The sequence below is a fragment of the Mobula hypostoma genome, chromosome 6, assembly GCF_963921235.1.
Source record: "Mobula hypostoma chromosome 6, sMobHyp1.1, whole genome shotgun sequence".
NCBI classification, from domain to species: Eukaryota; Metazoa; Chordata; class Chondrichthyes; order Myliobatiformes; family Myliobatidae; genus Mobula; species Mobula hypostoma.
Window position 1 is genome coordinate 24,123,896 of NC_086102.1, and position 144,179 is coordinate 24,268,074.

The following is a 144,179-nucleotide window of genomic DNA, read 5'->3' on the forward strand; positions in this document are numbered from 1 at the left end:
CTCGATGGGCCGAATGGCTGACTTCTGCTCCTTTGTCTTATGGAAAAAGATAAAATGCTGGAGAAGGGGGAAATCAGAGAGAACAGAAGACCATGGAAGTAAGGGAAGGGGAAGAACATTGATGATGGAAGAAGGAAGAGGAGATATCAGTATCTCAGCTGTTCCGGAATGAAAAGCCTCATCCTGAGAGCAGATGCGGTGGAGTTGGAGGAACTGAGAGAAGGGGATGGCATTTTTACGAGTGACAAGGTGGGAAGAGGTATAGTCCAGACAGCTGTGAGAGTCAGTGGGTTTATATACAGTATTAAAAGATAGACTGTCTACAGAGATGGAGACAGAAAGATGGAGATGGGGATGGAGGGGTTGCAAATAGACCAATAAAATTCGAGGCTATACCAAGCTGTGTTAGTTAATACAGTATGATTGGGTTTTAGTGATTCAGGTCTGGAATTATTGGTAAACGAGGACTTTTGGAAGTAAAAACATGAGGAAAAGAGCTAATGCAAAACTATGGGTTCAACTTAATAATAGAAACCTTGTGGCAAGAGAACAATCAGGTAACAATGGTGATTTGATTGACTAAAACAAGACTTGCCCTGTCCAATAGTCCATCCCAATCAACCAGAATAACAAATAAATTAAATACATCAAGTAATCTCTCACACTTCAGTAGCAGGAGCCTGAAGAACCTAGGAAAGTTATTCAAAAAGTGGGTCAGACAGCATTTGTTTTTTTTTTGGTGGGGGGAAGATGCAGTCAATGTTTGGAGTTGACACTTCATCTGGGCTGAAAGATAAGGGGGATATACCCAGTTTAAAAAGATGGAGGGAGGGCGTGGAGAATGAGCCGTCAGGGCATAGGTGAGCCAGGTGAGGGGAGGTTCAAAGTTCAAATGGCATTTATTATCAAAGTAGGTGTACACTATGCAACCCTGAGACTTGTCTTCTTCGCAGAACAGCACAGAACAAAGAAACGCCATAGAATCCAGTTTACAGAAAAAACCCGCACAAGCCCATCAGACGTGCTAAAAAATAAATCACGCTAAAAGCAAACAAATAGCACACAACAAATTGAATATCAAATCGTGTAGAGTCTCCAGAAGTGAGTCCAGAACACCAGCCGCCGAGACGAGTAATGCCAGTCAGCTCGGGCACAGCCACCAAGTCAGTCAGTCAGTCAGTCAGTCAGTCAGGTCAGTGCAGTGTCGATTGCTGTGCGTCTCAAATCGCGCTGAGGACGTTAAACCTCAAACCTCGGCCATGGGCCATGAGCCGATCGAACCTTCTAGCGAGGGACCCGGGACTCCAGCACCTTCCGGCGGCAGCAGCGAGAGGGAGACCGCTCAAACGCAAGCAGCCGGCACTTTTGGTTTTCCGCTCTCGGTGCTTTAATCGGCATGGAACCGAGCACAGGTTCGTATTCCGCCTTAACGAAACGACGCAGCGTACATCCCCCGCGACGGTCATGGCTGCTCGCCACGCCGAATCCCCTTGGGAATGGCTCAAGCGCCAGGTCATTCAGTCAGCCCAAAAATACATTCAGAAATCGCAAGTTTTCAGGCTGCAATTCATCTCAGTTCTGAAGAAGAATCTGTAAGATGCCCATGTTTGGTCATTGGCGCCTCTTGCCAGTGATAAACAGATGAGATTCTATTGTATTTGTTATACGTACTGTGAATACCCACAGTAAAAAGCCTCTCAGGGTAGTGGTAGTAAATGGTGACATACAGTATATGTACTTTGATAATAAATTTACTTTGAAATCTGAACTTTGGGAGTAACTTCAGAAGCTAGGAGATGAGAGGTCGAAGTGACAAATAAAACTGAGACTGATGTCATCTGACATGAGTGCAGGGAAGGGAAGTGGAGAGGGGTTAGGAGAATGGTCGGGGGCTGTGAATCCAGTGGGGCCAATGAGTAGAGGATGGAGGAGGATGAAACTTGTTGATGAGGGCCAGGTAGATCAAGAGGAGAAACAAAAGAGAAGAGGTGCAGAGGGGAGCAGTGCTGAATTCAATATCCATGCTGCCATGTTCTCAGCTAACCAGGCAGACTATAATATGCTGTCCCTTTAGACCAGCCATTCTCAACGGGGGCCCTGGCACATTTGAAGGAGGCCACCAACTGAAAACTGTGAGAAGGGGAGCCCCAAGGGTTTATGGGGGCCCTGGTAACTGAACCAATGAAATACCCAAGCAGCAACCTTCATTGGAGTCAATAGTTTCCCTTCTATTTATAATATCTTTCCAACACACCATTTGAATTCTGTCTGTCTCTCTGTGTCTTGTTTTACAGCAGTTGGCACCCAGCTTAATGGTGCATTACTGCCACCTTCTGCTCCGGAGTGTGCCATAGACATACATTCTAAATCCCTTCACCCAATCTCTCTCTCTCTCTCTCACACACACACACACACACACACACACACACACACACACATATACCCTAACCTATACTTTATCCTCCCATCTTTGGCCATCCTAGTACCCTATTCCTGTTTATCCGTCATATCCTATAAAAAACCCCTGTACCCCTTAAGAAATCTAAAAATACCCTAACCTGTGCTCTCTCACCCATGCCCAGCAACCCTTTTAATGTGAATTCCTGCACCCCCAATTCCCTTAGTTTAATTCTCATCATCTCTCTCTGTACCCCATACTTGCTGCAACTCACCGTTTGAATTCGGCACACCTGGTAAATTCATCGCTTAAGCTCCTCCCACACAGCCTCACTTCAGAGTCAGTCGCGAATCAGACTGCACCATGTCAACGTATTCAATCAAGGGTTCTTGCATCCATTATCACCATACTTAATTCTCCGAAGATCAGCGTGTCTTGCTAGGCCCTTTTTAGCCTAGTAACTTTAAAGTATATGTGTTTGGATATATTATATCTTAAGGTAGGTTGTGAAAAGTGTTTATTACTGCATATGAAGTCACGGAAAAAAAAATCCCTGGCTCTGGGTGACAGCATTTTTTGTCAGCAATGTATCTGTATTTCGCGTGCCAGAAGAATCGATGAGATGGCATGGGACATTGAAGAGGGATTGGTCAGTTCATTACAATCCAAGAAATTCTCTTAACAATTAGAAGCAAAGAGTGGGAATAAATGGGATCTTTTCAGAATGGCAGGCAGTGACTAGTGGGGTACCACAAGGCTCAGTGCTGGGACCCCAGTTGTTTACAATATATATTAATGACTTAGACAAGGGAATTAAATGCAGCATCTCCAAGTTTGCAGAAGACACGAAGCTGGGTGGCAGTGTTAGCTGTGAGGAGGATGCGAAGAGGATGCAGGGTGACTTGGATAGGTTAGGTGAGTGGGCAAATTCATGGCAGATGCAATTTAATGTGGATAAATGTGAGGTTATCCACTTCGGTGGCAAGAACAGGAAAACATTATTATCTGAATGGTGGCCGATTAGGAAAAGGGGAGGTACAATGAGACCTGGGTGTCATTGTACACCAGTCATTGAAAGTGGGCATGCAGGTACAGCAGGCGGTGAAAATGGCAAATGGTATGCTGGCATTCATAGCAAGAGGATTTGAGTACAGGAGCAGGGAGGTACTACTGCAGTTGTACAAGGCCTTGGTGAGACCACACTTGGAGTATTGTGTGCAGTTTTGGTCCCCTAATCTGAGGAAAGACATTCTTGCCATAGAGGGTGTACAAAGAAGGTTCACCAGATTGATTCCTGGGATGGCAGGACTTTCATATGATGAAAGACTGGATCGACTAGGCTTATACTCTCTGGAATTTAGAAGATTGAGGGGGGATCTTATTGAAACGTATAAAATTCTAAAGGGATTGGACAGGCTAGATGCAGGAAGATTGTTCCTGATGTTGGGGAAGTCCAGAACGAGGGGTCACAGGTTAAGGATAAAGGAGAAGCCTTTTAGGACCAAGATGAGGAAAAACTTCTTCACACAGAGAGTGGTGAATCTGTGGAATTCTCTGCCACAGGAAACAATTGAGGCCAGTTCATTGGCTATATTTAAGAGGGAGTTAGATATGGCCCTTGTGGCTAAAGGGATCAGGGGGTATGGAGACAAGGCAGGTACAGGGTTCTGGTTGGATGATCAGCCATCATCATACTGAATGGCGGTGCAGGCTCGAAGGGCCGAATGGCCTACTCCTGCACCTATTTTCTATGTTTCTATGTTTCTAGACAAAACTACTTTATAAGATAATGACGCTCTTCTCATGGCTTCTGTGAGATTCTGGAATGGAAATGAACTGATGGAAAAGATGTTGTTTGCCAGGAGGATTAAAATGGATACTAAGGGACTGTCTATTTTTGAAGAAGTCAAAAGTTACTTAAGCAAGAACAATATTCCAATGGAGAGTATAATTGCTTGTGCAACTAATGGTGCCGCTTCTATGGTTGGTCGATACAGAGCATTCATCGCCCATCTAAAAAGAGTTATACCTTCTGTCTTTACTATTCATTGCGTCATTCACAGGGAGCACCGAGTAGCTAAAAACTTAGGAGGACGTCTCAGTCTTTCGTCTTTAATTGCCATAAAGGCTGTAAACTTCATCAAATCCCATGCCCTTCAGGATCATCCTTTCCGGCAGCTGTGTGAAGAAAATGATGAAGACTTCCGGACACTGCTGCTGCATACTGAGGTGAGGTGGCGTTCCAAGGGAAACTGTCTTCAATGTTTCTTTACACTCTGGGACACCACAGTTTCCTTCATTTCTGATAAAGAGCATGGAGAAAGACTCGTTGATGCTAAGGCAGACATATTTTATCTGGCAGATAACTTTCAGAAACTTAATTTGTTAAACAAGACTTTACAGGGCAAAAACAGTAACCTCGTAGATTGTAAGGAAGCCATTGTTTCTTAAGAAACTCGAAGTCTATTGCCACAATATGGAACGTTGGGAATTTTTACAATTTCCAAACCTGAAGACGATCGCAGAGGCACTGAAAGACGATGACCGTACCGTTTATGTGAAACATCTCAAGCAGATGCACAAGGATATGCAAGAAAGATTTAATGACCTATTAAACCTTGGTATCCCGGATTGGATTTTGAATCCATTTGAAGTACAACTCACCCAAGTTGAGGCAGAAACTCAAGAGAGTTTGATTGATCTTCAGAGTGATATAACTGCACGTCATCAGTTCAGTCAGATTCAAAAAGGTTTTTGGATCAAGAGTGATCTGCGGAATAAATTTACAACACTGTGGGAAAAAGCCCAAAGATTTTTTTATTGCCTTTCCCTCAACATATTTGGTTGAGAGCCCATTCTGCAAGGTAGCTTCCTTGACAAAATCCAGGAACAGAATTGATATCGCAACAAGAAGTGACCTCCGACTGTCATTGTCTAATTTGAAGCCCGATATCACGAAACTTGCAGAGAAGCACCAAGCTCAAGGATCGCATTAGGCCTGATAGATGCTTAATTTCATACAGTCTTTTTTAAAATTTTGTCCGGTATGTTGGAATGTTCAAGTTTTCTTTGTATTCAATAATAGATGATTTTCTGTCTATCCGTTTGTGTTGTATCCCTGTTTGAAAGGGGGGCCCTGGAACCTGAGAAGAGTTCCTAAGGGGACCGTGGCCAAAAAAACGGTTGAAAATCACTGCCTTAGGCCATAAAACATAGGAGCAGAATTAGGCTTTTGACCTATTGAGTCTGCTTCGCCATTTCATCATGGCTGATTTATTATTACTCTCAACCCCATTCTCCTACCTTTTCCCCATAACTTTTGACGCCCATGCGCAACCTTTGACGCCCTTTAGCCTTCATTTAGCCTCAGCTGTCATCAGAAAAGGCAAAGGACAAACACATCAGTGTGGGAATGGGAAAGAGAACGAAAATGCCTGAAAACCTGGAGATCCAGGCAGCCACGGAGACGTCATCCAGTCTGCATCTGAATAGAACTCAACGGGAGCACCGGATGCAAAAAACAAGCCTGGTGAAAGACATGTGAAAGACATCCTCACCCAGAAGTGCTGTTTAGGGTCTGGAATGCAGTGAGAGAGAAGCTGTAGGGGCAACTCGTGGTTATGGAGGGGTGGGTGTGGGGTTTGGAGGCAGGGTGGTATAGGTTAAATGCAGAAGTTCAGTCATTAGAGGAAATAATAAGTGTGGGAAATAGAGGAGATGCAGGTTAGGGCTTCCTCATGAACAGTGGAGTAATGGTGAATCCATGTTTTAGACCACAAGACAAAATGATAAAGGAGCAGAATTAGGCTATCTGGCCCATCAAATCTGGTCCGCCATTTCATCATGGCTTATCTAATTTTCATTCTCTTGCCTTCTCCCCGTATTCCTTTATGCCCTAACCCAGGAGTCCCCAACCTTTTTTGCGCTGCGGACCGGTTTAATATTGACAATATTCTTGCGGACCAGCCAACCCAGGGGGAGGGTAGTGTTCCCAACGGACAAGAGTAGCAGGCAAAAAGACTACAATGACCATGAAGCCTTGCGCGGGCACCAGTGCGCATGCGTGTGCCTGCCGATATTCTCTGCAAAGTGTTTTTGGCGATTCTGTTCGGGGGCGGGGGTATTCATCACGACTGGAATATTGATAATAAGGGGCTAATACACTCAATTTTGTTTCTAAAAGGGATTATCTAACGAATTTAATATTAAACACACAGCGCATATTTTCCTCGCATGAATATAGTGATTAAGTCAATCATCAGGGGAGGACGGGGAGCTTGAAGTAAGTGTTGAACAAACTTCCAGTAGAAGTGGTAGAGGCAGATTCGATATTATTTAAAGAAAAATTGGATAGGTATATGGACAAGAAAGGAATGGAGGGGTATGGGCTGAGTGCAGGTCGGTGGGACAAGGTGAGAGTAGCGTTCGGCACGGACTAGAAGGGCCGAGATCGCCTGTTTCCGTGCTGTAATTGTTATTTAGTTATATAAGTCACTTATCAGTCAATGGCATCATAACATTTTAAGTAACCTTTGGATATTAAACACACAGCACATATTTTCCCCGTATAAACATATAAAATCATTGCAACACACCAGTATCGCTGAATCAGTGGGAGCCCTGGGCTTGTTTCCCTGCAATAAGATGATCCCATCGATGGGTGATGGGAGACAGCGATACTCGAAGGGGGTTCCTTCTGTCCAGTCTATTCTGCAATTTAGTTTTCGTTGCATTCGTTGCAGAGATATGTTGGAAATGGAAACAACGTTTTCAGTTCTTTCGTGGCTATCTCAGGATATTTAGCCTTGACTTTGATCCGGAATGCCGGCAGAGATGTTATGTCAAACATACTTTTCAGCCCGCCGTCATTTGCAAGCTCGAGCAGTTGATCTCCTTCCCGCGCTGACATGGATGACGCGCGGGTAATGACCTCGTGTGCGTAATGGCTCAACAGCGCATGACAGGGAATGAGGAAAGGTGCAGCTGACTCATATCGCCAAATCATATCGTTTCCTCGCGGCCTGGTAACAAATGCTTTGCGGCCTGGTACTGGTCCGCGGCCCGCTGCTCTACGACTCATGTTCTCAGTATTATTTACTTAATTATTGTTTTTCTTTTGTATTTGTACAGACTGTCTTTTATTGTACATTGGCTGTTCGCCCATCTTTCTTTGTGTGATTCTGTTGTAATTCTTTGTATTACTGAGAACACCTGCAGGAGGGGATTACTTCACTCGCCCCATCACTGAATTGTTCAGACACTTTCAAGGACTCTTCATCTCATTATTATTATTATTGTTTATAAAAACAGGTATTTTTCTCAGCTCTATCAAGCTGCTAAAACCTGAGGTGTGGGCATAGCTAAGCATGCTCATTTTTTAATTGCTAGGAACTTTAGGACTATTCCAGTGGTGTTTAGTATGGTGGCTTTCTGAAGATTTACATAGATATTACTGTGTATCCTTAATTGTTTAATGCTATTGTGTAGTGCCTTTGGTTTGATACCAGTGGTAGATATTTCTATCGGAACAATGTATACTCTGTCCAAAGCCCTTCCATTTACTCTTTTAGTTCAGCATATTTCTGGTGCTTTTCCACTTATTGATTTCTGTAAGTTCTCTGTGTTTGGAATGACTATTAATTAAGTTGTTCTTGCTTGTTTATCCTGTATTAATATATCCGGAGAGTTATTATGAATTGCCCTATCTGTAATAATGGATTGGCTATAATATAACTTGTGGTATTTGGACTCTAAAACTGGATCAGGCTTGTATTTATAGTAAGATATGATTTCTTTTATGAGTTTGTATTTTAAAGCAAGATTTTGGTGAATGATGTTTGCCACTTGATTGAGCCCGTGTAAGTAATCAGATTGGGTTAAACTGAGACAGGATCCTGTAATGTGGTGGATTGTTTCTGGTTTTCCTTGGCTTTATTGTTATTATTATTTACTTTTTTTCTTTCATTTGGTATTTGCACAATTCGTTGTCTTTTGCACACTGATTGTCTGCCCTGTTGGTGCAGCCGTTCACTGATTCTATTATAATTATTTGATTTATTGAGTATGCCCACAAGGAAATGAATCTCAGGGTGACATATATGTACTTTAATAATAAATTTACTTCAAACTTATAACTTTATCGGATGAAGGGTCTTGGCCCGAAATGTAGACTGTTCGTTCTTCTCCATAGATGCTACCTGACCTGCTAAGTTCCTCCAGCATTTTGTGATTGTTGCTCTGGATTTCCAGCAACTGCAGAATCTTTTGTGTTTATCATATGAGATCCAAGAGGTGTAAATGGTGCCTACAATTTGTCACCCTAAACCTGAAAGCTACCTAAATCCTCTAGTAGGGTGAAAGTGTCTGCTTTGTGATCAGCTGAATTATAAATGCATAAGGAAATCTTTGCATTGACAGGGGCGCCATGCTAGCGTAGGGAGTTAGCACAATACTGTTATAGCTCAGGGCATCGGAGTTTGGAGTTTAATCCTGGCGTCCTCCCCATGGATTGTGTGGGTTTCCTCCAGGTGCTCCAGTTTCTTCCTACAGTCCAAGGACTTACAGTACTGGTTAGATTGTTAATTGGTCATTGTAAATTGTCCTGTGATTAGGCTAGGGTTATTTCAGGGTTTCTGGTGGCACAGCGTGAAATAAATATATAAATTTCAAGTGTTTGTATAGGAAGAAGGGCTACTAATGAAATAGACAAAAATTACTTTGTCAAGGGAAGTTCACATACGAACTTTGGGATTGACATTCTAGAATTGTGAAGACATCACAGGCAAATTGTTGTGTTAGGTTCCTCTCTAGCCACTGCATTTTCTTCCCCAGTGACTGGATTATTCTGCATAAACCTCCTGAAACCTATCATTTGAAACATAATTCAATGGCCAAGATCTGGTATCTTTTACTCCTTATGTCATCTTTCCACAGTCCACAAATTAATGTCGAGTATTTTTTGCAACACTTCCACTCACTCACTTCAAAATTTCAAAGTAAATTTATTAACACAATACATATATGTCACAATATACTTCCCTGAGATCCATTTTGTCGCAGATACACACAGTGAATACAAAGAAACACAATAGATTCAAACTGCACACAATAAAGACAGACAAACAAACAATCTGCAAAAGACAAATTATGCAAATTAAAAAGAGAGAAAAAAAAACAATAAATAAATAATATCGAGAACATGAGTTGCAGACTCTTTGAAAGTGAGACCATAGTGTGTGGAATCAGTTAAGTAACATACAAACATAGAAAACCTACAACACAATACAGGCCCTTTGGCCCACAAAGTTGTGCCGAACATTTTCCTACCTTAGAGATTACTAGGCTTACCCATGTACTGATCCAAAAGTCTCCTAAAAGACCCTATCGTATCCGCCTCCACCACCGTTGCCGGCAGCCCATTCCACGCACTCATCACTCTCTGCGTAAAAAACTTACCCCTGACATCTCCTCTGTACCTACTCCCCAGTACCTTAAACCTGTGTCCTCTAGTGGCAACCATTTCAGCCCTGGAAAAAAGCCTCTGACTATCCACATGATCAATGCCTCTCATCATCTTATACACCTCTATCAGGTCACCTCTCATCCTCCGTCGCTCCAAGGAGAAAAGGCCAAGTTCACCCAACCTGTTTTTATAAGGCATGCTCCCCAATCCAGGCAACATCCTTGTAAATCTCCTCTGCACCCTTTCTATGGCTTCCACATCCCTCCTGTAGTGAGGCGACCAGAACTGAGCACAGTACTCCAAGTGTCGTCTGACCAGGGTCCTATATAGCTGCAACATTACCTCTTGGCTCCTAAATTCAATTCGACGATTAATGAAGGCCAATACACCGTAAGCCTTCTTAACCACAGAGTCAACCTGTGAGCTGCTTTGAGTGTCCTATGGACTCGGACCCTAAGATCCCTCTGATCCTCCACACTGCCAAGAGCTTACCATTAAAACTATATTCTGCTATCATATTTGACCTACCAAAATGAACCACATCACACTTACCTGGGTTGAACTCCATCTGCCAATTCTCAGCCCAGTTTTGCATCCTATCATTGTCCCGCTGTAGCCTCTGACAGCCCTTCACACTACCCACAACACCTCCAATCTTTCTGTCATCAGCATATTTACTAACCCATCCCTCCACTCCTCATCCAGGTCATTTATAAAAATCACGAACAGTAAGGGTCCCAGAACAGATCGCTGAGGCACACCACTGGTCACCGACCTTCATGCAGAATATGACCCGTTTATAACCACTCTTTGCCTTCTGTGGGCAAGCCAGTTCTGGATCCACAAAGCAAAGTCCCCTTGGATCCCATGCCTCCTTACTTTCTCAATAAGCCTTGCATGGGATACCTTATCAAATGCCTTGCTGAAATCCATATACACTATATCTACTGCTCTTCCTTCATCAATGTGCTTAGTCACATCCTCAAAAAATTCAATCAGGCTCATAAGGCATGACCTGCCCTTGACAAAGCCATGCTGACTATTCCTAATCGTATTATACCTCTCCAAACGTTCATAAATCCTGCCTCTCAGGATCTTCTCCTTCAACTTACCAACCACTGAAGTAAGACTCAATGGTCTATAATTTCCTGGGCTATCTCTACTCCCTTTCTTGAATAAAGGAACAACATCCGCAACCCTCCAATCCTCCAGAACCTCTCCCGTCTCCATTGATTTAAAGATCATCGACAGAGGCTCAGCAATCTCCTCCTTCGCCTCCCACAGTAGCCTGGGGTACATCTCATCCGGTCCCGGCAACTTATCCAACTTGATGCTTTCCAAAAGTTCCAGCACATCCTCCTTCTTATTATCTACATGCTCAAGCTTTTCAGTCCGCTGCAAGTCATCACTACAATCACCAAGATCCTTTTCCATAGTGAATACTGAAGTAAAGTATTCATTAAGTACCTCTGCTATTTCCTTCGGTTCCATACACACTTTCCCACTGTCACACCTAATAGGTCCTATTCTTTCACGTCTTGTCCTCTTGCTCTTCACGTACTTGTAGAATGCCTTGGAGTTTTCCTTAATCCTGTCCGTCAAGGCTTTCTCATGGCCCCTTCTGGCTCTCCGAATTTCCTTTTTAATCTCCTTCCTGTTAGCCTTATAATTTTCTAGATCTTTAACATTGCCTAGCTCTCTGAACCTTTCGTAAGCTTTTCTTTTCTTCTTGACTAGATTTATTACAGCCTTTGTACACCACGGTTCCTGTATCCTTTCATAACTTCCCTGTCTCATTGGAACGTACCTATGCAGAAGTCCACACAAATATCCCCTGAACATTTGCCACATTTCTTCCGTACTTTTCACTGAGAACATCTGTTTCCAATTTAAGCTTCCAATTTCCTGCCTGATAGCCTCATAATTCCCCTAACTCCAATTAAACACTTTTCTAACTTGTCTGTTCCTATCTCTCTCCACTGCTATTGTAAAGGAGATAGAATTATGATTACTAACTTCAAAATGCTCTCCCGCTGAGAGATCTGACATCTGACCAGGTTCATTTCCCAATACCAAATCAGGTACAGTCTCTCCTCTTGTCGGCTTATCTACATACTGTGTCAAGAAACCTTCCTGAACACACCTAACAAACTCCACCCTATCTAAACCCTTTAGGGAGATGCCAGTCGATATTTGGGAAATTAAAATCTCCCATCACGACAACTCTGTTATTATTTAACACCTTTCCTGGATCAGTTTCCCTAACTGCTCCTCGATATCCCCGTTACTATTGGGCGGCCTACAAAAAACACCCAGTAAAGTTATTGACTCCTTCCTGTTCCTAACCTCCACCCACAGAGACTCTGTAGACAATCCCTCCATGGCGTCCACCTTTTCTGCAGCAGTGACAGTATCTCTGATCAGTGCCACGCCCCCACCTCTTTTGCCTCCCTCTCTGTTCTTTCTGAAACGTCTAAAGCCCGGCACTTGAAGTAACCATTCCTGTCCCTGAGCCATCCATTTCTCTGTAATGGCCACCACATCATAGCTCCAAGTACTGATCCATGCTGTAAGCTCATCCACTTTGTTCACAATACTGTTTGCATTAAAATAGACACATCTCAAACCGTCCATCTGAGCACGTCCCTTCTCTATCACCGCCTATCCTCCCTCACACACTGTCTCCAAGCTTTCTCTATTTGTGAACCAACCACCTCTTCCCTGGTCTCTTCAGTTCGGTTCCCACCCCCCCAACAATTCTAGTTTAAACTCTCCCCAGTAGCCTTAGCAAACCTCCCCGCCAGGATATTGGTACCCCTGGGATTCAAGTGCAACCCATCCTTTTTGTACAGGTCACACCTGCCCCAAAAGAGGTCCCAATGATCCAGAAATCGGAATCCCTGACCCCTGCTCCAATCCCTCAGCCACGCATTTATCCTCCAACTCATTCTATTCCTATACTCACCGTCGTGTGGCACAGACAGTAATCCTGAGATTACTACCTTTGTGGTCCTGCTTCTCAACTTCCTTCCTAACTCCCCGTCATCTTTTTTCAGGACCTCATCCCTTTTCCTACCCATGTCATTGTAACCAATATGTACCACGACCTCTGGCTGTTCTCCCTTCCACTGCAGGATATCTTGGACGTGATCTGAAACATCCCGGACCCTGGCACCTGGGAGGCAAACTACCATCCGAGTTTCTTTCCTGCATCCACAGAATCACCTGTCTGATCCCCTAACTATAGAGTCCCCTTATCACTACTGCCTTCCTCTTCCTTTCCCTACCCTTCTGAGCCACAGGGCTGGACTCTGTGCCAGAGGCACGGCCACTGTTGCTTCCCACAGGTAGGCCGTCCCCCCAACAGTACTCAAACAGGAGTACTTATTGTCAAGGGGTACAGCCACAGGGGTGCTCTCCAGTACCTGACTCTTCCCCTTCCCTCTCCTGACTGTTACCCACTTGTCTGTCTCCTGTGGCCCTGGTGTGACCTTGATGCAAGTGTTGGGATACGTGAAGTTATTCACTCTGGTTCAGGAGCCTGATAGTTGAGGGGTAACCTGACGGTGTGGGACTTGAGACTCCTATACCTCCTTCCTGGTGGCAGAGGTGAGAAGATGGCCTTGATGATGGATGCTACTTTCCTGCGATGTTGTTCCTTGTAGATGTGCTCAAAGCTGGAGGGGTTTATTCCTTATCAGACTATGAGACAGAGAACAGGCTCTGCTCTGACATTTGATCATGATTGATTTATTTCCCCTCTCAACCCCATTCTGCTGCCTGCTATCCATAATCTTTGATGTCCTTCATAATCAAGAACCTATAAACCTCTGCTTTAAATACACCCAATGATTTGGCCTCCACGGCCACCTGTGGCAATGAATTCCACAGATTCGTCAACCTCCGGCTAAGGAAATTCTTCTTCATCTGTTTCCCAAAGAGGTATCCTTATATCTTGAGTCAGTGCCCTCTTATCCAAGTCTCTCCCACTACTGTATACATTATCTCCACTTCCACTCAATCTAGGCCTTTCAATATTCAGTAGATTTCAATGAGATTCCTCCCTCAATCTTCTTAGCTCAGTGAGTACAGGCCCAGAGCCATCAAATGCTCCTCGTACATTAACGCTTCAATGCCCAGGATCATTCTCGTGAACCTCCTCTCGACCCTCTCCAATGCTAGCACTGCAGATAAGTGGCCCAAATACCATTGCATTTGACATTTTCTAAGGCTGGACCCTCAGTTCCAAACTTACAGCTGGTTTGTTTCCAGGAAGCAGAAGTACGCTCAGATGCAGCAGCCTCCCTGGGTCCAACCAACTGTGTGATTGTTGTTCCAAGACATTGCTTGTTATCGTGGACATCAGAAACTGCAGGTCTACCCCACTAGTGAGTTGTTGAATAGCTATGGAGCTGGGGATCCCCTATCTCCCTGTTCCTGACCTCTCCAGCACAAGGAACTGGAAGCAAGCCGGAGATAACCACCCTGGAGGTCCTGCTTTTCAGCCTTCTTCTGAGTTCTCTGAAGTCAGGTTGCAGAATTTCTTTCCTCATCCTCCCAACGTCATTTGTGCCAACATGCACCACCACTTCCAGCTGTTAACCTTCACCCTTGAGGATGCCCTGCAATCGGTCTATGATGTCCTGGATCCTGGCACCAGGGAGGCAACACACAATCCTTAAATCCTGCCTTTTGCCGCAGAAACCCCTTTCTGTACCTCTCACTATGGAGTTCCCCTACTACCACGGCTCTGCCTGACTTCTGTCTCCTCGGCTGTGTTTCAGCACCAATTTTTGACTTGCAGACCTGTCCGCCTCTCAGACTGGCAATGTCTTCTGTCCCGACAGCTTCCAACCTGTTATCTAGAGGTACATCCCCCAGGGTCTCCTGTATTCTAAGTATCCATCCCTTCCTCATCGTCTCGTCCCTTCTCTCTTCTGGTATCTTTGGTGTAATGATGTTGCTGTTGGTCCTGTCCAGAAAATTCTCAGTTTCCGGGGTAAACCTGAGGTCATCCAGTTGCTTCTCCAGTGCCTCAACAAGGTCCTTCAGGAGCTGAACCTGGACACACTTTCCACATTTGTAGCAGCCAGAGGCACCGTCAACGTCCCTGACCTCCCACATCATGCAAGCAGCACACTGAATCAGTTGACCTGTCATTTTTTCACCGCTTCTCACCCCCTCCAACCAGGGCGTAGTCTCCTCTCTCAGCCTCCTCGCCGAAGACTCTCGAGACAAAGACTCGCACTTTTCTCACAAGGCACTTCCCTCGACAAGGCTGCAGCCTAACAGGCCACTCCCCAAGAGCAAACCTTGATTATGTTGGCTGATATTTTGACTAATTCGTTTCACTTGTCACACCTTGTCCGATTTATGGTAAAGAATTTATTTGCAAGAATAAAGGCTCCTATATCCAGTGACTGTAGTGTCTCTCTGGTGACTTTGTTCACATCACAGCAGTCCCACCTTAGTCACTTACAGTGTGCTCCAAGTAATAAAGTCCCAGCCTGCCCAAACTCTCCTTATAATGTAGATCCTCCAGTCTTGGCAGTAGTCTGGTAAATCTTCTTTGTGCTTATTCCAGTTTAATGACGTCTTTCAACAGTGTAATTAAAACTGTACACAATACTCCAGGTGTAGTCTCACCAATGTTATGGTACATCTACTACATAATGTCACATAACCTATATTCGGCATCATGACTGATTGAACAGGTGTGTTGTCTGACCATTAAATTCTTCTGGCATTCTGATCCTTGTTCCATTCCCCACCATCTGCAGTCCCTTTTGTTTGTTTTGAACCCAGAACTTAGCGTTTCAGAGGGTGATTAGTTAAATGCTGAGAATTATGGGTTGAATCGGTGATAAGGAAGGCAAATGCAATGTTAGCATTCATTTCAAGAGCGCAAGAATATAAAAGCAGGATGTAATGTTGAAACTTTATAAGGCACTGATGAGGCTTCACTTGGAGTATTGTGAGCAGTTTTGCTCCTTATCTAAGAATGGATGTGCTGACACTGGAGAGGTACAAACGAGATTCACTAAAATGATTCCCGGATTGAACGGCTTGTCATATGAAGAGCGTTGAATGGCTCTGGGCCTGTATTCACTGGAATTCAGAAGAATGAGGGGTGACCTAGCTGAAACCTATCAAAAGTTGAAAGGCCTCCATAGAGTGGATGTGGAGAGGATGTTTCCTATGGTAGGAGAGTCTAAGACCAGAGGACACAGCCTCAGAATAGAGAGGGGGTCCTTTTTAGAACAGAGGTGAGGAGGAATTTCTTTAGCCAAAGTGTGGTGAATCTGTGGAGTTTGTTGCCACAGGCTGTGGAGGTCAAATCGTTGTGTATATTTAAGGCAGGGGTTGATAGATTCTTGATTAGTCAGGGTATGAAGGATATGGTGAGAAGGCAGGAGATTGGGACTGAGAGGGATAATAGATCAGCCATGATAAAATGGCAGAGCAGAAAGGCCTAATTCTGCTCCTATATCTTATGGTCTTATGAACTAATAAAGAATTGTCAGTTTTCAGGTGCAATACTATTTGGCCAATCCAATAAAATTATGGACTAAAGCAAAGAAATGGGGTGACTCGGTGGCGTAACAGTTAGTGTAATCATTTTACAGCACCAGCAATCACCAATTGGGGTCTGATTCCCGTTGCTGCATGTAAAGAGTTTGTACATTCTTCCTATAACTTCAAGGGTTTCCTCCGGGTGATGCGGTTTCTTTAGGGTTAGTAAATAATGGACATACTACGTTAATACCATAAACATGGCGACATATGTAGGCTGCCCAGCAGAATCCTGACTGATCTGATTTGATGCAAACAGCCCATTTCACTGTATGTTTTGATGTACATGTGACAACTAAAGCTAATCTTTCAATCTTTAGATATAAACATCTTCTGTTGTCTCTAGCCCAGGATGCACTTACTGGAAACAGAAGTATTAGCTCGGAACTCATCAGTGTTGAAGTTGAATCACCCAACGCTCCTGACCTGACATTGACTGTCTTGCCCGGAATTGTAAGAGTTGCAGTTGGAAAACAACCCCAGAACTTTGGAAAAAAGGTAAATCAAATTTGCTGTTAATGAAAATAAGAGCTGAATATTTTTATAGTGACTATTTCCCAGGACAAGGGCATGACTAATAAGGGCTAGCACTTAACGGTTATCCAGTTTGGTCTAAAGTCAAACTAAAACTGAAGGTTATTGTCATATGCAAAAATAATTTTGTGCACAGGTACAATAAAAATTACTTACAGCAGCATCACATACACATAGGCACACTATTCACAGGAAAATTCATGGATCACAAAAAATTATATTTGAGATGTCAAAGTGTGATGGACAGCAGTATTTGATGGAATCTAGATCATGGTCTCTTCGGGGTCTTGCTATTACTTCCATGGTAGGCAGTGAGGCGGGGGCAGCTGCTTTTGCTGGAACAAGTGAGATGAAGAGTGGGAGGGTCGATGCTTTTGCTGCTGCTTGTGCATGGGGGGGCGGGCTTTGGAGTTCTATCACTTTTCTGCAATTTATTATTTGGGGTTTTTTTCTCTCTGTTTTGTGGATGTCTGTGAAGAGTAAGAATTTCAGGTTGTATACTCTATACATTCTCTGATAGTAAATTGAACCATTGAATGAACACAATTGGAATAAAAGCTGGTCTTAGACTTCCCTGATCAAAGGAAACATCCTCTTCACATCCACTCTATCGAGGCCTTTCAACATTCAATAGGTTTCAATGAGATCCTCCCTCATTCTCCTAAATTCCAGCGAGTACATACCCAGAGCTTTCAATCGCCGTTCAGATGATAACCCTTCATTCCTGGAAGCATTCTCGTGAACCTCCTCTGTACCCTTTCCAATATCAGCACATATTTTCTTAAATAAGGGCCCAAAACTGCTCATAATACTCAAATGAGGCCTCACCAGTGCCTTATACAGCCTCAGCATTACATCCTTGCTTTTATCTTCCAGTTCTCTTGAAATGAATGCTAACATTGTATTCACCTTTTTCACTAGCGATTCAATCCAAGATTAATCATCAGGGAATCCTGCACAAGGACTCCCAAAGCTGTTTGCACTTAAGACTTTTACCATTTCTCCCGGTTTAGAAAATAGTCTATATCTTTATTCCTTATACCCGAATGCATGACCATATATTTCCCAACACTGTATTCCATCTTCCACCTCTTTGCCCATTCTCCTAATTTGTTGAAGTCCTTCTCCAGCCCCTCCGCTTACTTAACACTACTTGCCCTTCTACCTACCTACGTATCGACCGCAAAAACCTGGCCACAAAGCCATCAAATTCATCATCCAAATCTTTGACATATAATATAAAAAGAAGTGGTCCCAACACAGATCCCAGAGGAATGCTACTAGTCACTGGCAGCCAACCAGAAAAGGCTCCCTTTATTCATACTCTCTGCCTCCTGCCAATCAGCCAATGCTGTATCCATTCTAGTATCTTTCCTATAATACCCTGGGCCCTTATCTTGATTAGCAGCCTTCTGTGCAGCGCCTTGTCAAAGGCCTTATGAAAATCCAAGTAGAAAACATCCATTGATTCTCCTTTGTCAATCCCGGCTGTTATTTCCTCAAAGAATCCCAACAGGTTTGTCAGGAAAGATTTTCCCTGAAGGAAAGCATGCTCACTTTGGTCTATTTTGTCATGTTGCTCCAAGTACCAAAACCACATCCTTAACAATTGACTCGAACATTTTCCCAAGCACTGAGGTCAGTCTAACTAGCCTATAATTTCCTTTCTTCTGCCTCCCTCCCATTTTGAAGAAAGGAGTGATATTTGCAGTTTTCCAGTCCTCCATCAGCAGTACAATACAATACATAAAATTACTACAGTAATATGCAAAAGTCTTAGGCACATATACATAGATAACTAAGGTTTGCCTAAGACTTTTCCACAGTGTGAGTGATGATAAACCTGATTCCTGGGTGCCTATTATAGACTGAGAGTAGGGAGAGGGGACGAAGCAGGAATCACTAGAGAGACATTCTGTAAGGACCAATAAACCAATTGGTTGGAATCACAGGACCTTGCCTGGTGTCTCAGGGCTGGTTGTGTCTGCACCCGTATCTCCCCCGCCATTGGCACTCCTTCTCTGCCAGCTGTCCCTCCCCGGTACTCCACCCTAGTCATTCCCAACATCCTTTGCTCTGGCCAGGTTTACAAACTTGATTTCCACTCCACGTTGACAAATACAATACTGTGCAAGAGTCTTAGGCATCCTAGCTGTATATACATAGGTGCCTAAGACTTTTGTGCTTTGATAAGCTGGCAGTTGGGGGGAGGGAGTCCTGCATTAACTTACAGTGATTGGTTTTCAAGGACACTGGATCTTTTGCACAGTATGTATAAACAGGTCAGAGTTTGCACACTACTTCCTAAATTGTAGAGTAAGCAACAGCTCTATGTGTTTAATCAATGACAACTCAAGTTTCATTTCGAGTGAAATGTTGAACCAGAACAGAAACAGAGATGACTCGAGTTCCACACCACATTCTTTGATTACAGTGGCTGTATCGACTGCTGGAAATGAAACCGAAACAACTGGCTTTGCTTTCATTTCTGAACCCTGTGAATAAAGTAAATGAACCATTTTACACACTGAGCCTTTGCAAATGGACGGAGTAAAGCTATGTCTCAGCTGTCATCTAATTACATACATGACAAGCTTGAAGAGTCTCCTCTGATTTATATTTCCTTCCTGTTGAGGAGGCCTGTTTGTGCTACATGTACTCGGATTGGAGAGGTTCCAGAGGAGGTTCAATGGCTCTGGGCAACGATGGGGAGGAATTTCTTTAGCTGGACACCAGTGGAGGCCAAGTCATTGAGTATATTTAAAGTGGAAGTTAATAGGTTCTTAATTAGTAAGGGTTACGGGAGAAGGCAGGAGAATGGGGTTGAGAGGGATAATAAATCAGCTATGTTGAAATGTTTAGCAGAGTAGATGGGCCTAATCGCTTAATTCTGCTCATATGTCTTATGCTCTTGTGGTTAGTTTTAAATACTCAAGTAATTTGATGGCTTACGAACTCATTAATATAAATATAAAAGATTGAAGATTCGGAATTGTTTGTCACTCTTCAGTACACAAATCACCATTATTACATTATTAGTAGTAACAGTTATCACTGTGAACTCAATTCCACTGAAAACAGGTAAATGATTTGAGTGAAACGTAAACACAAGAGATTCTACAGATGCTGGAAATCCAGAGTGACACATATAAAATGCTGGAGGAACTCAGCAGGTCAGGCAGCATTAATAGCAGCTTTGAGCTGAGACTCTTCATCAGGACTGGAATGGAAGGGGGAAGAAGGTGGGGGGAGGTGAAACCAGGTGGGTGGGGGAGGGAGGGGGGATGAAGTGAGAAGCTAGTTGAGAGGTGGAAAAGGTAAATGACTGAAGAAAAATCAGTCTGATAGGAGAGAAAAGTGGACCATGGGAGAAAAGGAAGAAGGAGAGGTACCAGAAGGAGGTGATAGGCAGGTGAAGAGAAGAGGAAAGAGGAGAGCAGGAGTGGAGAATAGAAGAATAGGGAAGGGGGAGAGTAAAGAATTACCAGAAGTTAGAGAAATCCATGTTAAGTGTAACATTATATTTAAATCTAAGTGGACCATGTTTCCTATTGATAAAGATGTGGCAGCAGCATGCCTCCTTGGAGAGAGCATTCAACTCCCTGTAGAAGAGTTACTTATTAGATTGTTCAGGCTAGGCAACATAACTGTGTTTGTGACTGATAATGTAAAACTAGTATAAAGGCAGAACTATACTGTAGCATTTACCAGACATGAATCTGGTGTTGCCACTGGGCAAATGCTGGGCCAAGTGATTTCACCCATTGTTGTGGTTTAGCTACTTGACCTGATGAGTCCAGGCTATTTTGTTTAGAGTCACAGAACTGCACAGCACAAAAAAAAACAGGCTATTTGGCCTAAATCATCCATGCTGACCATCTGTGTGAAAATGTAACACACACTAAATGCTGGAGGAACTCAGCAGGTCAGGCAGCATCTATGGAGACGATTTGATCTGATGTATTTCACTATATGTTTCAATGTACGTGTGACAAAATAAAGCTAACCTTTCTCTCTTTTTCTTAAGATAAGAGAGAAAGATTAGCTTTATTTTGTCACATGTACATTGAAACATATAGTGAAATACATCAGATCGAATCAGTGAGGATTGTACTGGCCAGTCTGCAAGTGTCACCACATTTCTGTCAGCGACGCAGCATGCCCCCAGCTTACTAGCCCTAATCTTAGTTCTTTACTTTGCGGAAGGAAACCAGAGCAGCCAGAGAAATCAACATGGTCACAGGGAGAACATACAAACTCCTTACAGGCAGCGGAAGGAGACGAACCCTGATGGGTGATTTACAGCACATGTGAAACAATTGTGCTAACCGCTACACTACCCTGCCACACTGCCTGAATGAAAAGCAATGCCCTAACTACTACACTACTGTGCATACGTCAGTATGCAAAATAATCCTCCCAAAAAGCCAGTGAATAATATTTATATTCTAGATCAAGAAATTCATCAGAAGCTACGTTGAAAAGAAGGAAACTATCATTCTGGCTGTCATCCCATGCACCGTGGATATTGCAACCACTGAGGCACTTAAGCTGGTGAAAGAGGTTGACCCTGATGGACAAAGAACCCTGGATAAATTATTAATATTGGTGCAGTATTCAATGTGTTAGACATTTTTTTCAGCATAATAACAATAATAAAGATTAAGAATGAGGAACATCTTGGGGGACCTCATTGAAACCAATTGAATATTGAAAGGCCCAGACAGAGTGGGTGGGCACGTGGCCAAGTGGTTAAGGCATTTGACTAGCAATCTGCAGGTCATGAGTTCGAACCCCAGGCGAGGCAACGTGTTGTGTCTTTGAGCAAGACACTTAATCACACGGTGCTCTGCGATGACTCCGGTGCCAAGCTGTATGGGTCCTAATACCCTTCCCTTGGACAACATTAGTGTCGTGGAGAGGGGAGACTTGCAGCATGGGCAACTGCCTGTCTTCCATACAACCTTGCCCAGGCCTGCGCCCTGGAGTGTGAAGACTTTCCAGGCGCAGATCCATGGTCTTGCAAGACTAACGGATGCCTTTATTTATTTAGACAGAGTGGACTTGGAGAGGATGCTTTCTATAGTGGGGGAGTCTAGGACTGGAGGGCACAGCCTCAGAATACAAGGATGTCCCTTTAGAACAGAGATGAAGAGTAGTTTATTTAGCCAGATGGTGATGAATCTATGGAATTCATTGTCACAGACAGCTGTGGAAGCCAAGTCATTGGGTAAATTTAAAGTGGAAATTGAAGAACATCAAAGGTTATGTGGAGAAAGCAGGAAAATGGAGTTGGGAGGGATAATCAATCATGGAGCACATTCAATGGGCCAAATGGCTTAATTCTTCTCCAATGTTGTATGGTCAATGGAAATTGGTCATTATGCATGTTAAGTTTGTTCCCTGACCTAGCCCAGCATTTAATTGTTTCTTTGAACTTCCCCCATAGTATCATCTTACGATGAAAACAAGTTAGTTAATTAATCTTGTGTGGGTTCCTTAATACCTTAATAATTAATAATGGTGCTGTGTACGGCAGCCGTATTGCGAGCTCCATACCAACTTTACAGTGTACTACTAATTTCTGTAATTTTCTTCACATTTCTTGTTCAAGAAGCTGATAGTCACATCAGATATGATCGACTGACTCTTCTGAACATCGGGAAGATGACATTTACCCACAAAGTCTCCCCTTTTCTACCCTGGGAACTCCTGCTTATGCGATCCATTTATTATTCCGCTGCTACTCGGAACAACGCCAGAGGTGAGAGAGTAGGGCCAGCATCCTGGTGAGGTTGAGATGGCGTGCTAATCGGTCGCTGCTCCTTAGCATACTCCTGGCTAACGTTCAATCCCTGGACAACAAGCTGTGCAAACTGAGAGCCAGAACCTCCTACCAGCAGGAAACAAAGGAATGTAATGTTTTGTGCTTTGGAGAGACCTGGTTGACGGAAAAGATGCTGGATCACACCATTCAGCCCTCTGGGTTCTCCCTGTTCTGGGCGGACAGATCTAAAAACCTCTCTGGGTAGTGTAAAGGAGCTGAGCTATGCTTCCTGGTCAATAATGCTTGTTGCAACACCCAAAATGAGCAGGCCCTCAAATCCTTTTGTTCTCCGGATCTGGAGTATCTTGTGCTGCTGTGTAGACCTTTCCGGCTGCCCAAGGAGTTCACAGCTGTTATTATCACAGCTGTGTATATTCCGCCGCAGGCTGATATTGACCTGGCTCTCAAAGAAATGTACGAGACCATCAGCATTCTGAAGACTGTACACCCGGAGGCTACTTTGATTGTCGCTGGAGACTTTAATTGAGTGTCGCTGACTAAAATCTCTCTAAAGTTTTGTTAACACATCCAAGTGAGCACATGGGGAGATAGCATACTCGACCACTGTTACTCTTCCCTCTGCAATGCTTACAAAACGCTCTTCAGCCCACCACCTGGGAAGTCCGACCACTCCTGCATCCTGCTTCTGCCCGTGCACAGGCAGAAGCTGAAACAAGAGATGGCCATAGTTAAAACCGTTCACTGTTGGTCCGACCAATCAGTCTCTATGCTACAGAACTGCTTTCATGACATCAACTGGAATGTCTCTGAGTTCACGGAAGGGGTCACGAATTAATCCAGAAGAGCTTCAAGGATGTTGTCCCCCAAAAATCGGTCAGGGTCTATCCAAACAAGAAACCCCAGATCAACAATTCTGTGCACACTGCACTTACCACGCGAGACAAAGCTTTTGCCACCGGTAACCACCAGGAACTCAAGAAATGCAGCTACAATCTATGAAAAGTCATCAAGGAAGCAAAACAACTATCCAGGGACAAGATTCCGACACAACTCTCCACCAACAACCCACTCAGCTTATGGCACACCATCGCAGACTTCAAAGCTAAACACTGTGGTGCTGCCACCATTGCTGCCTCTCTCCCAGATGAGCTAAATCTTTTGTACACTCAATCCGATGTCGCCAACACTGAGCCCCCGAGGAGAGCCGCTGATGCAGCCTGCACCTTGGCCATCTCTGAGACTGAAGTACACAGGTGTTTCCAATGAGTGAACAGCCTCAAGGCTGTGGGACCGGATGAGTGTGTTTGCAGACATTTTTAATCTCTCTCCCTCCCAGTGTACAGTGCCTTCCTGCTTCAAAACATCCACCATTGTCCCTGTACCTAAAAAGATCAAGGTAACATAACTGAATGACTGGCGTCCTGTCGCACTCTCCTCAATAATAGGCAAATGCTTTGAGAGGCTGGTCAAGGATTACACCTGCAGCTTGCCACCACCCACCCTGGACCCCCTACAATTCACTTACCAACACAACCGATCAACAGATGACACAGTTGCCACTGACCTACACACTTGGAGAGGAGGGATGCTTATGTGAGAATGCTGTTCTTGGCCTACAGTTCAGCATTCAACACCATAATTCCCTCCAGGCTTGACAAGAAGCTCAGAGACGTCGGCCTTCACTCTGTCTTGTGCAGCTGAATCCTGGACTTCCTGTCAGATTGACGGTAGGTGGTATGAGTGGGCTCCCTCACCTCTGCCCCTCTGACCTTCAATATAGGAGCCCCACAGGGCTGTGTCCTAAGCCCCCTCCTTTCCTCTTTACGCCGATGATTCTGTCATCACCCACAATTCCAATCTGCTAATTAAATTTACAGATGATGCAGATTGATCGGCCTAATCTCAAATAATAACGAGGCAGCCTACGTATAAAACATCATCACCCTGACACAGTGGTGTCAAGAAAATAACCCCTCCCTCAATGTCACAAAAACAAAGGAGCTGGTTGTGTACTACAGGAGGAATGGAGACAGGCTCAGCCCTATTGACATCAATGGGTCCAGGGTTGAGAGGGTGAACAGCTTCAAGTTCCTTGGTATACACATCACCAAGGATCTCACGTGGTCTGTACCTACCGGGTGTGTGGAGAAAAAAGCACAACAGTGCCTCTTTCACCTCAGACAGTTGAAGAAGTTTGACATGAGCCCCCAAATCCTAAGGACTTCCTACAGAGGCACAATCGAGAGCATCCTGACTGGCTGTATCTCTGCCTGCTATGGGAACTGTACTTCCCTCAATTGCAGGACACTGCAGCGAGCAGTGCAGACAGCCCAGCACATCTGTGGATGTGAACTTCCCACTATTCAAGACATTTACAGTGACAGGTGCATAAAAAGGGCCCAAAGGATCACTGGGGACCCGAGTCACACCAATCACAAACTGTTCCAGCTGCTACCATCTGGGAAACTGCACCACATCATTAAAACCAGGACCAATAGGCTCCGGAACAGCTTCTTCCACCAGGCCATTAGACTGATTAATTCACGCTGACGCAATTGTATTTCTAAGCTATATTGACTGTTCTGTTGTATGTTTTACTGTACATACTATTTATTACAAATTACTATAATTTGCACATTGCACATGCAGACGGAGATGTAACATAAAGATTTTTACTTCTCACGTATGTGAAGGATGTAAGAAATAAAGTGAATTCTAATTCTAATTCTAATGTGGTCCATTCAGTCCATGCAGTCTACTCCACCATAGTCTGATTTATTATCCCTCTCAATGCTATTCTCCTGCCTTGTGCCTATAACCTTTCACACCCTTACTAATCAAGAACCTATCAACCTCTACTTTAAATATACCAATATTTTCAATATTCACAAGGTTTCAATGAGATCTCCCCTCATTCTTCTAAACTCTAGTGAGTTCAGTGCTGAAGCCATCAAATGCTCCTCGCACATTAAACCTCTCATTTTCAGGATCATTCTTGTGAACTTCCTCTGGACACTAAAGGGAAAATGCAAGCAGGCTTTTAGGGTGAGACTAGATTAAGAAGTCATGGGTGAAGGGTGAAATGTTTAAGGGAAACATGAGAGGGCACTTCTTCACTCAGAGGACGCTGAGAATTTGGAATGAACCGCCAGATCAAGTGTTGGATGTAGGTTCAATTGCAATATTTAAGGGTATTTTGATTAGCTACATGGATGGGAGGGGTAAGGAAGGCTGTGATCCAGCTGCAGGTTGATGGAACTAGATCGAATAATGGTTTGCAATTGGCTATGTGGGCCAAGGAGCCTGTTTCTGTCCTGTAGTGTACTATGACTATGACTCTATAACTTTATGGACAACAAATTGAGGATTTGTGGTGGATGATCCTACTTACAACATTGTCCTTAGTACACAATGCCCAGTTGACGAAGCAAAGACTCTTGCCAATCTAGTCTCCAGGACATCAGCCTTTCAAGTTGTCACTGCTTCTTAATTAAAACCAAAGTTCCAATGTTACAGAAAGGTGTAGCATCATTTGAGCATCTGTCAAATAAACTCAACACTGAACTTGTCAAACGGATCAAGGTTAGTCAAAACATTTACTCTGCATTGACCAAAACATTAATTTAGATCTAATTTTTATTGGTTAAAATATTACAGGGGGAAAAATGGTTGGAGTGCTGAGGGGGAGGGATCAAATAATGACCATGTGATCCACTACATACTAGAATGTTTCCTATGGTAGGGGAGTCTAAGACCATAGGACACAGCCTTAGAATAGAGGGACATCCAGTTAGAATGGAGATGAGGAGGAATTTCTTTAGCCAGAGAGTAGTGAATCTGTGGAATTTATTGCTATAGGCAGCTGTGGAGGCCAAGTTATTGGGTGTATTTACAGCAGAGGTTGATCGATTCTTGATTAGTCAGGACATAAAGGGATATGGAGAGAAGGCAGGAGATTGGGGCTGAGAGGGAAATGGATCATCCATAATGAAATGGTGGGCAGACTTAATGGGGCAAATGAACTAATTCTGCTCCTATGTCTTATGTACTTAGAGGTATGTAGAATCATGAGAGGCACAGATAGGGTTGATAGTCTTTATCCCAATTTGGGGAGTTAAAACTAGATGGAATAGAAGGTGGGATGAGAAAGGTTTAAGAGGGAACTCTGGGGCAATTTTTCCCACACAAAGGGAGCTGATAGATGGAATGAGCTGCCAGAAGTGGTAGAGGTGGGTGTAATGTTTCAAAGACATTGGGATATGTACCTGGATATAAAAGGTCCAGAGAGAAAGGTAGGCCAAACAAACATAAAGAAAAAAGAAAGGCTTAGATAGACATCTTGAAAAGCATAAGCCTGTTTTCATGACTGTATGACTCAATGAGACCAATTTTCCTCCACTTCACAATGTCCCTGCATATTTTGCCGTCAGATAAGTGCTGCAAGCTGTATTGATGTTCACTCAATGGCCACTTTATTTGGTACCTCGTGTACCTTATAAAGTGGCCACTGAGTGTATGTGCGTGATCTTCTGCTGGTGTAGTGCTTCCACTTCAAGGTTCGACGTGATGTACATTCAGAGGTGCTCTTCTGCACACCACTATTGTAATCAAAGTTAAAAGTTCAAAGCACATTTATTATCAAAGTATGTATACATTACACAAACCTTGAGATTCATCTTCTTGCAGGCAGCTACAACACAAGAAACCCAGAAGAACCCATTAAAAAAAAGACCAACAAACACCCAATGCATAGAAAGAGAGAAAAGAACGCAAATCGTGCAAACAATAAAAGCAAGCAACAGCATTCAGGATGAAAGTGAGTCCATAGGTATGAATCCTGGAGCAGCCAGAGCAAGCTCACAGTCTCAGCCTCAGTTCTTCACATTGCAGAACAAAACGTTGCACAGCAATGCACGGTTAATTTAGTTACTGTTTCCTTCCTGCCAACTTGAACCAGTCTGACTCTTCTCCTCTGACCTCTCTTATTAACAAGACATTTTCACCCACAGAACTGCCATTCACTAGATGTTTTTTTGTTTTTGCATTCTATAAACCATAGAGATCGTTGCGCATGAAAATCCCAGATCAGCAGTCTCTGAGATACACAAACAACAAGAATCATTCCACAGCCAAAGTCACGTAGATCACATTTCTTCCCCATTCTGGCGTTTGGTCTGAACAACATCTGAACCTCTTGACCATGTCTGCCTGCTTTTATGAATTGAGTTGCTGCCACTTGATTGGCTCAGGATTGTTTAATGTCATTTACAGTAGACAGGTATAAGGGAGAATGAAATAATTGTTACACCAGATCTGATACAACACTAAAAAGACACATTTTGTTAAAGAAAAATGTAATAATAAAAAAACACAATAAATATAAATACTTAAGATAGCTTATAAACATAGATTAATTGTATATCCATAAAATGATGGGCATGGGTCTGTACATAAGGTGACTGATGGGAAATAATAAAGCACTGATGGTTGAGGGAGTGGAACGGTAGATTAGTGGGTGGAGGTGTTGACCAACCTTTCTACTTGGGAAAGTAACTGTTTTTGAGTGGTGGTCCTGGCATGGATGTAATGTAGCCTCTTCTATGATGGGAATGGGACAAACAGTCCTTAAGCAGAGTGAGTGGGATTTTTCACGATGTTACTGGCCCTTTTTCAATATCTTTCTGTATATACGTCCTCCATGACTGGTGCTGATGATGTGCTGAGCAGTTTTGACTACTTGTTATAGAGCCTTCCTGACCACCACAGCGCAGTTTCCATACCATGAGGTGATGCAGCTGATTAGGATGCTCTCATGAACATATAGATGTGCATAGTCCCCTCTCTTCAGCCTCCTTAGAAAGTGAGGTGATGAAGTGTGCAATAGTTTCTGGGGCTATGAGACTTTGTTCAAGTTTGTCACTCCTAGGAGTTTGAAACTGCTCACAGATTCCACTGTTGTGCCACCAATGTAGAGGGGTTTGAGTGGTACGAGTTCTCTGGATTAGATATATGCATTAACAAGCAGGTGTAGCTAATACAGTGGCCACTGAGTTATATATGTACCATGGAAAACAGGACAACTAATTTATACATAGCAAGCTTGAACAAAAACACACTGTGATGACGGGCTGATTGCCTGCCATAGTACCTTTATCAAAGGATAAGTATTGGACCAGCATAACAGCTCTTATTCCAAGCTTTCTTTTGCACCAGCCTGGATGAGTAAAACAGATCATTGGTCATACAAACAGGAACAGAAAAAACTCAGCAGATAACGGTAAGACCATAAGCATTAGGAACAGAATTATGCCATTCAGCCTATCGCATCTGCTCCACCATTCCATCATGGTTAATTTATTTTCCCGTTCAGGCCCCGTCTCCTGCCTTGTCCCTATAACAGTTGACACCCTGACTAATCATCGATCGATCAACATCTGCTTTAAATATACTCAGTGACTTGGTCTGTATGGCTGGATATGACAATGAATTCCATAGATTCACCAACCTCAGTCTAAAGAAATTGCTTCTCATCTCTTGTCTAAATGGACGCCGTTGCATTCTGAGGCTGTGCCCTCTGGTCCTAGACACCCCCACTATGAAGAACATTCTGTCCATGCCCACTCCATCTAAACCATTCAATGTTTGATAGGTTTCAGTGGGATCCCTCCTCATTCTGATCTCCAGTGACTACAAGCCTTGGGTGATAAAATGCTCCTCATACATTAACTCATTCATTCCCTGGATCATTCTCATGAACTTCCTCTGGACTTTCTCCAATGCCAGCACATAAGGGGCCCAAAACTGCTCACAATTTTCCAAGTGTGTCTGACTAATGCCTTATAAAGTATCAGCTTTACATCCTAGTAATGCCACATCTATGGGAAGGAAAACAGATCTAATGTTTCAGAAAGAATAAGGACTTTTGGGCACACAGGACAACAAGAAATGTATTCAGCTTTGAGCTTCTTGATGGATTATTGTGAATCTGTTGATTTATTGTTTCTAAAATGCTTTTGTTTTCTGAAGACACAGCTCCCAATCATTGAGAATGTAATCACTTTGAACATTGCAGAAGTCACACTTAAAATGGAGAAAATGGGTTGCAATATTCCAGAAGATGATCAAGCCAAGTCGATAGTCCTGCACAAGGTAAGTTGAGGCAAACAAGCTTCAAATGTTCCCTTTAAGCAGAGGGCCCAATTTTAAATGATTAGTAGAAAGTGGCCAAGGTTTGCAGGGCAAGGGGGTGAGTGAACGATGAAATTGAGGACTCCACCATCAATATATTGTCCTCCACCATCAATATATTGTCCTCTAATGGCCTGATATCAACTTTCTCCAGTGAGCAAACATGTTAGATGGCTACAACCACACCTATTGGGCCTTGTAAAATGTAGCTCAATGCCAAGTAACTTCACAAATTTCACAACTTTCACAATACAGCAATAACTATAATAGAATCAATGAAAGACTGCACCAACTAGGCCAGTATGAAAAAGACAACAAACTGTGTAAATACAAAACGAATGAAACCATATTAATAAATAAGTAAACAATAAATATTGAGAACATGAGAGGAAGTGCCCTGAAAGTGAATCCATAGGCTGTGGGAACCTTTCAATGATGGGTCAAATGAAGTCGTGAAGTTATCCCCTTTGGTTCAAGAGTCTGATGGCTAAAGGGTAATAACTGTTCCTGCCTTTGTCACCACTATATCTACCTGTGACACCACGTTCAATGAACTATGCATTTGTACCCTTACATCTCTGTTCCATTACACTCCTTTGTGCCATTCATTATACACGTCCAGTTCTAGTTGCCAAAATGCATCAGCTCACACCTAACTGGATTAATCACTTCTTGGCCCACTTCCCTTTCAAAAAAAGGACACCCTGTAATCTACGATAAGCTTCACCGTCAAAAACACCTTCTAATTTAGTAAAGTCTTCAGTCTTACTAATCAAGCCTTGAGCATTTGAGTTTGGTCTGGGCCCCCAAATCCTAAGAACTTTGTACAGGGGCGCAATTGAGAGCATCCTGACTGGCTGCATCACTGCTTGGTATGGGAACTTTACCTTCTTTAATCACAGGACTCTGCAGAGTGTGTTGTGGACAGCCCAGCATCTGTAGTTGTGAACTTCCCATGATTCAGGACATTTACAAGGACAGGTGTGTATAAAGGGCCTGTAGGCTCATTGGGGATCCAAGCCATCCTAACCACAATCTATTCCAGCTGCTACCATCCAGGAAGCGGTACCACAGGACCATCAGGCTCTGAGACAGCTTTTTCCACCAGGCCACCAGACTGATGAACTCACGCTAATCTGAGTGTACTCTATATTACATTGACTGTTCTATTTATTATAAATTACTATGATTGCACATTGCACATTTAGATAGAGATGTAACATAAAGATTTTATACTCCTCATGTATGTGAAGGATGTAAGAAATAAAGTCAATTCAATTCAATTCTATAAATAACAAATGACAGGGGTCCCTACACCAACCCATGCAGCACACCACTAGTCACCAGCCTGCTGAGAGTATGTCGTTTATTCAGCTGAAAGAGGACAAGGTGCAGGCAGAAACAATTACAGCATTTAAAAGGCATTTGGGCAGTTAATTGGATAGGAGATATTGAGGGATATGGGCCTAACACAGGCAAATGGGACTGGTATTGATATGCATCATGGTTGACATGCACAAGCTGGGAGCAGAAGGTCATTTATTGGGCTGTTTGATTCCTTGGAGCTCCCTCTGCCTCAGATTTCCTATAACCATCCTCAACACTTACACATCTCATGCGTTGCCAGCTTCATCCTCATCCTCCTGAATTTTCAATGAAGTCATCAGATACAGGGACATATGTAGCTTTAAGGATTAATTAGCACATTATATTATACACTCAATGGCCCATGTTATTAGATGCAGGAATGAAACCCAGTGTGGTCTTCTGAGTTACTGTCGCCTTTCTGTTAGCTTGAACTCTGTGTGAAGAAGCCCCCCCCCCCCATGTTCCCTTTAAGCTTTTCCCCCTTCACCCGTAACCCATGTCCTCTGCTTTTTTTCTCCCCTTGCCTCAGTGGAAAAAGCCTGCTTGCATTCACTCTATCTATACCCATCATAATTTTATATACGTCTATCAAATCTCCCCTCATTCTTTTACGCTCCAGGGAATAAAGTCCTAACCTATTCAACCTTTCTTTGTAACTGAGTTTCTCAAGTCCCGGCAATATCCTTGTAAATCTTCTCTGCACTCTTTCAACCTTATTTATATCCTTCCTGTAATTTGGTGACCAAAACTGAACACAATACTCTAGATTTGGCCTCACCAATGCCTTATACAACCTCATCATAACATTCCAGCTCTTATACTCAATACTTTGATTAATAAAGGCCAATGTACCAAAAGCTCTCTTTACAACCCTATCTACCTGAGATGCCACTTTTAGGGAATTTTGTATCTGTATTCCCAGATCCTGTCATAAGGTGGTGGGTAGGAACGGACCGAAGTGCAAGACACAGACACTGAAGTGCTAGGGACAGGACTAGGATACAGGCTGAGGGCAAGGACATGGACACGAAAACCAGGAACCTGGAACAGGACTGGACAAGAGAACTAGGAGCCCAGGCTTGGACTCCAAGCCAGAGACTGGACAAGGACCCAGTACCTGGGTCTTGCCTCTGGCTCGGACCCCAGAACTAGGCAAGGACGAGGCTTGGAAGGCAGGCAGGACGAGGCTGGAGTCTTCAGGCTTGAGGCTAGAGACGAGGCTTGGCAGGAGGCTGCAGTCTTCAGGCGAGGCTTGAGGCTAGAGGCGAGGCTTGGCAGGAGGCTGGAGTATTCAGGCTTGAGGCTAAAGGCAAGGCTTGGCAGGAGGCTGGAGTATTCAGGCTTGAGGCTAAAGGCAAGGCTTGGCAGGAGACTGGAGTCTTCAGGCTAGAGGCTAGGCAGGAGGCTGGAGTCTTCAGGCTTGAGGCTAGGCAGGAGGCTGGAGTCTTCAGGCTTGAGGCTAGGCAGGAGGCTGGAGTCTTCAGGCTTGAGGCTAGGCAGGAGGCTGGAGTCTTCAGGCTTGATGCTAGGCAGGAGGCTGGAGTCTTCAGGCTTGAGGCTAGGCAGGAGGCTGGAGTCTTCAGGCTTGAGGCTAGGCAGGAGGCTGAAGTCTTCAGGCTTGAGGCTAGGCAGGAGGCTGGAGTCTTCAGGCTTGAGGCTAGGCAGGAGGCTGGAGTCTTCAGGCTAGGCAGGAGGCTGGAGTCTTCAGGCTAGGCAGGAGGCTGGAGTCTTCAGGCTAGGCAGGAGGCTGGAGACTTCAGGCTTGAGGCTAGGCAGGAGGCTGGAGTCTTCAGGCTAGGCAGGAGGCTGGAGTCTTCAGGCTTGAGGCTAGGCAGGAGGCTGGAGTCTTCAGGCTAGGCAGGAGGCTGGAGTCTTCAGGCTAGGCAGGAGGCTGGAGTCTTCAGGCTAGGCAGGAGGCTGGAGACTTCAGGCTTGAGGCTAGGCAGGAGGCTGGAGTCTTCAGGCTAGGCAGGAGGCTGGAGTCTTCAGGCTTGAGGCTAGGCAGGAGGCTGGAGTCTTCAGGCTTGAGGCTAGGCAGGAGGCTGCAGTCTTCAGGCTTGAGGCTAGGCAGGCTCCTCCTGGGCAGGGCGCGGATCACCACCCGACGGAGGCAAGGAACAGGAAGGGACAGAACCAACCACAGGTAATGGCAAGACGGCCTGGCTTACCTGAGTGGAGGCAAGGAACAGGAAGGGAGCTAGGTACAGGGTGGCTCCAGGACAAGACTGCAGGTGAGACGAGGCGAGAGTTACCAGCAAGACAAGGCAAGGCTTCAGGTAATGCAAGGCGAGACGAGAACTTCAAATGAGGTGAGAGTTACTGGCAAGACAAGGCAAGGTTTCTGGCAAAGCAAGGCGAGAGTTACCAGCAAGGCAAGGCAAGGCTTCTGGCAAATCAAGGCGAGACGAGAACTTAAGGCGAGGCGAGAGTTACCAACAAGACAAAGCAGGGCAGGGCTTCAGGCAAGGAAACAGAAGGCAGAGGAAGGGATACAAGGAACGGGGACAAGAACAATCCAGTAGCCATGCCCTAGTCTCTGAAGGTATTTATACAGCCAGCCCTAATGAGCATCAGCTGGCTCAATTAGAGCTCAACAAGAACTGAAACAGGGTAGACAGGAAAACCTGGAGAAAGGGTCAAAGGACCGGACTGTGAACCAAAATACGGACTTCACGAACCAGACCATGACAGTACCCCACCCCACCCCACCCCCCGCCACGGGAGCCTCCTGGTGACCAAACAGGATATCCAGACTATGGACAACCTGGTGGGAGGGTATTAAACCCAAAGGAACCCCAGGTCGCAAGAGGAAAATGACAGTGTCCGTGTCGCTTGGTCCATGGTTGGCTGGATCGTTCTGTCATAAGGCGGTGGGTAGGAATAGACCCAAGTGCAAGACACAGACACTGAAGTACTAGGGACAGGACTAGGATACAGGCTGAGGGCAAGGACATGGACACGAAAACCGGGAACCCAGAACAGGACTGGACAAGAGAGCTAGGAGCCCAGGCTTGGACTCCGAGCCAGAGACTGGACAAGGACCCAGTACCTGGGTCTTGCCTCTGGCTCAGACCCCAGAACTAGGCAAGGATGGGGCTTGGCAGGCAGGCAGGACGAGGCTGGAGTCTTCAGGCTAGAGGTGAGGTTTGGCAGGAGGCAGGAGGCTGGGGTCTTCAGCCTAGGGGCTAGAGACTTGAGGCAAGGCTTGGCAGGAGGCTGGGGTCTTCAGGCTAGAGGCTAGCGACTTGAGGCGAGACTTGGCAGGAGGCTGGAGACCAGGCTTGAGGCTAGGCAGGAGGCTGGAGTCTTCAGGCTTGAGGCTAGGCAGGAGGTTGGAGTCTTCGGGCTTGAGACTAGGCAGGAGGCTGGAGTCGAGGCTAGGCTAGAGGCTGGAGTCTTCAGGCTTGAGGCTAGGCAGGAGGCTGGAGTCTTCAGGCTTGAGGCTAGGCAGGAGGCTGGAGTCTTCAGGCTTGAGGCTAGGCAGGAGGCTGGAGTCTTCAGGCTTGATGCTAGGCAGGAGGCTGGAGTCTTCAGGCTTGAGGCTAAGCAGGAGGCTGGAGTCTTCAGGCTTGAGGCTAGGCAGGAGGCTGGAGTCTTCAGGCTTGAGGCTAGGCGGGCTCCTCCTGGGCAGGGCGCCGATCTCATGGGCAGGGCACGGATCACCACCCGACGGAAGCATGGGACAGGAAGGGACAGAACCAACTGTAGGTAATGGTAAGACGGCTTGGCTTACCCGACGGAGGCAAGGGACAGGAAGGGAGCTAGGTACAGGGTGGCTCCAGGACAAGACTGCAGGTGAGATGAAGCGAGAGTTACCAGCAAGACAAGGCAAGGCTTCAGGTAATGCCAAAGACAGTATGGTTTCCTGAAAGGAAAATCCTGCCTGATAACCTCCTGCAATTTTTTGAGGAAATTACAAGCAGGGTAGACAACGGAGATGCAGTAGATGTGGAGTACTTGGATTTTCAGAAGGCCTTTGACAAGGTGCCGCACATAAGGCTACTTAGCAAGATAAGAGCTCATGGAATTACAAGGGAGTTACTGGCATGGGTGGAGCATTGGCTGATCAGAAAACAGAGAGTGGGAATAAAGGGATCCTTTTCTGGCTGGCTGCCAGTTACCAGTGGAGTTCCACAGAGTCAGTGTTGGGACCACTGCTTTCAAGATGTATGTCAATGATTTGGCCTGTGAGATTAATGGATTTGTGGCTAGATTTGCTGATGATACAAAGATAGGTGGAGGAGCAGGTAGTGTTGAGGAAACAGAAAGCCTACAGAGAGACTTAGATAGTTTAGGGGAATGGGCAAAGAAGTGGCAAATGAAATACAATGTTGGAAAGTGTGTGGTCATTCACTTTGGTGGAAGAAATAAACAGGTAGACTAATAAACTGGTATGGCGGGAGGCTATTGCACAGGACTGAAAGAAGCTGCAGAAGGTTGTAAATTTTGTCAGCTCCATCTTGTGTACTAGACAACAAAGTACCCAGGACATCTTCAAGGAGTGGTGTCTCAGAAAGGCAGCGTCCATTATTAAGGATCTCTAGCACCCAGGGCATGCCCTTTTCTCACTGTTAGCGTCAGGTAGGAGGTACAGAAGCCTGAAGGCACACATTCAGCGATTCAGGAACAGCTTCTTCCCCTCTGCCATCTGATTCCTAAATGGACATTAAATCCTTGGACACTACCTCAGTTTTTAAACATTTAGTATTTCTATTTTATGCATGATTTTTAATCTATTCAATATACATATATTGGGATTTATTTATTTATTTATTATTGGGGGTTTTTTTCTTTTGTATTATGTATTACATTGAACTGCTGCTGCTAATTTAACAAATTTCACGTCACATGCCAGTGATAATAAACCTGATTCTGATTATTTAGATGGGGAGAGAATTCAAAATGCAGAAATGCAAAGGGACTTGGGAGTCCTTGTGCAGGATACCCTAAAAATTAATCCTTATATTGAGTCGGTGGTGAAGAAGGCGAATGCAATGTTAGCATTCATATCTAGAGGTACGGAATATAAGAGCAGGGATGTGATGTTGAGGCTCTATAAGGCACTCGTGAGACCACACTTGGAGTATTGTGTGCAGTTTTGGGCTCCTTATTTTAGAAAGGATATACCGATGTTGGAGAGGGTTCAGAGAAGATTCACGAGTATGATTCCAGGAATGAAAGGGTTACTGTAAGAGGAACGTCTGGCAGCTCTTGGGCTGTATTCCCTGGAGTTCAGGAGAATGAGGGGCGATCTCATAGAAACATTCTGAATGTTAAAAGGTCTGAACAGATTAGATATGGCAAAGTTATTTCCCATGGTTGGGGAGCCTAGGACAAGAGGGCACGACTTCAGGATTGAAGGACGTCTATTTAGAACAGAGATGCGGAGAAATTACTTTAGTCAGTGTGTGGTAAATATGTGGAATTTGTTGCCATGAGAGACTGTGGAGGCCAAGACATTGGGTGTATTTAAGGCAGAGATACATAAGTTCTTGATTAGCCAGGGCATCAAAGGGTATGGGGAGAAGGCAGGGGAATGGGGATGACTGGAAGAATTGGATCAGTCCGTGATTGAATGGTGGAGCAGACTCGATGGGCCGAATGGCCTACTTCTGCTCCTATATCATATGGTCTTATAGTCGATTGTAACTATTCCATTGTTCCAATTATACATCCCAATTAAAATTACCCTCAGCTTCTCTTGTTCCAAAAAGAAATTTGCTGCAATCCTCCCATAGTAAATATTATTCTCCAGACCTGGCATCCTCTGTAATATGTAAATACCCTGTTTATTCTACCACAAATTTTGTATTCTTCTATCTTATTATTAATGCCATTACCAATGGCTTTTGCCGTGAAGACTGAACAAACTATTCACTTAGAATAATGGAGACACAAAGACTGCAGATGCTGTGTTACAGTGCAAAATAAAACAAACTGCTGAAGGAACTTCGGAGGTTAGGTGACTTCGGTGGGAGCAAAGGGAAGATTAAATAATGTCTAAATGACCTAGGTAATCACATTCAAAAAATGCTGCATGCTGCGTTCACCAGCATTTTTTGTGTGTGTTGCTTGAATTTCTAGCATCCACAGATTTCCTGGTGTCTGCGTAGGTAATTACATTGCTCGGCATGCAAGTTTATAAAAGCTCTGATTCTATGATTGTAATGTGGAGTACTTGGAATAATTCGTCAGGATGAACAATTTCCTCTGAGTGCAATTGTCATCAGATCTGATACAAAATCTCAGCCTGAAACATCAACTGTTCCACTCCTCCGCTGATGCTCCCTGACCCTTTGAGTTCCTCCATCAGTTTGTAATTTGCACTTAGAATTATATATTTTGTATCTGTGCACACATGCTGTAAATTTGGACTTCAAAGGCTGCTTTCTTTGCCTTTCATTTATATAAATAAAATTCCAGTTTTCATTAATTTTATATGCTTATATTTTGTTATGCACCCACATCATCTTTCTAACTTCCTCATTAATCTCACTTGAACTACATGCTGTGTTTCTGTGGCACTGGTGCATTGGGATTCACACCCAGACTTCAGAACAAGAGGTTCTGGGTTCAAATCCGGTTGGCTTCTTGCACGCTTTCCATCTGTGCTGGGTTGAGCAACGAGCTAGCAACTCGGCCTCATTTTTAAAAATAAAAACAGACAAGTGCTAAAGAAATGGTGAGGTTGCTGCCCGATGCACCAAATATGGTGTGGGGAGGAACTTTGTGACTGTATCGCTGTTGCAAGTAAGTTTTTCCACCACTGTATACATGCTCTTGTGCATATGACAATAAACTCAACTTCTGTCTGTTACGTACCCCGTAACGGGTTCAAGAACCAGCAGAAATGGAAAAACACCTGGAGTCTGGTATTGCTATTCACTAAAGCTCGTTTATTAGTAACTACGCAATACAGTAATATAAATTCAGACATATCAACCAGGTTAGCAATGATTATATATAAGTGTGAAAATAATACAGCCAAGCTTCTTTGAGCTTAGGAGGTAATTAGATACAGTCTTACGATGATAGGTAGAGCTCAGTTGGTATTATCGAGTTGAGTAGTGTTGGAGAGAGAGAGAGGTGTTTATTTCTTCAGGTAAGCAGATGTCGTCAATTCACTGTTGTCCTCCGAAATCCTTTAAAAGTCACCGAATGTGACCACAACAAGGAAACCATCTTCTGTGGGTAAGTTATCAACCCAGGCGAGGGTTGGCACACTCATCACTTCCCACCGGTCACCCCTTCTCCACACTGCGAGAGCCACTGATCGATTCTCCCGATCAATCCTCCAAAAACCCACCCCTCTGTGGGCACAACAAAGCTCATCCAGTGTCCAAAACCATGTGTGTCTGTGTGTCAACCAGCTGACCTTGTATTTATCTCAGCAGCTGAACACCAGCTGTCCATCACATAATGCCGCCCTCGGTTACCATGGCGACTCACGAGCTGCTCGTTGTGTGTGTCTCTCTATGTAAGACCCGACAAGCAGGCAGTGTCCTTGTATATTCAAAACAAGCATTAGAGTTCATATAAACACCATCTCAAGGCAGGCTTCATCCCTCCCTCTCTCTGTAACAGCTCAAACAGTATCCAAAAGTCAGTCGCATTCACCCGACATTTTAAAGTGACAGTCCACAAAAAATATGAACCCTAGGGGTACAAAATATGTCCTTTAATGCCCCTTTAGGAATTCTAGTCTGTTGACTTCACAATATTTATGTATTACCTTGTATTGCCTTGTACACTTGCCAATGTCCATGTTGGCTTAGTTTTGGAAGTATCTTTATTTTTCTCTTTGGCAATATACACTCTATGACCACTTTATTACATCTACATATGTACACCTCATTAATGCAAATGTCTTTTCTTTTCCAATATTTTTATTAATTTCTACATAGAAGAATACAGAGACCAAGAAAATATATATTATAAAACAAAAGAAAAAATTTAATAATACCAGATACATTATATTGAATTGCATTAACGAACTCCTTACCCTATATTCATATAGATTAGATTAATCTGTATGTTAGAATATAAACAATTTTATATTTTAAAAAATCTATACCCACTACCAAAGTCGAAGCTGTTTGGAAAGAAAAACAAACCTTATCAGATAATAAAATATGCTATTAACCAGCTTCTGTACTTTAACGAGAAATCAAAGATTATGAAAATAATTTAAAACTGGCCCCCACAAATTTTGAAAAACTTGGTTAGATTCAGAAATTGAACAACAAATCTTTTCTAAATTTAAGCATGCCATAACATCCCGTAACCACTGATCATGGTTAGGCAGAACAGCATCCTTCCATTTAAACAAAAGTGCCCTCCTAGCCATAAGAGAGATAAAAGCCAGAATGTTCAGATCAGATATCTTCAAGATGATATCTTTCCCTCCAACAATACCAAATAAAACAGTCAAAGGATTAGGCTTACAATTTACTTTAAAGAGTAAGAAAAAGTTTGGAATACTTCCTTCCAATTTTTTCAAGACTTGGACATGTCCAAAACATATGAATATTTGAAGCTTCTCCATTGTTACACCTATCACAGTAGGGAGATATATCCATATAAAAATGAGATAACTTATCCTTGGTCATATAAACCCTATGAACCATTTTAAATTGTAGGAGGGAATGATGAGCACATAATAATGAAGTATTAACCAATTTAAAAATGTCATTCCAAGTTTCTTCAGAAATTGAAGTCTGTAAATCTTGTTCCCAAAGATCTTTGATTTTATCTGAAGAATCATTTCTCATTTCCATCAACATATCATAAATATTGGATGTTGAACCATTATAAAAAGATTTCATATTAAGAATTTCATCTAATAAGTTATCAGGCCTATTAGGAAATGTATATAATTGAGATTGCAGAAAGTCTTTAATTTGTAAGTACCCAAAAAATGGGGTTTTGGTAAGCTATAATTAGTCGACACTTGTTTGAACGAAGAAAGACTTCCTCCACAAACAGATCCTGGAAACATGTAATGCCCAATCCATCCCATTGTTTAAAAACTACATCAGTCATAGAAGGCTTAAAATAAATTTAAAATGGGACTAGAAAGAGAAAATCTCAATAGACCGAAGTGTTTTCTAAATTGTATCCAAATCCTCAAAGTCTGTTTGACTACCACATTTTCAGTTATTTTATTAAGGATAAAGGAAGTGAAGATCCCAAAAGAGAGATAATAGAACATTTATTAACAAGAGTTAGCTTCTAAAGAAACCCACTCTGGGCAGTCCTCATTATTAATATAATATAACCAAAACATAAGATTCCATATATTAGCTGCCCAGTAATAAACCCTAAAATTTGTTAAAGCTAAATCTCCATTCTTTTTAACTTTCTGGAGATGGACTTTATTCAATCGAGGACGTTTATTTCTCCATATATAGGAGGATAAAATAGAGTCCAGAGAGTCAAAAAAGGATTTAGGAATATAAACAGGTAAAGCCTGAAAAAGGTACATAAATTTAGGTAAAACATTCATTTTAATAGAATTAATTTGACCAATCAATGATAACGAAAGGGGTGACCAATTTGATAATGTCCTTTTTGTATAATTTAATAAAATAATTCTTAGTAATTGTGACACCCAAATAAGTAAATTGGTTTCTTACAATTTTAACAGGAAGGTTAATATCAGTTAATACCAAATTATTCAAAGGAAAAAGTTCACTCTTGTGTAGGTTCAATTTATATCCAGAAAACTGACTAAAACAAGAGAGTAAAGAAAGTACAGAAGGTAACAAAGTTTTGACATTAGAAATGTAAAGCATTTATAGAGATACCATGAATATTTTTAGCTTCAGGAATTATTATAGCCAAAGGCTTCAGTACGAGATTAAATAATAAAGGACTTAATGGACACCCTTGTTGAGTACCTCGTGAGAGTGAAAAAAGGGAGACCTGAGATTATTAGTAATAACGGTAGCGATAGGGTTCTCTCTTTATGCAGATGATCTTTTGGTTTATATTTCGAATCCTGAAGAATCTATTCCTAATCTTTTGGAATTATTAAATGATTTTGGAAAATTTTCAGGATATGAACTTAATTTAAATAAAAGTGAATTGTTCCCTTTAAATGTTCCTGTTTTTATATTTAATGATATTCCATTTAGAATTGTGAATTCTTTTAAATATTTGGGTATAAAGATCTTTATAAAGCTAATGTAGTTCCTTTATTAGACTCTATGAAACTATTACTTTCTAGATGGAATCCTCTTACACTTTCTTTAATAGGTCGTATTCATGCCGTGAAAATGATGATTTTACCTAGATTTTTATATATTTTTCAAAATATACCTATTTTTCTAACTAAAAAAATGTTTGATCAAATTGATTCTACTATTTCGTCCTTTATTTGGAATAATAAAAAAACCAAGAGTTAATAAGTTTCATTTACAAAAATCCAAAAAAGATGGTGGACTTGTGCTACCTAATTTAAGATTGTGTTATTGGGCTGCTAATATTCGACAACTATGTTTTTGGTTATCTTGGCTCGATAAGAGCCAAAATCCAGCTTGGATTGATGTGGAATTAAAAGCTATCAAACAATTTCATTTAACTTCATTATTAGGAGCTCCGTTACCTTTACAACTTGCTAAAATTCCCAGTTTAAATCTCTACCCTGTAGTTAAACAGTCCTTACGGATTTGGTTTCAGTTTCACAACTCTTTTAATTTTAAACAATTTAAATAGTCTAGCCCTGTATTTCAAAATTTGCTATTTAAACTTTCAATTACTGATCCCATTTTTCTTTTATGGAGAAATAAGGGGATCTGTTCTTTTGCAGATTTATTTAGTGATGATCGATTGATGACTTTTGAAGAGTTAATTAGCAAATATTCTCTCTTTCATACACATTTCTTGCAATATTTTCAGTTTAGACATTTCTTACAAAAATATTTTTCTACGTTTCCATATATGCAAGAATCTGATTTGTTGTATACTATTTTGAATATGTATCCTTTCGTGAGAGATTCCATTGGTAGAATTTATAAATAATTTTAACTACAAAAACATAACCTCTCACTAAAGATTAAACAAACTTGGGAGAGAGAACTTAATATGACTTTTGTTAATGAAGATTGGTTGCGAGTTCTGAAAATGGTTAATTCTTCTTTGTTATGTGCCAATCATTGTTTAATTCAATTTAAAATTGTTCACCGTTATTATTTAAGAAAGGAGAGGCTATCCAAAATATTTCTTAATATAGACAACTATTGTGATAGGTGTAAAAATGAAGTAGCTACTTTGTCACATATGTTCTGGTCCTGTTCCTCATTTGAAATCATTTTGGAAATCTTTATTTTCTACAATTTCTAAAGCTTTGAAAATTAATTTACAACCTAATACATTGACTGTTCATTTTGGAATAATTCCGCATCATGTTCAGGGTATTTCATTTTCAAACCAACATGTAATTGCATTTGTTACATTGTTGGCAAGAAGGGCTATTTTATTGAAGTGGAAAGATACTACTGCTCCTACACTAATTCAATGGTTTTCCCAAGTAATGTTATGCTTTAGTTTGGGAAAAAAAAATTAGAAGTAGAACTTTTGATCCCCAATTCGATTTTGAGAGCAGGTGGGGCTCTTTTTGCCAAATATTATCATTTAATTTGAATTAATTTACATGGTTTCCTTCCAATTTTATGTTATATAAATGTGATTAGATGGTTGCTGTTTTTTCTTTATATATATATATATATATAGATGATTGTAAGATGTATTGCTCCGGGAGTTGGTTTCATTTTTTTTCTCTTTTGTAGTTAGTGAGTTTTTTTCAGTCATTTGGGGTTCTCTTTTTTCCTTTTTTTTCTTATATAATTTTTTTTCATTAGCATATATAAGTTCTTTTCTTCAGCTTTATTAATTATATATATACTAATTTGTTGAACTTTTGTATTTTATAGCTGTAGAAGATTATATGTCAATAAAAAGATTTTAAAAATTAAATGAGAAATGTAAAGCAATAAGTCATCCGCATAAGGTGAAACTTTGTGGGTAGCACCCTTCCGTAAAATACCAGTGATATCATGAGATTCTCGAAAAGCAACAGCTAAGGGTTCTAAGGCCAGATCAAAGAGCAAAGGACTCAAAGGGCAACCTTGTCTGGTTCCACGTCGAAGTTTAAATGGTTTAGAATTCTGAGAATTAGTAAGAACCCAAGCAGAAGGAGATAAATACAGTAATTTAATCCATTGAATAAAGTTGGACCCAAAATTAAATTTTTCTTTCTTTTCTTTTTTAGTCAATCTTTTCATTAGTTTCATAATAATAAACATAGCATAGTATTGATACAAAGTTATTGGGAGTACATTGTTATAAATGACATAGTTAACTATACGCCCAGTTGACACTTCATGTTAAAACTCCCAATCATACAGGATACAGATGAACAATATAAAACAAAAAAAACTAAAAAAAAAATCATGAAAAAGGAAAAAAATTAAAAATATAATCCCCCCAAAAAAACTAACCTAAACAGTTTTAATCAACTAAACTAAAAAAAAAGACATGGGCTGTTATGTAACATCATAAAAAAAAATAGGAACCATTAGAGTCGACGACTCTTCCTCTCAACAAATATTACAAAGAAATATTTGTCACATGTGCATGGAAACATGCTGAAACATACAGTGAAATGCCTGCAGTCCAAGGATTGTGCCGGGGGTGGTCTCAAGTATGGCCTTGCTTCTGGCCCCGACAATCACCTGGCAGTAGTTCTACTCCCTGCGCATGGCTGTTCACTGGGACTAAATTCATACTGAATATATTTTGCAATCACTAAATATAGATTTAGAAGAAAACAGTTTAAAAGTCCCAGAAAATGTGCATTGCTCACCTACAAGAAGTAGGTGGCTAGAGGTAAAATATTGTTCTGTTTGAAATTTTTGCAAAATAGACAATTCCTACATTGAACCTACACCTAAATGCAAACTACTGAAGCCAGTGGAAAATTTTCATAATGTTTGAACTACATTGAGCTTCTTTTCACATGCATGGGCTATCAACAGCTATTGCTATTCATTCACTAGTTTATTTAATGTTCGCTATAACTAACAGCAGGATATGTTCTGTTAATACATGGTCAAGGCCTCACTAGCTTTTTTCAGTCTCTTCAGGCGGTTGGAGAGGAACCGACGCTTCTCGAAGATACCTGCCTCTTCCATCAGCAACATCTCAATCTGATCCTTGCGCTGCAGCAACAGGAGCATTTTACATTGTAGCTTGTCTGCCAGCTCCTGCAGCAGGTGAAAGTTAATGGCCATTGGCACTATATCAGCCAGTCGGTTCAAAGCAATCTGAAATATAAAGTGGATCCACCGTCAACCTTCTGCAAGTCTTTGCTGCAGGTGAGGACTGAGGCTTTTAAAGATTGGATTTTTAGCTTTATTTGTCACATGTGCATGGAAACATCAAAACATGTAGTGAAATGCCTGCAGTCCAAGGATTGTGCTGGGGGCAGTCTCAAGTGTGGCCTTGCTTCCAGCGCCAACAAAGCATGTCTCCAACTCACTATCCTAACGGCCTGAGCACCGAGAGGAATCCCATGCTGTCACAGGGAGAATATACAAACTCCTTACAGGCAGCAGTGGAAATAGAACCCAGATTAGTGATCAGTGGTGCTGTAAAGCAATTGCACGAACTGCTGTGCTACCAAGTCACCCTTTTGAAGTATCTTGTGTACTATGGGTGCACAACATTGTGGTATTATGACGTACTAAGGAAAAGGTAAGAGAGAAAATACACTGTACTACATTAACCAGGTTTACCAGAGTCTTATTTCCTGGTGCCAGAGTCTTTTTGCAGACTCAGTCGACTATTTCCAGTCCGTCTGCAAAACAGGTTATCCTTCCTCTTTTTTTCAGTCTCTCTTTTCTTCTCAATGTGTCTGGGGTCCTGTTGGAGTCCGTGATCTACAGATTTAGCTCAGACTATGGTTTTCTACGCGCAGTGAATTCCTGTTTTCGGACTCGCCGTGTGGCCTGGTGTTTCGATATCTCCAGGTGTGGCCTGGAAGAGGTGTGCCTTTGGGTGTAGCCCTGTGGACAGCCTGAAGGCCCCTGCACTCGATCCCTCTCTTTCTCTTGATGGTGAGTAAAGGTCAGTCAGTCCTCGAGTCGGGGAGCTCAGACAAGCAACATGGCAGATTGTAACATCGAAACAGTGAGCTGTTCGTCTCCCCTCTTTTTGTTGCAGGAGCAATAACTCTCTGCCACTTGCTAGTGAGAGGGAGAAACTGTCTGAGATTTTGAAGTGTTGGGATGGACAGTAGTTTTGATGGACTCCAGATTGTGGTTTCTGGGGGCTTGCTATTGCGTGTATGGTGGGGGTGGGGGGGATTTGATGCTTTTGCTGGACAAAGTGGGAGGAGGGGGAAGGGGGGGGTTGATGCTTTTGCTATTGCCTGTGAATGGGGGGGGTGGATTGGGCTTTGGGTTCTAACATTTTCTGCCTTCGTTCTTTGGGGTTTTTTCCTGTTCTGTGGATGCCTGTGAAGAGTAAGAATTTCAGCCTGTATATTGTATACATTCTCTGATATTAAACTGAACCACTGAATCAGAACAGTGTTTCATAAACCTTCTCAACAACAATCCAACCACACATTTAGGATGGGTGAAGAGGTTTCTGCTAAAAATAACTGGGGCATCTTTGGTCTTTAACAGCAGTTTATTTTGTTCCTGGAAGCACTTGCTGCTCATATCCCAAGGGTGTGGTGACCTTTGCCCTCCTCATGTTCAGAATGCTGTGTACATGCAGAGCAATCAATCTAGACCTACTGAAGGGAGTAGCACTGTTAGATTATTGTTAAAAATCTAGTTGTATTAGTTGGCTAGCTCACCTTTAAATAGGCCTTCAAATGAATTGACATTCTGGTCATTTCTTTGTTTTTAACAAAATCCTCTGGGGTTTCCTCGTCTTCGTCTGATTCTTCATATGTGTCCTGAATCTTCTTCAGCTTTTTGCAGTAAATGGAATCCTGAGTGTAGACCAGGCTTTCCATTTTGAACAAAGTCTTCAGCATTTTCTCCGCTTCCATTTCCTGCTCCTCCTGAATATCATCGATCATTTTCTGCAGAATACAGGTTGTTTGTAAATATTGGTTGAGTACCCCTTATCCAAAAGGCTTGGGCCAGAAGTTTTTTGGATTTTAGATTTTTTTTGAATTTTGGAATATATAATTGAATAGCTTGGGACCGCCATAATTTCCAACTCTGAACTTATGTGCTACTAGTAAGCAGTCTTTGTCTTACACTTGTTCATCACACGTCCTGCTGCAGCATTAGATTTTCATCAGCGGCAATCTTATCAATAAATTTCTCTGCTGTTTCATGATCAGCATACACTTTATCACCACAAATCTTTAAAAATTTAATACTGTGCCTTTTCTTAAATTTTTGCAAACAGCTTGTTGAATATTCACAATTACCTTCAATTTTCAGTTTACCATGATAGAATTTTGCTTGTTTCATGATCAGCATATGTTCACTCTGACTCAGCGTTTTTCTATTTTTCATTATGTTCTGTTCTTTACAACTGTGAGGTCCCTTTTCAGAGCTGTCTGTGGTGTGCAGACATCTCCACAATGTCTGGGAACCTTCCCAGCACCTTGGGAAATTTACCATTTGTGACATCATGTCAACACTCAAAAAAAACTTTGGACTTCAGAGGTTTTTGGATTTTGAATTTCAGATAAGGGGTACTCAACATGTACTTTGTTGGTACTCTACAGATGGTTTGCGTCAGTGCCAGACTTGGCTATGGGTCAAAGTCCACTGCTGGTGTTATCCACTCCCACTCAAGTTTGTCCTGGACTTGGAGAGTGTTGCTTCTACCTGGGGTATACTGAGTGAGAGATGTTGGTGCATATATCACTCTCCATTGCTGGGCCATGTGGAACTCAACAGCAGAGTCTCAACATGCTGGGATTCCCCTTCATTATCCAGTGAAAGCTGCTTCTCCCAGACCTCACCAGGCGAGCATGGCTTCAGATCACTACTTTCTCAGTGATAGGAATGGGGATTCTGCACTACCAATTACAGGGGAAAAGGTAGGCAGCAGTGTTGTTTTAGAACTTACTTCATTTCATGTTACTAGTACCATAAGATGTATGAGAAGTAGGCCATTCAGCCCATCATGTCTGCTCCGTCATTCAATCATTCCTGATTTATTCTTCCTTCTCGACCCCAGTTTCCTGCCTTCCCTCCATAACCATTGACATTCTTACTAATCAAGAACCTATCAACCTCACTTTAAATATACCCAGTCACCTGTCCTTCACAGCCACTTGCGATAATGAATTCCAGAGATTTACCAACTTCAGCCTAAAAAAAACCCCCTCATTATGTCTGTTCTAAAGGGATGCCCTATTCTGAGGCTATGCCTTCTGGTCCTAGACTTCCACATCCACAATATCTATGCCTTTCAATACTTGGTAGGTATTTGGTAGTTGATTTTCTGTCCCCTTCGATGATACTGCTTTCCCACATGCTCTTTCAAATTGCATTATTTACATCTCATTAAACTATACCGAGCAAGACTTTTCTCTCTAAAACTACAACTATTCTTTTGAGTTACTCTAGTTGCAAAGTGAAGAACACACTGAGGTATATGGAACGAGCTGCCAGAGGAATTAGTAGCAGCAGATAAAATTGTAATATTTCAGAGACATTTGGACAGGCACATGGATGTAGGGAGATGGGTCAAACACAGCCAAAATGTAACACTTCACACCCGAATTAAATTCCACCTGCCATTCCTTGGCCCACTTTCCCAGTTGATCAAGATACAGCTGTACCTTACATAACCTTCACTGTCCACTATAATACCATTTATTTCAGTCGTGATGAAGGGTCTCAGCCTGAAATGTAAAAATGTAAACTGTATACTCTTCTCCATTGATGCTGCCCGGCCTGCTGAGTTCCTCCAGCATTGTGGGTGGGTGGGTGTGTGTGTGTGTGTGTGTGTGTGTGTGTTAGTTACTCAGTTTTCCAGCACCTCTTGTTTGTACCATTTGTTTTTTTTGTCATCTAAAAAGTTACTAAGCATGTCAACTACATTCTCATCCAAATCCACAACAGTGGGCTAGGAATCAATCCTTGTGGCACATCACTAGGCAGAGTTTTACAATTTTCCAGGTGTTTCATTATTACCATTACTTAGATTGCTTTTTTTTAAATTAATCCATATTTTGTTCAAATTAGCTGAGTTTCAATTCTCCAGTAGCTGAGGTGAGATTTGAACTCGTGCCATTAGATCACCGATCCCAACCTCTTGAGCTGCTCAATTCTTTCTAAATATTACCAGTCATTTTCCCTGGGAGATTCTGCTTTCCAGATTCAGCATCCTCTAATGGATTTTAGACACATCACTTGTTCCCAGCCCTTCGCCAATGGAAAAACAGATGTCAATTATCCACGTACCTGGACAGATCTCAGTAGGTTCGGCAGACCTTCAAAGTGCCATAAACACATATTTTTAAGCACTGACTGGACCAGGCCTATAAAGAAAATAAGAGTGAAGTCAGTCAGAGAATTATAATGTCTTTATTCTGTTTTAAATGACTTACAAGTAAATCCTGCTTAAAAGGCAAAAGCACTGGCACTCAATGGCCACTCTGTTAGGTACACCTGTACACCTACTCGTTAAAACAAATATCTAATCGGCCAGCTCAATGCATAAAGCTTGCACACATGGTCAAGAGGTTCAGTTGTTGTTCAGACCAAACATTAGAATGGGGAAGAAATGTAATCAAGTCACTTTGACCATGGAATGCTTGTTGGTGCCAGACCGGGTGGTTTGAGCATTTCAGAAACTACTGATCTGAGATTTTCTAGGGTTTACAGAGAATGGGCGGCAGATCAGTGTGCAAAAACACCTTAATGACAGAGGTCAGAGGAGAATGTCCTCTGAAACTGACAGGGAGGTGACAGTAACTCAGATAACGACGCGTTCAACAGTGGTGTGCAGAAGAGCATTTCTGAATGCACAACATGTCAAACCCTGAAGTGGATGGGTTACAACAGCAGAAGACCACAATAATACACTCAGTGACACTTTATTAGGTACAGGAGGTGCTTAATGAAATAGCCACTGAGTGTTAGTCCAGAGATAAATATAAACAACATAGGATCATTCATTTGAACTATAGAATTCTAATGGCACAGCCTGAGCATTTGGAAATGATGAACACAATAGGTTCTGCAGATGCTCGACATCCAGAGCAACACATGCAAAACGCTGGAAGAACTCAGCAGCTCAGGCTGTTCTGTCTATGTACTGGGATAAACCGTTGACACTTTGGGCCAAGACCCTTCATCAGGTCTGGAAAGGAAAGGGGAAGAAAGCAGATAAAAGAAGTGGGGAGTGAGGGGAAGGAGTACAGGTAGGCAGGTGTCTGGTGAGACCAGGTGAGGAGGAAGGTGGGTGGGTGTGGGAAGGGAATGGAGTAAGAAGCTAGGGAGTGATAGGTTGGGTAGTAAACGACTAAAGAAGAAATAATCAGAAAGGGGAGGACAGTAGACTCTGGAAGAAAGGGAAGGAGTAGGGGAACCAGAGGGAGGTGATGAAAGAAGAGGTAAGAATGGAGCCAGAATGGGGAATGAGAAAAGATAAAAGGAAGAGGGAAGAAATTACCAGAGATTAGTGAAATTTCAGGGCCTGAGCTCCGGAGTTCTCCCAGTATTTTGCATGTGTTGCTCTGGATGTCGAGCATCTGCAGAACCTATTGTGCTTACGATTTTCAGCCTCTTCCAAATGCTCAGGCTGTGCTGTTAGAATTCTACAGTTCAAATGAATGATCCTGTGTTGCTTTTATTTATCTCTAGACTAACGCTCAGTGATGAAATTCCTCTCATCAGGTTCCCCCTTCTCCAGCCATAAGACCATAAGACACAGGAGCAGAATTAGGCTCTTCAGCCTGTTGGGTCTGCTGCACCATTCTATCATGGCTGACCCCAGATCCCACTCAACCCCATAGACCTGCCTTCTCACCATATCATTTGATGCTCTGACTGATCAAGAAATGATCAGCTTCCACCTTAAATATACCCATGGACTTGGCCTCCACTGCAATCTGTGTCAGAGCATTCCACATATTCACTACTTTATCTCTTTTACCAATCAACTTCCCAGCTCTTTACTTCACCCCAGCCCCACTCCCAGTTTCACCTATCACCTGGTGTTTCTTCCTCTCCCCTCCACCATTTTTTCCTGACTCATCTTTTTTTCTCCAGTCTTGATGAAGTGTCTCGGCCTGAATCGTCAATTGTACTCTTTTCCATCTGATGCTGCCTGGCTTGCTGAGTTCTCCAGCATATTATGTGTATTGGTTAGAAAAGTTAATGTTGAATCCATCGATTTGGAGGCTACCCAGACGGGATATGAGTTGCTGCTCCTTCAGGGGGCAGGTACTCTCACCATATTTAACAAGGACTTAAGCGAGCACTTGAAACACTGTGACATATAAATCTACAGTGACAGTCCAGGACAGAGATATTATTGTGGTTAGGTTCTTGATGGCTAACACAGTCCACTTCTATAATGTATGATTCTTTGAGAAAGAGGCCATTCATCCTTTCAGCTTAATGTTGGCAATCAGCTTTGTTTAATCTCTCCACTCTTTTGTTCTATCCTTGTGAATTATTCACTCTCAGCTGACCATCCAACTCTCCTTATAGGGAGTAACTGACAGTTCAAAACCACTGTGCAAAATTGAAAATCCTTACATTGCCTCTTATATTTTCCCCTCAATAACCTGAGATCTTCCACCCCTGGTCCTTGAGCAATCCCCTAATGGGTCAGTTCCCCACCATGTATTCCTTCTCGCCAGTCAAAATCTTGCTCCCTCTATGAAATCTCTTCTCACAACAAGTACAGGATTCATGATTGTTCATTGTCATTCTTCAGTAAGTGACCATGGAATGATTGTTGGTGTCAGAGGAGAATGGCCAGACCAGTTCCAGCTGACAGGAAGGTGGCAGTAACTCAAATAATCATGCATTACAACAGTGGTGTGGAGAAGAGCATCTCTGAATGCACAACATGTCAAACCGTGCAAATGGATGGACTACAGCAGCTGAATACCACAAACATCCAGGAATACACTCACTCAGTAGCCACTTTATTAGTACCTCTTGTTCCTAATAACGTGGCCACTGAGTGTACAGATGAAGCAAGGCATTATTACATGAGTGTTCAAAGCTTTTCTGCTTCATGGTTATGGCTTGCTGTCAGTTGTACACATTACCTGATATTTCTTTTAGCATGGTTAGAGAGTAAGGTTGCTTCTCCAGGATCAGACTCTTGGCGAGTGACTCAAAGATCTTGTAATTGGTAAATCCAGGTAATTCTCTCCCACGGGATATTGCAAAGTATTCTGTTACTGTAGCTTTCATCAGCTTTTCGGCTAGAAAGACAGAAGATTGGAGAATAAAGCCTTTTTATGGCTTACTTTTATATTTTGACTATTGTTTTCTTTAAATTTAAAATCTTTGGTGAGCCTGACCTCTGTTCTTGCCCCTTCCCACAAGCAAATCTATACGTCTTTGGAACGTAAAAGGAAACTAGAGCACCCAGCAGAAACCCATGCGGTCACAGGGAGACGGTACAAAGTTCTTACAGGCAGCAGCAGGAAATGAAGCCTGTCACTGGTGTTGTAAAATATTACACTAGCTTCTAACTACCATGATACCCATAACAGTAACTCATTGGTCTTTGGGCTCACAGAAAGCTTGGTAAACTATCTGTGTGCACTTTCAAGTGCATACCCCATGACATTATGGATGGATGTCAGTTTTAATACTTACACTCAGCTTGGTCTGAATTAAGCCACTCATTCCATTCGTCAAAAGTCCTACGTGCCATGCTGTACAGTCTATCGTTATCACTGTAGTCCCTTGTGTACTCGCCGCTTGTTACGTTAACAACGTTCTCAATATAGCCTCTAATTTTCTGCAAATAATGCATAAAGTAATTTCTGAGATGCATTTGGGCACCACACTTGTACCAGCACTTTCCATTCCCTTGACAGCTTTTAACAATCGTCCCCATTACATGCATTTTGTGATTTCTATTGTAGGTTTTCGTATATAAAATGACAGAGACATTTTAAGTTTAATGCAAACCGTAATAACTGACTATATTGTCAACCAAGCACAGAACATAAAATGCAGTAAATAAAACTCCAAACAACAAGAATTCTGCAGATGCTGGAAATTCAAGCAACACACATCAAAGTTGCTGGTGAACGCAGCAGGCCAGGCAGCATCTCTAGGAAGAGGTACAGTCGACGTTTCAGGTTGTTACATCAGACCAGCCTTTTAAAATGAACCCCAACTCAATGTCGGTGCCTGTGAATTATGTGTAGGTTTCCAGCCCTTACTTTGCTTATGTTCCTTTTTATGCATTGGGCAGCATTTTTTTTTTGCTGTTTCCTTAGCATTTGTCTGTTTTTTTAACGAGCTGAGCTGCAAGATCAACACTGAACACTCAACCCAGATGAGAAGTGTGCAAGGAGCCAGACAGATCCGAACCCGGGCCTCAAAGTCCAGTGCTGAAGCCACTACACTATCAGCCAGCATAACCATACCCCGGCCTCCCTTACATTACCCTGAGCAATTGCTTGAGAAAAATATGTCGTCACAGTGGAAGGTAACACTTTCAGCACTTTATAGAGTGGGTAATTCCAAAGATTCATAATCCTCTTTCTGAAGAAATTCCTCTTAATCCCAGTCTTAAAAGGAAACCTCTTATTCCCAGATTCCAAATTTCCACCTTGGGGGCAATATCTTCACTGCAGCTACCCTGATAAGCCTACTCAGAACAGATAAAGCCTTGTACTTTATTGTTCACCTGCGCTGCACTTTTTCAGTAGCTTTCATATTCTATTCTGCATTGTTACTGTTTTACCCTATTTTAGCTCAGCGCACTGTATAATAATTTAATCCATATAAACAGTACGCACATAAACACAGGAGATTCTGTGGATGCTGGAAATCCAGAGCAACACACACAAAATGCTGAAGGAAATCAGCAGGTCAGGCAGCTTCTACGCAAGGAATGGATTGTCCACGTTTCGGGCCAAGTCCTGATGAAGGGTCGCAGCCTGAAATGTTGACTGTTTATTCCCCTCCATAGATACTGTCTATCAGCCTGCATGAGCTGTATGGGGCCTCCAGGGAGGGGTAGCACCTCTGGTGAAGGGGCTTGATGTGTCCATTCTGGGGCTGCTCATTCCCCACTGGACACCCAGCTCTCACCTTTGGCTCCTAGTAGTTATTGACATGCGAGAGTGGTCACACCCTGGTACAGCGTTTCGACAGCCAGGTGAGGGTAAGTCGGGGGTGGGGGGTGTCTTATACCCCAGTGAGATATGGACATGCCTGCCCTATCATTCAAAGTCAGCTCTCGCATGGCAGACTGAGTGGATGAGATCTACACTGAGACCCAAAGGCCAGGATTTACAGCGCTCTGTGGAGAGCAAAGGGCAAAGGAAGACTCCAGTGTGACAGCTATTTGTACCACTGGATCCAGACGTTCGAGATTAAGAGAGTGGAATCACCCCAGTGCCTTGGCTTTTCCACTTGAGAACTCTCCCACACAGGTTTCTTGTCACCTGTGAATGCGACAGACAACAATCTTCAGCCTGCACACAGCCTATATCCACTCATCCCCTGTCTGTTCATGTGCCTGTCTAAATCCCTCTTGAACATTGACACTGGCAGCCTTCTCTGGGCATCTACCCCTCTCTGTGTGAAAAAACAACTTGCCCTCATAAATCTTTAAACATTGCCACTCTCACGTTAAAGTTATGCCCTTTAGTAGCTGATATTTCCACCTTGAGGAAAAAGACCATCTCCTGTTTGTACTCTCTGGCTAAAAAAATTCCTCCTTACCTCTGTTCCAAAGGGTCGCTCCTCAATTTTGAGGCTGTGCCCTCTAGACTGGATACCCCCACCACAAGAAATATCCTCTCCTCGTCCACGTTATCGAGTCTTTTCAACATTTGGTAGGTTTCAATGAGATTCCCCCACATTCTTCTAAATTCCAGTGAGTACAGGCCCAAAACTGCCAAACACTCCTCATATGTTAACCCCCTCATTCCTGGAATCATCTTTGTGAACCTCCTCTGCACTCTCTCCAATGACAACACATCCTTTCTGAGGTATGGTGCCCAAAACTGTTAACAATACTCTAAGTGCGGCCTGACTAGTTTCTTATCTCCTTGCTTTTATATTCTATTCCCCTTGAAATAAATGCCAACACTGCATTTGCTTTCTTTACCACAGACTCAACCTGTAAATTAACCTTCTGGGAGTCTTGCACAAGGAGTCCTAAGCCCCTCTGCACCTTTGATCTTTGAACCTTTTCCCAATTTAGAAATAGTCTGCAGTATTGTTCCTTTTACCAGAATGCATTATCATACATTTCCCAACACTCTATTCCATCTGCCACTTTTTTGCCCATTCTTCCCATTTGTCTAAGTCCTTCTGCAATCACATTGCTTCCTCAGCACTACCTACCCCTCCACCTATTTTCGTATCATCTGCAAATTTTGCCACAAAGCCATCAATCCCATTATCCAAATCATTTTCAAACAATGTGAAAAGTAGCGGTCCCAACACTGACCCCTGAGGAACACCACTAGTCACCGGCAGCCAACCAGAAAAGGCCCCCTTTATTCCCACTCACTGCCTTATGGCTGGCAGCCATTCTGCTATCCATGCCAGTACCTTTCCTGTAACGCCACAGGATTTTATCTTGTTCAGCAGCCTCATGTTTGGCACCTTATCAAATACCTTCTGAAAATCCAAGTAAATGACATCCATTGCCTCTCATTTGTCCACCCTGCTTGTTACTTCCTCAAAGGACTTGAACAGATTTGTCATGCAAGATTTCCCTTCACATAAACCATCCTCACTTTGACTTACTTTCTCATTAGTCTTGAAATACCCCAAAACCTCATCCTTAGTAAGAGACTCCAACACTTCCCCAACCACTGAGGTTAGGCTAACTGGCCTATAATTTCCTTTCTTTTGCCTTCCTCCCTTCTTAAAGAGTGGAGTGACATTTGTAATCTTCCAGTCCTCTGGGACCATGCCAAAATCAAGTGATTCTTGAAAGATCATGACCAATGCATCTGTTATCTCTTCAGCAACCTCTCTCAGGAGGTTATGGAGTGTGGTGCTTGGAAGTGGGCACAACTGAAAATCAAAGCACTACGGATGCTGAAAATCTGAAATTATAACAGAAAATGCTGATAACACCCAGCAGATCAGGCAGCATCTATGGAAGCAAAGAGCTATATTTGTTCTCTGAAAAAAGCTCTTTGGCCAAATATATTAAAAGTATCTTCATCCACTGATGCTACCTGACCAGCTGAAATTTTCCAGCACCTTTTGCTTCATTTCATTACTGAACAATATCTGACATCACCACCATCTTCTTCCCAATGCTAAAAGAAAAACATGCAGTGTAGATTATATTGTTGGTATAGTGCCTCTTAGTCCATTAGGGACAAAAATAATTTATCACAAATTAAATTATAAATGAGCTCACTGTGAGCCGACAGGCTGAGTCTTGAGAGAAGTTCTGAACGATTGCCTTCTGTTCCCTAGCTCTCCTGTCAGCCTGACTCCTATCAAATCAAAATGGCTCAAACATTTTTGTCACAAAGCTAAACGTTTTTTTGGAGAAGATCCCTGAGTGAGTTGTCTATTGTGAAACACCCCGGTTTCCTTGGCTGCGCAAGTCAAGGGAAGACAATCTCTGGCCCCGCTAAACTCGTCAGATCGAGGCACACTCGATCCCACCCCAAACCCCGGTTTGTGTGGATGCTGTGTCATCTGCTACTCCGTTACAAATTAATGCCACGAAACAACAGACAGTGCACTGCATACGATTAAAGGAATTATATTTATGAATCATAATTAAAGGAGTAGTAAAGAATAACAAAAAGAAAAGGGCCCGTTCTAATTAAACAGTGAAATGTACACAAGTTGGAGCTCATCTTGAACTTCTCTGTCGCTCACACGCTGGGCCCTCGGTCCATGTGAAAGCACACACCACCTTCCGAATGTCACTCGCAATCCATCTCGAACGTACGGGTCTCCCACCGGACTGTGTGCTACGACCGGTTCTCCCCAGCGTCTTCTCTCTTCATCTCCTCTCCAACAAAAGCATCAAGCCCATCCTTAGTGTCCCTCACCAGAGAAACCTCCCCTTAATCTGACCATCCTAATTGGATGGCACACATTTCTCCTGAGCTCTTATCTTCGACAGTCACCCAAACATAAGCTGAAAACAAGCAGCTCGCACAGAACAGCACAAAACGAAATACATACAGCATAACAGGAAAAAATATGAACCAGGCCATTACAATTGTACTTACATCAAGGAGAAAGTACGTCTTTTCCTCGTCATCCACAGGCACTCTCTGTCCAAGCCTCTCCAATTCTTTATTGGTATCGGCAATTTTGCGCTGAATTTCATTCTGAATATTTGGTAAAGTTTTCTTCATTGTGGAGAGAAGTTGAGAACATGTTATTATACGCTACAAAACTGTCCTGAGCAGGCAGAGTTTACCCCTCACTGTCACCCCTTTAACTGAAAAATCGCTCCTAAAACTTATTTTCGTCTCCTGGGTAGCATTCATTTCACCTTTTTTTGGAGATTTTTTTTATTTATTTAGCGCAAGGTTTCCTAACCTTGGATCCACAGACCTCCAAGTGTGGTCTGACCAGGGTCCTATATAGCTGCAACATTACCTCTCGGCTCCTAAATTCAATTCCATGATTGATGAAGGCCAAAACACCGTACGCCATTCGAGAAGAAGCAGAAAATAGGATATTCTACTGCTTTGAAAGAATTAGACAAAAACAATATTATCATAAGGTCATACAATACAGAAACAGACCCTTCTGTCCATCAGTTTTGGGCTATCTACCAGTACCCATTTGCACCACCCTGCACTAAACCCATTACGCTCCCATCAACTCTTGAATATTCTACCATTGATCAACATTACCTGGCCAATTAATATCCCAATGCACACATCATTAGGATGTGGATGAAAGCCAGGGAACCCAGTGGAAACCATACAATCAAAGGGAGAACTTGCAAACTCCACACAGACCACATCTAAGGTTGTGATCAAATCTGAGCTTGAGAAGCTGCGGGCCAGCAGCTCTAATAGGTACGATGCCGCGCCACCCAAAGTCGTCAGCCATGAAGTCATACTGCACTTACCAGGTCCTTCGATCCATCAAGTCTGTACTGCCCATTGTACCCCTGCTTACAATGGATATACTGATAGGATGGCTACTCAGTGTAGGAAGTAGGAATGAAGGGAAAGTTACTTTGGCAGATTATGAGAAAGACCATAAAACATAGGAGGTGGGGGGGAGGGGGAGAGAGAGGGGAAGGGAGGGGGGAGAGAGAGGGGAAGGGAGAGGGGGAGGGAGGGGGAGAGAGGGAGAGGGAGGGAGGGGGAGGGAGGGGGAGGGAGAGGGAGGGAGGGAGAGAGAGGTGGGAGGGAGGGGGGAGAGGGAGAGGGAGGGAGAGGGAGGGAGGGAGAGAGAGGTGGGAGGGAGGGGGGAGAGGGGGAGAGAGAGGAGGAGAGAGAGGGGTGGAGAGAGAGGTGGGGAGGAGAGAGGTGGGGAGGAGAGAGAGAGGTGAGGGAGAGAGAGACGTGGGGAGGAGAGAGAGGTGGAGGAGAGGGAGGTGTAGGAGAGAGGGAGGTGTAGGAGAGAGGGAGGTGGAGGGGGAGAGAGAGGTGAGTGGGAGAGAGGGGTGAAGAGAGATGGGGAGGAGAGAGAGGTGGGGAAAGAGAGGGAGGTGGGGGAAGAGAGGGAGATGGGGGAAGAGAGGGAGGTGGGGGAGAGGTGGGGGAGAGATAGGGTTGCCAACTGTCCCGTATCAGCCGGGACATCCCGTATATTGGGCTAAATTGGTTTGCCCCATACGGGACCGCCCTTGTCCCATATTCCCCCGCTAAGGTAGAGCGTTCTTATGAAACCGTTCGTAAGCCAAAATAGCGTAAAGCGAAGAATCGATTACCATTAATTTATATGGGAAAAATTTTTGAGCGTTCTCAGACCCAAAATATATCTACGAAATCATACCAAATAACACATAAAACCTAAAATAACACTTAACATATAGTAAAAGCAGGAATGATATCATAAATACACAGCCTATATAAAGTAGAAATCATGTATGTACAGTGTAGTTTCACTTAACAGAATCAGGAAGTTCAAGCCAAAACTGATTTGTAGAAAAAAATCAGCACGACACGCATGCGCACACAGGTTCCCGTGCAAGGCTTCATTGTCATGGTAGTCTTTCTCGGGGTAAACACAAGAGTCCCGTATTTGACTGCTACTTTTGTCCCTTATTTGGGAGTGAGAAAGTTGGCAACCCGGAGAGAGGCGGGGAGCGAGGGGGGGAGAGAGATGGGGAAGAGGGGGAAGTGGGAAAAACATATTACGCAAAGCATCAAGGCAAGCAACAGCATTCAGAACGAGAGTGAGTCCATAGACCCAAAGCACGGAGCAGCCAGAGTAGGCCAGTAGCCTCAGCCTCAGTTCCTCACACAGCAGGGCAACATTCATGAAGCTAGGGGCATTTTACAGCTGCCTGTTAACTTACTAATCCACATTGTGTTGGGATGTGGGAGGGAACCCTACAGTCACAGGGAGAACATGCCGACAGTGCCAGAGGTCGGGTTTGAACCAGGTCTCTGGTGCTGTGAGGCAGCAGCTCCATCACCGTGTCATTTTGCCACCAATAAGACATAGAATTAGTCTATCCAACCCAACAAGTGGCTGCTTTATAATCCCATTCTCCTGCCTTCTCCCCATAAACTTTGATGCCTTTACAAATCAAGAACCTATCAAACCCTGCTTTAAATATACCTAAAGACTTGGCCTCCACATTCCTCTCTGGCAATGAACGAGCTGCTTGCTGCACTGTTTTTCAGGGTTTTACAGCTACTGTGAGTACAATACAGAGCTTTATACTGCATAACCTCCAAGAGGAACACAACCTTATCCTGGCTTGGAGGCTTGCATGCCTCAACAATCCGGAGAGCTATCTTGGCTGGAGTCTGGCCTTTATGCTTTGGCTCTTGGTAGGGTCACCAATGCCAAACAGGTCAAAGGGTAGAGGACAGACTAAGAGTGGTCCACCAGTGCTCCAGGTTTGGGGTTTCAGTTCAGGGCTAACAACCCTGACTGGTAAAACAAAATTGTTACGGAAACAGCAATGAAGATCCCTTCTACATCTGAGTGCGATGAAATTCCTGAGTCTTGCATGACTGACAGTAGAGAACACTGAGAGGAAGCTACTGACATGATGAAGGAAGCCCTGAACACCACCAGAGATGGAAGACCTAAATGCCAGCAGTGTAACAGGCAGTAAGTTCAGTATACTGGATGAAATAAAGAGTCACTGACCTGAATGTGCATTACCAGTTCTGTCGACAGTCTAGCAGCCACGCACTGTATTGTCGCCGCTTTGTCGTCTAAGAGTGTTCTAAGAAAAAACAAGAAGGTAAGAGAAAAACATCACAACTGGATTCCTGTGACCACTTACGTGAGATTATAAAGTCTGCAGATCCAAAGCAACCTACAGAAAGTGCTGAAGGAACTCAGCAGGTCAGGCAGCATCTGTGGAAATTAATAAACTGTTCAAGTTTTGGGCTGAAATCCTTCCTTATTAATTTGTTAGTCATTCTTTAACCCATACAGTTGCCTACTACAAAGACATGATGTGCTTTAATATTCAATATTCAATGTTCCTTGTAATCTTCCCTATTGAAACAATAACAATGAAAATATAATGACAAAGGAACAATAACAACCATTTTGTCTTACCTAAAAAACTTATTTTGCTTGAAAAAAGCTTTCTCGTTCTTTAAAGCCTCAGCCAGTGTCAAATTGTCATTAATATCCTGTTGTCCACGGCATTTGACAACCATATAACCTTTCTTCAAAGTAACAACCTCGTTATTCACCAGTTTAAGGATGTTTATTTCTGTTCCCTTGTCAATCAGGTCAGGTTTAGTCAATATACCTGCATATATAAAAAAACAGCAAGACTTCTGTTACAAGCAGCAGAGTCATGGAATGGCAGAGAAAGGCCAATTCCTGAATGATGTCTATATTTCTACACATCAAATCCCACACCCTTGGATCTTCCATCACCACTGAGTGGATCCTAGTTTAGAGTTGATTCTGGGTGAATACCTTCATGTGGATTTTAACGTACTTCTGACCAACTTCAAATTCTTTTCAGTATTCTGATTGGATGCTAGTTCAACAAGCAGCACATCAGCTAGACTCACAGTAGCGTAGTGGCCAGCAAATGCTCTTACAACTCAGAGCATTGGAGTTTGGAGTTCAATGCTGATGTCAACTGTATGGATTTTGTACATTCTCCCCGTGAACGCATGGATTTCCTCCCACATCCCAAAGACAGACCAGTTAGTAGGGTAATTGGTCATTGTAAATTGTTCTGTGATTAGGCTAGGGTTAATAGGTGGGATGCCAAGTGATGTGACTCGTTGGGCCAGAAAGGCCTGTTCAGTGATGTATCTCTAACTTATATATACTCCGTGACTTCCTTGTTCATTCATCCCTCGCCACCGATCTTCCTCCTGGCACTTATCCTTGCAAGCAGAACAGGTACTACACCTGCCCCTACTCCTCCTCCCTCACTACCATTCAAGGTCCCAAACAGTCCTTCCAGGTGGGGCAACACTTCACCTGTGAGTCTGTTGGGGTTATATACCGTGTCTGGTGTTCCCAGTGTGACCTCCTGTATATCGGGGAGACCTGATGTAGATTGGGAGACCGCTTTGCTGAGCACCTACACTCTGTTCTCCAAACAAGCGGGATCTCCCAATGGCCATCCATTTTAATTCCACTTCCCATTCCCATTATGATACGTCAATCCATGGCCTCCTCTACTGTTGCAATGAAGCCATACTCAGATTGGAAGAACAACACCATATATTCCGTGTGGGTAGCCTCCAACCTGATGGCATGATTTCTCGAACTTCCGGTAATGCTCCCCCGCCCTATCCTTCACCATTCCTCATCCCCTTTTCCCTCTCTCACCTCATCTCCTTGCCTGCCCATTGCCATCCTCTGGTGCTCCTCCCCCTTTTCTTTCTTCCATGGCCTTCTGTCCTCTCCTATTAGATTCCCCCTTCTCTAGTCCTGTACCTCTTTCACCAATCAATTTTCCAGCTACTTACTTCATCCCTCCCCCTCCAGGTTTCACCTATCACCTTGTAGTTCTCTCTCCCCTTTCCGACCTTTTAAATATATTCCTTAACTTTTTTTTCTCCAGTCCTGCCAAAGCATCTCAGCCTGAAATGTCAACTGTTTACTCTTTTCCATAGATGCTGCCTGACCTGCTGCATTCCTCAAGCATTCTGTTGTGTTACTTTGGATTTCCAGCATCTGCAGATTCTCTCTTGCTTGTGACTGTAGCACCTTCACCAGTTTCACTGGCAGTTCATTCAATGATACACACGACCCTCTGCGTAAAGAAGTTGCCCATCATGTGTCCTGTGAACCTTTCCCCTTTTACCTTAAACCTACACCTTCTAGTTTTTGATGCCCTTTCCATGGACTGTGTGCATTCACCCAATCTATACACCTCTAACATCATCTGCGGTGAAGGGGAAAGATGACAATATCACGGCCTATCAAGCAGAAAGAGAAATGTTGAGTTGAATGTTACAGGTTCACAAGGTTACATCAGAACTTGAGGAAAATGGGGAAAACACTGTCTTTGACCTCCTGAACACTTCCAGTGAAGCCCAATACAAACTGGAGACTCAGCCCTCAGGCCTCCGTATTGAATTGATTTATTCCATGTGAGTAGTCTACCAAGATACAAAGTCATCCTTCTATCAGTCACAGCATGGAAACAGGCCCTGCAGCCCAATTCCTCCTTCCAACTATGAAGCCTTTCTGAGCTGGTCCTATTTGCTTACAAACAACCCCTGTCCATTTAAACTTTTCCAATCTATGCACTGCCAAATATCTTTAAAACACTGCAATTGTAATCTCCTCTGGCAGCTTGATCCATACTCACAGCACCGTCTGTGTGAAAAGCTTGCTTGTCAGGTCCCCGCTAAATCTTCTTCCTTTTCCTCAATCCTTGGCCCTCTAGCTTGAGACTCCCCTGCCCAGGGGAAAATGACTCTGGTCCCTCACCTTATCCATCACATGCCTCTCGTCAGTTTGTATACCTGCATCAGGTTACCCCCCAGCTTCCTACATTCCAGGCCTATCCACTCTCATTATAACCAAAGATAAGCAGCACCAGCAAAACAAAAGCTCAAAATATCAGCAGAGGCAAAGTTCAGATTACCAACATATTGTTGCTTTCTGTTTCTTATTCATCTCCCTCCGGAAAGATCAACAATGATCTATTAACTAAACAGCACTCAAAACAATTTCCCTCAAGAGGACCACAAACTTGTCATTGGGTTTGGAGCCTTGTATGCCTCAATGACCCAGAGAGCAGTGTTGGCTGGAGTCAGGCCTTTATGCTTTGGCTCTTGATAGGGTCACCCATGCTAAACAGGTCAAAGGGTAGAAGCCAGACTAAGAGTGTTCTCCAGGGTCGGGGGTTCAGCTCAGGGCTAACAACCCTGACTGGTAAAACAAAATTGTTATGGAAATAGCAATGAGGAATCTTTCTACATCTGTCTGTGGCAGTACGGACTGACAGAGATGGAGGACCTTCACTGCTGCCTTAAATACCAGTGCATAATGGGTAGTAAGTACCCCAAGCAATTGTGTCTCACAGTACGAGGAACATGAGATCTGAACCTTGCATGCTGTCTGTGTGGAGTCTGCTTGTTTTTCATGTGACAGGGAGATTTCCCACTGCAAATTCCATGCAAACAGAACTGATGCTTGGACCCTGGAGCTGTGAGACAGCCGCACCAACTACTCTGTTATCACAGAATTATCAGCTTGAAGCCGGCCTCGGCCAGATAGGTCAAATGGAATTGAGTCATCATAAGAGATTCCTTTTTGTCCCATCCTTTCCTCCTTTCTGTGCGTTAAAACATGCTTGTTCTCTCACTTTTTCTCCATTCTGAAGGAAGAAGATTGACCTGCAACATTTGCTGACCTGACCTGCTGAGTACATTAACCATTTTCTATTTTAATTCCAGGGGGAAAAAATTATCCAGCAATTTTCATGCTTTTTTCAGAACATCCAGATCACTTTACAGCAAATGAAATGCTTTGGATACAATAATAGTAAACATAGTAACTTATTCACACACACTAAGCACTAACATCAGAGAAATTATTGCATGTCTGCAATACTAGCCCTTCCATGCACAACCTACTTCCTTAGCTTCACCAATGACCCTTGTACTTTCAACTGTATGTTCTTGTCCTCAGACATTTCCTTGTACAATCTCTCCCTCACTCACTTCACCTTTAAGACATCCACAGAACATACCTCCATGACCTGAGATCTCGTTGTAAGACTCACTGTCAAATTTTCTTTGACGAAGTTCTATGATAATGTGTTAAGGGACCACATATGGCTGTTGCAAACCCTTGATGTTTAATCGGAGGTTTGGTGCACTATTAATACGGCAGCTTTCGAAAAGTGGGAAGATTTTTTCTTACCCAGTGTTCTTTCTCCAGTAGGATCAACTTCCTGGGCCATTTTCAAGGCCTCTGTGGTCGCTATGTCAACATTACATGGTATGACAACAAGGTTAATGGTCTTATCCTCCTTAATGTAGGAGCCAATTAGTTGCTTAATCTGAATGAAGAATGAGGAAACTTAATTCACCCAACAAATTGATTGATTGATTTAATAATTACAATTTTTCTCTATCTCTTTAAACAGAAATGCAACAGTCAATGTGCTCACGGCAAAGAAGAAGTTCAACAATATGATTTGTTATCTTTCAATGTTAATTGGCATATTGGAAATTTTTATCTGTTTCTTGTCCAGATTGGGACCGGTTGGGTTCAGCTGGAATGATTTGAAGAAGGCACCCCTAATGAAACACTAACAGCTCACTTCTGGACAGAAGGAGAAGATGTCGCCATTTTGGAATAAATTGTGTAGTTGAAATGTAAGCAACATCTTTAGAAAGGACCTAAAAGTGGATGGAAAAATGCAGAGCATGTGACATGGAAGATCAATATCCGAAGAGCAGATGGATGAAGTGAACAGTTAACAAAAGGGGTATTAATTCCCAACATAGATTGAGAGATTGCTTTGCTGAACACCTTTGCTGCATTTGCCACAAAAAGCAGCATCTCCTGGTGGCCACCCATTTCAATTCTACTTCCCATTCCCATTCCAACCTGTCAGTGCATGGCCTCCTCTACTGCCGCAATGAGGCCACATTCAGGTTGGAGGAGAAATAACTTATATTCCACCTAGGTAGCCTCCAACCTGATGGCAACACCTTATATTCCGTCTGGGTAGCCTCCAACCTGATGGCATGAAGATCAATTTGAAGAACTTTTCGTAATTCCCCCCTCCAACTTCACCATTCCTGTTTCCCTCTCTCACATCTCCCATCAACTCTCTCTGGTGTTCCTCCCCCTTCCCTTTCTTCCATGGCTTTCTGTCCTCTCCAATCAGATTGTCCTTTCTCCAGCCCTTTATTTCTTCCACCAATCAACTTCCCAGCTCTTAACTTCACCCTTCCCCCCCACCCAGATTCACCTATCAACTACCACCTTGTACTTATTCCTCCCCTCCCTCCCCACTTTCTTACTCTGACTTTTCCTTTTCCTTTCCTGTCCTGATGAAGGGTCTCAGCCTGAAATGTTGACTGTTTACTCTTTTCCATAGATGCTGCCTGGCCTACTGAGTTCCTCCAGCATTTGGTGTGCATGGCTTTGGGTTTCCAATATCTGCAGAATTTCTTCATATTTGTATTGACTGTTTCCCCAGTGGCTTTCTGGCCTTCTGAGAACTTATGCATTGTCTATTTGAGAAAGAAGAAAAGAGCAAGGGGGCAAGACATAAAGTGAGGAACAAGAGAAATGTAGAGAAAGCAGACAAGAGGAATGGAGAGAGATGACTAGTAGGAGTGAAAGAAGAGGAACAAAATGTGAGGACAAGCTTCACCTACAACACAAGGATGAGTGGGAAGAAAGAATAACAGATATGCTCAGGTGTGAAATAAACTCTCCCTTTAATTTGCTGTAAATAGAAAGTTCAAGTAGCTGACTGGGATCCAGAGATTACACTGTCACATAATAATTTCCTACCGCACAGTCAGTTTCTGCCTTACTTGGTCTCCAATATCCCGTGGCTGGTTACCAACAGCAACCCTAGTGATGCCTGGAAGGTCGATTAACGTGAGGTCGGGGACGTTGTCGGACTCCACCTCCAGACTGATGAGCTCGGAGCTGATTCCCAGGTTCCCGCCGGCCATGGTGTCCTGAGCTGTGACCCAAACAAACCCATTATCAGATTCACTGCACAACTATAAGGATTCTGCAAAGAGACACATCCCTCTGGTGGCAACCTCACCAGACAAGTAAAGAACGTGAAGACTTGAATTCAAATCCTGCTGAGACAGCTGTGGAGTTCAAAAGGAGACAATTAAGTAAATCGGGAATCAGGAGGGTGGTTCAGCCGCATTTATTCGGGGAAGGGAAAGCCCAGGTCTGACCTTTAAAGCAACATGCCATCATACACCAGGGAAAAGGCCCTTTGGCCCACAAAATCAAGGTTGGATAACTCAGGGTTGTTTTCTCTGGAATGGCAGAGGCTGCAGAGAGCCCTAATGTAAGTTTATAAAATTACAAGAGGCAAAAATGAACAACTAGTATCTTTATCTCAGGATCAGAAAATTTCATACCAGAGGATAGGCTTTTAAGATGAGAGGGGGTAAGTTGAAAGGAGATGGGTGGGTCAAGTATTTTATTTTACACAGAGAGTGCAGGGTTCCCAGAATGCAGTGCCTGGGATGATGGTTCAGGCAAACAAGATAAAGGTGCTTAAGATGGTCTTAGACAGGCAAGTGACCATGTTGAGAATGTTGAAATATGGGCCAAGTGTCGACAGAAGGGAATTAGTGTCATTAACTTCAACTGTTTGGCACAACATCGCGGGTGGAATGGTCTGTTTGTGTGCTGTACTGTTCTCTGTTCTATAAGTCCATGCTGACCATCAGTTACCAGTTTACATTTACTTTATTGCATAGAACATAGAACAGTTCTGCACCGTACCGACCCTTTGGGCCACAATGTTGTGCCGATCTTTTAACCCACTCCAAGATCAACCTAACCCTTCCCTCCCACATAGGCCTCCATTTTCCTTTCACCCGTGTGCCTACTAGTTTCTTAAATATCCCTGGTGTATCTGCCTCAACCACCACACGTGGAAGGGCATTCCATGAACCCATCACACTGTGTAAACACCCCACCCACCCTAAAATAATGTCCTCTTGTATTAGCCATTGCCTGGGATAAAAGGCACTGGCTGTCCACTCTATCAACACCTCTTTTCATCTTGTACGCCTGAGGCTCAGAATCAGAATCAGCTTTCCAATCACTGACACATCTCATGAAATTTGTTGTTTTGCAATGTGTGCCCCATCACTGAACTGATCCCACAACCTACAGACTCAGTTCCATCACGTTCTCAATATTTGTTGCTTATTTATTCATCATTATTACTTGCTTATTTTTGCAGTTGTCTTCTGCACACTGGCTGAATGCCCAGCTGGTGAAGTCTTTCACTGTTTCAATTATGGTTATTATTAGATTATCGATTTATTGAAGAAAATTAGCCTGCAAGAAAATTAGTCTCAGATTCGTATAAGGTAGAACATAAACAACATACAAAACTACAGCACAATACAGGCCCTTCAGCCCACAAAGCTGTGCCGAACATGTCCCTACCTTAAAAATTACCGAGGGTTACCCACAGCCCTCTATTTTTTTGAGCTCCATGTACCTGTCCAGGGATCTCTTAAAAGACCCTATCATATCCGCCTCCAACAACATCGCTGGCAGCCCATTCCACACACTCACCACTCTCTGCATAAAAACTTACCCCTGACATCTCCTCTGTACCTACTTCCAAGCACCTTAAAACTGTGCCCTCTCGTGTTAGCCTTTTCAGCCCCGGCAAAAAGCCTCTGATTATCCACACGATCAATGCCTCTTATCATCTTGTACACTTTTATCAGGTCACCTCCCATCCTCCATCGCTCCAAGGAAAAAAGGCCGAGTTCACTCAACCTATTCTCATAAGACATGCTCCCCAATACAGGCAACATCCTTGTAAATCTCCTCTGCACCCTTTCTGTGGTTTCCACGTCCTTCCTGGAGTGAGGCAACCAGAACTGAGCACAGTACTCCAAGTGGGGTCTTACCAGGGTCTATATCACTGCAACATTACCTCTCGGCTCCTAAATTCAATCCCATGATTGATGAAGGCCAATGCACCATATGCTTTCTTAACCACAGAGTCAACCTGCGCAGCAGCTTTGAGTGTCCTTTGGACTCAGACCCCAAGATCCCTCTGATCCTCCACACTGTCTTACCATTAATACTATATTCTGTCATCATATTTGACCTACCAAAATGAACCACCTCACACTTATCGGGGTTCAGCTCCATCTGCCACTTCTCAGCCCAGTTTCACATCCTATCAATGTCCCGCTGTAACCTCTGACAGCCCTCCACACTATCCACAACATCCCCAACCTTTGTGTCATCAGCAAAGTTACTAACCCATCCTTCCACTTCCTCATCCAGATCATTTATAAAAATCACAAGGAGTAGGGGGCCCAGAACAGATCCCTGAGGCACACCACTGGTCACCAACCTCCATACAGAATATGACCCGTCTACAACCACTCTTTACCTTCTGTCAAATGCCTTGCTGAAATCCATATACACTACACCTACTGCTCTACCTTTGAGTCACATCCTCAAAAAATTCAATCAGGCTTGTAAGGCACGACCTGCCTTTCATAAAGCCATGCTGACTATTCCTAATCATATTATGCCTTTCCAAATGTTCATAAATCCTGCCTCTCAGGATCTTCTCCATCAACTTACTAACCACTGAAGTAAGTCTCACTGGTCTATAATTTCCTGGGCTATCTCTACTCCCCTTCTTGAATACTGGAACAACATCCGCAACCCTCCAATCCTCTGGAACCTCTCCTGTCCCCATGGATGATGCAAAGATCATCGCCAGAGGCTCAGCAATCTCCTCCCTCACCTCCCACAGTAGCCTGGGGTACACCTCATCCAGTCCCGGCGACTTATTCAACTTGATGCTTTCCAAAAGTTCCAGCACATCCTCTTTCTTAATACCTACATGCTGAAGATTTTCAGTCCGCTGCAAATTATCACTACAATCACCAAGATCCTTTTCCATGGTGAATACTAAAGCAAAGTATTCATTAACTACCTCTGCCATCTCCTCTGGTTCCATACACACTTTTCCACCGTCACACTTGATTGGTCCTATTCTCTCACATCTTATCCTCTTGCTCGTCACATATAATGCCTTCGGGTTTTCCTTTATCCTGTCCGTCAAGGCCTTCTTATGGACCCTTCTGGCTCTTCTAATTTCTTTCTTAAGCTCCTTCCTGCTAGCCTTATAATTTTCTAGATCACTATCATTACCTAGTTTTTTGGACCTTTCATATGTTCTTCTTTTCTTCTTGATGAGATTTACAACAGCCTTTGTGCACCATGGTTCCTGTACCCTACCATCTTTTCCCTGTCTTATTGGAACATACCAATGCAAAACTCCACGCAAATGTCCCCTGAACATTTGCCACAATTCATCCGTACATTTCCCTGAAATCATCTGTTTCCAATTTATGCTTCCAAGTTCCTGCCTGATAGCTTCATATTTCTCCTTACTCCATTTAAACGCTTTCCTAACTTGTCTGTTCCTATCCCTCTCCAATGCTGTGGTAAAGGAGATAGCATTGTGATCACTATCTCCAAAATGCTCTCCCACTGAGAGATCTGACACCAGACCAGGTTAATTTCCCAATACCAGATCAAGTACAGCCTCTCCTCTTGTAGGCTTATCTACATATTGTGTCAAGAAACCTTCCTGAACACACCTAACAAACTCTACCCCATCTAAACCCCGCACTCTTGGGACATGCCAGTCAATATTTGGGAAATTAAAATCTCCCAGCACAACAACCCTGTTATTATTACACCTTTCCAGTATCTATCTCCCTATCTGTTCCTCGATGTCCCTGTTACTATTGGATGGTCTATAAAAAACACCCAGTAGAGTTATTGACCCCTTCCTGTTCCTAACTTCCACCCACAGAGACTCTGTAGACAATCTCTCCATGTCTTCCTCCTTTTCTGCAGCCGTGACACTATCTCTGATCAACAGTGCCACGCCCCCACCTCTTTTGCCTCCCTCCCTGTCCTTTTTGAAAGAGTTGGTGGCTAAAGAGTTGGTGCAGGGGGCAGGGGTTCAGATTTCTGGATCATTGGGATCTCTTCTGGGGAATGTCTGACCTGTACAAAATGGATGGGCTGCACCTGAACTGGAAAGGGACCAATATCCTGGCGGGCAGGTTTGCGAGAGCTGTTGGGGAGGGTTTAAACTAGTTTGGCAGGGGGGTGGGAATCGAATGTGAGTGCAGAGATTAGGGTAGAAGGACAAGGGCATGATGCTACGTGTTCTGAGTTGGTGGGGAAGGACAGGCAGGGACAAAACATAAATGTAGCCAGTTAGAGGGGTTGAAATATGTCTATTTCAGTGCTAGGAGTATTAGGAATAAAGAGGATGAACTTAGAGCATCGCTCAGTACGTGGAACTATGATGTTGTGGCAGTTACTGAAACTTGGCTGAAGGAAGGGCAGGACTGGCTGATGCAGGTACCGGAGTTTAGATGTTTTAAAAGGTATAGGATGGGATGTAGAAAACGGGGTGCGGGTGGTGGCAGGAGTAGCATTACTGGTGAGGGATAGTATCATGGCTATAAAAAGGGAGGACGCTGTAGAGGGAGTGTCCACTGAGTCGGTGTGGGTGGAAGTCAGAAATAGGAAGGGATCAATCATTGTGCTGGGAGTAGTCTGAAGGCCCCCAAATAGCCCTCGAGATACCGAGGAGCAGATAAGCAGGCAGATTTTAGAATGGTGCAGGAAATACAGGGTTGTAGTTATGGGTGATTTCAACTTCCCTCATATTAACTGGCACCTCCTGACTGCAAGGGGGATAGATGGGGCTGAATTTATCAGGTGTGTTCAAGAGGATTCCTAACACAGTATGTGGGCTGGCCGACGAGAGGAGAGGCCATACTGGATCTAGTTCTGGGTGATGAACCTGGTCAGGTGGCAGACCTCTTGGTGGGGGAGCATTTTGGTGAGAGTGACCACAACTCCCTTAGCTTCAGCATAGCTATGGAAAAGGATACAAACAGACAAAATGGGAAAATGCTTAACTGGAGAAGGGCTAACTATGAAGGGATGAGGCAGGAACTAGCAAGAGTAAATTGGAAACAGATGTTCAAGGATGAAAGCACAGAAGTAATGTGGAGGAAGTTTAAGGACCACTTGTGCTGGGTTCAGGATAGGTTTGTCCCACTGAGACAAGGAAAAAATGGTAGGAAAAAGGAACCGTGGCTGATGAAACATGTGAGGCAACTCGTCAAGAGGAAGAAGGAAGCATATGTTAGATATAAGAAGCAGGAAGCAGGAGGGGTTCATGAGAATTATAGGGTAGCTAGGAAGGAGCTTAAGAAAGGACTTGGGAGAGCTTAAAGGGGACATGAGAAGGCCTTGGCATGTAGGATTAAGGAGAACCCCAAGGCGTTCTATGTGTATGTGAAGAACAGAAGGATGACAAGAATGAAGGTGGGGCCACTAAAGGATAAAGAAGGCAACATGTGCCTAGAGGAAGAGGAAGTTGGGGAGGTCCTAAATGAATACTTTGCTTCAGCATTCACAAGAGAAAAGGATCTTGATCAGGGTGGGGTCGAAATAGAACAGGCCTGTGCGCTGGACAATGGGGAGATTAAGGAAGAAGAAGTGTTGGATCTTCTTAAAAACATCAAGATTGATAAGTCCCCAGGGCCAGACGTGATATACCCCAGGTTGCTGTGGGAAGTGAGAGAAGAGATTGCTGGAGCAGTAGCAATGATCTTTGAATTCTCTTTGGCTGCAGGGGAGGTGCCAGAGGATTGGAGAATGGCAAATGTAGTTCCCTTGTTTAAAAAAGGCAATAGGGAGAATCCTGGGAACTAGAGACCTTACATCGATGGTCTGCAAACTATTGGAAAGGATTCTTAAGGATAGGATCTACAAGCATTTGGAGAAGTACATTTTACTCAAGGATAGTCAACATGGCTTTATGAAGGGAAAGTCGTGCCTCATGAGTCTAATTGAGTTTTTTGAAGAGGTAACAGAAGAAATTGATGAAGGTAGGGCAGTAGGTGTGGTCTACATGGATTTTAGCAAGGCATTTGACAAGGTCCCCCACGAGAGACTCATCCAGAAAGTCATGAGGCATTGGATCAGTGGAACCTTGGCTGTTTGGATAAAAAATTGGCTTACAGGAAGAAAGCAGAGGGTAGTAGTGGAAGGAAAGTATTCTACCTGGAGGTTAGTGACTAGTGGAGTGCTGCAAGGATCTGTCCTGGGACAGATCCTGGGAGCTGTAGGTTGTCGAAGGTTACAAGAGGATATAGACAGCATGCAGAGTTGGGCAGAAAAGTGGCAGATGGAGTTCAATCCAGATAAGTGTGAGGTGATGCATTTTGGAAGGACAAACCAGAAGGCTGAGTACAGGGTTAATGGTCGATTACTTAAGAGTGTGGATGGACAGAGGGACCTTGGGGTTCAAATCCATACATCCCTCAAGGTTGCTGCACAGGCTGACAGGATAGTTAAGAAGGCCTATGGGATGCTAGGCTTCATTAATAGGGGGATTGAGTTCAAGAGTAGAGAGGTCATGTTGCAACTCTACAAATCTCTGGTGAGACCGCACTGAGAGTATTGTGTTCAGTTCTGGTCACCTCATTATAGGAAGGATGTGGAAGCTATGGAGAGGGTGCAGAGGAGATTTACCAGGATGTTGCCTGGATTGGAAAACAAGTCTTATGAGGCAAGGTTAGCAGAGCTGGGACTTTTCTCTTTGGAGCATAGAAGGATGAGAGGGAACTTGATAGAGGTCTACAAGATTATGAGAGGCATAGATAGGGTGGATAGCCAGTATCTGTTTCCCAGGGCACGAATAGCAAACACCAGAGGGCATATGTACAAAGTTAAGGGAGTGAGGTTTAGGGGAGACATCAGGGGCAAGTTTTTTTACACAGAGGGTTGTGGGTGCCTGGAATGACTTGCCAGGGATGGTGGTGGAGGCTAAAACATTAGAGGTATTTAAGAGCCTCTTGGACAGGCACATGGATGAAAGAAAAAAATAGAGGGTTATAGGGTAGTGTGGGTTTAGTACTTTTTTTTTAAGGAATATATGGGTCGGCACAAGATCGAGGGCCAAAGGGCCTGTACTGTGCTGTAGTATTCTAGTGTCTTCTAGTATCTAAAGCCTGATATATATATATGTACTTTGATAATAAATCTACTTTCAGCTTTAAAATGACAGCAAGCAGAAAACGATAGCAACCACATTGCTGCTTCCTTCTGCAGCCAGCGAGGCTGATGGAAAGAATCTTGATCAATTTCTGATGTTGCAACAGTTGATCAGCACTTAAGTACTATTCATATCTCTTTATAAGACAGAAAGAGGCCATTTGAATTATCAAGTCTATGCCAGCACTCAAACAATTGTACTCCAAGAATTATTTCCCTGTAACACATTTTCTCTTATCAACCTGCACTGGCACCATAGCCCTCCATACACCTCCCATCCAGGCACCTATCCAAACTTTGAAATTGAGCTTTCATTCAGCATTTGTGCTGGCAGCTCGTTCCACACTCTCACAACCCACTGAGTGAAGAATATCCCCTCATGTTCCCCTAAACTTTTCACCTTTCACACTTAACCCGTGATCTCCGATTGTAGTCCCACCCAACCTCCGAGGAAAAATCCCACTTGCATTTACCCCTCATAATTTAGTATACTTCTATCAAATCTCCTTTCAATCTTCTACATTCCAAGGAATAAAGTCCACATTTATTCAATCTTTTCTTAAAATTCAGATTGTCTAGAACCAGAAACATCCTCATGCAGCATTAAAAAAATGTGATGAGCATAACAACACAATAAATATAAATACAAATGCAATCCTAAAAACCACAAAGCACAAGTAACTGTTATACACTGTCCATGGGGAATGAAGGGTGCTGAGGGGCTGAGGAAAGGAGTAACTGAAGTAGGGTTAGTGATGATGGGGTGTGGGTTAGTGGTGGAGCTGTTGATCAGCCTGATGGCTTGGGGAAAGTAAATATTTCTGAGTCTAGTGGCTCTAGTGTGGATGCTGCATAGCCTTCTCCCTGATGGGAATGGGACAAACAGCCCATGGGCAAGAGTTAAGGAGATCAAGAGAAAAAAACAATGAGAACATGAGTCGGGCTTGAAGTATCGGTTCCCTAATTACAAAACTCAGAATTACTGTACATAATTATAATTATACTGTATATGATTATAATCAAACAACGTGGAATAGACAAGGCATGTCATAGATGTGATCCAGCAGTTACACAACTTCAACTGACCTTTCAGAATTTCTTTGCCCACTTCAGATGGGCCCGACAGTTCTTTGCTGTAGTTGTTGTAACTGATTTTGGCCGTCCATGTATTCTGCACCTCGGTATGCTTCAGCTTCAGTTCCAAAGGACATCTAGTCACAATACCTACCAAATAAACAGAAATGACAGTGTCAGGCTTGCAATAATCAGAAAGGAGACGGGCATTCACAGAGGTTCGGGTGGGGCAGGATGTGGGTGTCAGAGGATGAGTACTTTTGGTCTGCTACTGACTGTCATTTTCGTTACTAAAATAGGATTAATACTAACCAAAAATGAAAAGAATAACTGACTTCCTTATTTCCCTTTAGAAATCTTCAGGCATAACCTATTCAGACCCTCAAATGCTTACTAGGTCTCAAGATTATTCCTGTTGTTTTATCATCTCTAGTACATTATTACCAACAAGAATCTACCAGTCTATAACTGAGGGCTAAGTTCCAGCTTTCTCATTATCCTTACCACAAGAGCTTTTGCAGATGCTAGAAAACCGGAGTAACACACACAAAATGCAAGCCAGGCAGCATCTATGGAGATGAACAAGTAGTCAATTATCAGGGTGCAGGCAATTATGGTCTATCCGTGTCCATGACCGTTCTTGGCAAATGTTCTTACCGATGTGGGTTGCCATTGTTTTCCTCTAGCTGCAAAGAGTTGTAGAATTAGTCAGCCCTGTCATGGGCATGGACCTCTATAGTACCCAAGACATCTTCAAGGAGTGGGGTCAAAAAGATGATGTCCATCATTGAGGACCCCACCACCCAAGACAGCTCTCTTCTCATTGTCAGCATCAGGAAGGAGGTACAGAAGCCTGAAGGCGCACACACAATGATTCAGGAACAGCTTCTTCCCCTCTGCCATCCGATTCCCAAAGGAACATTGAACCCATGAACACCACCTCATTACTTTTCTATCTATTTCTGTTTTAGCACCACTTATTTAATTTAACTAATATATATACACACACTGTAATTAATTTTTTTACTATATTATCACATATTGCATTGTATTGCTACTGCAAGGTTAATGAATTTCATGACATATGACAGTGATATTAAACCTGATTCTTATCTGCCTTAAGTAGATAGCTTTGGTAAACCTCGATTAAATTTGTTCAAAGGGACTGAGTACTTTTCTTACCACTGCCTCTGGGTAGACCGATCCCAGAAAGTGCCTCAAGGACGGAGCTTTTTCCAGAGCTTTGATCTCCAATTACTGCGATGGCTGGAAGAGACAGATCCTTTTCCAAACCCAATGCTCTCAGCTTGTCAATGAGGTCAATGCAAGGTCGCACTCTCTTTTCATATTGATCGTACAGCACTGCATCGCTTTCCTGAGGCAAGAAACATTGGACCATAGGGTGAGGTACACTTCATAAAGTAATTTTTCTCTGTGCCAAAAGATGTACTTGAAGTCAAGTAATAGTGTTCATAATCTCGAATTATCCCAAAGAACTTCACTGGCAATAAAGCATCTATGCAGTATTGTGGATAGGACAGCATGGCAGTTATGAATTTGTTTGTGGAGAGCTGGGCCACTGATGGTGATCATCTAAAGGTCATGGGTTAAGGATGAAAGGTGAAATGTTTAACGGAGCATGAGAGGAAACTTTTTTACTCAAAGGGTGGTGAGAATGTGGAATGAGCTGCCAGCAGGAGGGGTAAATGCGGATTTAATTTCAATATTTAAAAGAAATTTAGATATATATGTAGATAGGAGGGCTATGGTCTGGACACAGGTCAATGGGACTAAGCAGAATAATAGTCAAGCACAGACCAGATTGACTAAAAGGCCTGTTTCTGTGTTGTAGTGTTCTATGACTTGATCATGAAGTTAACTTTCACCATTTTAGCTGGTGTATAAATTATGAGTGAGGAGACAACTTTAAATGTAAATTTTAATTCAATTCTAGATAGAGTATGAATTTATTTGGAAAGCTCCAAGTTCAATATATATTTCACTCATTGCTTACAACCTTCCCTCGTAGGAACATAAGAATATAAGAAAGTAGGAACAGGAGCCAGCTACTTGGATCTTTAAGCCTGCTGCACCATTCCGTAGATCATGGCTGAACTGTCCCAGGCTCCATCTCCTCTTCTGCACCACTTACCCAAAGTTCTCAGTTCCGTGGCCTTTCAGGAAAACCATCCCACTCTACTTTTTAAATATCACAGCTCAAACGCAATCTATATTAATTGAACTTGATCTCTAGTGGTTTAGCCTTCACAACCTTCTTGGGTAGAGAATTTCATGCATTTAATTTGTTCCTCTACATGTTAGTTTTAAATGACTGCTCCGTAATCTTGTAACCATGTTTCCTTGTCTGAGATTCTCTCATTAAAGGATTCATCTCAACATCTATCCTAAGGATTGTATAGATTCTTCTAAATTCCAAGAAATGTAGATCTAATTTCTTTAGTCACTCTCATCCTAGAAAATGGCTCGATGAGTCATTTTTGGACCACCTTCAATGTCAGTATATCCTTTTAATAAATAAGGGGACTAGAATTATGTACAGAGCTCCAGGTGTGGCCTCACTAGCACTATATGCAATTTCAACAACACTGCTTTATTTCTAAACTCCAACCTTCTTGGAATCAAGGTCAGTATTTCATTTACCTTCCTATTCATATGGTGCAACTATCTGCTCATTTTTGCAAATTGTGCATGAGTACACTGAAACCTCTCTGCACTTCTTCCACCTTCAACGCTTCTCCACTGCTTTTGGAGTTGTCTTTCTGAAGTGCATAACCTCACACTTTCCCACACTGAACTCCATTTGCCAAGTATTCACCCATTCAACCAGCCTGTCTGTATCTAGTTGCAGAGTTGTGATATCTGCTTGTTACTTCCTCAATGAACTTCAGTAAATTTGTCAGACATGATTTAATTTTCATACATTAACTGGTATGTTGCTGAACTGTGGGAAGAAACTGGAGCACAGGCAGGAAAACCACGTGGTTCACAGGGAGAACGTACAAACCCCTTACAGCCAGCGCCAGAATTGAACTCTGAACTGTGATGCCCCAAGCTGTAATAGCATCATGCTAACCACTACGCTGCCATACCTATTTATTTATTTATCATCGTTATTATTATTTTGCTTTTCTTTTTGTATTTGCACTACTTGTCATCTTTTACACATTGGTTGGTTGTCCATCTTTGGTTGTGCACAGTTTTTCATTGATTCTGTTGTGTTTCTTGGTATCTACTGTGAATGCCCACAAGAAAATGAATCTCAGGGTAGTATTTGGTGAGGTATATATATTTTGATAATAAATTTACTTTGAACTAAGTGAAATCCCAATAATATTTGCAGACCCACCAAATTATTAGCATGTGTGTCCATTGATGGAAGAAAGGAGTCCATGTTCGTCTCCTGAAAATTTTGTTCATGGCTTCGCTCTGAAAGACAGAAGGGGAAATGCAACAGACATGGTCAATCAACATTCCTGACAGTTAAGCAAGTGCTTTCTATCATAGTCTGATAATGGAAAGGATGAGGTCAGAATATATGCCAAAATTATCTGGAAATATGTCAGAATTATATTAGTGGCTAGTGTACTGGAACAAATCTCCCAAGCCAGGAAATGGTGACCAAATGACATAAGATCAAAACTCACCAATTGCAGCTATATTTAACATCACTTACTTAAACCCACGTGGAATTTGCTATTCTTACCCTCTCCTTCTTCTCAGCAGTCTTTTGCAGTGAATAATGACTCCAAATCAAGGTACTTATGCGTGTATTCTTTCAGTGTGGAACAGCTCTTGGAAACCAGCTAGCATATGGTCCTGATGGAGTGAGGTTTTTGTCCAAGTTGATGTACCCTATCTACACATTGATAGGCATACGTAAGTTCAAATAAGTTCCCTTCTCCATTCTTTCTTCCCAGAATGCCATGACCCTGCCTTGGGCACCTGGATCCTGGACTTCCTGGGGACCCGAGTCACCCCAACCACAACCTATTCCAGCTGCTACCATCCGGGAAATGGTACAGCAGCATAAAAGCTAGGACCAACAGGCACTGGGACAGCTTCTTCCACCAAACCATCAGACTGATTAACTCACGCTGATTTGAGTGTAGTTCTATGCTACAGACTGTCGTATTAATTATAAATTATTATAAATTACTATGATTGCATAGTGCACATTTAGACAGACGTAATGTAAAGATTTTTACTCGTGTATATGAAGGATGTAAGAAATAATGTCAATACATTCATTTATTCATTTAAAATGTGCTAATTAGGGTTAGAATTTGAATTTAATTTGAGATGGCACTAGTAGCCTGACAGATATTTATAAAGTTCATCATCATTATGTGCTATGTCATACGACAAAGGCAATCCTTGTATTTGACCATAATTGTTCTTGGCAATTTTTTCTACAGAAGCAGTTTGCCACTGTCCTCTTCTGGGCAGTGTCTTTACAAGATGGGTGACCCCAGTCTTTATGAATACTCTTCAGAGATTGTCCTTGGTCACATAACCAGGACTTCAGATATGTATCAGCTGCTCACACGGCCATACACCACCTTCTCCCATGGCTTCACATGGCCCTGATCCGGGGATGGGGGGGTTAAGCAGGTGCTACACTTTGCATAATGGTGATCTGCAGGCTAGCAGAGGGAAAGAGAGCCTTACTCCTTCTTTGGTAGAGATTTATGTCCACCCTGCCACCCCAATGTGTAAAATTATTGAGAGGCATAGATTATTGGGGCAGACATTGTCTTTCTCCCAACATGGAAAAGTCAGATACTAGAGGTCTGGGCTTCAAGGTGAGAAGAGGAAAGTTTAAATATTTGTGAGGCAAGTTATTTTACACAGAGAGTGGTAGATGCCTTGAACACACTGCCAGGGTAGAGGTAGAAGCAGATATGGATTATGGAATAATCCACATCGATTTGGATTCTGGAATTGATGGCTTTGTGGCTAACCTTGCTGATGATATGAAGATAGGTGGAGGGGCCGGTAGTGTTGAGGAAACAGAGAGTCTGCAGAGAGACTTGGATAGATTGGAAGAATGGGCAAAGAAGTGGCAAATGAAATACAATGTTGGAAAGTATATGGTTATGCACTTTGGCAGAAGAAATAAACGGGCAGACTACTATTTAAATGGGGAGAGAATTCAAAGTTCTGAGATGCAACTGGGCTTGGGAGTCCTCGTGCAGGATACCCTTAAGGTTAAACTCCAGGTTGAGTCAGTGGTGAAGAAGGCGAATTCAATGTTGACATTCACTTCTAGAGGAATAGAGTATAGGAGCAGGGATGTGATGTTGAGGCTCTATAAGGCACTGGTAAGACCTCACTTGGAGTACTGTGGGCAGTTTTGGTCTCCTTATTTAAGAAAGGATGTGCTGACGTTGGAGAGGTTACAGAGAGGATTCACTAGAATGATTCTGGGAATGAGAGGGTTAACATATGAGGAACGTTTGTCCACTCTTGGACTGTATTCCTTGGAGTTTAGAAGAATGAGGAAGGAACCTCATAGAAACAATTCGGATGTTGAAAGGCATGGACAGAGTGGATGTGGCAAAGTTGTTTCCCATGATGGGGGAGTCTAGTACGAGAGGGCATGACTTAAGGATTGAAGGGCATCCATTCAGAACAGAAATGCGAAGAAATTTTTTTAACCAGAGGGTGGTAAATCTATGGAATTTGTTGCCACGGGCGGCAGTGGAGGCCAAGTCATTGGGTGTATTTAAAGCAGAGATTGATAGGTATCTGAGTAGCCAGGGCATCAAAGGTTATGGTGAGAAGGCGGGGGAGTGGGACTAAATGGGGGAATAGATCAGCTCATGACAAAATGGCGGAGCAGACTCAATGGGCCGAATGGCCAACTTCTGTTCCTTTGTCTTATAGTCTTATGATAGCTATGAAGAAGAGGCATTTAGCTAAACTTATGAACAGGCAGGGAATGGACAGCTATAGTCCATGTGCAGGCAGATGTGAATAGATTAATTTGGCATCATGGTCCGGAGCCTAAGATTCTGTTTCTGTGCTGAACTATGCTCTTTCTCATTTCCTAATATCCCAGAGTTAGGCCTCTTCTCAGATTCCTGCTATCTATGCATCATATTTCAGATCTACTTAAGTATGCTTTGGAATGTTTTGATTATTATTTTTCTCTTTCAGTTTCTGTATATCAAAAGTTAAAGTGAAATGTTTGCATCAAATTAAATCAGCAAGGATTGTGCTGGTGGCAGCTCTGGCAGCAACATAGCACACCCACGACAGAATAACCCAAACCCGTACATCTCTTGAATATGGGAGGAAATCTCACATGGTCATGAGGGAGAATATACTGTTATGAGAATACACATAAAATTAAGATGTTTGCTGGCCTGGGCTAGCATCAGTGGCATCAGCAGTTGGTCTGCCACCTGCCCTCAGGGGAAGGAGAGATAAGGAACAATGGAGCAGCGTCTGGAGATGTGTAATGGAGGGACGTGGGAGAGGGAGCTGTCTGGAGCGGCTCCCCCTTTGAACCCTGAACTGTTTGAAGTGATGGACAGGCGATACCCCAGCAGGGGGATAAAAAGGGACAGGTTCGCTAAGACAGACACACGCCACCCGAGGTAACGAGACCCTGGAAGCGGTGCGCCTCTCACGAGTGGGTGAGAAGTATCAGACAACGACAAGGGTGGAAAGGTACGATCAGCGGGAACCCGGTGTGTGTCCGCCCTTGTCTGGGTGCCGGGTTCACTGCAGAGGATCGACCGCATCTGGAGGAGGGGTCACAGTCGGTGACCTCAGGTGACATCACCAAGGACCCGCCCAAAAGTTGCTTGTGAGCAATCTCGCCGGTCTGTGAGTGAAGCTGTGCTGAATGATGAGTTGTTCCTGTTCTCTCTGTCTCTCTTCCCGCACGTTGTCCATCGCCATGGCAACGATTACTGCGAACTGAACTACTAACTGGACTGAACTTTGAGTCATTTTGAAATTTGGTCATTTATCCCTAGACAACGATAGAGCTTGATTGATGCTGTTATCTTAATGCTGTGCACATGTGTGTTTATCATCACTGAACTGTTGCATTTATTATCCTTTCGATTACTGTGTTGCTTGTTTCTTTAATAAAACTTTCTTAGTTCTAGTACTCCAGACTCCAACTGAGTGATCCATTTCTGCTGGTTTGGCAACCCAGTTACGGGGTACGTAACATAAGTGGGGTTCTCGTCCGCGATTTTGAACGCTAAATTTGGGACGGAGTAAATTGATTGGGTTAAAATTCCCGAAAGAAAGAAAAGACAAACAGCAGAAATGGAGGTTGAGGAATTTATAAAGGCGCCGACCTTGGAGGCATTAGAGGATGCCAGGAAATCGGAATTGATAGCTGTGGCCAAACGGGTGAATCTTGCCAAGGTGAAGTCGACAATGAGGAGAGAGGAGATACACAGAGCTATTGTAGAGCACTATGTATCTAAAGGTGTGTTTCCCCAAGGTGAGCTGGGGGTGGTGTCTATTGAAAAACCTGCTGGAGACGCAGTACAGGTACAGCTTGAAAAACTGAGACTCGAGCACGAGTTCCGGGTACGGCAGTTAGAACACGAAGAGAGAGAGTTAGAAAGGCGGGAGAAAGAGAGAGAGTTAGAAAGGCGGGAGAAAGAGAAAGAGGTAGAAAGGCAAGAGAGAGAGAAAGAGGTAGAAAGGCAAGAGAGAGAAAGACAGTTGGAGAGAGAAGAGAGAGAGAGGGACAGACAGTTGGAGAGAGAGGAGAAACAGAGGGAAAGGGAATTTGAGCTGGAGAAGTTAAAGATAAGGGTCGAGCAGGGGCTCGTGCCGAACCAAGGTGGAGGGTTCCGGGCGACCCAGGAGGTTAGGCTGGTTCCCCCATTTGACGATACCGATGTGGATCGGTACTTTCTCCATTTCGAAAAAGTGGCTATAAATCAGGACTGGCCGAGGGATAAGTGGGTTGTTTTACTTCAGAGTGTACTGAAAGGGAAGGCCCAAGAAGCTTACTCAGCTTTATCCGCGGAAGATGCCCAGAAGTATGAGGTGGTGAAGGAGGCCATCCTCAGGATTTATGAGTTGGTCCCGGAGGCATACCGGCAGAGGTTCCGGAATGCGAGGAAGCAGTGGGACCGCACGTATTTGGAGTTTGCTCGTGAGATGCAAACATATTGTGAGCGTTGGTGCGCCTCGAAGGGGGTAGAGGGGGATTATGACAGACTGCTGCAGCTGATTCTGATTGAGCAGTTTAAAGGTTGTGTCCCTGAGGGTATGAGACCCTACCTCGATGAGAAAGAGGCAGCCACGTTAGCCGCAACTGCTAAGTTAGCGGATGAGTATGCGTTGACGCATAAAATGAAGTTTGCCCCGAGTAAAGGCTACCAGAAGGGTAGTCAGGACGGCGGGGAGAGTCCACCGGAAAAGTCAGAAAGTAAGCCGGGGACTAGTGAAAAGGATAAGGTAGACCGGGAGCAGTCTGGTAGGAAGTCTCCTGGGGTCGTCTGTTATAATTGTGGGAAAGTCGGACACTTTGCGTCCAGGTGCTTTGCCCCAAGGAAGGAGACGGGGAAAGGAAAAGCGGAAATTTTGAATGGCTGTATTGAGCTGTTAAGCGAACCGCTAGGGAAGGACAGGTCTGAAAAAGTCCAGGAAGGGCGCGAGAGGTTTATCTCGGCCGGACTGGTGTCAGTGAAGGAGAGGTTAAAACCAGTTCCAGTGCGGATCTGGAGAGACACGGGAGCGTGTCAGTCACTAATACTGAAGAGTGTATTAGAGTTTAGCTCAGAGACCCAGACTGGGGAGGTAGAGGTCAAAGGTGTTGGGGAAGGGACAGAGTCAGTCCCTTTGCACCAGATACATTTACAGAGCAACCTGGTCTCTGGACTAGTCACGATCGGGGTGAGGTCCGAATTACCGATGAAAGACGTGGAAGTCTTGCTCGGTAATGACATCGCCGGAGGAATCGTGTTCCCAGTCGTGAGATTGACGGGTCAGCCTGCCAGCATGGAGGCCCCGCCCGCGATGGTGAATTTGGCTGAAACATTTCTGCCAACATTGTATGAGACAGGGTGTAGTGAGATAAGAGGTAGTGAGGGAGCTGGGACGGACGTAGCAGTAGCCAGGAAAGAATTTGTGCAGACGCAGGAGCGAGACGAGGGGCTGATGGTTTTTGCCGAGACCGCTCTCTCTGACACAGCCTTGACAAGCTATTGTGCGGAGGAGGAAGTGCTAAGGAAGAAAGGGAAATCAAGTACAGTACCCGCAGATGAGGAATGGGGGGTGGTGCAAAAGAGTTATGGGGGTGAGGTTTTTAACATGGCCCACGAGGTACCCCCCGGTGGACATTTTGCGGTGCTGGAGGAAACAGTTGGTGGAATCATGAAAGAGATTTACCGGCTGCCCAGGGGGAAAAATGTTATTAATCATGACCGACGCGAACTGAGACGGTCACCGGCTTTTGATATGCTAACAAACCTAGTCGGTGTTAGCGTGGAAATCAATGAAGCTAGGGGCCCCCTGATAAGAGAAAAAAACCATTTTGAAAAGATTAGGACGGGATCGGTCAGATGGGAGAAGGCTATTGTTTTGGCCAGGTCTACTGATAAGGTCTCTCCCTTAATCCCCGAACAAAGCGAATCTTTAGAAGGAGTAATTAAACGACTCGCACCTATGTGTTTGATTGTCCCGAGGAAATGCAAAGAACTGGGACGTTGGGTGATTGTGGTTACAATAGGGCAGCCAAGTAAACAACACCCATATTTTTCGAGTAATTCAGTGACTAAAGGGCTGATGAACACAGAGGTGTGTATTGGCAATTTAACACGGCTGTCTGAAGCCAGTTTGATAGTGAACCTTGAAAAAAATGAATTCGGCCACACGAGGGTCACTTACCTGGGAATTGTGGTGACACAGGGGCAGCTGGCAGTGATGCAAGCTACAGTGCAGGCTATCGCTGACCTCCCAACCCCGACAGACAAGAGGGCCCTCAGAAGGCTTTTGGAGATGGTGGGGTACTGCAGGAAGTTTTGCAATAACTCTGCGGTCAATACCCGTCCCCCTCCTACTAAGCCCTTGCGAGAGAAAACTGAGCCGGAATGGGACGACCCTTGTTGTTGTGGTCCGGGACAAAACCAAATGAGAGGTTACATTGGTCGCAATTCATCAGTGTTTTTGGCCACTACGAAGTTTGCTGAGTTGGAGCCTGGTCTAAGGGATTATTAATAACACGTGTAAAAGGAACAGAAAATGTGATGACTGTCTGTCAAGGTGTTGACAGCTTCAAATTCTCTGTATTAGCTAAATAACTGTTAAAGATGTATATTGTGTATGTATCAGATAATGTAGTCATGTTTGTAATTTTTACCTCCCGGTAAAAATCCTTAAAGGGGGGAAGTGTTACGAGAATACACATAAAATTAAGATGTTTGCTGGCCTGGGCTAGCATCAATGGCATCAGCAGTTGGTCTGCCACCTGCCCTCAGGGGAAGGAGAGATAAGGAACAATGGAGCAGCGTCTGGAGATGTGTAATGGAGGGACGTGGGAGAGGGAGCTGTCTGGAGCGGCTCCCCCTTTGAACCCTGAACTGTTTGAAGTGATGGACAGGCGATACCCCAGCAGGGGGATAAAAAGGGACAGGTTCGCTAAGACAGGACACACGCCACCCGAGGTAACGAGACCCTGGAAGCGGTGCGCCTCTCACGAGTGGGTGAGGAGTATCAGACAACGACAAGGGTGGAAAGGTACGATCAGCGGGAACCCGGTGTGTGTCCGCCCTTGCCTGGGTGCCGGGTTCACTGCAGAGGATCGACCGCATCTGGAGGAGGGGTCACAGTCGGTGACCTCAGGTGACATCACCAAGGACCCGCCCAAAAGTTGCTTGTGAGCAATCTCGCTGATCTGTGAGTGAAGCTGTGCTGAATGATGAGTTGTTCCTGTTCTCTCTGTCTCTCTTCCCCCACCTTGTCCATCGCCATGGCAACGATTACTGCGAACTGAACTACTAACTGGACTGAACTTTGAGTCATTTTGAAATTTGGTCATTTATCCCTAGACAACGATAGAGCTTGATTGATGCTGTTATCTTAATGCTGTGCACATGTGTGTTTATCATCACTGAACTGTTGCATTTATTATCCTTTCGATTACTGTGTTGCTTGTTTCTTTAATAAAACTTTCTTAGTTCTAGTACTCCAGACTCCAACTGAGTGATCCATTTCTGCTGGTTTGGCAACCCAGTTACGGGGTACGTAACAATACAAACTTACAGACCGTAGTGGGAATCAAACTCTGATCTTACAGTGCGCACAGTAATAGTTACGCTATCTCCTCTGGCACCTCTCATTAACAAGGTTTTTTTCACCCACAGGACTGCTACCCACTAGATGTAGTCTATTTTTTGTTTTTTGCACCATTCTCTGTAAACTCTAGACTGAAAATCCCAGAGATCAGCAGTTTCTGAGATACTCAAACCTCCCCATCTGGCACCAACAATCATTCCACAGTCAAAGTTAGTCATTCTTATGTTTGATCTGAACTTCAAATGGATCTCTTGACCGTGTCTGCATGCTTTCCTGAGTTTCTGCCACATGATTGGCAGGTTAGATATTGCATTAATGAACATAAGTACAGGTGTACCTAATAAAGTGGCCACAGGGTGTGGGTTCCAATATTGCCACTAATCAGTGGTAAACTCATGACTGATTTAAGCATTCAAACAATACAGAAATAGGTTTTTTGATGTAAAATATGATGCTTTGAAAACCAGGAAAATGCTCTGTTCTGCATTGACAAAACCTCATTGTATCAAGTTCCATCTGTTCTAGAACCACCTTGACCTCTGGACTGTACATTTGAAGGTTGAATGTCAAAAATTACTGATGCTGTACATCTAAAATAAAGCAGAACATTGATCTTGCATTTCTCCAGGCAGCAAGCCTACTGGACTTGTGTTCCCAGCTGCCCTCTCATCCCAGTGCTGATCAGGTCTGAGCTGAGAAAGTGAAAGATTGGTGAACATTAGTCAGAACATAGAACAGCACAGGACAGGAGCAGACAATTAGGCTCATGAGGTTGTGCCAAACCAGCTAAAAAGCAAATCAAAAACACCTGAACACTATTCTCTCATACCTACACAATGCCCATATCCCTCCAATACATCCTCTCCCACCATACCAGGCAGTGCGTTCCAGTCATCCACCACTCTCTGAGTAAAAACCTCACCCCTCACATCCCCTCTCACCCTCAGTGCATGCCCTCTGGTGTTAGACATTTCAGCCCTGGGAAATAGATAACCCTGTCTACCCTACACGTCTCATAATCTTATAAACCAATTTCCCTCGGGATCAATAAAGTATGACTATAACTATGACTATGACTATGACTAAACCTCTGTCAGATATCCCCTGTCTTTGACACTCCAGAGAAAACAACCCAAGTTTATCCAGCCTCTCATGATCACACATGCCCTCTGAACTGGGCAGCATCCTAGTAAACCTCTTCTGCACCCTCTCCAAAGCCTCAGCATGCTTCCTATAGTAGGGCAACTACAACTCACATATGCCTCACATATTCATAGACACACACACACATTCTATCATAAGTCAAGTAATGAATAGGCAACTGTCTGTGCAACAGAGACATGCTCACAATAATATACATTCACTGGATGCTTTATCAGGTATAGGGGGTACTGACTAAAGTGGGCACTGAGAGTACAGTATGGTCAGGGTCTTTTGCTGCTGTAGCCCAGCCACTTCAAGGTTCGACATGTTGAGTTCTTCTGCACACCACAGACTCATAGAAAAATACAGCACAGAAACAGGCCCTTTGGCCCATCTAGTCCATGCTGAACAATTTAAACTGCCTACTCCCATTGATCTGCAGTGGGGACATAGCCCTCCATACCCCTACCATACATGTCAGCTGTCATCCTTAACCCATGACCTCTAGCTGTAGTCCCATCCAACCTCAGTGGAAAAAGCCTGCTTGCATTTACCCTATCTATACCCCTCATAATTTTGTGTACCTCTAAAATCTCCACTCCATATTCTGTGTTCCAAGGAATAAAGTCCTAAACTATTCAATCTTTCCTTCAGGTCCTCCAGTCCCAGCAACATCCTTGTAAATTATTTACATCTTATTTACATATTTCCTGTAGGTAAGGGCCAATGTACCAAAGGTTTTCTTTATGACCCTAGCTACCTGTGACACAACTTTCAATGAATTGTGCACCTTTATTCCCAGATCCCTTCGTTCTACTTCACTCTTCAGTGCCCTACCATTCACTGTGCAAGACCTACTCTAGTTGTTCCTACCACTGTGCAAAACTTTACACTTTTCTGCATTAATTTCCAACTGCTATTTTTCAGCCCATTGTTCCAGCTGGTTCCAGATCCCACAGCAACCCATGATAGTCTTCCCCTCTATTCACTACACCCCCAATCTTGCTGTCATCCTCAAATTTGCTGATCCAGTTTACCACATTATCATCCAGACAATTGATATAGATGACAAACAACAGACCCATCACCGATCCCTGTGGCACACCACTAGCCACAGGCCTCCTGTCAGGGCGGCAACTGAATACTGCCACTCTCTAGGTTCTCCCACAAAGCCAATGTCCCATCCAATTTACTATCTCATCTTGAATGCTGAGTGACTGGACTGTCTTAACCAACCTCCCATGCTGGAACTTGTCAAATGCCTTGCTAAAGTGCATGTAGACAACATCCACTGCCATGTCTTCATCAACTTTCCTGGTACCTTCCTTGAAAATCTCTATACCCTACCTTAATTATACGGATGACAGTCAGATTTTTATAACAGTGTCAACAAGTGACTATGATCCCATACAATCACTAAAAACCTGTATTGAATAAATCACTGATTGGATGAGCCAAAATTTCCTCCAGTTAAACAGTCCAGCTATACCAAAACCATGGCGAGAGCTGTATCACCAGACGGAGAAACAGCAGTGTTCGAGCTCCTAGCTGGTGTGCTGCAAGGAGACACTCTGGCACCATACGTCTTTACGATCGTCCTTGATAATGCTCTACGTCAAGCTACCAAAGATCATGACAAGCTTGGTTTTACCATAAAACCAGGACAAACCAAAAGGGTCAGACCAGTTATGCTCACAGATCTTGATTTTGCAGATGACATAGTCCTGCTCTCTGACCAGTTGGAGGAAGCACAGCAGCTACTGACATAAGTGGAAATTGAGTGCAATAAAGTTGGACTTCATCTAAACGCTAAAAAGACAGAATACATTGTGTTTAACTGTGACAAAGGTACTCTCAAGACCGTAAAGAATGATACCATTAAGAAAGTCTTTGACTTCAAGTACCTTGGGTCAAGAACGATGAGTTTGGAGAAGGACATAAAGATACGGAAGACACTGGCGCGGAGGGCTATGAACGAGATGAAGGAAATCTGGAAGTCGAACCTGACCAGAGGGCTTAAAAAGAGGATTTTCATAGCAGTCAGAGAGTCCATTCTCACGTATGGATGCGAGACGTGGACACTCACCAAGACTATGCGGAAGTCTCCAGATGTTTGCTGTACATGAATGCTCCGGATGGCTCTTGACATGAGTTGGCAACAGCACACGACAAACACCGAGCTTTATGACGACCTACCGATACTCACCACTAAAATCGAGGCGAGAAGACTGCAACTAGCGGGGCACTGTCTACACCACCCCGAGCTACCTGCCAGCCTAGTCATCATATGGGAGCCCAAGCATTGGAGGATGAACCCTGGGCGCCCTCCCAAGACTATGGTCAACACGCTCCTAGAAGACAGTGGCGTGGCTAATGTAGATGAACTGAACACACTGATGAGGGAGAGGGAGAAGTGGAGAGTCTATCATCGTGCCCAATGCCGGACCCTAGGCCTGAGTCAACGTAGTAGTAGTAAACAAAGAGAAAACTGAAATAATTGTTTTTGGTGCCAAGAAAGGATGATTAAAAATCAGTGCACACTCACAATCCCTGTAGTTACAGACCATAAACCAAGCCAGATACCTTGGTGTAGTGATGGACTTGGGGTTAAATTTTAACTGCCACATTAAGACAATTACAAAGTCAGCCTACTACCATCTGAAAAATAGAGCCAGAGTTAAAGGGCTTAAGTCACAACAAGATCTGGGAAAACTCATCCATGCATTTATTTTTAGTAGGCTTGACTACTGTAACGGTGTTTTCACAGCTCTCTGTGGAAAGTCCCTCAGACAACTGCAGCTCATTCAGAATGCTGCTCCTGGAATCCTCACTAAGAACACATCACTCTCGTTCTCAGATCACTACACTGGCTTCCTGTCTATCAGAGGACTGACCTTAAAATATTACTACTGGTTTACAAAGCACTGACTGGTCTCAGGCCAAAATACATCTCCGATCTCTTGCTGCATTATGAACCTTCTTGAGCTCTCAGGTCGTCTGGGGCAGGTCTGCTTACCATCCCCAGGGTCAAAACTAAACACAGTGAAGCAGCTTTTAGTTACTATGCTCTACATATCTGAGGATCTGAAGTCTGCCCCAACTTTAAGCTCTTTTAAATTGAGGCTTAAAGCTTTTCTTTTCGCTGTAGCTTTTAATTAGAATCTCCTGCAATGTAACTTCTATTTATCATATCTATTCTTGGTGTGATTTTATTCTCTTATTTAAATATTGTCTGAAATCTAATGTTTGATTTTTAAATCTTGTTCTATATAAAGCACTTTGAACTGCCTTGTGTTTGGAAAGTGCTATACAAATAAACTTGCTTGCCATAAGTTTGGTTAGACACTGCCTACTATACACGAGCTCATGTTGACTATCCTTAATCAGTCCATATCTATCCGAATACTCATACTATATCTAGTACCTCAGAATACCTTTCAATAACTTTCCCACTACTGATGTCAGGCTAACTGGCCTGTACTTTCTTGGCTTATTTTTAGAGCCTTTCTTAAACAGTGAAACAACAATAGCTATTCTCCAGTACCTCACCCGTCACTAAGGATGACTTAAATAGCTCTGCTATGACCCCTTCAATTAATGCATTTGCCTCCCATAGGGTCCAAGTGAACACCCTGTCAGGCCCTGGGGATTTATCAACCCTAATTTGGCTCAAGGCAGCAAACACCTCCGCCTCTGTAACTTGTACAGGGTCCATGACCTTGCTGAATATCTTATCTGACTTTGGGCACAGGAGCCTCAATTCCATAGACGATGTCCATCTCCTGGGTAAATACAGATGCAAAAAATGCATTTAAGTTCTCCCCCATCTCATTTGGTCCATGCATGGATTACCATTCTGAACTTGCAGAGGATCAATTTTGTCCCTTGCAATCCTTTTGCTCTTAACGTATCTGTAGAATCTCATGCCTTGTCTGTTCGGGCAGCCTCATGCCTTTTAGCCCTCCTGATTTCTTTCTTAAGTGATCTCTTGCGTTTCATATACTCCAGAAGCACCTCATTGTTCATTCCTGCAATGCAGGTTTTTTTCTTAAGCATGGCACCTGTTTTCTTTACCTTTTATTGCAATAGGCACATATAAGCTTTTTACTCTCAAAGTTTCACTTTTGAAGGCCTCCCACTGACCAAGTACACTTTTACTGAAAAACAGCCTGTCCTAGTCCACACTTGCCAGATTCTTACTGACGCCATCACAATTGGCCTTTCATTAAGTTAGAATCTCAACTGGCAGACCATACCTATCTTTTTCCATATTTACTTTGAAACCAATGACATTCTGATCATCAGATGCAAAGTGTTGCCCTGCACAAACGTTTGTTACCTGCCCTGTCTCACTCCCTAATAGCAGACCAAATATCGCACACTCTCTTTCGGAACTTCCATGTACTAATTAAGGAAACTTTCCTGAACACATTTGACAAACTCTTTCTCATCTAGTTCTTTCACAGTATGGGAGTCCCAGTCAATATGTGAAAAGTTAAAATTACTTGTTACAACAACCTTATGTTTCTTGTAATAGTCTACGATCTCTCCACAAATTTGTTCCTCTAAATCCTGTGCACTCCTGTGTGGTCTGCAATATGGTCATACTTTTCTTGTTCCTCAGTTACATTCATAATGACTCACTAGACAAGTTCTCCAGTCTCTCCTGACTGAGCAATGCCGTGACATTTTCCCTGACTTGTAACACTCCCCCCCCCAATCCCTCCATATTCTTCACATCTATAACAATGGAACCCCAGAATGTTGAGCTTCCAGTCCTGTCCCGCCTGCAGCCACGTCTCACTAATGGCTAAAATATCATAATTCCATGTGTTGATCCATGCCCTGAGCTCAACTGCCATACCTCTGATACTTCTTCCATTGAAATATACACGGCTCAGGACATTAGGCACACCACACTCAACCTTTTGATTCCTGACTTTGTCTGAGGTTTTAACAACATCTGTCTCCACAACCTCTCCATTAACTGTTCTGGCCCTCTGGATCTCATTCTCCGACAACTCTAGTTTAAACCCACCCCCATGCAACACCAGTAAACCCTCCCACTCGGATATTAGTCCCCCTCCAGTGCAAGTGCAAACTGTTTCTTCTGTACAGATCCCACCTTCCCTGGAAGAGAGCCCAATGATCCAAAAATCTGACAGCCTCCCTCCCAAACCAACTCCTTAGCCACATGTTTATCTATATGATCTTCCTATTTCTGGCCTCACTAGCATGTGGCATGGGTAGCAATCCTGAGATCACAATCCTGGAGTCCTGCCCTTAACGTAGCACCTAACTCTCTGAACTCACTTTGTAGAACCTAATCACTCTCCCTACCAATGTCATTGGTACCTCCATAGGCCATAGCCTCTGGTTGCTCACCCTCCCACTTAAGAATGCAGAAGACTTGATCGGAGATATCCTGGGCCCTGGCACCTGGGAAACAACATACCATCTGGGAATCTTGTTCTCATGCACAGAACCTCCTTTATGTTTCCCTAACTAACAAAACCCATATCACCACAACTTGCTTCTTCTCCCCCCATTCACTTCCGAGTCAAAGAGCCAGACTCAAGGCCAGAGACCTGATCACTGTGACTTACCTCTGCTAGGTTATTTCCCCACCCCACCATTGTTGTAATATGTGGTTACTGGAGTTACAGTCATCTTCCTGTCAGCTTGAACCAGTCTGGTCAGTTTCCTCTGATCTCTCTTATTAACAAAGCATTTTTGCTCACAGAACTACCACTTACTAGCAACACACATCAAAGTTGCTGGTGAACGCAGCAGGCCAAGCAGCATCTGTAGGAAGAGGTGCAGTCGACGTTTCAGGCCGAGACCCTTCGTCAGGACTAACTGAAGGAAAAGTTAGTAAGGGATTTGAAAGCTGGAGGGGGAGGGGGAGATGCAAAATGATAGGAGAAGACAGGAGGGGGAGGGATGGAGCCAAGAGCTGGACAGGTGATTGGCAAAAGGGGATACGAGAGGATCATGGGACAGGAGGTCCAGGAAGAAAGACAAGGCCGGGGGGACCCAGAGGATGGGCAAGAGGTATATTCAGAGGGACAGAGGGAGAAAAAGGAGAGTGAGAGAAAGAATGTGTGCATAAAAATGAGTAACGGATGGGGTACGAGGGGGAGGTGGGGCCTTAGCGGAAGTTAGAGAAGTCGATGTTCATGCCATCAGGTTGAAGGCTACCCAGACGGAATATAAGGCGTTGTTCCTCCAACCTGAGTGTGGCTTCATCTTTACAGTAGAGGAGGCCGTGGATAGACATGTCAGAATGGGAATGGGATGTGGAATTAAAATGTGTGGACACTGGGAGATCCTGCTTTCTCTGGCGGACAGAGCGTAGATGTTCAGCAAAGCGGTCTCCCAGTCTGCGTTGGGTCTCGCCAATATATAAAAGGCCACATCAGGAGCACCGGACGCAGTATATCACCCCAGTCGACTCACAGGTGAAGTGTTGCCTCACCTGGAAGGACTGTTTGGGGCCCTGAATGGTGGTAAGGGAGGAAGTGTAAGGGCATGTGTAGCACTTGTTCCGCTTACACGGTTAAGTGCCAGGAGGGAGATCAGTGGGGAGGGATGGGGGGGACGAATGGACAAGGGAGTAGTGTAGGGAGCGATCCCTGCGGAATGCAGGGGGGGGGGAGGGAAAGATGTGCTTAGTGGTGGGATCCCGTTGGAGGTGGCGGAAGTTACGGAGAATAATATGTTTTTTTGGTTTATCATACCATTCTCTGTACACGCTGTTGTGTGTGAAAATCTCAGGAGATCGTTAGTTTCTGAAGTACTCAAACCACCCCATCTGGCACCAACAATCATTCCACAGTCAAAGTCACTTAGATCACATTGCTTCACCAATCTGATGCTTGGACTGAACAACACCTGATCCTCTTGACCATGTCTGCATGTTTTTATGCATTGAGTTGCTGCCAAGTGATTGGCTCAATAGAAACCATAGAAACCATAGAAACTACAGCACAGAAACAGGCCTTTTGGCCCTTCTTGGCTGTGCTGAACCATTTTCTGCCTAGTCCCACTGACCTGCACACGGACCATATCCCTCCATACACCTCCCATCCATGTATCTGTCCAATTTATTCTTAAATGTTAAAAAAGAACCCGCATTTACCACCTCGTCTGGCAGCTCATTCCATACTCCCACCACTCTCTGTGTGAAGAAGCCCCCACTAATGTTCCCTTTAAACTTTTCCCCCCTCACCCTTAACCCATGTCCTCTGGTTTTTTTCTCCCCTTGCCTCAGTGGAAAAAGCCTGCTTGCATTCACTCTATCTATACCCATCATAATTTTATATACCTCTATCAAATCTCCCCTCATTCTTCTATGCTCCAGGGAATAAAGTCCTAACCTATTCAACCTTTCTCTGTAACTGAGTTTCTCAAGTCCCGGCAACATCCTTGTAAACCTTCTCTGCACTCTTTCAACCTTATTTACATCCTTCCTGTAATTTGGTGACCAAAACTGAACACAATACTCCAGATTCGGCCTCACCAATGCCTTATACAACCTCATCATAACGTTCCAGTTCTTATACTCAATACTTTGATTAATAAAGGCCAATGTACCAAAAGCTCTCTTTACGACCCTATCTACCTGTGACGCCACTTTTAGGGAATTTTGTATCTGTATTCCCAGATCCCTCTGTTCCACTGCACTCCTCAGTGCCCTACCATTAATCCTGTATGTTCTACGTTAGTTTGTCCTTCCAACGTGCAATACCTCACACTTGTCAGTATTAATCTCCATCTGCCATTTTTTAGCCCATTTTTCCAGCTGGTCCAAGTCCCCCTGCAGGCTCTGAAAACCTTCCTCACTGTCTACTACACCTCCAATCTTTGTACCATCAGCAAACTTGCTGATCCAATTTACCACATTATCATCCAGATCATTGATATAGATGACAAATAACAATGGACCCAGCACTGATCCCTGTGGCACACCACTAGGCACAGGCCTCCACTCAGAGAAGCAATTCTCTACCACCACTCTCTGGCTTCTTCCATCGAGCCAATGTCTAATCCAATTTACCACCTCTCCATGTATACCAAGCGACTGAATTTTCCTAACTAACCTCCCATGCGGGACCTTGTCAAAGGCCTTACTGAAGTCCATGTAGACAATATCCACTGCCTTCCCTTTATCCACTTTCCTCGTAACCTCCTCGAAAAACTCCAATAGATTGGTCAAACATGACCTACCACGCACAAAACCATGTTGACTCTCCCTAATAAGTCCCAGTCTATCCAAATGCTTGTAGATTCTGTCTCTTAGTACTCCCTCCAATAACTTACCTACTACCGACGTTAAACTTACTGGCCTATAATTTCCTGGATTACTTTTCGATCTTTTTTTAAACAACGGAACAACATGAGCCACTCTCCAATCCTCCGGCACCTCACCTGTAGACAGTGACATTTTAAATATTTCAGCCAGGGCCCCTGCAATTTGAACACTAGTCTCCTTCAAGGTCCGAGGGAACACCCTGTCAGGTCCTGGGGATTTATCCACTTTAATTTTCCTCAAGACAGCAAGGACCTCCTCCTTTTCGATCTGTACAGTTTCCATGATCTCACTACTTGTTTCCCTTAATTCCATAGACTTCATGCCAGTTTCCTTAGTAAACACAGACGCAAAAAAACCTATTTAAGATCTCCTCCATTTCCTTTGGTTCTGCAAATCGCCGACCACTCTGATCTTCAAGAGGACCAATTTTATCCCTTACAATCCTTTTGCTCTTAATATACCTGTAAAAGCTCTTTGGATTATCCTTCACTTTGACTGCCAAGGCAACCTCATGTCTTCTTTTAGCCCTCCTGATTTCTTTCTTAAGTATTTTCTTGCACTTCTTATACTCCTCAAGCACCTTATTTACTCCCTGCTTCCTATACACGTCATACAACTCCCTCTTCTTCTTTATCAGAGTTGCAATATCCATTGAGAACCAAGGTCCCTTATTCCTATTCACCTTGCCTTTAATCCTGACAGGAACATACAAATTATGTGCTCTCAAAATTTCTGCTTTGAAAGCTTCCCACCTACCGATCACATCCATGTCAGAGAACAACCTGTCCCAATCCACGCTTTTTAGATCCTTTCTCATTTCTTCAAATTTGGCCTTCTTCCAGTTCAGAACCTCAACCCTAGGACCAGATCTATCCTTGTCCATGATCAAGTTGAAACTAATGGTGTTATGATCACTGGAACCAAAGTGCTCCCCTACACAGACTTCTGTCACTTGTCCTAACTCGTTTCCTAACAGGAGATCCAATATTGCATCCTCTCTAGTTGGTCCCTCTATATATTGATTTAGAAAACTTTCCTGAACACATTTTACAAACTCTAAACCATCTAGACCCCTAACAGTATGGGAGACCCAATCAATATATGGAAAATTAAAATCCCCTACCACCACAACTTTATGTTTCCTGCAGTTGCCTGCTATCTCTCTGCAGATTTGCACTTCCAATTCTCTTTGACTATTGGGTGGTCTGTAATACAATCCCACTAATGTGGCTATACCTTTCCTGTTTCTCAGCTCCACCCACAAGGACTCAGTAGACAAGCCCTCTAATCTGTCCTGCCGGAGCACTGCTGTAATGTTTTCCCTAACAAGCAATCCCACTCCCCCACCTTTCATTCCTCTGCCTCGATCACATCTGAAACATCGGAACCCTGAAATATTAAGTTGCCAGTCCTGCCCCTCCTGTAGCCAAGTTTCACTAATTGCTACAACGTCATAATTCCACGTGTCAATCCACGCACTCAACTCATCCGCCTTCCCCGCAATACTCCTAGCATTGAAACATATACACCTCAGAAGATTTTTACCACCACTCACAACCTTTCTATTAGTGGATTTGCTTGAACTTTTAACATCATTTATTTTCACCCCAGCCACACTGTCAACTCTGGTACTGTGGTTCCCATCCCCCTGCAAATCTAGTTTAAAGCCCCCCCAATAGCATTAACAAACCTCCCTGAAAGGATATTGGTCCCCCTGTAGTTCAAGTGTAGCCCGTCTCTCTTGTACAGGTCCCACCTGCCCCAGAAGAGGTCCCAATGATCCTGAAATCTGAAACCCTGCTCCCTACACCAGTTCCTCAGCCACTTGTTCATCCTCCAGAGCATCCTATTCCTACCCTCACTGGCACGTAGCACAGGTAGCAATCCTGAGATTACCACCCTCGAGGTCCTGCTTTTCAACTTCCTACCAAGCTCTCTATGCTCACTCTCCAGGACCTCCTCACTCTTCCTTGCTACGTCATTGGTACCGATGTGCACCACGACATCTGGCCGATCACCCTCCCACTTCAGAAAGTCATGCAATCGACCAGAGACATCCTTGACCCTGGCACCTGGGAGGCAACAAACCATCCTGGATTCTCTGTCACGACCACAGAACCTCCTATCTGCACCTCTAACTATCGAGTCCCCTATCACTACCACTCTCCTCTTTTTCCCCCTCCCTTCTGCACTGCAGAGCCAGACCCAGTGCCAGAGATCCGGCTACTGCAGCTAGTCCCAGGTAAGTCATCCCCCCCAACCGTATCCAATGCGGTATACTTGTTGTTGAGGGGAATGGCCACAGGGGAACCCTGCTCTGCCTGCCCTTTCCTCTTCCCTCGCCTGACAGTGACCCAATTTCCTGTCCTCTGCTCCTTTGGCGTAACTACCTCCCTGTAGCTACGACCTATAGTCTCCTCATTCTCCCGAATGATCCGCAGGTCATCCAGCTCCTGCTCCAGTTCCCTAATGCAGTTTGTTAGGAGCTGCAGCTGGATGCACTTCCTGCAGGTGTCGTTGTCAGGGACACCGGAGGGCTCCCTGACTTCCCACATCCTGCAAGAGGAGAATTCCAACATCCTGCCTGGCATTCTCTCTACGCTAGACAATCTGAACAAAAAACTTACCAGAACCTACCCTGGCCTCTACCTGTTCTCGCCGAAGCCTGTTTGAGCCAAAGCCGCCCCACTCTGACTCAGTCCACTCCGACGATGGCCGCTACAATGATGGCCGCTGTATATGCTGGTCTGCTTTTTAAACCTTGGCGCGCTACGTCACGCGCCTGCGCAGTGCAGACCCTTCTCCCCGAGCAGTTTTTAAAAAGAAAACACGACTTTTTCGACCCGAATTCTTCCGCTCACTTCTTCAGCTACTTGCTTCGATTGAAATAGGTATTTTCATTAACTATCTACCGTGCCCATGGTCTGTTCTTCATCAAATTAGGGTATTGCTTTGCACTGTTGTAACTATATGTTATAAATATGTGGTTTTTGTCAGTTTTTTTAGTCTTGGCTTGTCTTGTGTTTCTGTGATATCTTTCTGGAGGAACATTGTATCATTTCTTAATGCATGCATTACTAAATGACAATAAAAGAGGACTGTGTGTCCTCAAAATCTAACCTAATCTAATCTAACTAGCATGAGTACCTAATGAAGTGGCCACTGAGTATATATATATTGATATCAACAAAACAAACTATGTTCTCAAACCTTCTTACTATTGTAGTATCATTAGGTTCATTTGCAACCACTGAACAAATATAATCAAAATTATTTAAAATCCTGCCCTTCTGTTTTTGTTGTAATAACTTTCCACAAAATTATTTCATCAGGATTTTGAATCCTGCTACAGACAGCTTACAGTACTGAATCTACAATTAAGCAGACTCTTTTGTCATTTGCACTTACTTTAAAGCCTAATCAGAAAACAGCAATAATTGTTTGAAGTGTAAAGAAATGTACAGTTTATTAATTTATATTTCCCATGGACAGTACCTGTTCTATACAGATCACAATGGTGATGCCTTGGTAATGTCTTACAGGGACAGAATGGCATTGCTCTCCAAATAGTCAATACGTTTGCCAGTTTACTGCATACTGCCCTGGTGACTGAAGCAGACATAACTTTTTTATTGGATTCTGGAAATGCACGTCTAGCAGCAACTAACCTGTACTGGATTCTGCTCAAACTAAAGCAAAACCTGTCAATTATGTTCAGGTGTCCTTCAATTCATGTACACACTTTGTTTGGCAGAGAACTAATTTGCTCCATCTAGAGCATTTCCATCGAGGGCTGGTGTCCCATTAGACCTCGGAGCAGAATTAAGCCATACAGCCTAACGAGTCTGCTCCCCATTTCCATCATAGCTCATTTATTATTCCACTCATTGTTTTGCCTTCTCTCCATAACCTTTGACACCCTTATTAATCATGAACCTATTCACCTCTGCTTCAAATGACTTGGCAGCCGTCTATGGCAATGAATTGTACAGATTCACCTCCTTCTGACGGAAGGATGAATGAGTGATACTATATGCTCCAGTTCCTTGGCTCCTATCCCTCAGTCATCCAACAACCCTTCTCCATTCACTTCTCCCAGTCAGTACATACTTTAATTGCTGCTTTTCAAGCTCTAACCTTGTTATAGAGCATTCAAATTTATGCCTTGGACAGCGACTGAAGCTTAATACTAAGAGTGTTTTTCTATTGCGAGACCCAGGTGATATTGCAAATATTTAGAAGCAACTCTGAACTAACCTCCGGTATAGAACTCTTTTATTTTCGAGAACATGCTTAAACTCGATGCTGATCTCGTGCGTGGTGGAAGACGTCCTCCTGGTGTTGGTGGCTCTTGAAACAGGTGTGACAGTCAAGTGACTGTGTCCCGGTTCGATGCCTATCTGTGAGAGTCTTCGTCAACCAGTCAGTAGGGCGAGGAAATAAAAGGAAGATAATTAGATGAGAGAGTACGTGCTTACTGCTACCATCTTCAAAACCGTGATGCTCACAAAGCTGATGTCCATCGTTAAGGGCCCCCACTACCCAGGGAGGCTCTTTGCTTATTACTACCATCAGGGAGGAGATATAGGAACAGTTTCAACATTTCAGGAAGAGTTTCTACCCACTATCATCAGATTTCTGAACGGACAATGAACCAACCTAAGAGCACTACCTCACTATTTTTGCTCTCTCTTTGCACTCTTATTTAACTTGTATAACATTTCTTATTGTAATTTATTGTATTGCACTGTAATACTGCCACAACACTACAAATTTCATGGCATGCAATATGTCAGTGATATTAAACCTGACTCCGCTTCCGTACAATCAGAGATGCAGGAGGCGTCAGATTCATCTGAAACTTCGGGCTAGCCTGAGATCTGATACAAGTCCTGAATGTTCCACGCCTACGCGACAGAACAAAAGTTTCTCAGGGTTTGTGGGAACTATCTGTTTGATAATTGGCAAGTTGGATTGGTTTATAAGATTTTCCTCATACGTGGGGCATTTCCTTCCTCAAGTCCTGACTCTTACCTGTGTGCTACCTGGTGCGCTTGTAACCGTCATCGAGCCACCGGCGTTCGGTGGGAGGGAACCGCTACGTCTGTAATGGGGGTCGGGGTCGGTGAGAGGATCGCCGCGACTGGTCGAGCGGATCCGTCGATGGGGTTGCGACCATTAGGAAGGGGTGAAAGGAGCCCAAAGGACCCCAGAAGAGATGGGCTTCCACCACCGGAAATATCAAAACCATCGGGAACAGACTATCCGGCCCTTCAAACCCGGTGTACCGATAAAATCAGACCTACCGTGAGGAACTCGAGTGCTTTGGGGTCGACAATTGGGGACAAATATCACAGCATCGGCACACCTGCACGTTGCCTCTTCTTGGGTGGACTGGACAACACATAAATCAGTGATTGCACTCAATAGTGTCTTCCACTGGGACTTAGAAGGCTTAAGAAAACATCGCTTGAAGACCCCATCGCCAGTTGCAAATTAGTTTTAAAATTATAGGGGAAAATTGCATCAACCAAACTAACTGCGGAAGTTAGAAGTTTCCTGCTGTTGAGAGACGAAGCGGGAGGCTTTATCGAGTTTACGCCTCTGGGCGCGATTGATTCGTGTGCAAGCATTAGCGTAGCGAGATGAATTCGGAGTTTGGAAGGGTTTGAAACTACGGTTCGAAAGGCATAGGGTTTCGCCAGCAATGTTTAAAATACCTTGCTGTTGAGAGCTCTCCTCGCAGCCGAGACCGCCAACAACAGGAAGGGTAACACTACTGAGGGTTTTTCTGCACCGCTATAACTTATTTCCTTTTGATTTCACTTTCCCCGCTCAGTCATCTCGCGTCACGTGATTTTTTGTAAATACTTGTTTCTGTCTCTGAATTCAACCTCCTTATCGACGAGGAACATCACACCTTGAAAGAATTTGCAAAGTTATTTAAAAAAAAGACGCGGTTAAAGACATCTGAAGTCTCCAGGAAAAGTTTCATGGCTGTCTATTATCATATTTAACATGACAATATAATTAATGTATTCAACATATTAATTGCACAAAAGGAATTTAAGATTCAGATTTATTTATCACATATACATTGAAACATACAGTGAAATACATCACTTGTCTTAAGAACCAACATACTTACTGCGACAGCCTGCAAGTGTTACCACACATTCCAGCGCTGCCATAGCATGCCCGCAAATCTCGACAGAACTCAGAACTCATACACAACAAGCTACAAAACAACAGCAAAACAAACCACTTTCCTCCCTCCCACCCACCCACAGACACGGACAGTCCTCCAATTCCAGGACAGCCCTCTGGGCATCCAGTCTCCAGGCTTCAGCCATTAGACTTTGACTTCCCATTGAATTATGGGCTCCGATCTTCAGAATAAACCCCCAGAATAGCTGATGACGGGACCCCAAACTCCAGGCCCTGTTTCCCTCTGGCAACAAGTATTGCCAATACTCCCATAGTTTCTACTTTAGGTTTAGACCTGAGGACAAACACGGAGGACCCTTGCCAGGGTCAACCCACGAAAAGCGGGAGGTCCCGACAGCATCCCTGAATGTGTGCTCAAGGAATGTGCTGATGTATCAGCAGATATCCTGACAGACATTTTCAACATCTCCCTTAGTCAAGCCATTGTCCCCAGATGCTTCAAAACCTCCACAATCATCCCTGTAGCAAAGAAATCAGTTGTAGCCTGTCTGAATGATTACCGTCCCGTTGCCCTGACTCCCATAGTGATGAAATATTTTGAACGGCTTGTCAAGCCTCATATCAGAGCCAGCCTCCCCTCATCGCCTGATCCTCTACAGTTTGCTTATCGTCCAAATCGGACGCAATATCCACCACACTGCACACAGTTCTCTCTCACTTGGACAACAAAGACACTTGTGCCAGAATCCTGTACATTGATTTCGGTTCAGTGTTCAATACCATCATCACGCAGAGGCTTGTGGAGAAACTGTCGCTGCTTAGCCTTAGCACTGCCATGTGTCGCTGGATTCTGGATTTCTTGACAGGGAGACCACAGTCAGTCCGTGTTGGCAGGAACATCTCTGACTCCATCACACTGAGCACTGGATCCCCACAAGGCTGTATGCTTAGCCCATTGCTGTTTACACTGCTAACACATGACTGTGCAGTCAGATTCAAGGAGAACCTGATCATTAAATTTGCTGATGATACCACAGTGGTAGGGCTCATCAGCAAAAATGATGAAACAATGTACAGGGAGGAGGTCAAACACCTAGAGAGCTGGTGCAGTGATAACAACTTGATGCTTAATGTCACCAAACCAAGGAGATGATCGTCGATTTCAGACGGTCTCAGCCTGAGTACACACCCCTCAGCATCAGCAGCTCCACAGTGGAGAGAGTGGAAAACATCAAGTTCCTTGGGGTGCAGATCTCGGACAATCTCACCTGGTCCAAGAACACCACTGGGATTGTGAAACGGGCCCAGCAGAGATTGAACTTTCTAAGGAAGCTTAAACAAGCATCACTCCCCACTAACATCTTAACTACATTCTACAGAGGCGTGGTTGAGAGTGTGCTGACCTTTTGTATCACAACCTGGTACTCCAGCTGCAGTGCTGTCGACAAAAAAGCCTTGCAGAGGGTGGTTAGGGGAGCAGAGAAGGTTATTGGGGTCTCCCTACCTTCTGTCCAAGACCTCTTTCAGAGTCGATGCTTCCAGAAGACACGGTACATCATTAAAGACCCCTCACACCCTCTCCATGAACTGTTTGTTCTTCTGCCATCAGGCAAATGTTATAGGAGCGTCAAAACTAAAACCACAAGGCTACTAAACAGCTTCCTCCCACAGGCAGTCAGACTGCTAAATAGCTGCTCTACCTGACTCTGCTTTGGACACTTTTAACTTGCACTGGACACTTATAACTTGATTTGAACTGACATGTGGCTGTTGTGTTTTACTATTTATTGTTATGTTTATTATTTAGTGTTGCGTTTGTTATGTTATGATTGCACTGCTCCTGGGAAACGTTATCTCATTCTGCTCTGCAGAGCTGATGTACGGTTAGAATGACAATAAAGTTTTTTGAATCTTGAATCTTGAATCTTGAACGCCTCAGATCAGTTTAATACATACAACACTCCTCCCTTTCCATCAAAATCAGTCTCACACTCTGATCTTGTGTGTGATCTTTATCATTCAGAGATTTAGATTCATAGAGCTTATCCATGCTAATCAAGATGCCCAACTCAACTAGTCCCATTTTCCCATGTTTGGCACATGTTGCTCTAAATCTTTCCTGTCCATGTACCTGCCCAAGTATCTTTTCAATGTTGTTATTGTACCCACCTCAATCACTTCATATCTGCACCACCCTCTCTGTGAAGAAATTGCTCTCGTGTCCCAGACGGAGATCAAAAGATCAGACTTGTCTCACTCAGGTTCACCAACTGAGTAGAAAAAGCAGCAGTTTAGGGCTTTGAACAGTGGCCAATCAGCTTTCGGGATTGATCGGCAAGAACAAATTAAAGTAAGTCAGGGGCAAGAGGAGCAGCCATTGTTGGATCAGCCATTAGTGGAGTGGTCAGAGTTAGAGTGGGGTTTTTGAGGCTTTAGCTCTTCGTGGCTTCAGCCAGGAGAGGCTTGAGAGAGAAAAGGCAAGAAAAGCCTTCTTCCCCACAGTTTATTATTTATTTCATTCTTTGTATTTGCTCAGTTAGTAACAATAAAGGTGCCAGGCAGGAGAGTGAAATGCTCCTCTTGCAGAATATGGGAAGGCAAGGAGACCTCCAGTGTCCTTTACGACAATATTGCGAGAAGTGCATCCAATTGCACCTTCTAACGATCCACTCAGGAGTTGGAGCTGGAACTGGAAGAACTCTGGATCATTCAGAAGACTGAGGGGGTGACAGATAGGACATACAGAGAGGTGATTAAACCCAAGGTGCAAGACACAGGAAATTGGGAAAAGGGTTATACAACCAGTGCAGAGTACCCTGTGGCCATCCCCCTCAACAACAGGTATATCACTTTGGATACTGTTGGGAGGGGGGATGGCCTAGCAGAGGAAAGTCACAGTGGTCAGGTCTCTGGCACTGAGCCTGGTTCTGTTACAGAGAAGGAAAGGAGGGGAAGAGGCAAGTTGTGGTCAAAGGGGATTTATTTGCTAGGGGAAAAGAAAGGAGGTTCTATGGACAAGAACGAGAATCCTAGATGATATGTTGCCTCCCAGACGCCAGGTCCAGGACATCTTGGATCAAATCTGAGGTGAACAGCCTGAGGTCGTGGTCCATGTACTGCAGATACCAATGGCATAGGTAGGATAAGTGACGAGGTTCTGCAAACTGAGTTCAGGGAGTTCGGTGTTAAGTTAAAGGGCAGGACCTCCAGGGTAGCGATCTCACGATTGCTACCCATGCGGTGTGCTAGTGAGGCCATATACAGTTTAACACATGGCAAAGGAGTTGGGAGCTGATTTTTGGATCATTGGGCTGTCTTCCAGGAAAGGTGGGGCCTGTACAGAAGAGACACTTTGCACCTGAACTTGAAGGGGACTAATATCCTAATGGGAAGGTTTCCTAGTACTGCACAGAGATAGGTTTAAACTAGGATTGCAGTGGGGTGGGAACCAGAGTGGAGAATTTGTTAAGACCTCAAACAAAGTCGGGAATTAAAAGGTTGAGCTGTGTATATTTCAATACAAGAAGTATGGTATGAAAGGTAGATGAGTTCAGGGCATGGATCAACACCTGGAATTATAACGTTGTAGCCATTAGTGAGACGTGTTTGCAGGAGGGGCAGGAATGGCAGCTCAGTATTCTGAGGTTCCATTTTCTTAGATGTGACAGAGCAGGAAGGATTAAAGGAGAAGGAATTATATTACTAGTCAAGGAAAATGTCATGGCTGTGCTCTGTAAGGACAGACTGGGGAACTCAACCAGTGAGGCATTGTGGTGGAACTCTTACGTGACGCAACCAAACACGCCAGCTTTAAAGAGTTAAATGCTCTAACTCTTCGGAGTTTGGATAGCTGGGATGGGCTCTTTAAGGGCTGAGGACTTCCCCATTAATTGATGATCATGTTTTACGTTCATAAAATGTAAGAGCAGAATTAGGACACTTGGCCCATCGAGTCTGCTCCGCCATTCAGTCACGGCTGATCCTTTTTTCTTCCCCTCCTCAGCCCCACTCCCCGGACTTCTCTGTGCAACCTTTGATGCCATGGCCAATCAATACTCTTATCAATCTCCATAAATGCATCTAACGACAGTGGTAACAAACTCACCATCCTTTGGCTAAAGAAATTTCTCTGCATCTCTGTTTTAAATAGACGTCCCTCTTGTCCTAGACTCCCCCACCATGGGAAACATCCCTTTTCATCTACTCTATTTGGCCGTTCAACCTGGAGTATTGTGTGCAGTTTTGGTCCCCTAATCTGAGGAAAGACATCTTTGCCATAGAGGGAGTACAAAGAAGGTTCACCAGATTGATTCCTGGGATGGCAGGTCTTTCATATGAAGAAAGACTGGATGAACTGGGTTTGTACTCGTTGGAATTTAGAAGATTGAGGGGGGATCTGATTGAAACGTATAAGATCCTAAAGGGATTGGACAGGCTAGATGCGGGAAGATTGTTCCCGATGTTGGGGAGGTCCAGAACGAGGGGTCACAGTTTGAGGATAGAGGGGAAGCCTTTTAGGACCGAGATTAGGAAAAACTTCTTCACACAGAGAGTGGTGAATCTGTGGAATTCTCTGCCACAGCAAACTGTTGAGGCCAGTTCATTGGCTATGTTTAAGGGGGAGTTAGATATGGCCCTTGTGGCTACAGGGGTCAGGGGGTATGGAGGGAAGGCTGGGGTGGGGTTCTGAGTTGGAGGATCAGCCATGATCATAATAAATGGCGGTGCAGGCTCGAAGGGCCGAGTGGCCTACTCCTGCACCTATTTTCTATGTTTCTATATGGTAACCCTTTCTTTTCTGGAATCATCCTTGTGAACCTCCTCTGAACCCTCTCCAATGCCAGCACATCTTTTCTTAGATAAGGAGACCAAAACTGTTCACAATACTCAAGGTGGGGCCTCACCAGTAATTTATAAAGCCTCAACATCACATCCCTGCTCTTGTATTCTGGACCGCTTGAAATGAATGCTAACATTGCATTTGCCTTCCTCACCACCGACTCAATCTGCAGGTTAACCTTTAGGGTGTTCTGCACAAGGACTCCCAAGTCCCTTTGCATCTCAGATTTTTGGATTTTCTCCCCATTTAGAAGTAGTCTGCACATTTATTTCTACAACCAAGTGCATGACCATGCATTTTCCAACATTGTATTTCACTTGCCACTTACTTGCCCATTCTCCTAATCTGTCTAAGTTCTTCTGCAGCCTTCTTGTTTCCTCAACAATCCCTGCCCTCCATTTATCTTAAAACTTGGCAACAAAGGCATCTAATCCATCAACTAAATCATTGATACACAGAATAAAAAGAAGCGGTGCCAACACTGACTCCTGTGGAACACCTCTAGCCACTGGCAGCCAACCAGAAAAGGATCCTTTTATTCCCACTAACTGCCTCCTACCAATCAGCCAAGGCTCTAATCATGTTAGTAACTTTCCTGTAAGACTGTGGGCTCTTAATTTGGTAAGCAGCCTCACATGTAGCACCTTGTCAAAGGTCTTCTGAATAGTCCAAATATACAACATCCACTGCATCCCTTTTATCTATCCTACTTGTAATCTCCTCAAGGAATTTCAACAGGTTCATCAGGCAGGATTTTCACTTAAGGAAACCATACTGACTTTGTCCTAACTTGTTCTGTGTCACCAAGTACTCCATAACCTCATCTTTAACTTTAACAATTGACTCCAACATTTTCCCTACCACTGAGGTCAGGTTAACTGGTCTATAATTTCCTTTCTGCTGCCTGCCTCCTTTCTAAAGGAGTGGAGTGACATTTGCAATTTTCCAGTCCTCTGGAACCATGCCAGAGTCCAATGATTCTTGAAAGATCATTACTAATGCCTCCACAATCTCAACCGCTACCACATTCAGAACCTTAGGGTACAGTTCATCTGCTCCGGGTGATAATGCACCTTTAGGTCTTTCAGTTTTTTGAGCATCTTCTCCCTTGTAATAGTAACTGCACTCACTTCTCTTCCCTCACACCCTTCAATGCCTGGCACATTACTACTGTCTTCCACAGTGAGGACTGATGCAAAATACTCATTTAGTTCATCTGCCATCTCCTTGTCCCCCATTATTATTTTTCCAGCCTCATTTTCTAGCGGTCCTATATCCACTCTCATCTCACTTTTATTTTTTATACATATTTGGAAAAGCTTTTTCTATCCACCTCTGTATTGTTTGCTACTTTGCTTTCATATTTTATCTTTTCTCTCCCAATGATTCTATTAGTTGTTTCTGTAGGGTTTTAACAGCTTCCCAATCCTCTGTCTTCCCACCAACTTTTGCTTTGTTGTATGCTCTTGTGATGGGGTCCTGAATTACCCCTATGAACTGTGTTTTTGAAAAGAGAGAGAGAGAGTTATTTAACACCGACATGTTGTTTTGAAAAGAGAGAGAGAGATGAAGACTGCTCACAGGTTGTTTATACTTTCTCCAAGGACATTGCCTGCTTGTATTCTTACACAGAGAGAGAAGGGTGGAGTTATTTGAGAGACTGTTGGTGCTCAGCACGGGAAGATAAAATACAAGGTCAGAAGATATAGAGCTCAGACACATGTTTTGGACACTGAATGAGCTTTGTTGTACCCGCAGAAAAAGTGGGTTTTTGGAGGATCGATCAGGCAGATCGATCAGTGGCTCTTGCAGTAAAAAGAAAAGGCAGTGACTGGTGGGGAGTTGTCCATGTGTCCACCCTTGCCTGGGTGATAGCTCCACCACAGAAAACTGGTCCCCTCTGTTGTGGTCACAGTCGGTGACTTTCAAAGGATTTCGGAGGACAACGAGAAGATCGACAGCGTCAGCTCAGCTGAGGACTCAGATCTCTCCCTTTCTCTCTCTCCATCACTACTCAACTCAATACCACGAACTGAACTGAACTGAACTTTACTCATCATCGTAAGACTGTATCTTTTTACCCCTAGACTTGAAGAGGCTTGATTTCCATATATTTCCACACTTACTGATTTACTTACTTCTATATAATCATTGCTAAGCTGTTTGATTTATCTACATTTATATTACTGTATTGCGTAGTTACTAATAAACATTATTAGTCAATAGCAATACTGGACTCCAAAGTGTTTTCTATTTCTGCTGGTTCTTTATTCTCGTCACGGGGTACGTGACACTCTCTCTTTTGGTTTTACATTAGCTTTGACTTCCCTTGTCAGCCACGGTTGTACTATATTCACATTTGTGTATTTCTTCGTTTTTGGAATACATCAATCCTGCACCTTCTTCATTTTTCCAAGAAACTCAAGCCATTGTTGTTCTGCTGACATCCCTGCCAGCATCTCCTTCCAATTTTCTTTGGCCAACTTCTTTCTCATACCACTGTAATTTCCTTTACTCCTCTGAAATACCGCTCCGTCAGACTTTACTTTCTCCCTATCAAATTTCAGCTTGAACTCACTCATATTGTGATCACTGCCTCTTAAGTTTTCTTTTACTGTAAGCTCCCTAATCACCTCAGGTTCATTACATAATACCCAATCCAGTATAGCTGATCCTCTAGTAGGCCCAATGACAAACTGAAATGAAATACCTTTATTGTCATTGCATAGTACAATTTGTCATGCACCAATACAGTGAAAATGAGTTTGCAACTCTGGTACTCAATGCTATAAAACAACAAATACAATAAATAAAATCAAGTAACCAGCTAGTAAAAGCAATGTCCAGCAGTACAAAAGCACAATTTAGATGCACGACAGCCATAAAACCAGTATTAAAGTAGCAATATGACAAACTTATGGATGATGCTTGATCGATTGGTTCAAAGCAATTATAGCTTTGGGGAAAAAGCTATTTTTCAGTCTGGAAGTACGGGCATAGAAAATCTTATAACGTCTGCCAGATGGAAGAAGTTGAAACAGATGATTTAATGGGTGTAACACACATAAAAGTTGCTGGTGAACGCAGCAGGCCAGGCAGCATCTCTAGGAAGAGGTACAGTTGATGTTTCAGGCCGAGACCCTTCGTCAGGACTAACTGAAAGAAGAGCTAGTAAGAGATTTGAAAGCGGGGGGGGGAGGGAGATCCAAAATGATAGGAGAAGACAGGAGGGGGAGGGATGGAGCCAAGAGCTGGACAGGTGATTGGCAAAAGGGATATGAGAGGATCATGGGACAGGAGGCCCAGGGAGAAGGAAAAGGAGGAGGGGGGGGAAAACCCAGAGGATGGGCAAGGGGTATAGTGAGAGGGACAGAGGGAGAAAAAGGAGAGAGAGAGAAAGAATGTGTGTATGTAAATAAATAACGGATGGGGTACGAGGGGGAGGTGGGGCATTAGAAGAAGTTTGAGAAGTCAACGTTCATGCCATCAGGTTGGAGGCTACCCAGACAGAATATAAGGTGTTGTTCCTCCAACCTGAGTGTGGCTTCATCTTGACAATAGAGGAGGCAGGCCATGGATAGACATATCAGAATGGGAATGGGACGGCCATAGATTCTCCCTTCTCCAGCCTTGTATCCCTTTTGCCAATCAACCTTCCAGCTCTTAGCTTCATCCCTCCCCCTCCTGTCTTCTCCTATCATTTTGGATCTCCCCCTCCCCCTCCCACTTTCAAATCTCTTACTAACTCTTCTTTCAGTTAGTCCTGACTAAAGGTCTCGGCCCAAAACGTCGACTGTACTTCTTCCTATAGATGCTGCCTGGCCTGCTGCATTCCACCAGCATTTTATGTGTGTTGACCTCTATTTGGCTGTCTGTTATTTTCATGTTCTTCTAGTGGGTCGCCATTTCACGGCATTCATTGACCACAAACCCCTTGTGCATGTGATGGCCAAAATATCAGACCCTGGTCTGCGTGGCAGCAACACCACCTGGCCTACCTACCAGAGTTCACAACTGATATACAACATGAAGGGGAAAGATAATGCCATGGCCAATTGCGTCTCATGGCCAGCTGTTGAGGCCATACACGCAGGGGTTGACTACACTGGCATGGCAGCCGACCAAGTTATTGACACAGAGGTCCAGGCTTACCAGACAGAGTTAATGGGCCTGTGGTTGGCTGACATTAGGTTTGGGGAAGCTGGGGTTTCTCTCCTGTGTGATGTCTCAACCAGTTGTCCTCACCCCATCGTACCTGCAAACTGGAGATGGGTTGTCTTATACATGGCTTCTCACATCCAGACTGGAAGGCCTCACAGAAATTGGCTGCACTTAAGTTTGTTTGCACGGCCTCAGAGAGGATGTGCATGATTGGATTGGACTGCAGCTTGTGTGGAGTGCCAGCGGACAAAAATTAACTCATGTTCAGGTTCCATTAGCACTTTTTGAGGTCCCTGAGCGATGTTTTGACATGTCAATGTGGACACTTCACCTGTGAGTCGGCTGGGGTGATATACTGCGTCCAGTGCTCCCAATGTGGCCTTCTATATATTGGCGAGACCCAACGCAGACTGGGAGGTCGTTTTGCTGAACACCTACGCTCTGACCGCCAGAGAAAGCAGGATCTCCCAGTGCCCACACATTTTAATTCCACATCCCATTCCCATTCTGATATGTCTATCCACGGCCTCCTCTACTGTAAAGATGAAGCCACACTCAGGTTGGAGGAACAACACCTTATATTCCGTCTGGGTAGCCTCCAACCTGATGGCATGAACATTGACTTCTCAAATTTCCGCTAATGCCCCACCTCCCCCTCGTACCCCATCCGTTATTTATTTACATACAAACATTCTTTCTCTCTCTCTCCTTTTTCTCCCTCTGTCCCTCTCACTATACCCCTTGCCCATCCTCTGGGTTTTTCCCCCCTTTTCCTTCTCCCTGGGCCTCCTGTCCCATGATCCTCTCATATCCCTTTTGCCAATCAACTGTTCAGCTCTTGGCTCCATCTCTCCCCCTCCTGTCTTCTCCTATGAATTTGGATCTCCCCCTCCTCCTCCTACTTTCAAATCTCTTACTAGCTCTTCTTTCAGTTAGTCCTGACGAAGGGTGCAGGCCCGAAACGTCGATTGTCCCTCTTCCTAGAGATGCTGCCTGGCCTGCTGCTGCGTTCACCAGCAACTTTGATGTGTGTTGCTTGAATTTCCAGCATCTGCAGAATTCCTCGTGTTTGCGATTGCATGGGTGTGTATTGTCCTTACAGATGCTTGCAGCTTTCCCTAGGCAGCATGAGCTGCAGGTGTCCTCCGGAGCTGGGAGCTGTGTCCTGATGAACTTCTGTGCGCTAGAGACAACCCGCTACTACTAACTGCTCTAAAAAGCCATCCTGTAGGCCTTCTACAAATTCACTCTCATGAGATCCATTAACATAATATACTGGGTGGGCACAGGAGTACATTCAGCCAGAGATTCATTCCACCGAGATGCAACACAGAGCGTCATAGAAAGTCATTCCTGCCTGTGGCCATCAAACTTTACAACTCCTCCCTTGGAGGGTCAGACACCCTGAGCCGATAGGCTGGTCCTGGACTTATTTCCTGGCATAATTTACATATTACTATTTAACTATTTATGGTTTTATTACTATTTAATTATTTATGGTGCAACTATAATGAAAACCAATTTTCCCCGGGATCAATAAAGTATGACTATGACTATGACTATGACTAACGATCTAACTTTCCCAATCCACCTGCATGTTAAAATCTCCCAAGACTATCATAACATTACCTTTTTGACATACCATTTCTATTTCCCATTGTAATCTGTAGTCCACATCCCAGCTACTGTTGGGAGGCCTGTACATAACTGCCATCAGCTCCTTTTACTCTTGCAATTTCTTAATTGAACCCACGAGGATTCAATATCTTCTGATCCTATGTTACATCTTTTAATGATTTGATGCCATTCTTTACCAGTAGACCCACGCCAACCCCTCTGCCTGCCTTCCTATCCCTCCAATGCAATGTGTAACCTTGGACATTCAGCTCCCAACTACAACCATCCTTCAGCCACAATTCAGTGATTGCCACAATGTCATACTGACAAGCTGCAAAAGTGCAACAAAATCATCCACCCTATTTCTTATACTCCACGCATTGAGATATAACACTTTGAGTGCTGCATTTGCTATCCTTTTTGATTCTGCATCCCTAATGTACTGATACTCACCCTGCTGGCTGCAATTATGTGCTATCATCTTGCCTGCCCTTCCTGACAGTCTGACTGCACACTATCATGCATTTTTTACTATCCATCCAATCCTGAGTCCGTTCACTCCAGATCCCACCCCTCTGCCAAATTAGTGTAAACCCTCACCAACAGCTCAAACAAACCTGCCCTCAACATTATTGGTCCCCCACGCGTTGTGCAACCTGTCACTTTTGAATAAGTCATACCTCGCCCAGAAGAGATCCCAATGATCCAAGAATCTGAAGCCCTGCTCCCTGCACCAGCTTCTCAGTCACGCACTTATCTGCCAAATCACCCTGTTCCTATCCTCACTGGTGTGTGGGCGCCGAGAATTGAGTATTTAAAGAACACCTGAACATAAGTTCAGTGCTCATTCTTAAGATTATCAGTGATTTTGTCTAGGGTTTGGTTTGTAGTCAGTTTCTCAATCCCATTTGAGACCGTGTCTCAATCCTAGCCTTGGATACTCCAGCGGATGGATCCAAGCCATCCTCGTCAAGGACTCTCGTCACTGTACGATTTAACCAACATGGACCCAGAGGGGTATCAGAGACTATTGTCCACTGTGACCAACCACAGTGAGATATTTTCACACCGAGCCTGGAGATTCACAAGCTCCAGGTAGCCATTGGTCAACTTTCACAAGGAGGAGGCCAGAGTCGTTTGTGAGAACCAGTCTGTCCTGCTCCGGAGCCAGTAATCTCCCAACCCCGGAGAGATCCGACAGTGACCCGGGCTCGTGCCACAGCTTCCTCATTCAATGCTCATTAGTATTTGAACTTCAGCTGTCCTGGTTCCCTGCGGAGCACAGAAAAGTGGCCTTCATTATCTCTCTCCTGACTGAAAGAGCCCAGGCCTTGGCCAACGCACATTGGGAACATAAGTCAGAGTTCTGCGCTGGTTTGGAGGTGTTCATCACCGCCATGAGGAAGGTCTTTCATCATCACGCTAGAGCCAGCCGATCCTCAGACTGCCCGATGAAGATTCAACAACAGGGGACAGTTGGGCAGCCGACTGCGTGATCGAATTTCGGACTTAGCCCAGGAGAATGGTTGGCACGTGGAGGCTTTGGCCACACTGTACTGACACAGACTCTGAGACAAACTGAAGGATGCCCTCCACTTGGGAGAACCAGCAGAGATCTAAGACATTTTCATCGACCAGTCCATCCGTCTCGATAATCGTCTGGCAGAGGAAAGTAGGACCACTTCACGAGGTCAAGGAGTGCTGATCCGAGCCTGGTCCCAACGCATCGCAGTGCCACTCCCCAATCTCGGACTATGACCAGCCCACCGCTTGCTCAAGGTCCAGTCAAACCCGTGCAGGTCGGTCACACTAGACTCTCTGCCAATGAGAGTTCCCAGCGCTGGAGTCAAAGTTGCTGCTTTTACTACAGAGAATCAGTTCACCTGTGGACCAAATGTCCAAAGCTGCAGCCACCTGAGGGACTGCTGGGACCATCCAGTGTTGGAAGGACTGTGATGGTCGCAGCCACTACCCCCAATCCCACAGATTCTGGTTCCGCATTGAAGTGGTAAGAACTTGAGGAAGGTGAAGGCTTTTGTGGATGGCGGGGTTGGGGGGGCAGTGGTTAATTTTCTGGACCGACGATCCGTCCGTCAGTTTGACATAGCACTGCAAGAGTTGAGGCAGTCCTTGCCCGGACAGATGCAGCAACAGACCGTAGAATTGCAGATGAGGATAGGGGATCATGTGGAGGATATTAGTTTCTACATTATTATCTCTCCACTCATACCCCTGATCCTCGGGTAACCTTTCCTGTCCCAGCATAACAAAGCACATAGAACATAGAACATAGAATAGTACAGCACAATGCAGGTCCTTCGGCCAACAATGTTGTGCTGACCCTCAAACTCTGCCTCCCATATGACCACCCACCTTAAATTCCTCCATATACCTGTCTAGTAGTCTCTTAAACTTCACTAGTGTATCTGCCTCCACCACTGACTCAGGCAGTGCATTCCATGCACCAACCACTCTCTGAGTAAAAAACCTTCCTCTGATATCCCCCTTGAACTTCCCACCCCTTACCTTAATGCCATGTCCTATTGTATTGAGCCGTGGTGCCCTGGAGAAGAGGTGCTGGCTATCCACTCTATCTATTCCTCTTATTAACTTGTACACCTCTATCATGTCTCCTCTCATCCTCCTTCTCTTCAAAGAGTAAAGCCCTAGCTCCCTTAATCTCTGATCATAATGCATACTCTCTAAACCAGGCAGCATCCTGGTAAATCTCCTCTGTACCTTTTCCAGCGCTTCAACATCCTTCCTATAGTGAGACGACCAGAACTGGACACAGTACTCCAAGTGTGGCCTAACCAGAGTTTTATAGAGCTGCATCATTACATCGCGACTCTTAAACTCTGTCCCTCGACTTATGAAAGCTAACACCCCATAAGCTTTCTTAACTACCCTATCCACCTGTGAGGCAACTTTCAGGATCTGTGGACACGTACCCCGAGATCCCTCTGCTCCTCCACACTACCAAGTATCCTGCCATTTACTTTGTACTCTGCCTTGGAGTTTGTCCTTCCAAAGTGTACCACCTCACACTTCTCCGGGTTGAACTCCATCTGCCACTTCTCAGCCCACTTCTGCATCCTATCAATGTCTCTTTGACAAACCTCTACACTATCTACAACACCACCAATCTTTGTGTCCTCTGCAAACCTCCCAACCCATCCTTCTACCCCCACATCCAGGTCGTTAATAAAAATCACGAAAAGTAGAGGTCCTAAAACAGATCCTTGTGGGACACCACTAGTCGCAATCCTCCAATCTGAATGTACTCCCTCCACCACCACCCTCTGCTTTCTGCAGGCAAGCCAATTCTGAATCCACTTGGCCAAACTTCCCTGGATCCCATGCCTTCTGACTTTCTGAATAAGCCTACTGTGTGGAACCTTGTCAAATGCCTTACTAAAATCCATATAGATCACATCCACTGCACTACCCACATCTATATGCCTGGTCACCTCCTCAAAGAACTCTATGAGGCTTGTTAGACACGATCTACCCTTCACAAAGCCATGCTGACTGTCCCTGATCAAACCATGATTCTCTAAATGCCCAGAGATCCTATCCCTAAGAATCTTTTCCAACAGCTTTTCCACCACAGACGTAAGGCTCACTGGTCTATAATTACCCGGACTATCCCTACTACCTTTTTTGAACAAAGGGACAACATTCGCCTCCCTCCAATCCTCAGGTACCATTCCCGTGGACAACGAGGACATAAAGATCCTAGCCAGAGGCTCAGCAATCTCTTCCCTCACCTCGTGGAGCAGTCTGGGGAATATTCCATCAGGCCCCCAGGACTTATCCGTTCTAATGTATTTTAACAACTCCAACACCTCCTCTCCCTTAATATCAACATGCTCCAGAACATCAACCTCACTCATATTCAAGTACAGCAAGTACAGACCCAGAGTCATCGACTGTTCCTTGTATGGTAACCCATCATCAAGTTCCCTCTCATTGGTGAATACTGAAGAGAAGTATTCATTGAGGACCTCGCTCACTTCCACAGCCTCCAGGCACATCTTCCCACCTTTATCTCTAATCGGTCCTACCTTCACTCCTGTCATCTTTTCTTCACATAATTGAAGAATGCCTTGGGGTTTTCCTTTACCCTACTTGCCAAGGCCTTCTCATGCCCCCTTCTTGCTCTTCTCAGCCCCTTCTTAAGCCTTCCATGGACTGGGTGGAGGGGAGAATCATTGCTTCTCATTGTAAGAAGCTTTGTTACAACATGGTGTTCTGACACCTAGACTCTCCAGTGACCAACAATCTATAAGGGGGTAGGCTTCAGTACAAGGGGACCTGAGACCTTCTGGAGACCTACTCCAGCCCTCAAGAGCAGACAAACCAGTTTTGGGCAATGGGACAGTGCGAGTCCTGATGCAGCCTAGTTGGAATCCCACAGGAACTAGAGAGGGAATTTCTAGGACGGGGAAGACCAAGGGGATGCCTGAGCAGTCTGGGAGACTTGCCACTAAGCTGAAGGGAACAAGTTGCCATGTCATAAGGAAGGGGAAGACTCCTCTACACTACTCCTTGAAGCCTAGCCCCGGGATGCAAGATCCCTCTGTAACGCCTCACTGCCATCGCCAGTGGATACAGACGGGGAGTTGGACTCTGATTTGGCCTCTGTTCCCATGGATGAACTTTGTGAGCTCAAAGAGAGGACTCTGAAGACCATTGAATCACCCCTGTCACCAAAGAAGTCTCATCATCGAAGGAAGGTCCGGAGGAGATAGCAACACCCAAACCAGTCACAATCCCCTCTGTTTACAAAGACTTAGAGGAGATCCTCAGCAAGGGAAATGCTTTGACTCTTCCACCGCTTTGACCGTACGACCTGCTGCCAGCTACTTGTTCTCCGCAGGGTCATTTGTACATGCTCTCAGGCCCAGAGAGAAGTGCCATGGAGGCGAATACAAAGGAAGTTATTGCCACTGGCTTCATCTGGCCCTCCACCTCACTCACCGGCGTAGGTTTCTTCTTTATATAAAAGAAAGATGGGAGCCTGTGGCCGTGTATTGACTACACCGGATAAAACCGCATAAAGACCAAGTATCGCCACCATGTTCTTACGAATACGGTTTTCAAGATGCTCCAAGGGGCAAAGGTATTCACAAAATTCCAGAGTGCCTGCAAATCAGGTCCATATCAGGGAGGGCGATGAGTAAAAGATGCCATTCAATACATTGACAGGGCATTACGCATATCAGGTTATGCCTTTAGGCCTTATAAACGCATAAAAATCTTACCCCTGGCATCTCCTCTGTACCTACTTCCAATCACACTAAAACTGTGGCCTCTCGTGCTAGCCATTTCAGCCTCTGACTATCCACACGATCAATGCCTCTCATCATCTTATACACCTCAGTCAAGTCACCTCTCATTCTCCGTCGCTCCAAGGAGAAAATACTTTGTTCACTCAACCTGTTTTCATAAGGCATGCTCCCCAATCCAGGCAACATCCTTGTAAATCTCCTCTGCACCCTTTCTATGGTTTCCACATCCTTCCTATAGTGAAGTGACCAGAATTGAGCACAGTACTCCAAGTGGGGTCTGATCAGGGTCCTATATAACTGCAACGTTACCTCTCAGCTCCTAAACTCAGTTCCAGGATTGATGAAGGCCAATACACCGTATGGTTTCTTAACCACAGAGTCAACCTGCACAGCAGCTTTGAGTGTCCTATGGACTTGGACCCCAAGATCCCTCTGATCTTCCACACTGTCAAGAGTCTTACCATTAATACTATATTCTGCCATCATATTTGACCTAACAAAATGAACACTCTCACACTTATCTGGGTTGAGCTCCATCTGCCACTTCTCAGCCCAGTTTTGCATCCTATCAATGTCCCACTGTAACCTCTGACAGCCTTCCACACTATCCACAACACCTCCAACCTTTGTGTCATCAGTAAGTTTACTAACCCATCCCTCCACTTCCTCATCCAGATCATTTATAAAAATCATAAAGAGTAGGGGCCCAGAACAGATCCCTGAGGCACACCACTGGTAACTGTCCTCCATGCAGAATATGACCCGTCTGCAACCACTCTTTGCCCTCTGTGGGAAAGCCAGTTCTGGATCCACAAGCAATGTCCCCTTGGATCCCATGCCTCCTTACTTTCTCAATAAGCCTTGCATGGTGTACCTTGTCAAATGCCTTGCTGAAATCCATATACACTGCATCTACTGCTCTACCTTTATCAATGTGATTTTCATTCAATCAGGCTTGTAAGGCACAACCTGCCTTTCACAAAGCATGCTGACTATTCCTAATCTTATCATGCCTCTCCAAATGTTCATAAATCCCACCTCACAGGATCTTCTCCATCAACTTTCAACTACTGAAGTAAGATTCACTGGTCTATAATTTCCTGGGCTATCTCTACTCCTTGAATAATGGAAGAACATCCACACCCCTTCAATCCTCCGGAACCTCTCCTGTCCCCATTGATGATGTAAGGGTCATCGCCAGAGGCTCAGCAATCTCCTCCCTCACCTCCCACAGGAGCCACGGTACATCTCATCCTGTCCCAGTGACTTATCCAACTTGATGCTTTCGAAAAGCTCCAGCACATCCTCTTTCTTAATATCTACATGCTCAAGCTTTTCAGTCTGCTGTAAGTCATCCCTACGATGGCCAAGATCCTTTTCCGTAGTGAATACTGAAGCAAAGTACTCATTAAGTACCTCTGCTATCTCCTCCTGTTCCATACACAATTTCGCACTGTCACACTTGATTGCTCTTATTATCTTGCGCCTTGTCCTCTTGCTCTTCACATACTTGTAGAATGCCTTGGGGTTTTCCTTCATCCTGTCTGCCAAAGCCTTCTCATGGCCCCTTCTAGCTCTCCTAATTTCTTTCTTAAGCTCCTTCCTGCTCGCCTTATAATCTTCTAGGTCTTTATCATTACCTCGTTTTTTGAACCTTTTGTAAGCTCTTTTCTTCTTGGCTAGAATTTTTTTCAGATTTTAAAGCTTTTATTGCGGTACCATTTATAATAACATATAACTAATATTATTTAGTACAAAAGTTCAAAGTTTTAGTTTAGAATAATGCATTTGATATCAGAAACAAATATAACAAATGTACCAAGACTGGATTGTGCTTTGCTAAATATTGTCGCGGTTTATCATTTTCATTTTAAATCTTTTTATTAATATATAATCTTCTGCAGCTATAAAATACAGAAATTCAATAAATTAGTATGTATATAATTAATAAAGCTGAAGGAAAAAAAACTTACATATGCTAATGAAAAAAAATTTATAAAAGGAAAAGAAGGAAAAAAGAGAACCCCTGCTAACTAAAAAAACCCCACTAACTATAAAACAAAAAAAGAAAAAAAAATTAGGAACTAACTCCCGGAGCAATACGTCTTACAATCATTCATAAACGTAAAAGAAGAAAAAGAAAGCAACAACCACCAAATCATATTTATATAACATAAAATTGGAAGGAAACCATGTAAATTGATTCAAATTAAATGATAAATCATTTCAAAATCAAATTGGGGATCAAAAGTTCTACTTCTAATTTTTTCCAAACTAAGACATATCATTACGTGGGAAAACCATTGAGATAGTATAGGAGCAGAGGTATCTTTCCACTTCAATAAAATAGCTCTTCTTGCCAAGAATGTACGAATGCAATTACATGTTGGTTTGAAAATGAAATACCCTGAATATGATGCGGAACGATTCCAAATAGAACAGTCAATGTATTAGGTTGTAAATTAATTTTCAAAGCTTTAGAAATTGTAGAAAATAAAGATTTCCAAAAAGATTTCAATGAGGGACATGACCAGAACATATGTGACAAAGTAGCTACTTCATTTTTGCACCTATCACAATAATTATCTATATTAGGAAATATTTTGGATAGCCTCTCCTTTGTTAAATAACAACAGTGAACAATTTTAAATTGAATTAAACAATGATTGGCACATATCAAAGAAGAATTAACCATTTTCAGAACTCGCAACCAATCTTCATTAACAAAAGTCATATTAAGTTCTCTCTCCCAATCCTGTTTAATCTATAGTGAGAGGTTATCTTTTTGTAGTAAAAATAAATTATAAATTCTACCAATGGAGCCTCTCACTAAGGGATTCATATTCAAAATAGTATACAACAAATCAGATTCTTGCATATATGGAAACGTAGAAACAAATTTTTGTAGAAAATGTCGAACCTGTAAATATTGCAAGAAATGTGTGTGAGAGAGAGAATACTTACTAATTAACTCTTCAAAAGACATCAATCAACCATCACTAAATAAATCTGCAAAAGAACAAATCCCCTTATTTCTCCATAAAAAAAAGATGGGATTAGTAGTTGAAGGTTTAAATAACAAATTTCAAAACACAGGACTAGACATTTTAAATTGTCTAGCACGGAGTCCGGCCCTGTGGCTCAGAAGGGTAGGGAAAGGAAGAGAAAGGCAGTAGTGATAGGGTACTCTATAGTTAGGGGAGCAGACAGGCGATTGTGGACGCAGGAAAGAAACTCGGATGGTAGTTTGCCTCCCAGGTGCCAGGGTCCGGGATGTTTCTGATCGTGTCCACGATATCCTGCAGTGGGAGGGAGAACAGCCAGAGGTCGTGGTACATATTGGTACCAACGACATAGGTAGGAAAAGGGAAGAGGTCCTGAAAACAGACTACAGGGAATTAGGAAGGAAGTTGAGAATCAGGACCGTAAAGGTAGTAATCTCGGGGTTACTGCCTGTGCCACGTGACAGTGCGTATAGGAATAGAATGAGGTGGAGAATAAATGCGTGGCTGAGGGACTGGAGCAGGGGCAGGGATTCAAATTTCTGGATCATTGGGACCTCTTTTGGGGCAGGTATGACCTGTACAAAAAGGACGTGCTGCACTTGAATCCCTGGGGACCAATATCCTGGTGGGGAGGTTTGCTAAGGCCTCTGTGGAGAGTTCAAACTAGAATTGATGGGGGGTGGGAACCGAACTGAAGAGACTGGGGAAGAAGTGGTTGGCTCACAAATAGAGAAAGCTTGTAAACAGAGTCTGAGGGAGGATAGGCACGTGATAGAGAAGGGACGTGCTCAGACCGGTGGTTTGAGATCTGTCTATTTTAACGCAATGAGTATTATGAACAAAGTGGATAAGCTTGGAGCGCGGGTCTGTACTTGGAGCTATGATGTGGTGGCCATTACAGAGGCTTCGATGGCTCAGGGGCAGGAATGGTTACTTCGAGTACCAGGCTTTAGATGTTTCAGAAAGGACAGGGAGGGAGGCAAAAGAGGTGGGGACGTGGCACTGTTGATCAGAGATAGTGTCACGGCTGCAGAAAAGGGGGAAGACTTGGAGGGATTATCATTGGAGTCTCTGTGGGTGGAAGTTAGGAACAGGAAGGAGTTAATAACTCTACTGGGTGTTTTTAAGAGGCCGCCCAATAGTAACAGGGATATCATGGAGCACATAGGGAAACAGATCCTGAAAAGGTATAATAATAACAGAGTTGTCATGATGGGAGATTTTAATTTCCCAAATATCGATTGGCATCTCCCTAGAGCAAGGGGTTTAGATGGGGTGGAGTTTGATAGATGTGTTCAGGAAGGTTTCTTGGCACAGCATGTAAATAAGCCTACAAGAGGAAAGGCTGTACTTGATTTGGTATTGGGAAATGAACCTGGTCAGGTGTCAGATCTCTCAGTGGGAGAGCATTTTGGAGATAGTGATCATAATCCTATCTGCTTTACAATTCCACTGGAGAGAGATAGGAGCAGACAAGTTAGAAAAGCGTTTAATTGGAGTAAGGGGAATAATGAGGCTACCAGGCAAGAAATTGGAAGTTTAAATTGGGAACAGATGTTCTCAGGGAAAAGTACGGAAGAAATATGGTAAATATTCAAGGGATATTTGTGTGGATTTCTGCATAGGTACGTTCCAATGAGACAAGGAAGTTATAGTAGGGTACAGGAACCGTGGTGTACAAAGGCTGTAATAAATCTAGCCAAGAGGAGAAGAAAAGCGTACAAAAGGTTTAGAGAGCTAGGTAATGTTAGAGATCAAGAAGATTATAAGGCTAACAAGAAGGAACTTAAGAAGGAAATTAGGAAAGCCAGAAGGGGCAATGAGAAGGCCTTGGCAGACAGGATTAAGGAAAACCCCAAGGCATTCTACAAGTATGTGAAGAGCAAGAGGATAAGGTGTGAGAGAATAGGACCTATCAAGTGTGACAGTGGGGAAGTGTGTATGGAACCAGAGGAGGCAGCAGAGGTACTTAATGAATACTTTACTTCAGTATTCACCATGGAAAAACTCATGGCAGATGCAATCAAACTCATGGCAGATGCAATTTAATGTGGATAAATGTGAAGTTATCCACTTTGGTGGCAAAAATAGGAAAACAGATTATTATCTGAATGGTGGCCGATTAGGAAAAGGGGAGGTGCAACGAGACCTGGGTGTCATTATACACCAGTCATTGAAAGTGGGCATGCAGGTACAGCAGGCGGTGAAAAAGGCGAACAGTATGCTGGCATTTATAGCGAGAGGATTCGAGTACAGGAGCAGGGAGGTACTACTGCAGTTGTACAAGGCCTTGGTGAGACCACACCTGGAGTATTGTGTGCAGTTTTGGTCCCCTAATCTGAGGAAAGACATCTTTGCCATAGAGGGAGTACAAAGAAGGTTCACCAGATTGATTCCTGGGATGGCAGGTCTTTCATATGAAGAAAGACTGGATGAACTGGGTTTGTACTCGTTGGAATTTAGAAGATTGAGGGGGGATCTGATTGAAACGTATAAGATCCTAAAGGGATTGGACAGGCTAGATGCGGGAAGATTGTTCCCGATGTTGGGGAGGTCCAGAACGAGGGGTCACAGTTTGAGGATAGAGGGGAAGCCTTTTAGGACCGAGATTAGGAAAAACTTCTTCACACAGAGAGTGGTGAATCTGTGGAATTCTCTGCCACAGCAAACTGTTGAGGCCAGTTCATTGGCTATGTTTAAGAGGGAGTTAGATATGGCCCTTGTGGCTACAGGGGTCAGGGGGTATGGAGGGAAGGCTGGGGTGGGGTTCTGAGTTGGAGGATCAGCCATGATCATAATAAATGGCGGTGCAGGCTCGAAGGGCCGAATGGCCTACTCCTGCACCTATTTTCTATGTTTCTATGTTTCTATGAAAAGGATCTTGGTGATTGTAGTGATGACTTGCAGCGGACTGAAAAGCTTGAGCATGTAGATATTAAGAAAGAGGATGTGCTGGAGCTTTTGGAAAGCATCAGGTTGGATAAGTCGCCGGGACCAGATGAGATGTACCCCAGTCTACTGTGGGAGGTGAGGGAGGAGATGGCCGAGCCTCTGGCGATGATCTTTGCATCATCAATGAGGACAGGAGAGGTTCCGGAGGATTGGAGGGTTACGGATGTTGTTCCTTTATTCAAGAAGGGGAGTAGAGATAGCCCAGGAAATTATAGACCAGTGAGTCTTACTTCAGTGGTTGATAAGTTGATGGAGAAGATCCTGAGAGGCAGGATTTATGAACATCTGGGGAGGTATGATATGATTAGAAATAGTCAGCATAGCTTTGTCAAGGGCAGATCGTGCCTTACGAGCCTGATTGAATTTTTTGAGGATGTGACTAAACACATTTATGAAGGTAGAGCAGTAGATGTAGTGCACATGGATTTCAGCAAGGCATTTGTTAAGGTACCCCATGCAAGGCTTATTCAGAAAGTAAGGAGGCATGGGATCCAAGGGGCATTGCTCTGTGGATTCAGAGCTGGCTTGCCCACAGAGGGCAAAGAGTGGTTGTAGACGGGTTATATTCTGCATGGAGGTTGGTGACCAGTGGTGTGCCTCAGGGATCTGTTCTGGGACCCTTACTCTTCATGATTTTTATAAACGACCTGGATGAGGAAGTGGAGGGATAGGTTAGTAACTTTGCTGATGACAAAAACGTTGGAGTTGTTGTGGATAGTGTGGAGGGCTGTCAGAGGTTACAGTGGAACATTGATAGGATGCAAAACTGGGCTGAGAAGTGGCAGATGGAGTTCAACCCAGGTAAGTGTGAAGTGGTTCATTTTGGTAGGTCAAATATGATGGCAGAATATAATATTAATGGTAAGGCTCTTGGCAGTGTGGAGAATCAGAGGGATCTTAGGGTCCAAGTCCACAGGACGCTCAAAGCAGCTGCAGTTAAAAAGGCATTTAAGAGCCAAGAGGTAATGTTGCAGCTATATAGGACCCCGGTCAGACCCCACTTGGAGTACTGTGCTCAGTTCTGGTAGGCTCACTACAGGAAGGATGTGGAAACCATAGAAAGGGTGCAGAGGAGATTTACAAGGATGTTGCCTGGTTTGGGGGAGCATGCCTTATGAAAACAGGTTGAGTGAACACGGCCTTTTCTCCTTGGAGTGACGGAGGATGAGAGGTGACCTGATAGAGGTGTATAAGATGATGAGAGGCATTGATCGTGTGGATAGTCAGAGGCTTTTTCCCAGGGCTGAAATGGTTGCCACAAGAGGACACAGGTTTAAGGTGCTGGGGAGTAGGTACAGAGATGTGAGGGGTAAGTTTTTTCACACAGGGAGTGGTGAGTGTGTGGAATTGGCTGTCAGCAGCGGTGGTGGAGGCGGATACAATAGGGTCATTTAAGAGACTTTTGGATAGATACATGGAGCTTAGAAAAATAGAGAGCTATAGGTAATCGTAGTAATTTCTAAGGTAGGGACATGTTCAGCACAACTTTGTGGGCCGAAGGGACTTTATTGTGCTGTAGGTTTTCTTTGTTTCTATGTTTCTAATTGTGATCACTATCTCCAAAATCCTCTCCCACTGAGATATCTGACACCTGACCAGGGTCATTTCCCAATACCAGATCAAATACAGCCTCTCCTGGCGGCTTATCTACATATTGTTTCAAGAAACTTTCCTGAACACACCTAACAAACTCCACCCCATCTAAACCCCTTGCTCTAGGGACATGCCAATCGATATTTGGGTATTTAAAATCTCCCACCACAACAACTCTGTTATTATTACACTTTTGCAGAATCAGTCTCCCTATCTGCTCCTCGATGTCCCTGTTACTATTGGGTGGTCTATAAAAAACACCCAGTAGAGTTGTTAACTCTTTCCTGTTCCTAACTTCCACCCACAGAGACTCTGAAGATAATCCCTCCAAGTCTTCCCCCTTTTCTGCAGCCGTGACACTATCTCTGATCATCAGTGCCACACCCCCTCTTCTTTTGCCACCCTCCCGGTCCTTTCTGAAACTTCTAAAGCCTGGCACTCGAAGTAGCCATTCCTGCCGCTGAGCCATCCAAGTCTCTGTAGTGGCCACAACATCATAGCTCCAAGTACTGGTCCATGCTCTTAGTGTCATGTTCTGATCCGTGAAGTCTGAATTCTGGTTCATGGTCCAGTCCATCGTTCCTTATTCCAGGTTTTCTGGTTTTCCCTTTTTCTGTTGGGTGCTCTAATTGAGACAGCCGATTCACAATTTGGGCTGGCTACTTAAATAGCTCCTTGGTTCAGCTTCAGTTGCTGAGGGCCGGGCCAGCAGTTAGGTTAGGTGGGATTTTGGTGCTGGCTGAACTGCTGAAACTCCAGTTGCTGGTCTAGAGTTACGAGTTAGCTGCTGGCTGTGGGGTGCGGTGGGGGACATTCTTTGGGAATATTGGCCAACGGCCTGTATAGGTCCGGAACGATATTCGTACACGGTCCCTTGCAGACTCTGATAGGACAGCAGGGAGGGAGACTGACGGTGACAGCAATAGCATGGAGTGTGAGTGGGAAGAGGTGGGGAGAGGGACTAAGAACAGGAAGGTGATGGGTCAGAAGAGAAAGAAAGGAGGTGGGTCTAGTGTAGGTGGATCGGAAAGTGAGGGAAGAGAAGTTGAGGAGAAGGGCCCGAGGGCAAAATTGCTAAATGTAGTGGTAAGATTTGAGGGGGAAGGGGGAGTAAAGAAAATCAATCTGCTTAAGCTAACAAAAATCATTAGAGGACAAGTAGGGAAAGTGAACCATGCGAGAATTTTAGGAGGTGGAAACCTGCTGATAGGATGTAAAACTGAAGAGGAGATGGAGAAGGCAATGAAGGTGACTGATGTTGGGAAAGTCAAAGTGTCCAGGGTTTTAAGAGTTGGAGCACAAAGGGTCAAGGGTTGCAAGGGGGTGATATCCGGGGTTCCCCTCAGTGTTAATATTAAGGAGCTAGTGGAGAACTTGAGGGTGAGGAATAGTTCAGTGAAGAGTGTGAAAAGAATGACAAGGGGAGCAGAGGAAAGGGAGACTGAAACTGTTCTGGTAGAATTTGAGGATAAGGTGCCTCCAAAGGAGTTATATTTTGGATTTCTAAGATACAGTGTAAGAGAATATATACCAAAACCTATGAGGTGTTTCAATTGCCAGGAGTTTGGGCATATGGCCAAAGTGTGCAAAGGAAAGAGAGGATGTGCAAGGTGTGGTGGGGGAACATGAATATGGAAAATGTGGAGAGGGAGTGCTGTAATTGTGGAGGTAACCATTGTGTAGCATACTGGGGATGTAAAGTGTTGAAAAAAGAGGTGGAGGTGCAGCAGATAAGGGTGAAGGAAAAAGTCTCATATGCTGAAGTAGTTAAGTTGGCAAGACAGAAGAAAATGAATGAGGGAGGATGTAGCAAAGAGCAAGTGGCAGCTAAAGAAAGGCAAGATAAGAAGAATGCATGGATAGAGAAGAAGCAATTGGTGACCTTTATAGCAGGAGTGGTAAACGCAACGTATGAGATCAAATCTAAAACTGAAAGGATTCAGATTATTGTGAAAGGTGCAGAGCACCATTTGGGTTTGATAGGATTAAAATGGGAAGAAGTAAACGATGAACTCAGGGTACAGTCAAGTCAAGAGACAGTATGTGTGGGTTGATATTACTAACAATGCTACTTCTTCAATGGAATGCAAGAAGCCTGATTGCTAATGGACAAGATTTCAAGCAGTTTATAGCGAGTAGGACAGAAAAGCCAGATGTTGTGTGTATCCAAGAGACCTGGTTAAAACCTAATTTAGATTTTGGTTTATATGGTTATGACAGCAGACTAAAACAAGGTATAATATCAGCTGCATTATAATCCATTCCTAAAAGTAAAGGAAGAATATAGAGGAGAATAATACTATGGTGGGATGATAATTGTAATGAAGCAATGAGAAATAGAAATAAGACATTTAAACTGGTTAAAAGAACTCATAACTTCCAACATATGATTCAGTACGAACAAGTTCAGACAGTAGTAAGGACAATAAGAGATGCCAGAAGAATGCTCTGGAGAAAGCATTGTGTTTCAATCGGAAACACAACTCAAGTAGGAGAGGTGTGGGGGATGATAAAAAGGATGGGGGGGGGGAACAGGAGAGAGTGGAGGTACCCAGTTCTGGTTGATGGGAATGTGACAAATAAGGAAAAGGCAGAGTTGTTGGCAAGCACTTTTGTTAGGGTACATAGTTCCGATAATTTGTCTGAGAAGGGAAGAAGAGGTAGATAGAGAACAAAAGCTGAAAATATGGAGGCTTTATGTAGGAAAACTAACCTTGATGGTGTGCAACATGTCCCTTTCAGCATGGGAGAATTAAGAAAGGCACTAGATAAAACAGGAAAGACTGCGCCAGGTAAAGATGAAATATGTTATAGTATGATAAAACACTTGAGTGAAGGAAGTCTGGAGAAACTACTGCTTCTGTATAACAAAGTCTGGGATGAAGGGAGAATACCAGGGAGCTGGAAAGAGGCAATAATTATTCCAATAAGGAAACCTGGGAAAGCTGCCAGCAGGCCAGAAAACTACAGGCCAATTGCCTTGACGTCACATGTATGTAAACTTATGGAACGTATGATAAATGAGAGGTTAGTGTACTTCTTGGGAAGTAGAGGTCTGGTGGCTATGTATCAAAGTGGGTTCAGGAAAGGAAGGAATACTATGGATCCAGTGTTGTGACTAGAGGATGAAATAAGAAAAGCTCAAGTAAATAAAGAGACAGTGGTTGCAGTTTTTTTTTGATGATGAGAAAGCTTATGATATGTTATGGAAAGAGGGTCTCCTAATCAAGCTACATTTAATGGGAATCGGGGTGGGGGGGTGCAATGTTCAATTGGCTTTTTAAACGGGAGAACTATTCAGGTGAAGATAGGATCAGAGCTATCAAGCCAGTATGTTGTAGAAAACGGGACACCTCAGGGGAGTGTAATGAGTCCAACTTTATTCTCCATTTTGATAAATGATATATTCGTAAATATTCCAACGGAAGTGAGGAGGTCATTGTTTGCAGACGACGGGACTTTGTGGAAAAGAGGTTCAACATATAGTTACGAAAATGCAAGATGGAATTAATCAAGTTGAAGAGTGGGGGACAAAGTAGGGTGTTAAATTTTCAGTGGAGAAGACAAAAGCCATGTTCTTTACAAGGAAAAAGATCAGGGGACTTAATTTGAATCTGTATGGAAGTAACCTGGAGAGAGTTGAAAGTTTTCAGTTTTTGGGAGTGCACTTTGACTTGAGATTAACATGGAGAGAACATGTTAGATATGTGGTTAGTAAATGTAAAAATGTGATAAATGTCATGAGTTGTCTTGCCGGATTGGAATGGGGTGCTGATTTTGCATCACTGACGTATATTTATGTAGCATTAATAAGATCAAGATTAGACTGTGGAAGTATTGTATACGGGTCAGCAGCAAAAGCTGTGCTGGCAGAACTGGGTATCGTGCAAGCTCGGGCTCTAAGGGTGTGCTTGGGAGCGGTTAGAACTTCCCCAGTGTGTGCACTCCAAGTTGAGGCAAATGAAATGCCATTGGGGCTGCGGCGTAAACAGCTGGAGGCCAATTACTGGATTAATTTAAGGGGGCATGGTGATAGCCATCCTACAAAAAGGGTGTTGCAGACATGCTGGGAGAAGGAGAGGACACAAAAAGAAAGTTTTGGCTGGACAGGAGAGCAAACAGCAAAAGATATGGGTGTATACGATAAAGAGTTTTGTCCAAGTGTGGTGTGGCCTGTCAGACCTTTCTGGGTATTAGAAAATCCCTCTGTAGGTTTGGAATTGCTTAAGATTAAGCACAGTAATAAGACGGCTGATATACTCAGTGAATATCATAGTTATGTAAACATAAAGGCGTACAGATTTTTACTGATGGATCAAAGGATCTAGAAACGGGTGCAACAGGGTCTTCAATTGTTGTACCAAGTTATCGAGTGGAAATTAACAAGAGAACACCTGATTGCTTGAGTGTATATACAGTTGAAATGTTTGCCATATTGTTAGCACTAGAATGGAGTGAGCAGATTGATTGTAATAATTTTGTGACGTAGCGATTCTGTATCGGCCCTTGCAAGCATTAAGGCGGGTACAGTTAGAGGTCACCAGGATCTGCTTTATGAAATCCTGTTTGCAAATTCAAGACTGGCTAGACAAGGCAAAAATATCGCATTCATGTGGGTTCCAGCACATTCGGGTATTATGGGAAATGAGACAGCAGATAGGCTGGCAAAAACAGCAGTCAAGAAAGGATCGATAGAGGTCAATATTAAACTATCAAAATCAGAGGGAAAGAGCATAGTGTGGAGAAGGATAAATCAACAGTGGCAGCAGCATTGGGATAGAGCAATAAAAGGAAGACATTTACATTCAATTCAGAACAGAGTAGATATGGGAAGAAGTAGGGGTGTAAAGCGGAAGGAGCAAGTAATTATAAGTAGACTGAGAATTGCGCACAGCAACCTTAATGGCACTCTGGCCATCATAAATAAGCATCCAACAGGTTTTTGCGATCTATGTCAGGAGACTGAAACAGTAAAACATATCCTTATTTCATGCCGGAAATTTGCACAGGAAAGGCAACAAATATTACAACAATTATGCAAAATAGGACTGGTAGAGAACAGTGTTAAAGGTTTATTGGAATGTGGGGAGAGTGATCAGGGGAGGAAATGGTTGTTTAGTTTTTTTAAGGGCAACGGGAATGACGGCTTTAAAGTGAATGGACAATGAGGGACAATAAATCCTGAAGATGGCAGTAATGCAACAGTGTGGATGCCAACTGCCGTAAAAACTCAAAGAAGAAGAAGCTTCAGTTGCTGGATTGTTCCTGTCCAAACCCCCTGTCTGAGTCCCTTCTCTGGCCCTTCCTCCTGACGTCTTGCCCTGTAACCAGTGTCTGGAGCCTTGCCGCGCCTGTAACCCTCGCCTGCACTGCTGTCAAGTTCAACCGCCGGAGCAAAATAAGGAACTGTCTATCGTTGTTTTGAACTGTCTCTGTGTCCACGCCTTCGCTAGGTAGGTCCAGCCGTTTGCTGCTACCTTGAGTGGAGAACTGTCTCAGTGTTCTGTGTACGAGTCCCGGCCCTACGTCCTGCTCCCTAGGAGGGGTCCTGACTCTGTGTAGAGCCCTGGCCCCAAGTCCTGTTCCCAAGGAGGGGTCCTGGCTCTGTGTTCCATGTCCCTGTGTTCCTGTCTCTCCCAAGACCAACGCTCTGTGTTCTGCGTTCCTGTCATCCTCGTCCAAGGCTCCGAGCGTCCAGTCCTTGTCCAAGGCTCCGAGGTTCCTGTCTCCCAAGACCATGTCATGCCTTTGTCTAATTCCGGAGTCTGAGCCCAAGTCAAGACCCAGGTTCTGGGTCCTTGTCCAGTCTCCGGCTCGGAGTCCAAGCCCAGGCTCCTAGTTCCCAGTTCCTTATCCCGGTCCTGCTTGCCTAGCCAATGTCCGAGCCCAAGTCTGTGTTCTTGTCCCAGCTCCTAGTCTGCAACCAGTCACGTCCCTAACCCAGCTCTCTAGTCAAGTCCTGTTCCTAGTACTTCAGCATCTGTGTCTTGCATTTGGCTCTGTTCCCAGCCGCCCCCGTATGGCACTAAGTTCATCTGCTTTGTTCATAATACTTCTGTGTTGCAACTCATACCATTGACTGCAATTTTGACCTATCAACAGACTTTCCTCACCACCCATTGCCTCTGTTTGTAAACCAGCTACCATATCTTCAGTGCTATTATCTGCCTTTTCTATGATACTTTGTGCATTGAAATATATGCAGCTCAAGACACTAGTCACACCATGCTCAATCTTTTGATCCCTAAATTTCTTTGCGGTCTTAACAACATCTGCCTTCACAACCCCTCCACTAATGTTCTGGCACTCTGGTTCCCATTGCCGTGCAAATCTAGCCTAATCCCACCATGCAGCATTAACAAATCTTCCCGCTAGGGTATTAGTACCCTCCCAGATCAAATGTAAACTGTCCTTTTTGTACATATCCCACCTTCCCTGGAAGAGAGCCCAATGATCCAAAAATCTTATGCTCTCCTTCCAACAGCAACTTCTTAGCCATCTATTAAACTGTATAATCTTCCGAGTTCTGGCCTCACTAGCACGTGGCATGGGTAGCAATCCTGAGATCATGACCCTGGGAGTCCTGCCCTTTGGCACCTAACTCCCTGAACTCACTATGCATAACCTCGTCACTCATCCTACCCATGTCATTGGTAACTATATAGGCCACGACCTCTGACCGTTCACCCTCCCACTTGCAGTGCCTATGAAAAGTATTCACCCCCCCCCCCCGGAAGTTTTCATGTTTTATTGTTTGACAACATTGAATCACATGGGATTTAATTTGGCTTTTCTGACAGTGATCAACAGAAAAATACTCTTTCATTTCAAAGTGAAAACGGAGCTCTACAAAGTGATCTAAATTAGTTCCAAATATAAAACACAAAATAATTGATTGCTTAAGTATTCACCCCCTTCAAGTCAGTATTTTGTAGATGCACCTTTGTCAGCAATTACAGCCATGAATCTGTTTGGATCAATCTTCATCAGCTTTGTACATCTGGACACTGCCATTTTTCCCCACTTAGAAAACTGCTCAAGCTCTGTCAGATTGCATGGGGATCAAAACTGAACAGCCCTTTTCAGGTTCAGGAGCAAATTGTCAATTGGATTGAGGTTCTGGACTCTGACTTGGCCACCCCAGGACAATTGGAGTTTTTTTTTATTATTAAGCTATTCTTGTGCAGCTTTGGCTTTATGCTCGGGGTTATTGTCTTGGTGGAAAACAAATCTTCTCCCAAGTCGCAGTTCTGTTGCAGACTGCATCAGTTTTTCCTCCAGGATTTCCCTGTATTTTGCTGCATTCATTTTACCCTTTATCTTCACAAGCCTTCCAGGGCCTGCTGCAATGAAGCATCCCCACAGTATGATGCAGCCACCACCGTGTTTTACAGTAGGGATGGTGTGTTTTTGATTAGATGTGGTGTTTACCTTACACCATAGCATTTAGTCTGATGGCCAAAAAACTCAATTTTTGTTTCATCAGACCATAGAACCTTCTTCCAGCTGTGTTGGAGCTGGCAACTGATGGGTGTAAGATTGTCTTAGTGGTTACGGACGTTTTCACTAAATTCACCCAAGCATTTCCGACTCAGGATCAAAAGGTGGATACCACAGCAAGGGTGCTCTTGAGGGAATGGTTCATGAAGTACGGTGTCCCTGAGAGATTGCATTCTGACCAGGGCCATAACTTCGAAAGTGAGGTCATAGCTGAGCTTTACAAACTATACGGGGTAGAGAAAAGCCATACCACACCTCATCATCCTAATGGCGATGCGCAGTGCGAGCATTTCAACAGGATGATGCATGATTTGTTGCATACGTTGCCTCCAGAGAAGAAGCGCAGATGGCCAGAACATCGACCCGAGTTGATGTATGCATATAATGTGACACCTCACGCCACCACCAGGTATTCACCTTACTGTCTGTTGTTTGGGGTGGATCCCCACTTGCCCATAGATGCTCTGCTGGGGCACGAACAGACTGTGGACCGGAAACATGACTGGCTAGCTTTATACCAGAGCCGACTGAGGGATGCGCATGGCAGAGCAAAAGAATATTCTGAATGGAAAGCAGCAGAACGCATTGCCTGGCACGAGGACAAAGTTTACTGTCCCAAAGTTGATGTGTATGTGCTGATTTACCTGAGGAACAGACCATTAGGCCGTAATAAGATCCAGGATGCTTGGAACTCAACTGTCTACAGGGTGGTAGAGGTACTGGGCAACACATACACTGTGGAACCTTGGGAGGGTGGGCCTAGCAAGAGGGTGAACAGGGTAGACATCAGGCCCTGTGAGAACCGTCCCCCTCCAGCTACCCGAAGGAGACTGCAAACTCCAGTAACTCAGGCCAGCTCACCCCTGGGGCATGAATCAGATTCTGAGGATTTAGAGAATGGTGTGATATTGGTAGAAGGTATTTCAGAACAGGGTGCACAGAGCCTTGACCCTAGCCTAGACAGCATATCTTCCGAAAATTTGACTCCTTCTGGAACTGAGACAGGGGAGCCAACGACGGCTAATGCAGGGGCAGAGGTCGGTAGCCCTCTTGTAGCAACACCCCGCAGGAGTAAACGAGTAAATGCTGGACAGCACCCTAACCCACATCATGAACCAAGCTCAGTCCTTGATGAGGTCTCCATAAGTCCGGCAGCAGTGTCTGAGGTACTGGCTAGTCTCAGTTCAGTTCTCTTTAAAGAAGCAGTTAAGGAGGTTAAAAGTGCCCTTGTAGTGAGCGAGTAATCGAGGACGATTGCTTGAATGCAGGGGAGAATGTAACCGGATGACCGTTAAATCTTATTCAGTATCGTTAAAAGTGTACTTAAACATCCATCCGAGTAGTGCTAAAATGGTTGTTTGAGCCTTTAAGTGGAGACGATGACGTCATTACGCACACGTGGGATAGTGGGGAGACCATTTTTGTTTTCTGCAGAAGAAGCTGGTGGGGCTTTGGGCTTAAGTTCCTCCCAGAGATACTGGTCATGGTGAGGAAAAGTGAGCATTAATTGATGATATCCATGTGAATTCATTTATGCTTGTTGGCGAATCGAGAATATTGGTAATTTGACATGTTTTACATGTGGATGCTTTAGATTTCCACGGGTGAAGAAATCTACGCTGGATAGCATGGCTTGTGCAAAGTTCCTTACCGGCCAAGTAGGTCAGTCTTCCTGTAATTTAACTAAAATGAAAACGAATCCTAAAGCCAACTGGAGTAAGTTGGCGGCAGAGGCATGTTCCAAGAAAGGATACGTGGCTCTGATAGAGAGTCTGAGTAAAGATGTGGTCGAAAAGTTGAAGAGCCGAAAAAATTACAGATGGGGAGCGGTGGGAGATGGCTTCACTGAACTCCTGTCGAAGAGAAGATTTAAACTTCTTCAGTGTAGGCATCACCAGAAGAGGCCTTGCAGTAGTGAATTTAAAAACGCAAACGAGGAATTCTGCTGATGCCATATATCCTATCTTGGAATGTGCCTCCGCCGCCAACTTACTCCAGTTGGCTTTAGGATTCGTTTTCGAGCCTCAATTTAGACCTTCTGAGGATCCCAGGTACTCACATTTTATTGAGCGCAAACAACAGGAATTCTGCAGATGCTGGAAATTCAAGCAACACACATCAAAGTTGCTGGTGAACGCAGCAGGCCAGGCAGCATCTGTAGGAAGAGGTGCAGTCGACGTTTCAGCCCGAGACTCTTCGTCAGGACTAACTGAAGGAAGAGTGAGTAAGGGATTTGAAAGTGGGAGGGGGAGGGGGAGATCCAAAATGATAGGAGAAGACAGGAGGGGGAGGGATGGAGCCAAGAGCTGGACAGGTGATAGGCAAAGAGGATATGAGAGGATCATGGGACAGATGGGGAGCAGTGGGAGATGGCTTCACTGAACTCCTGTCGAAGAGAAGATTTAAACTTCTTCAGTGTAGGCATCACCAGAAGAGCCTCCGGTCCCATGATCCTCTCATTTCCCCTTTGTCAATCACCTGTCCAGCTCTTAGCTCCATCCCTCCCCCTCCTGTCTTCTCCTATCATTTTGGATCTCCCCCTCCCGCTCCCACTTTCAAATCTCTTACTAACTCTTCCTTCAGTTAGTCCTCACGAAGGGTCTCGGCCTGAAACGTCGACTGTACCTCTTCCCACAGATGCTGCCTGGCCTGCTGCGTTCACCAGCAACTTTGATGTGTGTTGTTCCAATAATATTGACTTTGCCTCTCGTCACTTATCCCTTGCCCATCCTCTGTGTTTTCCCCCCCTCCCCCTTTCTTTCTCCCTGGGCCTCCTGTCCCATGATCCTCTCATATCCCTTTTGCCAATCACCTGTCCAGCTCTTGGCTCCATCCCTCCCCCTCCTGTCTTCTCCTGTCATTTTGGATCTCCCTCTCCCCCTCCCACTTTCAAATCTCTTACTAACTCTTCTTTCAGTTAATCCTGACGAAGGGTCTCAGCCCGAAACGTCGACTGTACCTCTTCCTAGAGATGCTTCCTGGCCTGCTGCGTTCACCAGCAACTTTGTGTGTTGCTTGAATTTCCAGCATCTGCAGAATTCCTCATATTAGTTATGTGCGGTTTGCTTTATGTATTTTTATACTGCATACGCAATTCGTCAATACATAAGGGTGTGGATCGAAAGTTAAACTGTGATTGTAACGGCAGGAACTGGTAGTAAATTCGTTCGTTTTGTTTTGAGACCCTCTTCTGGCACGAAAACATCTTAAACAGATAAAGGAATTAAAACCCAAAAAAGTATTTGTTGTCCTGAGTGTGTACTTTTCCCCAGGCTACAAAATTTGTATGACCAGGAATTTCTTTAAGAACTTCCAGGCCACAGGGCACTGACCTGTGTCTGCTGATCAGCTGTGAGGTGGATGAGATCGGCCAAGGCAGGGGCAGGTACCGGAAGGTACAGCTCCTCATTGTCGTCCTCTTCTTCCACACTGAAGCACCTTCAATTACTCCAAAAGACTGAGGTTTGGTAAAATACTGAAAGGCTTTTATTCGCTGTACAATGCGACCTCCACAGTGAGTGTCTGCCCCCGGACTGAGGGGGACGGGCAAGGCGAAACACCTTTATACAGGATTCTGTGGGAGGAGCCACAGGGGCAGTCAGCAGAGGGGTGTGTCCAGACAGGTAACCCAGTTACAACATATATGCATGGTTTACCACATTCACCCCTCCTTTTTTTAAAAAGAGTCCCGCGGGGTGAAGTGACTGACAATATTTACAAGAAGTATATTTACAGGTTAAGTCTATCAGGCGGTCGAGTCCGTCGCTGTGACCTACATAGCACCGGCGATGGCGGTTGTGCTGGCTCCGGCCTGACTTCAGGTGCCAGCACGTTAGGCGTCGGTAATCCCTCGTGCGTGTGCGTCGCGCCTGGTGTGGGAGTGTCGTGTGGTGTCTGTATAGGGTTTGGGGTGCACGGTGTCTTGTAGGTACATACATTGGTGGGTACGGGGTCAATAGTCACCACGGAGTGTTCAGGGTAGGGGCCCGGAGCTCCGGCGGGCGCCAGGTCGCGGATGGAGACCATGTCCTCCCGCCCATCAGGTAAAACCACGTAGGCATACTGGGGGTTCGCATGAAGTAAGTGAACCCTCTCGACCATCGCGGAGTATTTATTGCTCCTCGCATGTTTCCGAAGCAGCACTGGCCCCGGGGCCAGCCAAGTTGGTAGGGTGGTTCCAGTGGTCGATTTTCTGGGAAAAGAAAAGAGCCGCTCATGAGGGGTGGCATTGGTGGCCGTGCATAACAGCGAGTGGATGGAGTGGAGTGCCTCGGGAAGGACCTCCTGCCAGCGGGAGACCGGCAGTCCCTTTGACCTGAGGGCTAAGAGTGTGGCCTTCCACACTGTGCCATTCTCCCTCTCTACCTGTCCGTTCCCCCAGGGATTATAGCTCGTGGTCCTACTGGTTGCAATTCCCCTAGCCAGTAGATATTGGCGCAGCTCGTCACTCATAAACGAGGACCCTCTGTCACTGTGGATATAGCATGGGTATCCGAACAGAGTGAAGAGCTTGCGCAGGGCTTTTATAACTGACGTGGGGCAGGGGATGGCGAAGGGGAACCGCGAGTACTCGTCAATTATGTTAAGAAAGTACACATTGCAGTTGGTGGAGGGAAGGGGGCCCTTAAAGTCAACACTCAGTCGCTCAAAGGGGCGGGTGGCCTTGATGAGTTGTGCCTTTTTGGGTCAGTAGAAGTGCGGTTTGCACTCTGCACAGACTTGGCAGTCCCTGGTCATCATCCTGATCTCCTCAAGGGAGTAAGGCAGGTTCCGGGCTTTCACCAAGTGGAAAAGCCGGGTGACTCCCGGGTGGCAAAGGTCTACATGTAGGGCGTATAGCCGGTCGATCTGCGCACTGGCGCATGTTCCCCGGGATAGGGCATCGGAGGGCTCGTTGAGCTTCCCAGGCCTGTACATGATGTCATAGTTGTAGGTGGAGAGTTTGATTCTCCACCTCAGAATTTTATCATTTTTGATTTTGCTCCGCTGCTGATTATTAAATATGAACGCGACTGAGCGCTGGTCAGTTAGCAGGGTGAACCTTTTGCCAGCAAGATAGTGCCTCCAGTGCCTTATAGCTTCCACTATGGCCTGGGCCTCTTTCTCTACTGCAGAGTGCCGAATTTCAGGACCTTGAAGGGTACAGGAGAAGAACGCCACTGGTCTTCCCGCCTGGTTGAGGGTAGCAGCCAGCGCAAAGTCAGAGGCGTCACTCTCTACTTGGAAGGGAATGGCCTCATCCACCGCATGCATTGCTGCTTTGGCAATGTCCCCTTTTATGCGGCTGAAGGCTGTGCAGGCCTCGGCAGAGAGGGGGAATGTGGTGGACTTGACCAGGGGGCGGGCCTTGTCTGCATAGTTAGAGACCCATTGGGCATAATATGAAAAGAAGCCCAGGCACCTTTTGAGGGCTCTGAGGGTATTGGGAAGAGAGAGTTCCAATAGGGGGTGCATATGGTCGGGGTCAGGGCCAATGACTCCATTCTCCACGACATACCCAAGGATAGCAAGTCAGATGGTCCCAAATACACACTTGTCCTTGTTATAGTGAGGTTGAAAGCTGAGGCCGCTTGGAGAAATTTTTGGAGGTTGTTGTCGTGATCCTGCTGGTCGTGACCACGGATGGTGATGTTATCCAGATATTGGAACGTGGCTTTCAGTTGGCACTGGTCCACCATCTGGTCCATTGCCCTCTGGAAGACAGATACACCATTCGTGACACCAAAGTGGACGCGCAGGAATTGATAAACGCCTGCCGTCTGCCTCGAAGGCAGTGTAAGGGCGGTCCTCCCGGTGGATGGGGAGCTGATGGTAAGCGGAGTTTAGGTCTATGGTTGAGTACACCTTGTACTGTGCTATCTGATTGACCATATCCACGATGCGGGGTAGAGGGTACGCGTCGAGCTGCGTGAACCTATTGATGGTCTGGCTATAGTCCATGACCATCCTATTCTTCTCCCCGTTCCGAACAACGACCACCTGGGCCCTCCAAAAACTTGTGCTTGCCTCAATGACCCCCTCCCTGAGCAGCCACTGCACCTCCGACTTAATGTAAGCTCTGTCCCCCGCGCTGTACCTCCTGCTTTTAGTTGCCACAGGTTTACAGTCGGGGGTCAGGTTGGCGAACAGCGGTGGGGGAGGGATCCTGAGGGTGGAGAGGCTACAAGTGGTGTCGGTAGTGTGGCAGTTGGCACGATGTTGGGTGGGATGTGCGGGTCGGTGTGTGTGTGTGGTCAGTAGCGGGGTACGTGACATATCTCTACAAAACTGGGGATTTATGACAGTAATTGGTGGGAGGGGCCCATCATACTTCATTGTCAGGCTTTTCAGGTGGCTCTGGAAGTCCAACACCAACAGCACAGGGGCACACAGTTGAGGCAAGACCAGTAACTTAAAGTCTCGATATTCTGTGCCCTGCACCACTAGCGTCGCTACACAACCCCCCAGGATGTCTCTTGTATGCGACCCGGAGGCTATGGCGACCCTCTGACTTACCGGCCGTATCATGAGTCCACAATGCTGCACCGTGGCCGGGTGGATAAAACTCTCTGTGCTGCCTGTGTCAAACAGGCAGCTTGTCCTGCACCCCTCCACCAGGATGTCCATCATTGACCTTGCGAGCTGGTGGGGAGCACTTTGGTCAAGGGTCACGGAAGCCAGGGTGGGGTCGCTGTCTTGGTCCGGCGCGGTGGGGTGGCCCATGAGCACCCGTTGGTCATAGGTGGTGGGAGGTGGCACCGACCAAGATGGCCACCCCCATGTCTCGCACATGGTGGCGGCGTGCAGGGAAGATGGCGGCCCCCATGTCTCGCACGCGGCGCTGCTCGATCCCGCTCGCGGTTTTGACTTACAGACCTTGGTGAAGTGGCCCTTCTTTCCGCAGCTGTAACAGGTAGCTTGTCGGGCCGCGCAGCATTTCCGGGGGTGCTTCTCCAATCCGCAGAAGTAGCACTTCGCGGACTCACGACTGGTTGCAGCCGAGGTTGATTCGCCGGCAGGTTGCGGGGTCTGCGGCACCCACGAGGCCATCGGGGGATCGTGTGCCTGGAGAGCCTCGGAGTTATGCAGAGCAGCCTCCAACGTATCAGCCAGCTCGATCGCCGAACTTAGGGTAAGATCGGCTTTTTCCAGCAGCCGCTGGCGCACGTACACTGACCTGGTCCCCGTAACGAAGGCGTCTCTCACTAGGAGTTCTGCATGCTGTGCCGCCGTCAGCTCCTGGCAATTGCAGGCTCGCACGAGTGTCCGTAGGGCCTGGACGAACTCAGCACTCGATTCCCCGGGGCGTTGTTGCCGTGTCGTTAAGCGATACCGAGCATAGACGCTGTTTATCGGCCGCAGGTATTGTCTTTTGAGTGCGTTCATCGCGCCGTTGTAGTTCAGCTGGTCTCTGATCAGCGAATAAACCCGTGGACTGACCCTGGAGAGTAGAACTCTGCGCTTTGCTACGGAGTCAGTCGCTTTAATCTCCTCTAGATACGCTTCGAAGCAGGCCAGCCAGAGTTCGAAAACGTTTCCAGCGTCAGGCATTTGCGGATCTAAATCTAATTTGTCTGGTCTCAGTGATGTTCCGTGTTTTAAAATGTACAGCGAATAAAATTGAAGCACCTTCAATTACTCCAAAGACTGAGGTTTGGTAAAATACTGAAAGGCTTTTATTCGCTGTACAATACGACCTCCACAGTGAGTGTCTGCCCCCGGACTGAGGGGGAGGGGCAAGGCGAACACCTTTATACAGAATTCTGTGGGAGGAGCCACAGGGGCAGTCAGCAGAGGGGTGTGTCCAGACAGGTAACCGAGTTACAACATATATACATGGTTTACCACACACACGTCTAATCAGCAACACCTCTTTCTGGTCAGACCTGGGAAACCATTCTTTCAGTAGGTTAACATGCAAAATTCTCTGTGGGCGTGCCTCACCAGGAGTTGCTATCTCATACGTAGTTGGACCCACTTTCCGTATTATGTCATAAGACCCTTGCCACTTAGCTAAAAGCTTGCTCTCTTGTGTAGGGAGCATTACCAAGACTTTCTGACCAGGAGAAAAACTCTGCTCCCTGGCCGTTTGGTTGTACCAGGTTTTTTTGGTTCTGTTGGGCCTCCATCACATTCTGCTGAGCCAATGCAGCCATTTTCTCCAATTTCTCCCTCAAGTGGATAATGTAGGCTGTGACACTCTGTAGCTCAGCTATTTTGTGACTCTTTTCCCAGTGGGTTTTAAGTAAAGTAAGTGGGCCTCTTACCTCATGTCCATACAGTAATTCGAAAGGTGAAAAACCGGTTGATGCCTGAGGTACTTCCCTATAAGCAAAAAGCAAATAGGGTAACCATTGGTCCCAATCAGATCCTGTATCATTATGAACTTTCTGAGCATTTGTTTAAGGGTTTGGTTGAACCTCTCTGTCAACCCATCAGTCTGGGGATGATAGACAATAGACAATAGGTGCAGGAGTAGGCCATTCGGCCTTTCGAGCCAGCACGGCCATTCACTGTGATCATGGCTGATCATCCACAATCTGTATCCAGTTCCTGCCTTATCCCCATGACCTTTGATTCCGCTATCTTTAAGAGCTCTATCCATCTCTTTTTTGAAAGCATCCAGAGACTTGGCCTCCACAGCCTTCTGGGGCAGAGCATTCCATATATCCACCACTCTCTGGGTGAAAAAGTTTTTCCTCAACTCCATTCTAAATGGCCTACCCCTAATTCTTAAACTGTGGCCTCTGGTTCTGGACTCACCCATCAGCGGGAACATGCTTCTTGTCTCCAGCGTGTCCAATCCCTTAATAATCTTATATGTTATATGATATGTAAAAAGGAAAAGACTGATAAAGACAAATGTAGGTCCCCTGCAAACAGAAACAGGTGAATTGATTATGGGGAGCAAGGACATGGCAGACCAATTGAATAATTACTTTGGTTCTGTCTTCACTAAGGAGGACATAAATAATCTTCCAGAAATAGTAAGGGACAGAGGGTCCAGTGAGATGGAGGAACTGAGCGAAATACATGTTAGTAGGGAAGTGGTGTTAGGTAAATTGAAGGGATTGAAGGCAGATAAATCCCCAGGGCCAGATGGTCTGCATCCCAGAGTGCTTAAGGAAGTGGCCCAAGAAATAGTGGATGCATTAGTGATAATTTTTCAAAACTCGTTAGATTCTGGACTAGTTCCTGAGGATTGGAGGGTGGCTAATGTAACCCCACTTTTTAAAAAAGGAGGGAGAGAGAAACCGGGGAATTATAGGCCGGTTAGCCTAACGTCGGTGGTGGGGAAACTGCTGGAGTCAGTTATCAAGGATGTGATAACAGCACATTTGGAAAGCGGTGAAATGATCGGACAAAGTCAGCATGGATTTGTGAAAGGAAAATCATGTCTGACGAATCTCATAGAATTTTTTGAGGATGTAACTAGTAGAGTGGATAGGGGAGAACCAGTGGATGTGGTATATTTGGATTTTCAAAAGGCTTTTGACAAGGTCCCACACAGGAGATTAGTGTGCAAACTTAAAGCACATGGTATTGGGGGTAAGGTATTGGTGTGGGTGGAGAATTGGTTAGCAGACAGGAAGCAAAGAGTGGGAATAAACGGGACCTTTTCAGAATGGCAGGCGGTGACTAGTGGGGTACCGCAAGGCTCAGTGCTGGGACCCCAGTTGTTTACAATATATATTAATGACTTGGATGAGGGAATTAAATGCAGCATCTCCAAGTTTGCGGATGACACGAAGCTGGGTGGCAGTGTTAGCAGTGAGGAGGATGCTAAGAGGATGCAGGGTGACTTGGATAGGTTGGGTGAGTGGGCAAACTCATGGCAGATGCAATTTAATGTGGATAAATGTGAAGTTATCCACTTTGGTGGCAAAAATAGGAAAACAGATTATTATCTGAATGGTGGCCGATTAGGAAAAGGGGAGGTGCAACGAGACCTGGGTGTCATTATACACCAGTCATTGAAAGTGGGCATGCAGGTACAGCAGGCGGTGAAAAAGGCGAACGGTATGCTGGCATTTATAGCGAGAGGATTCGAGTACAGGAGCAGGGAGGTACTACTGCAGTTGTACAAGGCCTTGGTGAGACCACACCTGGAGTATTGTGTGCAGTTTTGGTCCCCTAATCTGAGGAAAGACATCCTTGCCATAGAGGGAGTACAAAGAAGGTTCACCAGATTGATTCCTGGGATGGCAGGTCTTTCATATGAAGAAAGACTGGATGAACTGGGCTTGTACTCGTTGGAATTTAGAAGATTGAGGGGGGATCTGATTGAAACGTATAAGATCCTAAAGGGATTGGACAGGCTAGATGCGGGAAGATTGTTCCCGATGTTGGGGAGGTCTAGAACGAGGGGTCACAGTTTGAGGATAGAGGGGAAGCCTTTTAGGACCGAGGTTAGGAAAAACTTCTTCACACAGAGAGTGGTGAATCTATGGAATTCTCTGCCACAGCAAACTGTTGAGGCCAGTTCATTAGCTATGTTTAAAAGGAAGTTAGATATGGCCCTTGTGGCTACAGGGGTCACGGGGTATGGAGGGAAGGCTGGGTTCTGAGTTGGATGATCAGCCATGATCATAATAAATGGCGGTGCAGGCTCGAAGGGCCGAATGGCCTACTCCTGCACCTATTTTCTATGTTTCTATGTTTCTATGTTTCAATAAGATCCCCTCTCAGCCTTCTAAATTCCAGAGTATACAAGCCCTGTCGCTCCAATCTTTCGACATATGACAGTCCCGCCATCCCGGGAATTAACCTTGCGAACCTACGCTGCACTCCCTCAATAGCAAGAATGTCCTTCCTCAAATGTGGAGACCAAAACTGCACACAGTACTCCAGGTGTGGTCTCACCAGGGCCCTCTACAGCTGCAGAAGGACCTCTTTGCTCTTATACTCAATTCCCCCTGTTATGAAGGCCAGCATGCCATTAGCTTTCTTCACCGCCTGCTGTACTTGCATGCTTGCTTTTAGAGACTGATGTACAAGAACACCTAGATCTCGTTGTGCTTCCCCTTTTCCTAACTTGACTCCATTTATATAATAATCTGTCTTCCCGTTCTTACCACCAAAGTGGATAACCTCACATTTATCCACATTAAACTGCAACTGCCATGCATCTGCCCACTCACCCAGCCTGTCCAAGTCACCCTGCAATCTCATAACATCCTCCTCACATTTCACACTGCCACCCAGCTTTGTGGGGTGGCGGGAGGATGGGGTGAGAGCAGATGTACGTGAAATGGGGGAGATGTTTTTAAGAGCAGAGTTGATAGTGGAGGAAGGGAAGCCCCTTTCTTTAAAAAAGGAAGACATCTCCCTCGTCCTAGAATGAAAAGCCTCATCCTAAGAGCAGATGCGGCGGAGACGGAGGAATTGCAAGAAGGGGATGGCGTTTTTGCAAGAAACAGGGTGAGAAGAGGAATAGTCCAGATAGCTGTGAGAGTCAGTAGTCTTATAGTAGACATCAGTGGATAAGCTGTCTCCAGAGACAGAGACAGAAAGATCTAGAAAGGGGAGGGAGGTGTCAGAAATGTACCAGGTAAACTTGAGGGCAGGGTGAAAGTTGGAGGCAAAGTTAATAAAGTCAACGAGCTCTGCATGCATGCTGGAAGAAGCGCCAATGCAGTCATCGATGTAGCGAAGGAAAAGTGGGGGACAGATACCAGGATAGGCACGGAACATAGATTGTTCCACAAAGCCAAAGAAAAGGCAGGCATAGCTAGGACCCATACGGGTGCCCATAGCTACGCCTTTAGTTTGGAGGAAGTGGGAGGAGCCAAAGGAGAAATTATTAAGAATAAGGACTCACCAGCAACTTTTATGTGTGTTGCTTGAATTTCCAGCATCTGCAGAATTCCTGTTGTTTCCGTAACAACAGGTGTTCGTGACGAAGCTGCTGGGGCAGTACGGTTACAGAAGGGAGTGGATGACATTGAACATCCAATAGCTTATTTCTCAAAGAACTTTAATGTACACCATAAAAAATATTCAACTGTTGAAAAGGAATTGCTGGCACTTATTCTGGCTTTACAACATTTTGAGGCCTATGATCAGAGACCTTGAAGCACCTTCAATAACTCCAAAAGACTGAAGTTGGGTAAAATACTGAAAGGCTTTTATTCGCTGTACAATGCGACCTCCATGGTGAGTGTCTGCCCCTGGACTGAGGGGGAGGGGCAAGGCAAAACACCTTTATACAGGACTCTGTGGGAGGAGCCACAAGGGCAGTCAGCAGAAGGGCGAGTCCAGACAGTTAACCCAGTTACAACATATATATGGATTACCACA

General features: G+C 44.3%; 2 protein-coding genes across 3 annotated transcripts; one reads left to right on the forward strand and one right to left on the reverse strand.

Moving 5' to 3' along the window:
* Positions 1 to 1,209: 1,209 nt before the first annotated feature.
* Positions 1,210 to 45,632, forward strand: LOC134347869 (interferon-induced GTP-binding protein Mx-like). 2 transcript variants are annotated; one of them, XM_063050417.1, is made up of 3 exons: positions 1,210 to 1,412; positions 16,780 to 16,931; positions 21,420 to 21,635. In XM_063050417.1, the coding sequence occupies exons 1-3, from the start codon at positions 1,397 to 1,399 to the stop codon at positions 21,594 to 21,596; spliced, it is 345 nt and encodes a 114-aa protein (XP_062906487.1). In that variant the 5' UTR covers positions 1,210 to 1,396; the 3' UTR covers positions 21,597 to 21,635. The 2 variants fall into 2 exon arrangements, 1 of the variants encoding a protein (XP_062906487.1); XR_010018286.1 differs by lacking the exons at positions 1,210 to 1,412; positions 21,420 to 21,635 and adding exons at positions 29,828 to 29,904; positions 44,448 to 45,632 and having other exon boundaries at positions 16,800 to 16,931.
* On the reverse strand, positions 39,312 to 100,562 carry LOC134347868 (interferon-induced GTP-binding protein Mx-like). The gene is made up of 15 exons (XM_063050415.1): positions 100,491 to 100,562; positions 99,028 to 99,180; positions 77,383 to 77,462; positions 75,198 to 75,390; positions 74,028 to 74,165; positions 65,639 to 65,793; positions 64,005 to 64,143; positions 60,210 to 60,408; positions 59,790 to 59,868; positions 56,726 to 56,848; positions 52,143 to 52,287; positions 51,584 to 51,742; positions 48,759 to 48,835; positions 46,178 to 46,408; positions 39,312 to 44,636 (listed from the first exon to the last, which is right to left on the reverse strand). The coding sequence occupies exons 2-15, from the start codon at positions 99,059 to 99,061 to the stop codon at positions 44,412 to 44,414; spliced, it is 1,977 nt and encodes a 658-aa protein (XP_062906485.1). The 5' UTR covers positions 99,062 to 99,180; positions 100,491 to 100,562; the 3' UTR covers positions 39,312 to 44,411.
* Positions 100,563 to 144,179: the final 43,617 nt, after the last annotated feature.

Coding starts and splice junctions, on each gene's coding strand:
- LOC134347869 (XM_063050417.1), top strand. Junction 16,932..21,419: donor CCCAGAACTTTGGAAAAAAG/GTAAATCAAATT, acceptor TTTATATTCTAG/ATCAAGAAATTCATCAGAAG.
- LOC134347868 (XM_063050415.1), bottom strand. CDS start 99,061: ATGTTCTCGAAAATAAAAGAGTTCTATACCGGAG. Junction 64,144..65,638: donor CACGGGATATTGGAGACCAA/GTAAGGCAGAAA, acceptor TTCTTCATTCAG/ATTAAGCAACTAATTGGCTC. Junction 59,869..60,209: donor AAGCAAAATAAGTTTTTTAG/GTAAGACAAAAT, acceptor GTTTTTTCTTAG/AACACTCTTAGACGACAAAG.